At 39.9% G+C, this 114,167-nt stretch overlaps 1 protein-coding gene across 1 annotated transcript; it reads right to left on the bottom strand.

Annotated features, from left to right (window-relative positions):
* Positions 1-30,135: 30,135 nt before the first annotated feature.
* On the bottom strand, positions 30,136-110,486 carry tgfbr3 (transforming growth factor, beta receptor III). Its single transcript, XM_020632703.3, has 17 exons — positions 110,258-110,486; positions 105,725-105,905; positions 84,592-84,779; positions 70,225-70,362; positions 60,648-60,831; positions 58,617-58,779; positions 58,033-58,180; positions 55,057-55,246; positions 54,513-54,787; positions 52,763-52,918; positions 51,116-51,256; positions 50,518-50,703; positions 48,135-48,428; positions 47,354-47,477; positions 42,378-42,428; positions 41,768-41,875; positions 30,136-36,932 (listed from the first exon to the last, which is right to left on the bottom strand). Exons 2-17 carry the CDS (start codon positions 105,783-105,785, stop codon positions 36,808-36,810), a joined length of 2,532 nt encoding a protein of 843 aa, XP_020488359.1. The 5' UTR covers positions 105,786-105,905; positions 110,258-110,486; the 3' UTR covers positions 30,136-36,807.
* Positions 110,487-114,167: the final 3,681 nt, after the last annotated feature.

Here is a 114,167-nt window from a genome sequence, read left to right as displayed (position 1 = left end):
CCTATTTACCTTCCATTGTTTTAATTCTGTATTTAATTGCTTTTTGTGCAATAGTCTCAGTTTCTATTTCTAATTCAATTTTTGTTTGTACCATGTTTTCATCGCTGTAAAGCACTTTCAATTGGATTTGTATTAAAGGTGCTACAGCCCAAATAAAGCCTGATTGATTGATTGATGGGTGATTGATGAATAGTTGATTGAAGTGACATTGCATGCACTGTTTCTATTTGAAATAAAATCTAAACTAAGCCCTTATTCTTGTAGATAAATATTTACACTCTCAATGGTTGGCTGTCATGGTCATGAAGGTAGGGGAGACTGATTGTTTTATTTTCTACACTACATGAGGATGGCTCTACATGAGAACATTTGATTGATTATCAGTCTTTCATTTTAGAGAAGTTTTAGGTTTCTGCTCAAAATCAGGAATCATTTTCATTCTTACATGTTATCTCAACATGAACTTCTGAACCCTCAAATATGGTCTGACACTTCGTGACACAGTGGTTATGACTGAATTATTACCCTTTGCAATAAGAAGTGACAACAAAGTACTTATTTACATGTTGTCTATTATGAAAGTGTAGTTTTGAAATAATTTATTATGAATATAATCCAGGAAATACACTGAAGTATGACAACCAACCTACCTGACCTTTTGACAAAGATTCTGTGTGAGCTTGTAAATGTCTTTAGCAAGTAACACCTCTGATACAGCCTACAGAGCCAGATCAGATATGTCTGAGCAGGTCAAATCAATCCAATACCCCGCAAAACATCTTGATTCAGTAGCAATTAGGTCTCCCATGCCAAAGAAACGTATGCTGCAGCTACGTTGGGTTTAGCATATTCTTTCCTTTAAAAATCAGGTCAAACAGTTTGATACTAAAAGCATTCAACAAGTAAATATGTGCAAACACAACAAGGGGCCAAATAAGTGGTTGTGACATACCTTGAAAAATTAGATGCTTTTCAGAAATAAAATAGGCTTATTCCACGTAGCCTACAAATCAGTATTTTTAACCCACTCAGATTATTAGCCTACCTGGTATTATTATTTCAAGAAAAAAAATCCAAGCAGTAAAATAACTGAAAATAACTACAATAAGAATTTCTCCTCAGCCAATGTTCTGTGTGTCTCGGGCGTAATGTCGAGACTGTGGTGACATCCCCCTCAGGTTTGATATCAACATGATGAAACAGCACCCCCTTGTTCAGCTGTGGCAAACAACTTGTTAAAATAGGACGTAATCTATCTTTTATTTATAACAGTTCAGGCAGAAACAACAGTTTACCAGCAGGACAGGACATAAAGGGTCACATTTGTCTTATGTGACCATGAACTCAATTTAAAAAATGGCTGCAATGAAAGTTCCTCTGGTAAAAAATATCACCCACTAATGTATATTTAATGTTCAATTGCGCTTGTACAAGCAAAGAAGTGAGCTTTAACCCTCATTTAAATTGTAGAATAATGATGCAGAATGCATGCTGGGGATGCATTATTAATACTGTCTCATGGTTTTATCCTGCCCAAGCTGCATTTCCATGAATCGACAGGAAAACCAACGGGCATTTTAAATCTCCTGAGCCAGAGTGGAATATCACTTCGTTATAAATGTGTTTTAGAACAGGTGTTTAAGCAGATATGTTTTACATATTTATTTATTGCTACCCTACTTAACATGAATGACTAACAAATCAACCCAGTGCCATGAAGGATGACCTTAGATGATGAATTCACCTTCCACCTGTCACAGTGTGTTAGATCCAAAGAGATTAACCAAATCCTCAAACAAAAAATATTTATTTGAACAAAAAGGCAAAATAAGGCTTATTTTTCACAAATTCAACAAAAAATCCAAAAAGAGAAAACCAATAGCCATGAGGAAAAAAACTAAACGGGAAAGTCTGACAATGAACTGACACAGAAGGGAAGAAACACAAATACAGGGGGCAATCAAACACAGGTGAGACTAACAGGTGAAAACATTCAAGGCAATCAAAAATGGAGGGAAAAAAGACAAAAAGAGGAAGAAATGCTGCATTCACGTGCTGCTCAGGTGGTCCAAGTTTCCAAATTTGGAAGTCGTTCTTCCAACTTCAGTGTGTTCACGTGATTTCAGCTCGGAAAGTTGGAATGTTATAACAACAGCAAAAAACAGCGTTGATGCTACAAAGAAGATCAGTGAAATGTCTCTGTTAAAATGTATATTTGAGCAAAAAGTTGATGTGCAATACGTGAATCTTTTTTTAAAAATTGTTAACATTAACAAAACATATTTTCCCCCTATGTGATGATGATTCTGACGTCAAGTCGGGAAGTCGGGCACCTCATTCTTTTCCGAGTTTCCGAGTTGTTGGTTTGACTTGAGCAGGTGTTCATGTGCATTTTACAACTCGAAAACTTGTTTTTCCAATGTGTACGACGCCACATGAATGCAGCATAAGACAAGAAACACTGGGGACAAGAAGTACAAAATAAAACAGGAAACATTAAAGAACAGACTAGAGAAATGAACACAGGGAAAAGATATGGTAAATGAACTCAATCTGGCAAAGTGCTTTTCTAGTCTTCTGACAATATTCAAAGCGTAAGTAACACCAACCCATTCACACCCATATTCACACAATGATGGCCGATGTTGCTGTGTAAAGTGACCATCACATCCATTCACCGTTCACGAAGCAGCGGGAGCAAATCAGGGTTTAGTGTCTTCCCAAGGACACATCGGACATGTTGCTGCAGGAGCTGGAGATCAAACCTCCGACCTTCAGGTTAAGAGATGACCGTCTCTACCACTGAGCCACAGCCGCCCCGAGAAACATGGGCACTAGAAACTTAAACCAGGAATATGAACAGAACATACGCAAGGTTAAAAGCAACACAAGGAAAGAACATTAATAAATAAAACAGAAAATGAATTCTCAACACTGAAATTAACAAAATATGAAACTAAACAGGAATAAATCATGACACCGCCACCACCAAATGATTCAAATAAATCCAAAATGTTACCATCATGTATTACAGACATTGTTATCAAAGATGAAACTGAACCCACGCCGAGCAGTGTGCATAAAAATCAGGCTTTATTGCAGCTGGAAGTCGAGTTGAACTCCACTTAAGATTCCCTATCACTGCTTCTATGGACCGTGTTTTTATTATTCAACACATGTTGTGTGTTGGGTGCATTTGAGGAAAAACAGACACACAGTCCTCGTGTGTGGTGTCTGCAGCGGGTGATTGGAGTGGTAATTCTCATATTCATACACATATGAAATATTGATTGGATTAAGCAAACAACTAACAAATCTTTGAATGTACATTGCTCCAGTGCCTGCTATTATCAACACGCAGAAGTCTGCAGACAACTAAAAATCCTCCAAATCTGTTGAATATTTATAGAGTGGGCAAAATATGACTTATTTATTTATGCTAAATTATTAAATGTGTGGAATGCAGATCATTAATCATTTAAATGGGTATATTGAGAAACTGTAAGACATAAATATTTGTGCATAAATATTTATCTACTCCATGCCAGTGTGTATTAACTCTAGGTTTAGCTCCTTATTCAGTGGAGATATGTTTCTTTCAAAGCTATTTCCAAGTCACTTACTGTATTTGTGCTTGCCTCACTGATCTCAGCTTATCACCGTACCCACCTTGATGGCAGAAAACACAAAGCGATCCCGAGGAGCATGCGTTGTCTTTTTGTGTGAGAGATGGGGATTGACACAAGCCCTCTGTTTCCAGAGCATGAAGTAATTCTTTTAATGGCCTGCCAAGCGTGCACTCCAAAGTTTGATTTTGCTCTGTAAAATGAGAGCAAAAATCTCGAATAATTTATTATGCTGTTTGTGCTTCGCTTCACCAGTTATCGTCTGCAATTTATTTCCTACCTTGGGGTACTGCGAGCCATTTTTCTCCATTTTCAGTGGCTCACTTTTTTTTTTTCTTGATCCTGCACGCTGCTGACTAAACTCCTGCCTCCAGCCATGGTGTTGGAACATCACAGAAAACTACATCATTATACAGCAGCTAGTTAACAAAGAGAGGCAGAGAACCAGTTTGAATCATAGGGCACAAGACAGTAAGAGGAATTACTGAGTTCACTAACTCTGAAGCAGCGCTTTAGAGCCTGTCTCCCTCCAGTTGCTCAGGTGAAACGGCTCACTAATGAAGGCGGTTTCAGACCTCAGTGTGAATTCAAGGTCAGCATCTGACCACTCTTCAACATTTTTAATTCATTTTTTTTCTATAATAGATGAAGCTTTGGTCCCATGTCTGTATCAGGTGTGATATCCTTTTTCTCCCCCAGACATTTAGTTATACATAATTTACTCTTTCTGTGACATTTAATTATGATTTCTCTTTCCAGAAGGAAAATAATTCAGACTTCCTGTAAGACATGTGGCTTATCATATGACAGAAACTTAAAGAGGCATTATTAAAACATGCATCTTCACACTAAAAAGCAGATTTTTTATTCATCAAACTACAAATTAAAAGTATTAATAGAATATAAAGTAAATGTTTCATTGTGCAGCAGATTGACTCCTGACAAAATAGAACTACATTAAAGGGGGCATAGTGTATGATACTACACTGTACATTGAAGCAAAACACCCTTTAATCCATAAATGATTGACTCACTCTATGATTTAATCAAATTATTACACTTTTAGAAGAACAATATTTTGGCAAAAAGTTATTACTTTTCAAGCTCAGCATCGTGTTAGATTATCGATCAGTTATTACATTTTGGGTTTTCTTCCATTCTTTTATTACATCTCGGGCCCTTGTTACATTTTGGGTTGTTTCGGGCTCTTACAAGCCTCGTCGTCACTGATCATCACTGAAAATGTTGGACTCAGTGTATCATGCTGCTTCATGATTCCTCTCTGGCTTGGTCTTCAGCACACATCATTGTGTCTTCTAAGAGAGGTTGGTTGGTCTTCCTTGTATAACTACATGAACTTCCTTCTTATGTATGTTCTCTACTGACTCCTAAAACTGTGAGCAGCTGTAACCTTCTGTCTCATGGACTTGTTATGTATGTTATTCCTCAAAGTCGCTCTGTCTTTGGTTTAGGTGTTCGTGCTTCTTCTTCAGGATGGTCCGCGCTCCAGAGTCACTTTAAACAAGAGCATTTCATTTGCTCTGATGATTTTAAACCCAGGATAAAGGATCATTAGACCAGTGTGAACATGTCTTACTGCTTAACGCTGCTATTAAAAACTTCTCAAAGGAGCTCTAAGTATTTAAAAATATCTTTATTTTAAAATGTGAATTATGGCCATGGGTTTTTGCAACATGCAAACTTACTGTAACTATCAAATAAATGTATGTATTTTCCCATGTAGTATTGATATGTATTACAGTCAAACAGAGAAGGCTTGCACAAAGTAAAGGCTTGTTTAATTCTACAGTAATGTAACCCTCCGCTGGTGAAGTGGAACAACAGTATATTGTACAAGATGTGTAAACTGGGTCATGTCTTCTTTTCTACGAGAAAAACAAGCGAAAGTATTTGATTCAAATTTCTGGGGGTTTAAAACTTTTGTGAATCAATCCAACAGCATGTGGTTCAGTGGGAAACTAATGTTGAAAAAAAAAAAAAAAATCCAAAAACTAAAGAAGTCACACATTCAATAGCTGGCCCTCTAACTCTTTCTCTTACACCTTTAAAACCAGTGTAGACCTGCACACCGTATATGCCTCACATTACACGCACCAAATCAAGTTTATTGTAGGATATATTAATTGATGATTTATCTATGGTAAGATGGCTGCATGGTGGTGCTGTGGTTAGCGTTGCTACCTCATAGCAAGAAGGGTCCTGGTTCGAATCCCAGTAGGACAGGAGCCTCTCCTTGTGGAGTTTGTATGTTCTCCCCATGTGTTCCCTTTCGGGTTCTCCGGCTTCCTCACCCAGTGCAAAGATATGCTCGTAAGGTACATTATTGGTGACTCTGTGTGAATGTAAGTGTGGCTGGTTGTGTGTCTCTATATATCAGAAAAAGGTCAACCCCAGTCCAGGTTGTTCTCCATCTCTCGCCCAATGAAAGCTGGGATCGGTTCCAGCCCCCCGCGACTCCAAACGGGAAAAGCCGTATAGATAATGGAAAGATGGATATAATAAGATAATGCCAATATAATCATGTTCTGACCCCCCTTTATCCCTGCAGTTGTACCAAACGACCACAGGGGGGCAGAGGAAGGCCTGCTGTGTCCATTCCTAGTCTGCTTTTTGAAATGAGTCTTATTAACTACCATTAAATCACTGCTCACAAATTGTATTTTGATATGCAAAACGATTTTTAAACGCATATTATATGCTGTTGAAATCCTTAATATCAGTAAATATGGCATATTAGTGCTTTTAATATTCTTAAGAGATTAGCAGGCCCTCTTTGCCTGTGTGCTTATGCAGGGCTTCAGCATTATCAAATATTAATCCTTCTAAACTTGCTCTTTTAAGAGGACTTCTTTGATGTTGATGTAATTTTTTTATCGGCTAAGCAGATCTGCGGTTTCTTTAGGAAAGCAGCAGGGCTATAATTCATTGATGAGCCGTGTGGAGTGCAGATACTCACATCCTAATGCTAATGCAGGGTCTTAAAGAGTTCTCAGCTGTGGAGTGGATTTAACAGAGCAGTGTGGTGCCGAGCGGATCGCCTCTCTGGGGCCGCAGAGTGATTGAGAGAAAACTAATCAGTGGGAACTTTGACGTCATTTACAATTCAAAAAAAATGAAACAGCAGCAGGATATTTCAACTGGTCGACTTTCATTTTTAAAGAGCTACATTTGAACAAAAGTAATCTGATTGCAGTTTAAACGTGGGGCAAGTTAAGACCAAACTGTTTGTTATAATCTGTTTTTTTTTAAATGTTCCGTGCATGGATATATCAATATGGGACGATGTTTTTTAGGGCGTTTCACCTTCACTCCGTTTATTGTTGATTAAAGTGAATATTATTGGATGTAATCGTATATCGAATGAGGTAATTTTAGATTATATTCATATTAATCATAAATGTATTATTTGTATGATTTATAGTATTATCAATATGTAGATCAGCTTATGTTTGTCACACACTTTATTATAATCACTCTGTTCCTGCTTTAAGGTACATTAAAGCGCTATGATTGATTCAACTTCTATCTGCAATGATGATGTAGATAACTTTAATAATGATGATGAAGATAACTTTGATAATGATGATGAAGATAATGTTGATGATGTTGACGATGATGAAGATGGGGCGCTGGTGGCGCAGTGGTTATCACACACGCCTCATCTATGGAGGCTATAGTCCTCCAAGTGGGCGGCCCGGGTTCATATCCGACCTGTGGCTCCTTTCCCTCACGTCATTCCTCATTCTCTCTCTTTCCCTTCTATCCACTCTCATATCTCTACAGTAAAGACACAAAAAGCCCCAAAAGAAAGAAAAGAAAAAGGAAGATGATGAAGATAACATTGATGATTATGATGATGATGATGATGACGACATGAGCATTTGAACATCATGGCTGATGCCCAAACCATTTTTATTCCTTATTTATCCAGTGTTTCTTTCTTTTTTATGACAATGACTATTTTGAATATATTATCCATCAGTAGTAAGATAATGTTGCTGTTGACTATAACCTGTGCTAATCATCCACAAACATCACATATACAGAACTTTAGAGACAACAAGAATACAAATACAATACAAAGTGAATAAAAAATAAAGGGTTTTAGACTTTAGGAGCAATTAAAAGGCATCAGGTCTTCAAGGACAAAAGCTTTGCAAGCTTTCTGTCCAAATCTGTTAACAGCTAAAGATCAAAGTCATTAAAAAAAATCACATTTGTCACCACTAAAAAAGCACTGATTTCCACTGACTTCTTTTTCCTACTAAACACATGAAGAGTATTTACAAGACAATTATGGCAAAGCAAAAAGTTTAAGGTTATAATAATTTCATTTTTGACAATGTCAGCCCTCAGAGTTTTGGAATTGATCTTTCTGTAAGCAAAATAAAACAAGTCAGATTGACACAAATTGTGCAGACGAAAAGCCATCTTTTAAAGCGCTCTGCCTCTCTTTCATGTGTCCCCGCTGCGGGGGCTGAACGCTGCTAATGAAAAATGGGGAGACCTTAGGGCGAGTAACATAGGCTGATTAGTTTAGTACGCTGGAGACGACGAGCGCTTTGGAGTCTGCAGTGAGATTTGTTTTCTCTTCATAACATATCTGAGGAAGAGAAATAAAGAGAATGCTTAAAGTTTCACCGCTGTGTTTGTTCTCTTCAAAGCCGCGAGAAATCTTGCGAGCCGGAGTCAGAAGTTGTATGTTGCATGCTCATTATTTCAATAAGCCAATTTCTGCCTCCTGTGATTGCTCTATAAAGAGAATAGTGGATGACCCTGGCTCTGTTGTTAAGTTAATGCTTTTGCACATAATAGATGCTAGTTTGGGTAACAGTGGGGCTACAGTGGGACCCCTGTCGGCCTTGTTATCGCCTCAAATGGGCCAGATGCGCCCGCCTCAGAATGTGGCCCTTAGGAACTTGCTAGTCTGCTTTAGTTAGTATAATCACACAAGACAAACAGGGTCTTTTCAGGGTTCTTCTATAAAGTTTTTCACGTAATGGGATAATTGATTGACAGTTTTTGAGGCTTTCATGCTGCTCTGTTACTCACTCTTGCACTTGCATTCAGCCACATATTCACTCTAATTGAGAAACAGTTGGGTATAAGGGCTGCATTGCCACAGGGGAAATCAAGCAGTGGGACTCTTTTAATGATTCCTCCGCCCGGAAAGTTAGGTCCACTGTGTACTGAGTGCCTTTGCACTCTGATCTCACAAAGACAACACACTGCCACTTCTTCATAGTCATAATTTTGTTCTGTGAAATCCCATCCCAGTTGGATATATTTGTTGGCACATAACTGGCGGCTTCATGTCAATTTCAATATCACAGATTATTTCTATTATTTTTCAGACTGTTGTGTAGGAATTGAACTTGTTGTGAGTCGTAGTGTGGCCGCAAATGATGTCGTTTCTTGTTTTTTTTTTCTCTACAGCTTCGGTCAGTTATCCTCCGCTCTCTGGCACCAGGAGTGAGCGCAGCGAGCCAAGCAGCTTCCTGTACATCAGCTGTTGTAATAAATGTGCTACAATGCTGCGGACTGTACTGTGCTGCTGAGGAATGCAGACTTTGGCTCGGGGGTCGCAGTCTGCACTCCTCCACACAACCCTCATCGCTCTCACTGCAGAAGTGTCTTTCTGAGCTGGAGGAGTTCAATCAAGTTCAGATGCATCTCAAACTACACACTGCACCATATTTATTCTTTAACATTTCAGTCAGAGAGGCCTCAGTGCCCTGTGTGCTCTAATTCAAAGAATACGAATGCTTTGAAGGAATATATGCCCCATTGCAGTTTATCATCTCGGAGGATGAGATCTTATGTTTGATGGGCCGTTTATGTTTTAGTATTTTTAAGTTGTTTTGTTTGGTGGATCTGTTTTTCAAACTTTTCTTACTGAAGCAAACTGAGCCAAATGAAATGAGGCAATTGAAGAAAACCAGATGAACGATACACCCCACGGATGGCTGGGATCATCATCAGTGATGTTTCTTGGGCTCTTTGGTTGTTTCAGGTCTTGCAACATCATACACCCTCGCCCAGGCGTCCCAGCTGGTGGTTGACCAAGCCCTCGACGTTTGTCCCAGCGGCATTAGGCCACGAATCCTCCCCTTTAATCTACAGGCACCTGGAGGCTTTCTCTGCTGCTTCCCTTGCAGTCCTGATGACTGTTCTCCTCAGCAATCCTCTCCTACCCAGCAGGTTGTAGAGTCTGTGGAGAGAGCGGCCTGCAAAGCCTCTGCAGCCTGCATCGACTGGATAACATTGTGCTTTCCACCCCCGTTTCCGGCTATCCTCCAGCAGTCCCTGGTATTTGGCAAGCTCCCTTTCAAAAGCCTCCTCAATACGGTCTTCCTGGGGCACAGTCAATTCCATCAGGCACTCTGACAAAATGACAGTATCTGGTCGCAATGATGTTGCTGCAATGTGCTCCAGAAAACTTACTAAAATGCTTGTTGGTGAATATTGAAAGTTAATAATAGAAAAAGAATTTCAAAGTCAAGTCAAAGTCAAAGTCAACTTTATTGTCAATTTCAAAATATGTCAGACATACAGTGGAATCGAAATTGCGTTTGTCTCCCTCCCGCGGTGCAATACAGCCAAAATAAAGTAAAATAAGATAAGGTAAAATAGATAAAATGAAATGAGGTAAAACTAAGATAAATAATATTTACAGTAATAAATTCTAAATTGTGCAAAATGTACAAAATGGTAAATAAAATAAATAAAAGAAAATTTAAAGAAAAAGTAAACTTGTGCAATATGTGCAATGTGCAGTAAACTGAGTGTACTTTTGAATAGTTGGCTTCAGAGTTATTAGTCCAGAGTTCTGTAAACTTGTGCAATGTGCAGTAAACTGAGTGTACTTTTGTGTACAATTTGAGTTGAGGTCACCACTTCCTTCAATTAAATGTAACTCCTGATCTTAAACAGGTATTATCATAATTACTTTTTCTTCCTTCCATGCCACAGATGTATATTTTGTATATTTCAACATCAAAATGAACATCATAGAGTGCATTATCAGCCATGAAACAGATCGCATGGAGAAAGCTTGTGTGTGAAGGTGCTGCGCTATGACAATGACCTCCACTGCACTACAGCAGACAAACACAGACAGAGAAAGGAGGGATCCTCCTCCAAAAAAACAAACCCAAACCGAAAGCCACCATCACTCGCCCCCGCCTACACTGCACCAAATTATGAGGCTCAAGAATCTGCCTCTTCACCCACTTAAAGATCCTCAAGGACCAAGAAGAAGGACACTCAACCCCTAGTGGTGGCTGATGATAATAATTACATGTATATTAATATATATACACTTTACCAAACATGAACTATTAACATTTTTTAAAAAATTGTGTGTTCTCCTTTGTTTTATAGCAGCTGTGGTCATTTGTGTTATGTTGATGTGGCACTTAACAGCACTTAAATGTCTTCTGATAATGTTATCTGATATCAGCATGATCAGAATCTCAGGCATCTTCTAGTATCCGTCCTGCTGTAGCATTGTTTTTACACTAGAGGGTGCTGTACATGAGCAGATTTGTCTGAGCGCCTTTGCTCTGCTGCCTTCTGATTTGAATGGTAACATGAACAATGAGATAACTAGACCTGAGTAGCCTGGGGCAAAGTGTGGCACCAAGTAATGTTTGTCTTTGCATTAACTATGAATAGTACTTGAAGCAAAGATAATATCGAGACAGTGTGTGATATTAAATAACTTATCCATCTCATTGCATATTGTGTGCAGGTCTGTTGCTTCATGTATGCATGCATGCTCAGATTTATGCCTTATAGAGTGCATCTGGAAAGCATGTGTGAAACTACAAAGAGCTGGGTTAGTGCAAGATTGAGTGCATGAGTGCACACCTGAATTTTGTTGTGATGACATAGTTATATAGAGTAACAACACTTACCTCAGCACATGAACCTCAGAGAGAAATATAATGTTTTGTATGTCTCACAGTTTTATCTTGATAGGACGACCAATGATGTCATCTTTACGGTGTCGACTTCATCTGACATCTTCCTCTTTTTCTCTCTCACACTCTGACACATGTATGCACACTATGAGACCTGTTTTTTTTAGCTTAGCTCGACAAAGTCTGCATGACAAAGCCTGCTTTACACTCCACACATCAGATTTTTTATTGTAAGAGGATTTGGTCCAGTCATCCTTTTGGACAGCCCAGCACTTCTTCTCTTCCATTCCCCTCTGAGTTTCACAACGATGGTTTGTCTGCTGCCTTTGTCCCTTCCGATCCCAGATATTACTCAGGGTGAGCTCAGCCTAATATTGCACAACCCTCTCTGCTGGTTTTGCTCCAACACAAACCTTTTCTGCCTCAAGAGTGTGTTACCACGGCCTCTCAGCAGTGCCAATGAACACAACTCAGGCAGCAACAGAAAATACACTCTGTGCCATCTGTAATCCTGTGGAGGTTTTATTTAAGCAAGCAGGAACAAACGATGGCTTCTCTGCCCCTGTTTAATGATCACATCTTAAAGATCAATAAACAGGATGGATATTTGTTTGTGTTAGAACCTGATCCAGGCTCCTCCCTGACCCTGTATCAGGCCTTCGATTAGTGATCCCCAGCTGAAGTCTTATTTAAAAATAATAGATCATGAGAAATGTGTCACTCCTCTTTTTGAAGATGTATCAAGCAACACTGGAAACCCTTCAAGATCACTGGATGGAAAACCACATTTCTGAATCACAACTCAGTGGAAGGATTTACAACTCCCAGCTGGCCCCAGCGTATCCCTCGAAGCAACTTGATGACAAATAAAAGCAAAAAAACTCAACTCATCTCGACCAAACTCATATTAATTATTTTACAAACATGCAGCCGAAAGTGCTTCACTGAGCAAAAAAAAAAAAAAAAACAGCACAGACAAAATAAAGTAAAAGAAAAAAATTAGACAACCATAAATAAAGTTGTGCAACAACAATCTATAAAGTATTTAAAGATATAGTTCAGTCAACAACAAGCAGGATATGAATTAAATGAACACCACTGATTAAGTCTTTAAAAGGCATCTTAAGTAAAAGCCTGGTGATGCGAAGTCCCTGTGTGCTTTTGGTGAAAACCTGCAGCAACCCTTTAAGAACAGCTACAGAGGATCTGAGGGACCTGCCTGGGAGACAGGCTGGTCACAGGTTACTCAGGGATCTCAATACCAGTTGTAAAAAACAATGCAATCTTGAAAAGAGGAATTATGTAAATGTGCGTTGGTCTTCATCAGCTATGGGGCTAGCTAAACTTTCTTCCACTTTTTCTCCTGTAGTTTTGTTAGTAGAAAATCAGAAGCAGGTATTTTCTTTATTTTCCATGATCATTTTTTGATACACTAAGTTGGCAGTGTGATGATGAATATGACGCTATCTTTATCTGAATCTGATAATCAGACATCTACAGTGTGACCCTTTGGCTCCAAAGCAACACAAACAGAGTCTGCAGCAGCTTACATGTGTGGATGAATTATTCCCTTCTGTCAAGAGGAGACAGGAGTTTCCCCTGGGAGTCACTTCCAGCGCACATCTGGATCCATGAGCATATTCCCCTTCTTTCTGTCCTTGCATTAAGAGTTTTGTATTAATCTGCAATGCAACATCTGTAAATGCCCTTTTATTTCACCATATTTTTCTTCTCCTCCCATTTATGATTTGGGGTCTGCTTACTAGTCTTACACCAGGCGGCCAAGCTCCTGCAGTTCCCAGATGTTTCTTGCTGCTTTGTGGCGAAGAGCAGGTGGCTGCCGGACAGCAGGTTGACCGCAGCTTCCAGAAGAGGAGTATTCTGGGAAAATGCCAGATACAGTTTCAAAGCTATAAAAGATCTTAAAAAGTCAAAGATGGCACGGATACAATAAACCCAGAAACACTTTTGCAGGGATTGTTTTTGGGACATTCCTTTGTTTATAAAATTCATCCCTTCCAGTCAGTTGTATAACAACAGAAGAATACCCCATTGTTTAGCTTTTTTTGGTAACTCATGGATATCATTTAAATAGTTTGTTGTTCTTTAACGCCATTTCCTGTTTACCGAGCTGAATGCAAGAGAAGCCTACATGTGACAGTAGTCTGTCTGTGAAACCAAAGACAGCTGATGTGATTTCCTTTACTTAACACCCTTTAAGCTCCGTGAACTATAACGGCCTCAACCTGGAAACATCTGGCTCAGATAAGAAAAACTACACATGCAAATCACATGCTCACAAAGAAACTTAAAAACCATCGCACGATTCAACGTGTTACAGGCTTAATTGACTTCATGGATGTATGCAGAATAACCATTTTAACAGCTATTTAAAAAGAAAAAAAAAGGGTTTGATAAGGCGGCTCCAGGCTCGCTCCGTGCAAAGATTGTGTTTAAGATTTGAACCAGGCTGAGGAAAATGTGTGTGGGGGAGCCAGCCAACAGACCTGGGCATGAATGGGCAAAATTTAAGAGTATAACACTTAACCCTGTAGAGTCACGAGTATACCTCATCTGTGTTAAAGTCTCACTAAAATATATTAACAACAAGTCTGTTTATTTCAGAAACTGGCGTCCCATGTAGAGATAGTATCTGATTCCTTTCTTGGGTCGGTTTTCTGCAGGAATGCAAATTACACACAGAGCTGGTCCAAATAGAACTGCATCCAAAATATGTTTATAAGAATCATGAACAATCCCAACAAATAAAGGGTCCTTTTTTTTCTTTTTTTTTGGCGGGGGGGGGGGGGGGGGGGGGGTTTATTAGCTTTAGGCATTTTACAGAGTCTGCAAAGATTACTCTTCTCATTTGAAATATGCACATTAAACCAATACTGCTAAAGACACTGAAGGGAATCTTCTTTTTGGACTTCTGCCTTTTTGCCCTCCCCTTTTGATTTTTTTGCTTCGCTGATATTGATATCCTGTGTACCAAACTTGAACTGTTAAAATAAAATCTGCCTATATTGCCTCCTGCCCTGTGTGAGCCTGCTTTTTTTTTGGGACCATATACATTTCTGTCTGGGTCTGTTGACTCCAAACTTGTGTCAATCCCATATAAAAATGTCCCATTTTACAGCAAAAATAAACAAGTTTACAGCAGGTTAAAAAGTATTTGGGGTCTCTTTGACTAATTTCTCAATTCCTGACAAAGGATGAAGAAAGTCTTTGCTTCTCAAAAGTTAGAAAACAGGCAGGCAAATGGTATTAAAGGGGTCAGACTGAGGCAAAATCCAAAATACAAGCTGGGTCAATTAAGAAACAGAACAATAACGCTAGAAAAGATAAGGCTTAGCATGGAGACAATCTGGCAGAGAGCTAGAGAAAGTGAACTGGTTAAATGTACTTGGTGACAGGTGGTGGATGCAGCAAACACTTCACCTTCTAAGGTCATGTTTTTGTCTGGTCTGATCTTTGCACATAAAGCACAATAACTTTATACCAGGTGTATGAAATATAAATATGACTTTTCTTTACTGCAAGACCATTGAACAAGCTTCATATAGGATCTGGGGAATATTCAGTCGTTGAATGTTTAATGCTGTCCATGAAAGAGACTTAACATCTGAGACTTACTGACCACTGAAGTCTCTGGATCACCAGCAGAGCGAGAGAGCAGGAGTGATACATTTTATCTCCTGCAGGGCACTGATGGAGCTCTTCAAGGACTTGACTCATCCCGGTGGGATCACAGTGAACGTGTCAAATCAAAGTGGACCGTCCGTGTCCCTGATGACGCGACCAACAGAGCCCAGAGAGCTGTAGTCCCCCCATTTACAGCTCAGCACTGCCTCCAAGGACTGCTTTGAATTCTCAAGTACACATCATACATACATACATCAATCTTTAGGAGAGGTCACAATGTGGTCAAACTGAATATCTAGTGTGTGTGCTGGTACATGCTGACTTTTCAAACTTTTTATTTCATCAATAAAAATTGTAGGTGTTTGATAATAAAATATGTTTATATCATATGGCATAGCATGTATTTTACCACCTTATTAAGAATTATTGATTTAATCAAAGTCACATCTAGACATATGCATTAAATAAAGATAATACCATTTTCAAGACACAACGAGAGTATGCACACATGTAGTGATTAGAGCAATAGATACAGGCACTCTTCTGTCCCCAGTGCTAGTTCCCTCCTTAATTCAAGTCAAGGAGGGGGAATAGTTGTGTTGGTTATTTTGTTGGTATCATGATGCTGATGCTTTTGTTGTGTTTCACTTTGTATCTGTGTGACTTTGGTCTGCTTGTGTTGAAAACATTAACAGCAGCTGATCACTTATGTATATAGACTAATATTATTGTGGTTTCTATGTATTTGGCTGTGTTTGAATGAGCACTTTTGATGAATATTTAACAGTGAGTTGTTTATATTCTTGTTGACTCAGCGGTTTATTCTGCCTGTAATGGCATCAGTCAATAGTCACTGTTGTTTCTCAAAGGTTGCTATAATCAGTGCCTCTTTTGACCTCATTAGCTTTAAAATGTCTTTTGTCTTTTTTGTCCTGTAAGTGCCTTACTGCAAAACCAGTCGCCCTTCAGGGACAAATAAAGTTAATGTTAAAGTTGAAGTTGATGAGGGAGTAACAAAGAGTAACTTGAGTTACAAAGGCATGAAACAGAACATTGATAAAATTACTACTTCAGTCATGACATTCAAACTGAAGCTGTTTAAGGAAAAATTGCATGAATTGTTGCACGTTTAAAGTCGTTGTAATAACATCAGATTATGAGATGCTGTCTGTGTGTAGCTTTCTGTGTCATAGCTGGTTTGGTATCTGATGTGACTGCTGCATTTCCTTTTCACTATGCACCATGCAGCTGCAAACATAAAAACAAACTATCTCTAACTAAATGATCAAATGAGTAACATCTAAGTTTTTTTTTTTTATGTTTTTCAACATTAAGTCTCAGGCATCACAGCAGGAAGCACCACTTCTCTTACACAATGGTAATGAAGGGAATCATTAAACAACTATCCACATTAAACATAATCAGATCCAGTTGTGTTCTCAACAAACAGTACTAAAGCTTTGGATCAGCGTCTCTCAACCAGAAGGTCGGAGGTTTGAGCCCCAGATCCAAGTGTCCTTGGGCAAGACACTGAACCCCAAATTGCTCACGCTGCTGCATATGAATCATAGATTGAAAATAAACAAGGGCTAAGCCTGGCTGACGTCACCCATGGGTTTCTGAAGGCCAGTTAGCAAGCCTATCCATGGCAGGTGCCATATGTGAAATGCTGACTATCAAATTCAAGTCAACCTGGGCTGGAGCTCAGGTGGGACTGAAACGTCCTGACAAACAGCCAGGACGCAGAGGGCTTTAGTCAGTTCAAGACCAGCCCCAATAATGATTAACTTGTATCCTTTTTAGAATCAAAACAGGTGAGTTATATAAAAAATTCCCTCTCATGTACAGTGTGTGACAATAAAGACAAAAACCAATCAGGACAAAATTGTTTTTTTTGTACCAGGCTGTAAACATGTGCAGACAATTTGATTTTGGGGTGTATAAGGTTTGTATATGATTTGGATTAGTTAATAGTTAATGTTGTACACTTTACAAAGCAGCCTCTGCTGTCAGTGTGAGAATGTGGTGTGAATGGATGAATGTGACATTCAGTGTAAAAATTGTTTTGACTAGTCAGAAAACTCGAGAAGCGCTACACAAGCTCAAGGCCATTTATCATTTATCAGAGTTATCTTTCAAAAGGATCACATGCACGTTAAGATGTCAAAGAGCTCCCACAACTTTGTTAAAAAAATTGTTGAATTGAATATTTGACATAATTCTAAATGATTACAACAATGTTCAAAACTGAAAAAAGTGACTTTATTCAAAGTGCTTGATGAAGGGTGAGAGTGAAGAGGAAGTCAGAAACTACTGTTGTTAGCTAACATTACGTTTGGCTATATCAATAGGATGAAATTACATCTAAAAAAACCAGTTAAATACGCTTATACTAAAAGTACTATATACTATACTATGTATATATATATACTATAGATAGTCTCTTCCACGGTTAACAGTAAGGACAACAACTCCCATGATCCCACGCTACATCAAGACATTTTGTAGTACAGTTCACTGTAGATTGTCACACAGCATAAGCTTGGTCCTACTTCAGTTGGCGTCATTGAAAATTAAACATGCTTTATAAAAACAGGAAATAGACAGGAGTTCAAATCCTTCTTTTCAAAGCTCATGTGGACTGTGTTTGTGAAAGAACAGCAGGAGAAGTCTCTGACAGAGTCTGAAGGGCTAACCTTGATGAGTGCAGTTCTGCAGCAGCAGGCAAAGAAGACCTTGAGAGAGCCTGTCAGTCAGCTCTCAGGGAGCAGGGACAGCAGAAATATGGTGGCCTTCATGCAGAGAGGCTACTCTGTCAACATCTTAGATTTAATACTGTTAGGAGGAAAAGTCAAGGTTGAGTCTTAAATACAGGGTCACACAGGCAAAATAAAAACCAGCATTGTACGACTTTGTCCCCAAAAGCAAACACATATTTGTAACTGAACTGCTGTTGCTGAGTTATTCTATTCAAACAAATGATTTAAAGCAGTCAGTATTTGTGAACATAAACTGTGTACCATGTAAGAAACCAAAGCAGGATCAGGAACATAAACAAGGCCTATGAGAGAGTTAATTACTCAGTACTCAGCGAGCTGGCTGTGGAGATGGAACATTTTACAAAGTTTGATTGTTTCCACAGCATTGATTTGACACACACACACACGCACACACAAACACGCACACACGAAACAGCCTTTGATGACATTTTCCACAGCAAAGATTCTTGATGAGTGATATGTTAACTATAAGTACATATGTACAGAAAACATCTTACAACATACAATCAAACGTTCTATAGAAAGTATTAATTACTTGTTTCATCGTACCTCTAGTCTGAGCCTTCTCATTGAGTTTAGCAATGGATTAGTGCTGTTAACTTTTACACCTCATCCTGTGTGCTGGCTGACATTCTGGGTATCATGGGGTTTGTAGTTTCTTGAAATTAAATGTGAATTTCATCTCTTTACTGTCTTAGTTGTAGGCTATATAACTTGTGCCCTCTATGAGACATTCTTACACTGCTGTCTGTGGACACAGACGTTTAGCTTCTTTAGCGCCCTCAGCGTCATCTGTTTTTTGTCGCTGCACTCACAGCGCTCTCATTCGAAAATAACTTATGGATCGGCGCCGCGCTCTTCAATGGCATTTCTCCCTCACCGACCAATCAGAATCAAGACGGGGCGGGACAACATCAGGCTTTATGAAGCTGAGGAGAGGCTAGTCTAACTCGTCTTTTTGAGGTTAAACCATTTTCCCCTGGATTGCATTTCCTTTTGCCAAAAACATAAACCAACAAAAATGAGTCAACATTCAACACATATTTTATAATAATCATAATTTAGAGATATATAAAAGCATATTTCTTGGTTATTGTTTTTGTGACCAAGCTTCCTCCGCTTCTTATACTCCTTCATAATAACAGAGTGGAGGAGGGTCCAGCTGGGTAACGCATTAGCCATCAACCCAAACACAGTCTGTGTGTCTCACAGCTCTCCCCATTGGACCGACAAGGTGACTACGCTCTGCTCTGCATCATATCACAGTCTGATTTATATCAGCGCTGAGGTGTTAGCACACCAGTAAATTCAGCTGATTACTGGAAAATGATGAAAAATGAACCACACATGCATGCTTAATAAACTGAACAGCTGATGTAACCTGATGGTGAGTAACATCTGCTGGCCTGAGGAGATCTCAAAGGTGCTTAAGAACGCGTGGCTTTTTAATGGACGTCATTTTTAATCCTGTGTGTGTGACATGTTGATCATAAGGGATTTATGGCATTGAGATGTTAAATCTGAATGCACAAAAGCATGCTGACTACAGGGGTTAATATTTCACTCTCCTGTGCTCTGTGGAGTGGAGAGTGGAGTTTTGTGCAGCTGGCCCTGCTGCAGAGGACAAGAACCTTCACAAAAATGTGAAACTTCAAGACAGTGACACTTCCATAAACAGAGGTCCCTGTGAATAATCTGTTTTGGGTCTTAACCCGGAGTGTTTTTACTATGCTTACCATATAGGGTGTAGACTCTGCCGGGCAGCTGAGCATGGCTGGATCTGCAGAGTGGGGACAGCACTGTTTACACCAGAGCAATCAGGCCAGCAGGACTTTTATCAGAATCTGAGGGTTTCTTTTAGTACATTTGCATGCATTCTGCTTTTTGACTGCAGACAGCTTCCAGAGGAGAAGAAGCAGATATGTGAGAGTGAAAGGTGCTGTGTCTCTGAACAGAGCTGGGATGTTGTGTATGGGGGCCCTCATCATCAGAGCTGTTTATGTAATCCTACCATTGCTGTCTGCAGAACATTATGGATCTTCAGGGGAACCCAAAAAGCAACTCCAGCCAGGCTGTCAGACTGTATAAACAAATGGTTTTCATAATGAGGAGCTCTTCCAACTGCACGACTCGTTTCAAAACACCAGGAATCGTAGTGCCAAACCTGGAAGACAAATTACAGTGAAGAAATTAATTGTGTTTGGTAAGACAGAGAGAGGGAGGGCTCACAATCGTAGATGGAGGAGCGGAGATGAAGACACAAACCAAAGCCAGGTCTGACCTAACCATGACTGGGCCACGTGGAAGAGTCTGTTATTAAAATCGAGAGAGGAGATGAAAACTCCTCGGGGAGTCTTTATGGTAACGTGTGTGTGGAATTCAACTCCGTTCAGCCAACATAGTGCGGCCCATTTCAGGGATAACCATATCCCATTGTACTCTGGTATTTATTCTACCTGGCACGTGAGTCATTTATGAAAAAAATATTACACATTTGTCCTTGAGCGTCCCTAAGAAAAAGGTTGTCAGCTTCCCAGGCTGATCATCTAGGTCTTGAAGCTGAAATTTGGCCCAAAGCATCTGCTGACTGCCTTTGAAGTGAAATATTGGCAATACAGATTTTGAGTATGAGGTCCCAAATCAAGACCAACACATCACAAGTCAAATAATAATCCAACCTTTGCTAGAAGAAGTCTTTTATCGTGGATTCCTGTGTAATAGTTATTGTGTCCAGACGGCCAGTATCTCTTTTTAATGGCGTGAAGCGGATTTTCTCACTATGTTATCATTTGTCCTAGTTTTGGTGAATGGACTTTTCATTAAAGATATTAGTATTTATTAGTATTACTCAGCATGCCATACCCCAGACCTTAAGATCCACAAGTCAAGACATAGAAGTTCCAAGACAAGAAAAACAAGTCCCAAGACCAACTAATTCCAATTGATGAGAAATAGATCCCAAGTTAAGAGATAAAGTCCAAAAGACGATACAAACAAACCAGGGCCATGACAAACAGTTGGAAATCAAGTCCAACGGATTACAATTAAAGCCAACAGGCCCAGATTCTAGATCAACAGGTCCCAAGTCAGGATCAGCAGGTCTCAAATCAGGAAGTCAGGATCAACAGGTCCCAAGTCAGGATCAGCAGGTCTCAAATCAGGATCAGGATCAGCAGGTCTCAAATCAGGATCAGGATCAGCAGGTCCCAAGACATTTAATTCCATTTAAAAGTGCCACTTTATATTTGTAATAAATATTTAAAGGTTATATAAGTAATGATTTAATGATTAGTTTGCTAATCTGAACTGTTGTGTCTTCCTCTAACAGAGGACAATTTAACCCATCAGATTTATTAATTACTTTGAAAGGTTAAGTATTACATATTTAATATCTGCAACATGGATTTAAAGCCAGCATGACCTATTGGTGAACGAGATCTTTGTTGTTTTGGACCAAAATGATTTAAAGCAACGTGTGTGTGTGTGTGTATGTGTGTGTGTGTGTGTGTGTGTGTGTGTGTGTGTGTACAAGCTTGAGACCTAACTTGAGGTTGATAACTTTCTGCTAAAGCTGCTAACAATACAACCTAACGTTACATCGCAATCTGTTGTGAATTCTATTTGCAGGTATGTGCACTCTGCTTCTTGCTCCATCACTCTCTCTTCTCTCTTCTTTGCTCGAGAACCGCGGCCCGCTGCCAAACTAACATAGTGCCATAAGCAGACGGGGGGAGAAGTTACATGTTGTTGCTTTAATCCATATAGAAAAAGGTCGTTGTCCCGAAGAAATGTCCAATTCAAAATAAATATATTCTGCAATAAGTATTGGTCCTTAACTCTCAGTTTTTATATCAGCTGCGTGCTTTTTGCAGAGCACTTTTTCTTTACTTGCTATATTTCACTTTTTCCTTAACTACACCTCTGCTCCATTCACCTTTCAGCGCAGCCTCAGGCTGTGAGCGTAACTTCTACTCTCAGTCTGCACATCTGTTTTGTGGATGACAGCTTTCACTGATCAGCTGGGGCTTCCACCGGACCAATCACAGGGCAGCTCTGTATTTTCTCTGATTATTAGCTGAGGGCAGACATCTGGATGTATTTAGGAGTGGGTACTTGGACCTGGATTATTTGGCTTGGTTGCAGAGCAGATTTGAACTCTTGAGGCCTGGCAGAGCAGTTCTCCCCGTGCAGGATCCTGGATGGAAAAACAAACCTTAATGAAGTCTGGAAGGCCCTCCTTGCTGTGTGACGCTCGCAACCCTAACAGCAGAGAGCTGTTTACATCAGGCAGAGGAAAGGAAAGTTGACCAGAAATCAAATTGTGTTTGGTTAAACGATTGAACAGAAAAATTAATCACAAAATAGTTGTCCCCCTGTGTCAAAAGGTCTTTGTTTTTGTGTAAGAACTTTTGGGTTAAAGAATTGTATATTGATTTTTGATCAGTTTCCAAGTATAGGATGCTTCTACCTTGTGTTGCACCATGGCTCTGTGACAGAGACAAATGTTTTACTAAGAACCCAATTATACTCCACACTTTGGCTTCATGGCAAAGGACTTGGACTTGAGACTCGGAAACATGCCTCTATGGAGCAAACCAATCATTCAAAACCGTTCAGTGGACACAAGCTTGACTGAACAGAGAGAAGAAAGAAATCTGAATGTTAATGATATACTTACCACATTTTAAAAGCTACCCTTAAAATACTTAATTGTAAACTTCTCTTCAAAAACATGTTCAGCTTCTGGACACTTTTTCAACACTTTTTTTCTGCTGGACCCCGCTTTGGCAGATGACAATATTTTCAAGCCCCTCCCCCAACCATCCACATCGACACATAAACATATCTCATATAAGCTTAGCACACGGTCAGTCACACCCTTGGCCAACAAATTCCAATATTTATATATTTTATCTCAAGAGATTTTCTGCCAAAAGTAGAAAATAGCAACAAAACTAATGTATCTGATTAAACCTAATAAGGTCACACAAATTCAATAACAATATCTGACCTGTGGTGTACAAATACAGACCCGCTACAGGTGATTCGAAAAGATTGAAAAATTGGGAAATGTTGTTTTTCATTGAATATCTTTTATCATAGAAAACTCCACATGAAGTACTGACATTAGCACACTTACTATAAACATATTTATCTACCTCATTTATCTTACAAGGGAAACTAAGTGAACTGGAAAATCTCATTTAGTTCAATTGAAAGACCTTTCTACTTTCTCTCTCATTGAAATCAACAGATCATTTTGTTTTCCAGGACCTTTTCTGCTTTCATATTTATTTTGGGGCGTTTATATTTATGAACAGTCTATGTTTGAAAAACAGTCATAGTTTTATGAATGCATTTTTCCAAACAAATCTGAGGTTGTTGTAGAAGGCCCAGTCAATCCTGGCAGATCATACAGGGCTTTCACTCTTGCATAAAACTCCTGAAAAACTCCTGATATTTGTATATATATATATATATATATATACATATATATAATATAAATTTTCACTCGGACTTTCTTCTGCCAGACTTCAAGTAATTTTTAACTCCCCCCCCCTTCACTGTCTGTGAAAATAGCTAGTCATCCGTTGTGTAAGTTGCTACCGTCAGGTCGCAGATTCAGCCTGCCAGCATGTAGAGTCTGAGGAACTCATTTGTCCCTGCTGCCATTACATTTGTAACATCTCATTATGTTGCTTTTTTTCATCTGTTTTATATCTTTGGTATTTATTTATTTATTTATTGTCCATTGGACTTTTTACTTCTTAGTGTCCTTCTTATGTTGTATGCTGATTGCTAGCTGTAAGTATGTATTTTACTGCTGACAGCAAAACAAAATGCCCTCTCACAGGGATAATAAAGACAACCTTCAACCTTGAACAACTTCAACATGTGAATTGACAATTCAAGACACATTAGAGGGATTTAAACACGCAAACACACAAGCACCGTCTGCTGCATGAATGTCATCTGCTCCACAGATGATACGCTTGTGTTGGCAGGAGACCAAATGAGCTCGACGATAGTTCCTTCAGTTCAGTTCCTTAAGCAGCAGTCGACTTTCAGAGAAAAAGCGATCACTCTGAATGGTTACACAATCAATGTTTGAAAAATAATAATCAAAAAATACTGCTCACCTCTGGGAGTGATGGTTGAGATAAAAAGCCAAAAGCAACCAACACTCATAGAGGCTGTGGATTCCTAAATATTTATGTGTTATTAAAAACCACCTCCTGCCGTGGTTTGAGACACTTTGGGGTTGAGGCCACAAGTGTAAATTGATGATGTGTCTGCACAAGCCACGTGTGTTATGCTCCTCCTAAAATGTTGACTTCAACCACACCAGTAGAAACATAAACTCACAACCAAGTAAAAAGAAATAAAGGTATGTTGGGGGGGGATACAATAAGACGTGTGCTGTGTAAGGGAAGAGGAGATGTAAATATGATGGGCACAGAATGGACCTGGATGAGGGAAAACCTCTGATAAGAGAGTTTACCAGCCACTCAGAGTCTGAAGTGGAGATGCAAAAGTAAATGAGAGCTCATTTTCCCCTTTTTGTTTACATTTTCAGTTTTTGTGGCTTGGAAAGCAAATCAGTAAAAAAGGCTGTAGACTGTTTGGTGCATGTGTTCATGCACACAGACATATAACACATAATAATAATAATAATAATAATAATAATAATAATAATAATAATAATAACTTTATTTATATTGCGTCTTTTAAAAACACAGGTTTACAAAGTGCTTTGACAAACAAGAACATAGCAAACTAAACCAAACACAGAAGAACATTAACAACAGCAAGAACATAACAAATGCAAAATACTAAGAATAATTAAATAACCCATAGGTCACGATATCCAACAGATATATATAACCCGACCACCACAAGAACCCAACAACATGAGCTGAGACCAAGAGGAGCAAAGATTTAAAAAGATGTAAGAAACTAAAAGAGCTGGAAAAAAAATTAAAAGATAACAGCAATAAGAAGGTAAGAGCAGTAAAAGAAATAGAAACCCAAAACTGGGGCGTGCTGGTGGCGCAATGGTTAGGGCGCACGCCCCATGTATTGAGGCTGTCGTCTCGAGTGGGAGGCCTGGGTTCACATGTCATTCCCCACTCTCTCTCCCTGGTTTCTGACTCTATCCACTCTCCTATCTCTCTGCATTAAAGGCACAAAAGCCCAAAAATAAATCTTTAAAAAATAAAAATAAATAAACTATAATATTAATAAAAATAAAAAGTAAATATAAATATGAAACATAACAAAGTAAGTAAGATAAGAAATTACCAAGTTAAAACACAAGAGTAGATAAGATATGAGCATAAATAAAAGAACAGTAAGAAGTAAAAGAAGATAAAAATAGTAAAACCAGCAAGAAAAGACATTAAGAAGACGACATCACATAAAAGCAAGTCTGTAAAAGTATGTTTTAAGAAGGGCTTTAAAATAATTGAGGGACTCTGCCAGTCTTATCTCCTCAGGGAGGACATGTGCATGAAGATCCAGCTTGATGAAACAGAAAAATGGATACTCAGAAAAAAAGACATTAATAGAGTGGGAGATGTTTGTGGTCTGAGCTATGATTGGGCTTTTTCATTATGAGCAGTATAATTTTAGGCTACAGAGTTTTTTTTTCTCTTTCTTCTCTTCCAACTGGAAACACGGTTGTGCTTTCCAGCAAAAAGTATGAGGGCCTCAAGTATCTAAAAAAACACACACACATGCAGTACCCATGTGCCACAATCAAAACACAGTTTGCGATTCAGCAAAATTAGAGTGTTTTATGGATCTTGGCAGCAATATGAAACACTGTATAGTTATATTTTGGTGCAGCATAAGAACCAGCTGTGATGGGAGGCTAAAGTTAGCACACCTCAGACTTCAGTTTTAGCCCAATAAAAATCCCTCCAACAGGAATAAGATGCTAGCTGGATCAGAATAAACACTTTGCATTGCTTAATATGTTCAACTTGTGAAAACTATCTATTTCATATATATGTATTTATATATATATATATATATATTTCAATGGCAAGATAATCTAAATAATTGCTTTATGGTATTTTTTTCTAAAGTATCCAACTGCTACAAAATATGACATTGTAAAGTCATATCTTGGTGCTACATAAAAATCAGCCTCCCATTTCAAGTCAATGAGATAAATCAGAGTGCAATACACAAATCCATTGAACTGAAAAACTGAAATTAAGAAAAAGTGCTCCAAGTCTTTTAATAATAGTGTGAACTTGTTGGAGACAATTATTTATAAAAAATATATATATATATTTTCATGGCCTTTTGTTAAGCTTTGCTGTTTGACATGTTTCCCTGAAGAAGCACCTTTACAGTCTGTAATTTCTCACCGAGGTTGTATGTTTCTAAATGACCTCACAACAGGATTGTGACTCAGAATGATGCTTTCTGATGCAAAGGTTCACCTTTATTCCTAATGATTCAACAAGGAGGGAGATGTCCATTCAGGCTTTAGCAGGGCCTCCAATGATCGTCAACTAATTCACCTTTTGTGTAGTTACAGAGTTTTATTTATTTTGATGTTTTTTCCCATAAGCTTAATGGAAGATACAGCAAATACTTGTGAGAGGTGTGATTTAAACAAGGGCAACCTCAAGTGTTGAAAAATGAAGCCAAGTGCCAAAAACTGCAGTTCCTTAAGTGTCCACTTGAGGCTGTCTCCAAAAGCACTGGGAGTCCTAAACACACCCATACTGAATGTCAGTTCTTTTAAGAATTATTTTTGGTATTTCGCTTTTATTTAGAAAGGACAGTGGACAGAGTAGGACATTTGGGGGGAGAGAGAGACAGAAGGAATTAACACTTTTACTGCCCTTTTCTTTTCTGTTTTGATTATATTAAGGCTGATCTGACAGACAGGTGGGAGTGTCAGCTGTTTGTCTGGTAAGTAGAAGCTGGCAGGTTGGTGACAGATGATTCTTAGTAGAAAGAAAAACAGATAATTTGGCTGAACAGAAGAAAAGGATCTCTCTTCTGTCACATAAATCCAAGCTTGCCTCGACATAGTACCACATTTGAACTCGGGTATATATGCACTGCAGGCTGATGACTTGATGACAGACAGGTGAGTCTGTGTCTTTTGAGTACATGAAGAGCAGAATGTAACAATAAGAACGTAATAAAACTTTATAAAGGGAGACGCTGTCTCTGCACATCAATGTGGAGGATTTGAATTGGAATAATTCCTTTTTTTTTATCACATTTTTATAACTTTATTTTGTGTGAATGTGATCATGTGAACCAACATCAGCTTCATCTGTCTCTCTGGCCCCTCTTCATCCCTGGACTCCCTGTCACTGTTCCAAACACATTACTGTGTAGTGCCATGGGACAGGAAGAGGTGCTGTGAGGGTAGACACACAGACCCTTTTAATCTGCTCTCTTCCCCCCTCTGATGCTGTTAACCTTCCAAATGTTCCAAAACATCCCACTTTATTTAATTCAAGAAAACCATGTTTAGGAGCAAAGTTCTGGTCTAAATTAGTCTGGCCTCCTCAGCGTTTGTGTTGGGGGGGGGGGGGGAGCCTCTTTTCATTTAATCCTGTGTTTGTCACGGACTATTGTCTGGAGCGCATGCAATCAGTGACTAAATGCATTAGCTGCACAACAAAAGTGTGTGCCACGTACCCAAAGGGGGAAATCTGGAAGTGAAAATAATTACATCACAGTCTGCATGCTGGATGGATGAAGTGGATGAGACTTTTGTTTAGGAATTTAGTAAATTAGTCATCAGTTGGACAAGAGTGTTAGAGCATGACAATGCCTCTGTGAGGGCAGTCTGCCAGTCTAGTAACCTCACAGAGGCCTTAAACCTTTTGTAAAACGGGCGTTAAATAGTAAAAATGCACATTCGATATTAACGTTTTGTTTCTCATTAAGTGTTCCATAAAATCTAAGGGAAACAAAAAAAGACCAAAGTAAGAAATGGTTATGTATTATGTATACAACCAGAGACTCTGGAGGCGTGGTCATCACATTTTCATTGACCTCTCTCTTCCTACATGCAGCCCTTAATATTTATATCATACGTATATACAGTAGTCATTTCAGTTTATTACAGAATGGTAAGTAATGAAACAACTTGCTATGTATATCCTAGTCAAGCTCTCTAAGCTATAGATCCTTACTAAATGAGAGCTCTGCAGCATTTGTCTCGTTCTATTATAGATGTAAACAAGTGCACTGGTAAAGCTAATGCAAATTGCAAAAAGTAATAATATAAAATGAAATAATACATTAGGATATGATATCATTTGTTAGGCTTTGGTTTAAATGAAACCTCTAAGCAATGACAGGCACAGATAGTTGGATGTAAAAAAAACGTTTCATAAAGGAAAGAGCAGGCAGTGGAGCTGGCTGGCCAGAAAAGTTCTCCTCGAGACGACACGGGGATGACAAAGGAAACTCAGACTCTGAGACTGTTAAATAGCGAGACATACCGGAAACCTGAACACAGAAAAAAACACAGGTAGGTGCAAAAACTTTAAGAGTACCAAACACAGAGCAGCTCAACTGAATACTAAAAATCACTGGAAGAAACACCGAGACTGCAGTGCGCAACCGAACGTGACAGAATTATCTGGCAGAGTAGTGGAGTGAGGCTTTTATAGTCAAGGTGATGAGCTGAGTGGAGCCAGGTGTGCATCGTCTGCTGCTGAGAAGAGAAGCCAGCCACACCCCCACAACTGTTAATTAGATAAAAATGTTAAAGTAGAGAAAATAGAGCGCACACCAGAAGCTGCTCCGATTAAATTTAATTTAATGGAAAATCAGACATGAACGTCATGTCTGATGAAGGGCGAGGGCCCGAAACTTTACAGGTGGTAATTTTACCATTACATTTAATTTAATCGGAGCAGCTTCTGGTGTGTGGAATATTCTTTCTAATTTTGGATGTTTTTCTCTTCAGCACCCAATACTTTAGTTTTCAGATGTGCGTGCTGTTTGATATTTAAGCTACAAATTTTAACCACATGATGAATATATACTTAAAAAGACCAGATGTTATGAGGGAGTCCTATCGTCGACTGATCGTTGAATATCTGTTTTCTGTTCCCTGATTGATCCATATTCTCATTTGCTACATAAGAGTTAAACCACTTCATTAAACTTTTTGTCTCCTAGACTTGGAATAACAATTTATTCTATGATAGATGATCCATCCTTTTCTCTTTCTCATGTAATGCCTTTATTACACATGACCTTTTTTCAAAACAGAAGAAGGATCTTAAATAAGAAAGGAAAACAGAACAGCATGGTCCTACCGTTTATTAATCTTTATTACACATATTAAAGAGTAGATGATCAACTTTCAGACACACATCAAACAAAGTGGCATGTGTTACCATTTCATAATAAACGTTGAAGGGGTTGTTCATCTCTCAACCGGAAGGTCGTACGTTCGATCCCCAGCTCCTGCAGCCACATATTCGATGTGCCCTATGGCAAGACACAAGTTGCTCCCGCTTCTTCATCGGCGGCATGTGAAACTTCTGATGGTCACTTTAGAAACCTCTGCCATCAGGGTGTGAAGGGGTTTGACCTTAGGTGTAAGACCATTAACCATTACTTTTTCAAGGCTCTTTCAAACGATTTGATGAATATTCGACTAACTGTGGTCGCCCCTGTTAAATAAATGCCAAATGAGTCAGAAAGATTGGAGACATGTGGACCAACTGACCCAAACCTAAACTGGCATAAAAAGAAGGTACTTTACCATTCACCCTGGGCCTCCTTCTCCTTCTGAGACTTTCAAATCTAGTGCAGCACACACACTGCTTACAGCTGGTCTCCAAGGAGCTCTAATCAAAAGATGGAGCAAAGGCAATGGGGGAGGGTGACGAGGTATGGACTCATGCATTGCACTCATCTAAAAAAAAAAGAAAAGAAGAGAAAGCAACCTAAAGCCAGAGGTCCACATGGTCCATATCAAGCTATGAGCTCACCAGGGACGAGTCATGACTTCACCACAGCACAGCCCAACCTAACACATCATCATTGTTGTAAACCAGAGCCATACAGGGGGGACCCCCACATATGCTCCCCATCCAGCGCCCTATGGGTGGCACAGAAATCACCAATAAACAAGTGTTGGTTGTAAAATCATATGGAATTTTATTGGACATAATGGGTATACATGTATCATGCATATTTACAGCATATATAAAAGTTCCACAAAACAAAGAAAAAACATAAATGAAAGGATAATCTAAGTTTTACACATTTACAAGGCAATCTTGGTGAATTTAAACTCTTCATTGTCTGCTTAGAGATTGATTAAAAAAAAAAAGTGAAACTGCAACACAAAGGGCCCCATATCATCTTTAAAAAAAAAAAAAAAAAAAAAAAAAAAAAACTCTTGTTAAGCTCAGACATAGGCAACCGAAAACACTCACACACATACAAATACACTCTTGGTACACAAATGGCACATTCATCAAACAACATGAGGTAGTCAAATGGTTAAAACGATACAATCAATAACTAGAAATATGGATTTGCGCTCATATTACAGCTGTTCTCAGAGTTTATATAGTGAGTATGCACCCTTACAACAATGCTCCTTTTGTGTGATACAGCATCATTATTCAATATTGATTGAGTTCTGCATATTGCTCTGGAGCAGGAATAGATAGAGCCTTTCCCAGCATGCAATGGGGCGAGTAGCAGAGAGGAATGTTTGAAGAGCAACTCTCATGGATCGTGATGTTTTAGTGTGAGTGAAAGAAAATCCCCCAATTATCTCAAATGAGAAGATGAGATCCAGAACATAACTTGAGGCTCAGCCAGTTAACAGCATGACACAAGGGGGGTGGAGGAGGTAATTACACACGGGAGATGGATTCACCACAGTCGATAAGAGAAACCTCAAAAGTATGGGAACGTCAGAAAGCCTTAATCCCACAATGACCGCTGATTATAGGCTGCAGTTTATCGTACTCTGTGAAACATGGATCTCTCAGTAGGCGTCTTCTGTATACACAGGGATGCAGGGTTGTTGTTCACAATAATGCCGCTTGATAACAGCAACAGAGTGCTACATACCCCTGCTGTATATTTACTATGAGCTTTTCTGAATAGGGGTTTCAGCAGGGTTTTGGCATGGACACTCCTGGCAGAAGGCCCGATAAAACAAACAAGCTCTAATGTTGCTCTTAGACCAAGTGGTTCCAATGCAGCTCAATAAAAATCATTTCTCGAGTGTTATTGAAAACAGTTTAGTTTCCAGAAACAAAATTAAATCGTTGGATTTTCTCCATCCTCCATTGTAACTAAATACACACACTCATTATACATCCCCCTCTCATTGTGGTCTAACTGCTGCCATCAGTGGTTTTTCTCTTGATTTCATTTTTGCATTACTTTAAGGGGATGTTGTTGTTGTTGTTGTTGTTGTGACAACAGGGGGACCTAAACAAGTTTGTGATTGTTCGAATGACAATATGATTACCAAGTATTTGTGTTGATTGGAAAGAATCATAATGTTAGTTTAGAAGAACTTCCAGGTAGACAACAGTACCACATAGTGGTGTGGAGTGTCATGGTAAAGTTGTTATGGCTTGTTGTGTTTGGGGTTGCAAGGTACCGATACGCAGCGGAAAAGGGTTGATTCATTCAAATTCTACATCCCTGGAGACCAAACTAAATAAATACATGAGTGTGCTAGACTCAAGTTAGTTAACTTTATTTTAAATGTTGTGGCTACTGAGTCAAAGCCAGTTTTACAATTTAACATTTGGGGTGCCGGAGAGCTGAGCGGATAAGTTGGGTGCCCCAGGTACCGAAGCTATAGTCTTTGTCACAGCAGCCCAGGGTTCAAATACGACCTCTGCACTTTTCACCACTCTCTCCTTCCCCACATTTTCTGTTTCTTTCTTCAGCTGTCCTGTCCAATGAAGGCACAAAATACCCCTAAAAATAACTAACATGTATTTTACAAAAGGGTCACAAAGATTGTTTAATCAGTTTCCGTAGTTTAGTTTAGTTTTCAGTGATAGTATAATTGATTTATGTAATGCTCGAGGGCTGAAGATTGTGTTCAGTTACTTTGACCGGCAGTAAGACGATCAAAGAGGCAAAGCAAAAAACAAAGCAATGTTAAAAAAAAAAAAACACAGCAAAAAAGCCAATGCATAACACTGCAGCTCGTAAATGTTCAGTTCCTACTAAAAAAAGACGACAATATTTGTGTTAGTTGTCTACCTGGAAGTGCTTGTAGTCGTAGTTGTTAGCGCAACTGACTCATGCTAAATTAAAATTAAAGATGAATAGTTATGCTAAAGATTATTATCAGACATGTTTTCCATATTAAGATACATACAATTTAAAAGTCTAACACAACCGATTAATTTGCTACGTATGAAAAATGTTGGTAACTCTTAAAATGAAGGTCTTAATATTCACCATGAACTAGTGGCTTATTAGCATGCTAATTAGTAGCATACTGGCTGTTTATCAGAAATTATTTAGCACCTTATTCTACATCACTATATTCTATAGCTGTGCCTAATCTAACCTTGTAAAGGACCATACTAAGCTAAATCAAATTAAGATCAAAATTCATATTAAAAAACAACAAGGCAAACTCTTAGTTAATGACCTATTAACTACAGATTGTGTTCATGTAGAGTACTAATAAGCACTTCCTGTAATGACTTTAAAGTCTACTAATTAACATGCTAATAAGCTACTAGTTAATGGTGAATATTGTGACCTGAATATTCTGCTGATACGGAATAGTTATCTAACACAGCTTTAATTAGCGAGTCTGTTTTGCTAAGAAACAAGAAATAAAGTTAAAATCAAAGTTAAAAAAAAAATACAGGAGCTGTATTGTAAGTCATGTTAAGAAGCGTTTATATCTAAATTCATTACAAAGCCAATACATGTTTTATGGCACAGGATGCTTTTAGCAACTACACTATGAGTAAACAAACATGTTAGGGCAGTTTATTGATAACATTTGAAAGTTTTAAATGAAGGTGTAAATACATGTCTACGCCTTGTTTTCTTAAACTCAGTAAAACAGACTCAAAGTTCTGAATAACTGATGTGATTATTGCATTTTGACCAGCGTGTCATGAAACACGCCACGAGGCTGGTATGGTAAGTCTATAAACCCCTCACTAACATGTAATATGTATGAGCACATCCATAAAGATTCACAGTACTTTCTCACACACACGCACACGCACACGCACACGCACACGCACACGCACACGCACACACACACACACACGCACGCACGCGCACACAACAATAAATTTCTCTTGGTAAATATATTCCAAAATATAATTCTATACACAAATATATATCTTTTATACTCTGTTCCCTCTGTAGAAAGCTTTATACATGTTTACATAAAGAAACACACGTTGAGATAATGTACATTCTGGGTTGTTGTTGTTATGGTAACGTCTCTCCTTGAATACAAAGGGCCCACAAACAGTCTAATAAAAGCACAAACAGGTAACAGGAAGGCACTTACAGCAAACATTCATATCATCTGAGACGGTGGGGGAGTTGTGGAGTCGCTGTTTAGAGAAAACCGAAAAGTATAGGTCCACTGTCATGAGCTTCAGCTACAGCTTATTTAACACTTAGTCAGTGCCAAGAGTTCCACACAAGAGAAAACTAAAACACTGTACATTTAATAATGTCACAAATACTCTCCAAATGTGTGAAACAAACTGATTCATTTACCGTTAAACTTCAACTCAAGCCCAGCCTTTTATTTGCCTCAGTCTAAGAAGTGACCCTGCCTTTAAACGAGATGGGCCAATCATTACAGTCTAACAAAAATCATGCACAGCAAAGATTGGAAAGACAATTTTTATGATTTTAACCATGAAGAATATTTAACTTTGTCCAAAAAATAGCATTTTAATAAACAAATGATATTACAAATCACTTATTTGATCGTGCTTTGTTTGACAGCAACCTGCTGCACACCTTGAACTATTATTCTGTCTCATTGGACCGATGAGTTCATCTTTATGTTTTTTTTTGTCTTTCTGCTTTTACTTTTGATCTGCAAACTAATCAACACTGAATGTATTGGGGCCTCTAATCGAGACCTGCCTCTATTTGTCCAAACTTTCAGCAGCAGCAGTTTTGTAAAGGGGACTAGGTCTTAAACTGGGATGGGCTTTTATTTGAAGTTTTACGGTATTAATGATCAATAATTCATTCAACAAATAAAAAGTCATCCTTGAAGTCATTCATAAAAAGAAAATCCAAACATACTGTGTTTCTCTTATTGGTCTATTTGCTTCTTTTGCTTCTTTCAGTTTTATCTTCAGAGGGGTATGTTTGTATCATCTCTGAATATTTTTTTTTTAAAGTATAAAAGTTGAACTATAAAAGGGATCAAAAATAAACTGATAATAAAAGCAAAACACTGTCAACTTTACTATAAACCAATGTTTTAAATCCATGACCTTTACATCAGTGGTTCTCAACTGGTCTAGCCTCGAGAGTCACTACTAACTCCCTTGTGAAATTGACAAAAATTTCGGATACTTTTCAAGCAATCAGTTTGAGTTAATGAAAAATTGTTCTGTTTGGACTTCAGACAGTACAAAACGTGACCAAAAAATATATAAATGGAACAAAACTAACAGGTTTAAAAGGCACTGCATAGGCTTTTTGACAGGTTTTTTTTCTTCCAGAAACACATTCTGGACCCACTGACAACAGCTCTGCGACCTACTTTTGGGTCCCGACCCACCAGTTAAAAACCACTGCTTTACATCATATCCAAAGTTTAAATCTGATACTCAAATTCTAATATGATCCCTTTTAAAATTCAGGTATTGAATTATTTAACTCGCACCTTCAACTTACAAAACCTGTCTTATAAGAATAACAAACAGAATTTGCACATACGTCGCCTCATATCATTTATGCATATTTACAATACTTACAAAATTATACAGGTTTAAAGTTCTGTCTTATTTATCTTGGGAAATGTGCTCATTAGATTCATTATCAAGAGTGAGATAAGATGATTCATGTTACTCTGATGTCTTTGTGTAAGGAACAGGAGCCAGGGGATGACTGGAAGCAGATTGAAACATCTAGCTTGACATAGTTTTAAGCTTCTCCTCAAAATAAATCTTTTTAATTTGACATGTTTATTTTACAAAATTGAACATGTTCATCTGAGCATCACACGTTTTGGAAGCTGTACTTTGTGTATGAGACGGAGCATGCTGGGAGGCTAGAAGCCAAGCCTAGCATAAAATAACAGCATGAGGAAACTAGCTAGCTTTGTGTATGCATGTCAACTTTATATGAACAGTGGCTGATTATGCCTTATTGTTTGTGGGGGAAGGTTTATGCTCAAACTTTATATTTTTTTATTGTAAACCTTTCTCTGAGCTAACTGTTTCCGTTTTGCTAAGCTACACATTTACCTTCTCTTTCAAATCTTTAAAAGGTCAAATATGATCCTCCTCCTCATCTATGAAGTTTCTTCCACTCTGATCCTGTATTTGATCATGTCTATAAACCCCTCTATTTCAGCCCTGCGAAGAACAGGCTGTTTCTGTGTCTGTAGCTTTAAATGTAAATGAGCTGTGTCTGACCACGCCCCCTCTCCGGAAGAGGATGCAGCTCAGGTTTTCTCGCTACATGCCCTATTGTTTAGGATGAGAAGGCAGACTCAGAGGGCAGAACAAACACCGAGCCATGGGAGTGTCACCCACCTGGGGGAGGGGTTACTGCCCTTTGTGATGTCATGAAAGGAAAATCTCCAAACAGCCTGTTTGAGCACACATTTTCTGAAAAGTGGAGCAGGCAAGAGATTGAAAGGATGGACTTTTCCCTGATTGGTGGGTTTGTAGACAGACTAGGGACACATATAAGTGCCAGAAAAACATAGTGAAGTTAATTTTACATAACATGTGACCCTTAATGAACACAAAGACATGAGAGCATAGATCACATTTCCCAAAATGTTCAAATATTCTGTGATGAAAAACTAGAAAAAGGGAACACAAAATGCCCTTGTGAAGTTGTGTAACATTATTTAGAGTCGCAGACCCCAATTCTATAGTCGACTGTAACTACTGAGAAGAAAGCAGACACTCAGTAATCATGAGGGAAGTATCAGCAAAGTGATTACATAATAATACATCTTTTATAAACATGTCTTTTCACATTAATCTGTCACATTATTTGGCGTTTACTCTTCTGTATACATTCACCAACTACGCTTTCTTCTAAAATCCGTCCTTTCTCCGTACGAGAAGATGACGACTTGTGTTTATACTGCACTTATGTCCGCATGTTTATAGTGGTTGCTCCGCTCCTTTGCCCCTTTAAGGTTATCATGTCATAAAGTTACGTGTTAGACCAGCCATCAACGTCTGACTTACTAATACTGACATCACTTCTGCCGGACTGCTTTCCTCACTGTCAAAGTACACCTGCTTGTTATAAACAGCCTCAATCAAACCATTTATGGTCAAAACAAAAGGCTGTGTCGGGAACTATCAAAACAGCATCTGGATTAGAAAGAAAAGCCTGATATTAACTTGTTTTTTGTCTCGTAGTTTTCCCGGGAAAGAATATTTTCCTGCACTTAGTTGAAGTGGCACAGACACAGTTTACACAAGGCCCCAAAGTGTTACCATCTGCTTTCTGCTACTTTCAGATCATGATTTTTGAACTTTATATCACATAATGGAAGGAGATCGACACACCGGTCCCTGTGATCGCAGACCCCCTCCGGTGCTGTGGTCAGGGTCTCGTCCTGGGCTACGCTGTGCTGCTGCTGGAGCAGGGTGTGCTTTGTGTGCTGCCGATACTGTGTGCCGCGCTGCTGTTCTCTGAGGCGGGCTGGGACTTCTGGACCTGCTGTGTTCCCGCAGCAGCTGCCTCGCCTAGACGCAGAGCAGGACAGAGAGGGAGATAGAAAGAAAAATGAGATAAATGAAAGGCAGACGCAGAAAGGAACTTGACAGATTGTTCGGCTTAAAGGAACAAATTGCTCTCCTCCTAAGACATAGAAACCTCAATTGTTCATCTGGTTTCCTACTGCTGACAAAAACCCAGTTTGAGCACACTTTTAAAAAACAAAAGTGTGTTCTGAGGCGTTTCCATCAGTCTGTCACTCCTGGACAGGACACTTTTGAACTTTCTTTTTAAATCCAATTCAAGGCTCTAATACATTTTAAAGGTTTAGTTGGGGGATTTTTATGCCTTAATTTAGAGATAGGACAGTGGGTAGAGTCAGAAACCGGGCTGAGAGAGAGTGGAGAATGAGATGCGGGAAAGGAGCCTTAGGTCGGATTCAAACCCGGGCCGTCCACTTGGACTACTACAGCCTCTGTGCATGGGCCACGCTCACTAACCACCACGCTACTAGCAGACCCGGCTCTTTAAAATAAATAAAAAATCCTATGGATGATGATACTTAATGATGATTGATGATGATTTAAATGAGTTAGTTGTTAAGCTTGTGTGCATAACCACGTGTTCATATTCTTATTCAAAACAATCTAGAGTTCCTTTGGCAAGTCTGAAAGTCTGCAAATGCATGCTGGGGGAGCTCTGGACTACATCTGTCTTTACTTTTACCATCGTCAAGCTAGTACGCCACAGATTCACTGCTTTTTTAAAACTGAAACGACACCTCAGCAAGCCTGGAACAACCGCTATAACATCCTATCTGAAAGAAGACATTTGAACTAAGAAACCACAAGAAAAAAGAAGAAGAGGGTTTCTTTAGTTATCTGGACTCAATTAGCAAAACAAACACGAGGCAGTATCTTCTGACTGAAGCTCAAACCATTCACTGGTTCTTTGTTCTGATGCATAAATAAGCATTTCAAGTTGTCGACTCTTTGGATCCAATGATTAACAAAATGAGGAGCAAATAGCAGTTCTTACATTTGTGTACAGAACATGTCTGAGACAAAGAACAGGTTTTGAAATAAAGCCAAGTCTGTGTTTCATTTGACTTTTTGGCATCATCACGACTGCAGTCTGTTCCTTGGTTGCTTCCTCGATATTTCCCTGCTAGAGAAATGGAAAGCACCCAATGAAATCTTCCCCCTTACACAAAGATTTTTCTACTGACAGTTTGGTTTGGATTCAAACTTGAGTGAGTATGTATGAGTGTTTGCATATATGACAGGCACATGTGTCCACAGGCGTTGCTGCATCCCGCTCCCTCTTTGGGGCCCCTGAGTTCTGTTAATGTTTACCAGAGCAGAGCTGCCAGCAGTTTTTTCCCCCCACAGGACCGAGAGCTCTACGAAACAAAGGGACCTGGGAATTTATATTTCCTCAAACAGATGAGGCGAATCCAAGTCCAATATTATCTTTCTAGATCGCAGAGATAAAGGCAGCTTTTATGTCACAGAAACATGCTTTGTTTGAAAACTGTATGCAGTTGTTGAACCAGATGTCGAACTCAGGAACAATTTGCATTTGACTCTGAACGAGTAATCATAAGAAGCAGAAGCACTGTCACTATATCTCTGTGCATAGACATCATAAAAAAAACACAATATTTTAACAGTGTCATAAAACAATCAGAGCTGTGACATTCTGAAACTCACTCATTTGAGTGAAAAAATAAATGTGTTTCAGTTAAATGTCTAACTATTATCCTTAGATAGACATCCTTAATAAAAGGAAACATTATGAAAAATAAGAACTCTGTGTGCAGTGTGGTGTGACAGTGTTATACACATTAAGTCATCAAATTAACCTTTTAATCGTCCATTATCAAAGCGACATTAAATAGCAGAAGTCTGGACCGATCGATCAAATATGAAGACATTTTCTGTCATCTTATGCTTAACTCAGTGTCAGCCTTCAAGCTAATTACAGAATAACAGCCTTTGATTTACAAGAAAAATGCACAATAAAAAAAGAGATAAAAATATGCCATGTGGAAAAACTTGGTTCAATATTGTGAGGACAGTGTGACCTATCAAAGTTTCTACATCATGCTGCTGTTCAGCATTTTTTTTATGCAAAAAACAAGAATTTAATCACTTTCCACTGTCCTGTTGCTCTAATAAAGACATAATACACTCCGTGAAAATTACATTGTAGTTATGTTGTTTTAAATATCTTCCTGGGGTTTCCTTAGCTCTGGTTTCTCATTTGTTCATCTGGATCGTTGCTGCAGACAGCTTGCTGCTGAGGATCCTGATTCTTACTGCTACGACTACAAACATCAGTGTTACGTTTATTATCATTATTATAAATCTTAATGTGAATCTTAAGAGTTTTGAGAATGAACATTAACAGTCTTTCCTATTTTATTGTCTTTATAGTTGTTGATGTTGTTATTAGAATGATCTGTCTACTATCAAACTTTACTGAACATACTTTTACAGTTATTACTGACATTGTAGCCATCAATCTGTTCTATTTGTTGTTGTTGTTTGTTTATCCATTTCTTATCCCTCGCTTTCCTCAGGTCCATCACAGTCCCAGCAGACGGCTGTTCATCATGAGTCTGGTGCTGCTCAAGGTTTCTGCCTCCTAAAGGAAGTTTGTCCTCTACACTGTTAAATTGCTAAATGTTGCTGCGCTCATGGTGGATTAATGTTTGATCTTTATAAATAACATGACAGAGAGTACAGTCTAGACCTGCTCATTTTCAAAAATGTATTCAAATAAGATTTGTTCTGAATTGGCACTATAGAAATAGAGTTGGGGATTGATAATTATGTTCTACTATTTGTATGTATTTGGTCACAAAAACTGAATTTGGTATTGGAAAATAAATATGAATCTAATGTAATTGCCACCTTTACAATAGCTATCAAGGAATTTTACTCTAAACTAAAAATATCCACCTCATGGTGGCGCTGAAGAAAAGGTCTATCCAATCATTGATATCCAGCTTCTGTTATATTGAGCAAATATTTACGCTGGCCCATCCAGTAGTTCTTGGTTTATTTTGGTTCTAACCAAAGTGGAGGACGGACCAACTCACATTGCAAATATAAGAGCCCTGCTCCCAGCAGTGCCAAAAAACGAAGCTGGTGTGTAGTTCTCTCTCTACCAAGAGAGCTTATCTTACACTTGTGCAGTGGGTGATCATTACTTTCTACCACTTTCTAATCTCGCTGCCCATGTTTGGATTTCAAAGCAGATAATGTGTGAAATTTCTCTCTGTGTAAGTGATTCAGCGTCTTGTCACAATTGGTTTGAATTTTTGGATTCGCATGTAATTTCACTAGTTGAGTCGAGGTGGAGAGCAGATCTGCTGGCAGTCATGACGGCAGCCCTGGCAGAACGACGTCCTATTATGTGTGCCAAGATAATGAGCAAAATGTCAAAGAATATATTGTGGGTTGTTTTTGAAGCATTGATACTTGTAATTGCCTTATAGGGAATCAAACTGCAATGGATATAAAACCTCACATTTAATGCCAGTGTGGGCATGTTAGTCAGAAAAAAAAAAGAGAAAAAAACATTTTTCCTCAAGAGAGCGGGAACATTGTCCTTAGACCCTGAGGGGACTGACCCGATGTGTTTTCATGTTTCATCACTCTGTAGACCGGTTTAAAATACACTCTGATGGGATATCTTTGGTTGTTGTTTTGGGGGATCTCCATTCTTGGGGTTTACGTGGAACTGAAATTATGACCATGTAAGGTCATCTCAGCAAAGATAGCTTCAAAACAAAGCCCTGTTTTAGCAACATCAACAGGCCGAAGCCGCTTTAGGTCAACTTTTTAGAGCCTTTCAACAACAATTACTCTACACCTGTTTTTTTCATCACTTTTGCCTTAATGTTTTTTTGAAAGACAACTACAATACATGTGTTTCTTGGTCATTCTAGGAAACTCATAACGCTTAAATAAAGTGGCTTTATAAGGCACGGCCAAACCCAATATTATGATAAAGATAAGGCCACTTAAATCTGACAGCTGATCTTTTCTGCTACTCGAGAATTTGTTCAGTGAATGATTATAAATGTGACTTTTCATCACTGACTTTTAGCAGTTCTGACAAGTGTCCATGTCTTCATTCATAAAGATCCACCACAATTTATCCTGGAGGTTAATTTACTATCTCAACCATTCAACACAGTCCAACCATGGGCTTCTTCCAAACTGTAAACTTAGGGTTAACTAAAACACTCACATTGTTGGATTTCCTGAAAGACTTATTAGCTCAAACTTCCTAACGCTGTTGATGAAAGACATCCATGGAGAACACATCAGCTGTGGGGCGGCAGGTCAATGGCATAGTGGATCACCAGTCAAGCAGTCAGGTCAACTAGAACAGGGCAGCTCTTTGCAACGGTGAACTCAGAGGGCTGCTGGGAGCTCACTTCCTCTCAGGGTTCGGGTGGGTCAGCAGGCTGGGGATGGTGGGGAAGGTCTTGGCATCTAATGGGCAGATTGTGTGTCTTTTCCTGTGAGGGGCCGCTAAACCCAACAAGGGGATTTTCCAACTCGTCTCCAGCCATTGTACTGAGAATATTCGCTGACCACCCCGCGGCCCCAAAAAACATTCAAAGGCAGGAAAGAGAAGAGCTCTTGCTGCTGACCAACAGGATATATTTACAGTAGAGGAGTCAATATGTTATTGTGAACTGGCCTCTGTCAGCGGCAGGATGTTTGGCAATCTCAGCGGCACATTTTTGGCACAGAAACACTCGGAAATTCCTCTGCATCTTATCTTTTCATTAATGTAGAAGAAAGGTGAGCCGGGGCCGTAGAGCAGCAGGTAAAGGACCTACCTGTGTGCGAGTAGATAAACCACAGGGCTCCGGTCAACAGAGCTCCGATCACAAAGGCTGTGAAGGCGATCCCCACCACGATCGGCGTGTCCAGGACGTACAGAGTGCCTGGAAACAAAGCAGCACAAATACTTCATACATGCTGACATGACAACATGTAAATATTTAGACCTCTTAAACACAAGTCACATGTCTAGTGAGAGACTAAACATGAAATGAATAAGGAGGACAATGTTATGATAAATGACATAAAGAAACAACATAGTTTCCTCATTACTATCCAGACTGAGGCATCATGAAATCATCATCTTTTGCCACTGACCTGAAAACTATTCTTTAACTTCTCTTAATACATAAATAAACTTATATCTAACGTAATGTTGAGTGGGCACCTGTCAATTGTTTAGGCTAAACTAATTAAGGGACAGGTGACACAGATTGAGCTTAATCTGAAAGGGCGTTCAAGAGGTCAAATTAAGTCATGGTTATTTTCAACTCTGAATTCAGTTGAAAAGACTCTGTGTTTTGATTTAAGTCAAATACAAAGACATATATGAAGACACACCAGAAGACATGTAACAAAGTGAGACTTTTTTGTTTTATAACTCACCATCATTAGCGGGATCTTGAGGACTTGGAGGTGCTTTTGGAGTTGGAATAACTGCAAAACAAAAAATAGTTATATGAATATGCTGACTGGCATACTGATCCATAGTATGCATTACAAGCTTTAATTATTAAAATAACAATACATGTACTGATTCAGCCTGTCAGCTACATGCCAGAGGATCAGCAGATCACTGATATTGCTCTGTGTTGATAAGCAGCTCTCTTAGGAATGTGATACAGAAACCTGGACCAGGAAAGAGCCGCTAGTCTCGACGCTCACAGTGTCCGAAAGGATGAACTCAACGGACTCCAACCAGCTCTGCTAACCCATTTATTTCAAGCCATCTGGAAAGCTTTCAAAAGTTACTTAGCTTTAATGATGTCTTAACAAACAATACAAAGGCGCTTGTGTATGGGCAAACTCAAGAGGCGAGCCTGGTGCACGTCCAAGACTCCGGCACAATGGGTGCTATTCTTGGATAGGACACCTTTGAGTTACCATCTCCCATAATGGATAATGACAGGTCATCAGAGAGGACTTTAATTTGGGAGGGGACGATGGCCAGAGGACGTCCTCGCTCTCTGCCACCCTTCTCCCCCATCCTATTGCTCCAGTGTTATCTGTCCCGTGTGGCTTGTTATGCTAAGAATGTAGAGAGTGGTCTCTAATGCTTTCAGTCGAACCGGATCACAAGAGAGAGGAAGAGCACACCAGCTAGAGAGCGTGTGCAATGTTTTCATGCAAACATGACTCAAAGATTACATTTTGTTTGAATCTGGAGAAAACTAGACAACCAGCATCCAAGAACTGCAACATTAAGCATTAAGCAAAATATCGGTGTCCTTTCAAAGAATGCCTACATGTCTGTGCAGAGCAAAACTCTGCTGGACATCTGTCAGATCTTGACTTTTGTTCTCTTTTTTTGTAACAGAAACAAACAGCACCATGGAAATTAAACTCATGGCTTATGTTTGCAGCTTTAAGCTGTTGCCAGGGTTGGAACGCTTCAGATATCTCTATGAACGTCATTTGTTTATGTAAGTTTGCTTGCCGTGGAATGAGAGAGGACCCCTTCATAAGAACTTGTTTTTGTTCAACTCTGACCTCCCCTCACAGCGTGCAGAAACCACGGATGGCCTCTTTTAGACTCTTGACAACAGTTGTTCGTACCGACTGCAGTTGAATGTTCGCAGCCTGTTTCTACAATAAACTCAAATCTAAAAGGCTTTTAATGCCTCATACATCTGATAATATTAAGTGACTTTATACAGGACACAGCTTTCTTGAATGGATCTGCTCATAAATCTTTGTCTTCAGTATTGATCTGAAGGGGGGAGACATACTGTATCTTTTGTCTTGTTGGCAACAGTCTTCAGAAATGAATACAAAGTCATGCACAGGTAGAAATATCCTTATCAATATCCTTGAGTTTAAAACTGATATATCCAGACTTTTTTGTTCATTTTATGAATAAAGTAAGCCATTATAGTCAGTGAATACATCAGCTCACACAGGGAGGATCAAACCCTATTTAGCTGTTTTTATGATGATGTATCCAAAACATAGACTGTAAATATTAATGGATGTTACTGCAGGGGGCTCCAGAGGCTCATCAGCGGCCGCCATGCTGGAAATGCTGTCTCAGCCTAATTTTCAGTCAGCCTAACTTTCAGTCAACCTAACGACAGGCTGAGAGCTGGAGCTGAGGTGGGTTTTAAGCCTCTTGACAAACAGCTACATGGCACCCACCTGTCAATCAGGTCAGCGACGCGCCTAACAATAGATAACACTTATCGTTCATAAAACCAAAATGGATGCGTTTAAAAAAAAAAAAAATCATTCCCCATACAGTGTGTGCCCATGGTGACAATAACGAATCAGACCTACATCATTTTTGTACCTGGCAGTAAACAGGTTAATTTATGCTGTTAAAACGGGCATTGTTGGCTGTGGTGTGTATTTGTCTGGTGCTTCTCTGGCCAGCCTCAAGCGGACACTGGACTGACTGCTGCATTTTACACTTCCACATTGGCTTCATTTGTCAACAGCGGCGGTTGCTGCTTGATCAAAACATACATATATAACAGAAATCAGCTCCCTTTTTTTCTGAAATGTCAGTATATTGTAAAGTATATTGTACACTCTGCAGTGTTAGTATAGTAAATTATTTGATAAAATAACCTTAATAATGTTTTGATTTTTAAGCAGGCTATAAGTTATTCATTAAAATGTGGAAAAACAAACTCTAGTTTGAGGTTCTGTATATCCTTTAACTCTCTGCAGACTTCAACCAGTAACACTACCTGCACTGGTTTAATGATATCATTTACACTGCCAAACTCTCCAATAAATACTTTTCCATTTTTCCTGAACGTTACCAGATCCATAAAAAAGGCATAAAATTCACTGATGTTGTGAAGCAGTAAATCTACTTTTGATGGCAGGGCTTTGAGGCTGTTATGTTTTTCCATGCACCAAGTTGGCCACAAGTGGCCCCCTTGGATTTGTAGATCAAGTTCAGCTCTTTGGGATGCCGTCCAGTGCAAAGCCGTGGCTGTTGAAAAGGCTGCTTGTTTTGTTTGCCATCTTAGCATAGGAGATGCCTTTGTGTTATAAAACACAGCCTTTGAAATTAAGGTTTTTTTCCACTGTGTTTATTGCATATCTGTGTTTACTTAATCCGCTCCATGGAAAACAAACCCCCTGCACTTGTATATTGGTGTGGGCAATTCCTGTTGCTTCCTACTCTGGACTAGCTTAGCAAGCTCACTCCCTCATTACAGCACATTTCAGAGTCTCAGTTCACCAGTTACTCTAACATCAACACTGGAACTTCTGTGATTGAAAGTGACGGAATCTGTATCTCTGCCAAGTATACTGAAACCCGATGTGCAATTTAAAAAGTAATAACTATTCCACCTAATGTTCGGAAATTCTTTGTACAACCCGATTGATGCTGATCAACATTTTAGAGTTCTAAAACATAGAAATTGCAATTATTAGTAATGTAGTATAATATTTTGGCTGCAATTAACAATATTTTTACAATCTATTGGCCCTCCATCCAAGTAAACTTATCAGCATGGTCCAGCAAAAAGTAGTTCAGTAGTCCAACAACTGATTTTTACAGGAAGTGAATGTAGCCCCTTGGTTTTAGAATATAAACAAATGCAGAAGGACCTGCTATTCCAGTTCTTTCTAATGGCCAGCAGGGTCCAAATCTAATGTTTGTCTACCATGAAAAGAGGCCAGTTTTCACTAGATTAAATAGAAAGTAAACATTTTCCAAATAAGTGTATGATTCTCCAGTCCAGCATGATGTTCATTCAGTTAATTATGGTCCAATAAAGACGATAAAGCTGGGTATGGTTTAGTGTGTGGCTCCTTGTAATTGACAAGTCGTTACCAATGTAATGTTTATCATGACGTGTGCTGCTGCCCTCTCGGCCAGGTCAGCCTTGTGAAAGAGATCTTGATCTCAATGGGTTAATAATCTGGTTCAATAAAATAAAAATAAAACCACTGTGACCTTTGAAGCAGACTACAGAGAAAGTAAAGAGTATACCTCCTCTCGTCTAAATATCGTCACCTTTTGTATCAATCAAAACAAGATGGTGAAAACCACAATCTTGGAGCTTAAATAAATGACAGTCCATAAATGAGTGGGTGACACCAAGCTGGATATGTACACTTCTTATATCAAACAAATAACACCCATACTTGAAGTGGAATGGCCACCCCAGACGTCATCTCAAACATCTCGAAGCATGTGGCTCCTTGCAGGGCAGATGTTCAGTCCCAATATATTTTTTTATTACTATCTTTATATGGATGTGTAAAAGCTGAGCAAAAAAATCAAGTTGACCATGGCCCCCTTGTTTTAAATGTTCTTGGTCTGTTCCAGCTTGTTAGAAACTATACATGTGACACATAACAGCTGGTGTATATAACAATACAATATAATTTAAATAAGGCTGGCTTTTGCTGTTATCGGCCGCCCTGATATATCAGTCTAATTCAATCTCACGCTGTTTAACATGACGTGATTTATATTAAAGTCATGAGTCAGTACAGTTGACTCAAACTGACCACAGATCTCTTGATGATGTCATTGCTCAGAGGGGATGCTGATTTAAACAACTCAGGCTGCCCACCAGAGATCAGGCACTCATGATATCATTCCATTTCAGTTCAAGCCATAATTAGTCAAATGTGACCTCAGGCCCCCCTCAAATCTGCAGTCTTCCCCCTCCCTGTGATCACACTCACAGCCTCTCAGCCTCAATACTGTGAGTGTATGAATGACGATACAAGTTTTGATCCAGCCTTCAGGCCCTGGCTGGACTCCTGAAGCCAGAGAGAGGACCACCACTCCCCTCTATCCTCACCCCCCCCCCCCCCCCCCCCCCCCCGCTCCAGTGGAAAGTGGAGGCCACAGTGAAGGTCCTGAGTGAAAACAACTGGAGCTTGGTTCTGTATGACTCCTTTTTTTCCACCTCTCAGCATGGTTGGGCCCAGAGCAACCGAACTGGGCCTCAGCGTTGGTACACTCCCATTCACTGCTGTCAACCACATGCTAGTATGTACACACACACCTAAAAACACACTCTGTGTGTACTGTCGTTACTGTAAACAGTCACAAACGTGCATACACGCGCACCTGCGTACACAATCCTACTACACATACACACACCGCAGTTAATGATGACCAGATGTGGGGAAGTGATGTGCAGTGTTTTGTGGTTTTGGTCTAATCTCCAAGTGCCGGACCGGGTTTTCTCTGGCTCTGTTGCCCTCACACCGGCCTCTCTCTCTTTACCACAGTTTCCTTATCACACCTCACTTTCAAAACAATGGACATCAGAGCTTAATAAAGATATATATAAAGATATTGAGGTAGGGGGAAACAGCTGTAAAGACACACATGCATCTTGTCAACGGAGTGAGGAGTGTGTGTTGTTTTCATCTTTACGAACCTGTAATGCCTGAATGACTTCCATCCACGACAACCAGCGGCTTGGTAGACGTCTTTGTGTTCATCATCATGGCCAGGATATTGTCCAGACTCAGAGAATTGCAGGTCTCACCAGGTTGTAAGCACTGTGGGGACATCATTTAAGAAATAAACAGAATGAACCAATCTCAACAGGTAAATAATAATACAAAATAAACATTTTAAAATGCCACTCATTAAAAGCTCTTTCTCTTCACATTTTGAAAGCAACATTGACATTTTTCAACCTAAAGGAAATGTCTTCTGTCATACCTGACAGATGGAATAAACTTTGAAATCAAACAAATGACAAACTCGTGATTCTTAACCTGACACTGTGATTGTAATCATAACAGAACAATCAGCTTCACAGTCACAAGTCGGCCTCAGGCTAGTATTCGTACAAAATGTTTTTCATCTGAAAAGTTTTTTTTTTAAAATAGAGGAAAGTTCTTGCAAGAGATTATATGAGCTGGACAGATAAAACAGTGAAAAATGAAAGTGATGGCCAAGATGGATGTTTTGTTCTGCAGCTGGATATTTGGCAACCTTTGCATCAATTCATGTTTCCTGCTTCCAGTGCAGACCTGATACTGAATGGATCAGGACAGCCAGAGTAAAGATGGTTCACTACTACACTACACTAAAGACATCCTATAACAACACTGCTAACACTTCTTATCCTTGGAGAGGCTAAAATAACCATATAGACTTTTACAGTTACTTTTTAGACATGCAAAAAAAAAAAAGGTTTTGCTGCATACCATTGGTAGTCTTTGGTTATTCTGAGGTCTTTTAGAGCACAGACACATCTGACAGTGCAGGAAAATGAGGCTGGTATTGAAAATTGAATTGAAGTTGAAGCTGAAACTTTTCTTCTCCGTCTGCATGTGAGCGACAGGGAAATCCCTCCGAGGATAGTATTTGACGGAGTCGTCTGTCGGGCAGACCGTCTCAATGAGAGTGTAGTCCGAGGCCACACTGGGGTTGGAGTCGGGAGAAACAAAGCAGGATATGATGGTGAACCCCAGCTCTGGATCTGATGCGGTTGATGTGACCTAAAGCACAAGAGAGAGAGAGAGAGAGAGAGAGCGAGAGAGAGAAAAAACATTTATTATGTAAAGAGAGAGGAAGCCTCTTACAGTGATCACGTCTGTCAAAGTTATGGCTTTAAGCAAATCAGCCAAAAAACATGTCAGGCAGAAAATGGGCACTACTTAACTTTTGCAAGAAAATTATTTAATGAGCATCTGTGAAGGAAGGACTCTATCCCAAGCTTTTTGATTCATGCTGTTGATCCCTGTTCATGGATTATGATCAAAGATACTGCACTCATGATTACTGAGTCTAACTGTTCGATAAAAATTAGGGTTCGGAAGGAATGCCATACTACTCTTTAAAGACTATTTTGTGGGCAGCCGTGGCTCAGATGGTAGAGTCGGTCGTTGGAACGTCGGGGGTTAGATCTCCAGCTCCTGCAGCCACATGTCCGATGTGTCCTTGGGCAAGACGCAGTTTATGAATGGATAAGTTAATACTGATGACGACTTTACAAAGCGGCCTCTATCATCAGTGTGCGAATGTATAGATGTGACCTGCGGTGTAAAAGCGCTTTGAGTAGTCCTTGCTCAACAAGGTGGAGCATTAAGAAGAAAAAATGCCCAGATCATTTTGTGGAGTTATGTGGAAACCAGACCAGAGCAGGAATGAAAATCAGTACTGGAGTTTCGTTCATCAGGTAGACACAAAAATAAATGCTTAAGTTATTCTGTCTGTTGGATGCGTAACAACTATTTGCAAACACATTAGCTATTACCACGACAACAAATATCTCCAAGTAGTATTTCAGTCATAGTTAGGAGGATGGTAGTAGTATCTTTCCAGCCATGAGACAGTCCCTTGAGTTATTATCCCTTCTCTTTCCTTTTTTATTTTCACTGATTGTCAGTGATGGTTTCCTCAGACATACGCACACATACACACACCCCCACACACACACACACAACTCTTTGTAACCAGCTGGCTCTGTCAGCGCAGCATCTCCCACTGATAGCATCATAAATCAACTCTTCAAAGGACCTCAAAGTATGGGTCTTTGCCATCTCTTACATGACCTCCATAATTGCTGTTGCGAAACACACAGACAGGATTTCCAGCCAGATGGACGGGATACGGAGACACGTAGAGAGGAGATGCAATGAAGATGAGGGGTGAAAGTGAGTGTTTACTTTTTGTTGAGCCCCAACGAGACAAAATACAAATTGACACAGTTGATGTCCAACAATGAGATCAAAGCAGGAAGAGCTAAAGTCCCAGACAGAGAGTAAACAGAGCAGAGTTTTGTTACAGATTAGTTTGTTTAAAGCTTGTTTTTTCATGAATTCAACATGACGTAGCATGTCATGAAAAATCATACTTGTGCTTTATTCTACCTCGAGTTGTGGTATCTCAAAAACTAAAGCCCTTTTCTGGGGGGGGACCATTAGGTCAGGGTTTTGATCTCCAGCTCCTACAGCCCCAAATCTGGAATATTGTAGTGTTGTCTTAAACCAAATGCGTTGGTTTCCTGTGTGTCAAAGGATCAAATTTAAATGCTTTGACCAGCCAATAAAACTACTTTGGTTTAAAATCACCTTGTTTTTGCATGTATGAAGCATCCAGAGCCCTCACATTTACTGATAGTTTTCAGGATCAAAACTCAGGATGATTCAGCTGCTCTACATTTTACAACCCAACCATGGAAGAAGCTACCTTAATACCTAAATCAGGGTTTAAAATATATTTCTTTACTCCAGCATACCCAGTGATAAGATACATTTCTTTCTATTAAACTCTATCTTTTATTTATCTTATTTTTGATTTGGGTGAAGTTGGAGTGAAGTTTACTTCTGCTGATTTGTTTTGATTGTCTTTAAAAATGCAATTCTGTTTTCTGAAGTCATCACTTTTAAGTTTCTTTTATCCCAAAAGAACTTCAGATTCCCATGTGTTCTAAAAAAGAGCAGATTGATACAACACACATCCCTCTTTAAAGCTCAGATTTGGGGGCCAAAACTCAAGTTGCATAATGTATTACTTCATCTTCATCATCCAGACATGAACTATTACTGTAATTAAGGGACATTATGTTGGAAATGCAAAGCATACCTCCACAAAGACTTGCTGATTTTGTGCGACAGTGTAGAAGGCCTGGCGTGAAGGGCTGTTGAACGGCAGCGTGTAGTACAGCTCCATGTTAAATGACATGTTGTTGACTGGCTGCTTCGCTGGTCCCGGTACAATCCTGTCAAGAGTCTCTGAGGTCTCCTGGTTCTTTCGGTATGTGCAGTTGAACTGGGAGGAGAATAAAGACAAAGCCAACACAAATGTCACTCCACTGCTCCATGACTGTGTGCTAGTGCTTGACCACGTTGAAATGGATCAGAAAATAGCGATACTGTTTAAACAAGAACAATAAGTGGAAGAGGAGGAATGGATGAGACAAAGGAAAATAAGTCTGTAGAGAGATGAAGATGGAGAAACTTCAAATGGAAAATGTCAGGTCAAGTTCATAAAAAAGATATCATGGAAAGTCAGAGAGATTGTAGGAGCCAGATGAGGCTTTACTAGCACCAAGGGGCTCTGGGAAATTGAGTTTTTTTTCCAGCCTGTCAGGATTTACATTGTGATTTAGATGCTCATTGGTCCCTGCAGTGACCCTGCAGTGAGTTGCAGTTCTCACACAGACCGAACCACACTGTCTTACCTCAATGACGGACGGGTGCTCTGTGCGCTCCGTCAACGTCTTCTCTGACTCCTTTGGGAACAGCACATCTCCAGATTCCAGGTCGTCATAATCAAGAGGCCCACCGCTCCCATCCTTATTCTCAGCATGACTTATCAGGACCTGCAATCCACAAAAGAATCGAGTTGTAACAAATCCCAGGCAACGTAAGGAAGAAAAACTTTGACAAAAAAACAACTTTTCTACAGATCCAGTTGTGACTAGTGTTTCCTAATTCAGGGTTTTCAACAAGTCAAAGTCATGGAGATTTGGATCTTTGAGAGGGCTGCCAAAACATTTGGATTTGGATTTTAAATGTGGGAATGTCCTGTTGCTTCAGCCGAGGGACTCACGCTGAACAAAAACATAAAAACATACTTTTAATTTCTCAGTAGAGCAGAGGAATGTCAGAGGTCTGAGATGAGTACTGCTTGAAGATTTGTCTTATTTAATGAGGTAGGAGGACAATCTCCATGACACCAGCAGTGTTTTTCTTCAGTCTCCACCAAGTGTGAGTTGACCTGCTGTTGGTGCCACTGCAGACTTACATCAACATGTCACACGACAGCAGAAACAACAGCCAGAATAGATTATATGTGACGTGCATGGACCTTGACAATGAAAATGTATCTCTTTTGACAAGAGGTCAAAGGTTATCGATGCAGCCAAGTGTTTACACAAAAGACAACCTTGGACATGTGCCCAGGTTTTCAATCTGCACTGGACACAAAATGTATTGCTCCACAAATAATTTCTAAAGGTTGTGGAGGCAGTGATTCAGCTCTGCCTGTTTGAACAAACACTTTGGATGAATGCATACCATAATGATGAAGATAACTGAGGGTAACAGCATGTGAATGCTGAGGCCCATGAAGACACTGAAATGTTCATCCAACATGCAAACGTCATTTAGAGTTAAAGAAGTCACACTTTTCAACTTACTGAAGGCAACTATTAAAAATAATAACATAATACAAACAATCATAGAACTGATTAGGATGCAATCTATCATAATGCGGAGTAAGCAGATATAATTGGTTTGTTTAACTAAGGGTGCACTCACATTAGGCAATCCGTACCGTGCCCAAACACGTTTGACCCCAAATTTCCAGTTTGTTTGACTAGTGGGAGTGCTCTGTTCCATGCTTAAGGACGGTAAACGTCCTTGGCCCTTGCATGCATGGAAGAGGTGCGCTTCGGGACGGTACAGTTGTTCATGCACGAGCACAAGGCAAGTACGGGTATACATTGTGGACAAAAAGTATAACTAATCCCCGCCTCCATTGACATTATAGTGTTCTGGCTGTGTCTGACTAAAATGACTCAAAATATGCCACAAAGTCTGTAAAGTTGCAATCATATTGTCTGTGTTGTTCTCCAATGTGGGGACGTGGACTCGGCCGCATGTCCTTTTTATTTTTTCCTGTCTTGTAAAATGAGCATGATCATGATCATATGAAGCCATGCATGTGTTGTATTATGAGATTATGTACAAGAGGTAACGGGCACAGGCCCGGTAAATTCTGGAGCAGTGTGAGTGCAGGACAGTGGGGGAAGACGGAGACCAATCATGCTTCAGCACGGTATAGGGCAACTGACCCTAGATGTAAAAATGGTAGTGGTACTCACAGAGTTCATGTGAAGGGCCATCGGGCTGTTCGGCATTGGATACACAGCGGTGTGACAGCCATTCAGAGGAGTTTCCAGCGTGTAGTGGGTGGCATTTACTGTTGCTTTGCAAGTAGGGTCTTGGAGCGTGAGGTTGGCGTGCGTAAACCCACTTGCCTGAGGAAACATAAAAAAACAGCATTATTGGAATATAGATCTAAAAACTTTCCTTTATTAACTCATATTCAGAATTTGAAAAAAAAAAAAAGGCTAAAAGAAGAAGTGGTTGTGTTTGACTTTGAGTTCCCAGGAATAAACAAATCCCACAAGGTGGTCTAGCTCCAGCCACAGCTTCTCCTAATTACAGTCTGTGCCAGTTTCCACTCTGTGATGTGGGCTGACTGCGCTGTCCTTGTGTTGAGATGCCAAACGCTGGGAACCAGTCCACTTGCCTCAATGTCAGCCTGTGTTTAACGGGGCTGTGAGTATTTAAATATAAAGAATTAGAATAAGAACAATACCTGTCATTGTTCTTAACAGTATCGCTTTTAATCATCTCACACTAGATCCAAAACGGATTATCTATTATCAGGTCTGCAGGTCAAACTGATCTCTACAGCTGTGACTGAATGTTTGTATTGATTTACGCTAAAACTCCCCTCTATAAGGTTTAAGAACAAAAGCTCCTCACTTGTTGTTTTGCATATCAACAACCTAGAAACAGCATTTTGCCACATCAGCATTTTGAAACTGTGCTGAAGAAGACATTTATTCAGACCCCTAATTGGTGGGGACTCTGGCTGATCTTCTCTTTGGGTGCCCTCCATGCTTTTTTTTTGTTTTTCTTTTCTGTTTAATGTTCTTCTTGTCACAGATTGTTAAATCAAATCTCTGAAGCAAAAGCAAAGATGTATGAATACAGAAACTAAACACAAATCTGCTTGTCAAGACTGCATTTTAAAGATATAAGATGTTACTGCACTAAGTCTAGATCGGAAACAAAACATTTAATGGTAAAAAAAAATTGATGTTTATGATTAAACTACCTTTTTTTAATCATTATATAAGGAAAAACAGCTGTTCTGCATGCTAAATCAACATTAGATAAGAAAGTTTCTCAACGGTTTGCTTTGTGCTGACTAATATACTGCCTTAAGAATTACTGTAGTCAATTAGGTTGACTTAAATTTTTATTATTTGATAATTATTACTGTCACCTTATGAGCTGCAAAAAAACTGCAAACGCATTTTTAAAGCCTAAAACTGTTGCCATGGTGTGAGACAAGTGATTAATAGCATAGTGCAGAAACAGCCTTTTTTTTACATTTCCAGGTCAAATATGTTTTTTTTTATTCAAACAACTTCTTACAAAACAATTTTAAATCAGTAAAGCGATATGAGGTACCTCTTTGTTCCCAGGTGTCACCAAAGTATTCTCTCAGCTACCTGAGCTTCTCATTTTCATATCATCATAAACTGTTTGAGTAATTAATGATTTAAATGAATATTACAAACATTTGACACATCATGTCTGTCATGCCTTAAATTTAGAAGAGTATAAGGTTCAGGCATTAGTTAAAAAATAGAGGGGAAAGATATCTTTAATTAATCAAGAATAAAGTCATTAACATTAAAATGCTAAGAATATAGTCATGTCTGTTTCTTGTTTAATATGTTTCATACTTGCAGCATTATAACAGAAAATCATTTTTAACCCTTTATTTCTATAGTCAGGGTCCATATCGGTGATAAAAATATGCTTTCCACTCACTTGCAAACTCTCTCTGTCGATGCTGACCACCATCTTTGTGTTCTCACACTGCACAGTGAGCCCAACACTCAGGACACCCTGGTGCTCCCACGGCCGCACGTCCAGGGAGGGGTGCAGCTGCAGGTAGGGCAGGCCGTCGGACACAGGTGGAGGGAATTGAAAGGGCAAACTGGAGTGTGGAGAAGCAACTCCTCCTCCTCCTCCTGGATGAGGACTAGAGTCACGCAGGATGGAGAGCTCTGGAGGAAACTTGCTCTCCAGAGGATCCACCACATCTGGAAGTCACACATGGTTAGAACCTCAAGAGGCTGATTTTACAGGCAGGCAAATTACACAGAGCTACAACTAGAAAACCATTTCACAATTTCATGCTAAGTTCTCTGTAAAGACTGTGAAATGTGCAATATTAGTCATAAAATAATCTGCAACAGCTGCTAAAGGATATGAGTTGCAGTTGGTGTTTAGCTACAATACATTTCTTCTATTTGGGATTCAGGTGATCATAACCCGGTACAGATATTTAGAGGATGTGTCTTCAGTTTACCTGGCTCTCTGAGCCGGATGGTGAAGTGGTTAGCCACAAGAGTAATGGTGTAAGACGTGGCTGGACCGTAGCCATGGTCCCTTGCCCACTTGATCAAGGCTTGTGACCCCGATGGTAAGTGCTGCTTGGGGGATTTTGAGACCTGCATCAGTCTGTCTATATTTGAACCAAGACTCACTGTATCGGAGGCCTGTGGGAAACAAAGAAAGAAGTCTCATCATGTGTTTTCCACTACAAATTAAGAACATACTTTTAAGGTAAAGCTCCTTTAAGATCTTTAGCACAGGAGGACATGATTTACTGTTCAACTTTTACCAGAGATATTCAGCCTCAAGTACAGTCCTGTGTCAAGTGTGTGAATCATGCGCATGAGTGTGAGCTAATGGGTGTGCCACAGCTAAACCGATGCTGAGAAACCAATATGTCAGATTGCTCCTAAAATCCATGTTCTACCCTGCAGTGTACTCCCTGTGAGGGAGTAACGATACTTTCTCACAGCCGTTTCCCACACATTCAAGTCTCTTGAGCAACACTTGAGTACAACCTGCTTTCTGACAGAAGTGAGGCCTCGCTTTTTACGAGACTATCACACATTCATAGTTGACACTTTCCCAAACACTGGTTGCACAAGCGCTGCAAGCCCTGTGTACAACTTGTCGAATCATAGTCAAAAAGTCCGCTTTTTGGGAAGTGTGTTTAGACAAACCATCCTCATGGGGTGTTACATGGACTATCACATGGGGCAGCACTTGCACATAGTGTGAACACAAACTCAATAGTGTGTTTTTGACGAAACACCAGTGTGATCAAACAAATGTAATCACCCATTTATCATGAATGAGTGCATGTATCAAACCTTAAAGGCACATGTAACTCAATATGATAAAGATAATGCAGACTGCAGTTAGCATAGTTGAAGGTGCTAACATTTTAGTTTGTATCTCAATTGTTGCACAAAAGCGCCAGTCTGCCTTTGTTCATGTGCCTCCACAAGATGAAACCTGCAATGGTCACAACTCAATATGTGTTTCAGTCTTGTGCAACCACTGAAGCTAGTGATAGAGAACTGATGCAGTTAATTCTGAAAGATTCAAAATCAAAACGAACAGCAGGTGTAATTTGCACCATGGTCGAGCTAATTATGTTAGCATGGATTAGCCTTTTGGTGAAGACACAGCACAAAGTACAGGTTAAGTGGATTGGAGTGCTGTCGTTCTTACAGATGTGCTAAACCGATCTGAAACATCCATACTGAAGCAGATTAAGGTATCCGATCAGTTTTGGCGAACTAGATCTATAAAGAGCCAGATGCAATTCCTTTTTAGGTCAGCTTTCATACAGAAGTTTATTCATGAAGCTTTATGTGGCAACACCATGTGCAGCTCAGCTTTGTCAATTCAAAAAAACGTTTTAATTTCTTCACTCTGCAGAGCTCCAGTATTTTGGACTTGCCTGATTCAAAACACTACCCTTCATTAATAAGAAAATACAACCAGGACTCAGCATCAATGCATGCTGGCTTATAAATACCTCAGACCTGTAACACAAACCATGATAGGAACATCCTTTTTGGTTTTTTCGGCAAGGCTTGTTTAGAAACCAGTGGAGTAGTGTTAGTTCAGGGTGAAAGTTAAAAGATCCCAAATATCTAACAGTTCATCCAAAGGGTGACACTGAATTTTGTGAACCAAACTTCGATCCATCCAACAGTTGTAAAGATAGATAGAGATATTAAAACAGACCAAGGAGCAGAACAAACATAGTCATCTGTAGAGCCATGTTAAAATAATCTATGGTAAAAATATACTAATACCCATGACCTTAAGAACTGTAATGTTGTACAAGTGTTCAGTGGTTAAAAGAAAACAAATCCGTTAGGCACCTCCAGAGGAGCCATTACCATCTCTGCCACCTTTTTTTTTTGCTGTACTGTACATAACGCAGGCATTAGGTGACCTGGCATAACACTCAAACGACCTGACTGACGTACGGTGCAGCAGCGAACGGGCAGCTGTGAAAACACAGCGTGCCTGGCTGAAGTGCAGTGTCATGGCTGCAGCAGCTCTGTAGGAGTATCAGAATTACACTCAGAAGAAACACAGAACCCCCTGCAGACCTCTGGTGAAATGAATACAGGGTTAACAGCAGAGAGCGGCATACAAGACAACAGCACAATATAAAAGTCAATACCAAAGTACCCAGACTCAGCACATTTTAAGTGTTTTCTTAAACTTGGAGAGTTTAATGCTCTAAAAGAAGGGTCTTAAATTCAATCCCTTGAGCAAATACATAAGTTGGACAACTTCCAATTCCCTGTCAACATGATCTGTAGTTCAGCTCTTCTTCCAAAGTGTACATACAAGGTGTCATATTCTTAACGTTCCTGAGGGTCCTTGGAGATTTGAGTTATACAAATGAAGATTTAAAATTAAAACTGTATCCATGCTTAGTCATGATATGTCTTAAACCATATTTCTAAATGAAAGGGCGCTCTGATATATTGCAGTAATTAGCCAGTGTTTGTCTTTAGAGTGTGGGGCGAGGAGGTCTGAACAGCTCACAGAAAAAGCGCCCTGAAGCAAGTGCTTCTCATAATTCACATTATGACTGATGGGAAGAAGCAGTGAAGGGTCCTTGTGCTGCAGCTTCACTTTTGAAATATTTGATGCCCCGATAAATCCTGTCCCCGGCTCTCTCTGAATGTGATGACAGACCCCGGAGCTGCTGCGATGACACTTCACACTTCCTCCTCTAACCTGTTATCCCCTGACTCTCCCTTCAACAGGGGGACCAGGCACCATTTCAACACACAGCCTAGAGTGACACTTTTTCTGGTCAGTCGTGAAGAGTGAAGACATTTCTGTCCGTGAAATGCAATGTGTGATAAGACTGTATAAAATCCCCATGGTGAGGACTGTAAGAGGGGAAATGTTCCTGGTTGAAAAGCTTTTATCTGTTGTCACGGTGATATCTTACCACTACATCCAGCTTGCCGATCACGCTGTGGGCCTTGATGACCCAGTTGACGGACTTTGCGCACTTCAGCAGCAAGACGACGTCACGATGGAGCGGGGCATCGTCCTCAAGAGGCCGTAACTCCACTATGACATCCACCTGGAAAGCACTGCAGAGGAGGGAGAGAGAGAAAAAAATAACTTCTTGAGGGTATGGCCAACGAAGCGTTATCGTGCCTTCTGTGTCTGGCCAATTAATTACAGAGCTGGATGTGTTCCCAGAGAAAAAGCAGACATATGCACTACAGACCAGATAGCACTCGAGTGAGATACAGCACAGTTGCTAACACATTTGTGGTCTTCAGGGTGCACAGAATAATCACTCCGCAGAGGGAGTGAGGAAACTATCTGGCAATCTGGACTCTGAAATCAAGTTTTGAAATATCTCTTTTAAAAAAAAAACATCCCAAAGTGAAGAGTAACAACCCCCCCCTCGCTGCCTTCATGTTAGTTTCTGTCCAAAACGAACCCCACAGAGATTAGTGAGAGCATCCTGACCTCAAAAATAAACTATGACAACATGTTTTCCTGGCTTTGGCTGCATACCTGCTGGAGTTTGGGGCTTGGAGCTCGACGATGTGGACTTCTCGGTCTTTGTCGGGTCCAGACAGGACGCAGCCCTTTGATGTCTGCGGCTCCACGTAGCCGCCCAGGTAGTTCAGAGACAGGAACTTGGTATCAATCCTGCAGGTGTCAGAAAACACTGGATCTGAAAGTAGAGAGATGTTTATATTACTCTTCAGGGGTTCTGAGAGCTTGTTTTGATCCCCAGAGAAGAAATACAGCTTTTTGTAACCCTTCCACCGCAGCGAGGTCAGAGCACAAGGTCAGCTGCAGAACAGCACCCCCTGCTTCTGGGAGGAGTTCAATGTCTGCTTTGACCCTGCCGCTCCATCTGAAGAACAGTTTACCTGCAGCTGGTATTCCCATTGCCTCAGCAGCACTAGCTAGACCTGCATCATACGAGGTATGGCATGCTCTGGTTGGCACAAACTGCCCTCTTTTCAACAGGGACATTTCTGTTTTGGGCTAACATGGGAAAATTAAGAAAGGGTTTTTACCAGCATGCTCCAGCACTAACAGGATGATGAAATTCATAAACAAACTCTGGGGTTATTTCCTTAACTTTCACAAATGTTCATAAATGTCATAACTGCCAAGATAGTAACTTAAGAACTTAAAATGTCAGGTCCCCTCAAAGCACTCAGGGGAAACAGAAGACAGCTGTTTCCTTATTTGGCAAACAGAGCCTTGGAAAAATTGTAAACTGAAGGTTGGCACTTTCCTCTCTGGACCCCCTGTGGCACTGGTACGTCCTTGGTTAGGAGGCAAGGTTAGAATCTGTCCATCTTCATGAAGAACTATTGATGATGTGAAGGACTGGAAATCTACAGCTCTTTGCTTGAAGTAAACATCATGGCACCTTGGGCTTTTGCCAACCCACAGCCCTCCCTCTAATGACTCGAGCAAAAGAAAAAAAAAAAAAAAAAAAAAATCCTGAAGGCTTAGAAACCACTCTGTTCTCCACTGCAACTAAAACAGAGACAGAACTTATCACCAGCAGTGGAGACATCATTTCTCCAGATGTGAGCTTTGTTTTATTTCCAAGGAGTGAAAGATGCTCATTAAAAACAAGAAGTCCTGTCAGAGAGCTGATACATGGTGAACTGAGATGTGCCGTCAGTTTACTGGACAGAGGGGCCAGGAGTTTGAAGAATGAAGAGTTCATGGCTCAAGCACATGTGAAGATCAATCATGGCCTCTCCTGAGAATCCCCCAGTGATCAATCAAAAACATCCCCTCACTATTTTACCTATTGGAAAAATGTGAAAAGCTATTTCTTTCCTCTACTTACCTCTGATTATTTCCCATCATCATCTGAAGGGTGACGCCACTGACACTAAAGTATATCCATGCTTTACACAACACATACCATGGCCTGTAAGATTTATTTAACCATTTATCAGTTATAAGTTAATGGTAGATTTTATAATCAATAAAGAATTAAAAGTGGATTTCTGAATTTTAATCCAATTAATTTTTTTCTCAAATTCATTATCCAATAGCTGTCTGCAATGCTTCTGTTGATGCACTGTCCTTGCTTTGTAAATGGGAAGAAAACTCTTCTTCTCTGTATGTTGGCCTTTTCAGGTTCACCTGTAGCAACTGTTATGTATACGGCTAGTTATTATCTATTTAGTGTTTCAACTATGTAAGAAAAAAAGATAGCAAGGAGCGTCTAAAAGATATATAGCGTACTGAATATAAAGGTTTAAATTTGCTGCAATTAAGCTAAAATACACAAATACATGGCTCTGCAGTTTCATTATTTTTAGTGGGGCTCAGATTATTTATGAGACTGTAAGCAGCCACAACTCAGAGTTACCACGGGTAGCCTGCAAGAAAGGATGAGCGCCTGCTGAGAGAAGCAAATTCTTTTCTCATAGCAGTGCATATAAACCTCAAGCTAGGGCTCCAACACAAAAGCTTAGTTAAGTTTAGGAAGCTAAAGGGGAACAGGGAGGCGTGCCTTGAGGCCAAGAGCTATGTTGGGAATCTGGGGAATCTTGCACACACCTTCTCCAACTTTGATGTAGATGTCTTGAGTCATCCTGAGCTCAGAGAAGGAGGTTACCGCTCTGTACTTCTTCTGGGCCCAGTTAAGGAGGTGCTCATTGCCATGGGGAAGGGTCTCCTTCTGGATCTGGCAAAGGCGGGAGAAGTTTCCCGGCTGAAAGTGGACCTCGGAGCCCTCGGATACCTTGAGGAGAGGAAAATGGAGGCGTGTTAGAGGGAAAAAAAGAGCTGCTCTGATAATCTGGTATCTCAGTTCTGGTAAATGTGATCGCATTACCAGGACACATAGAAGTGATATCTGTTTGTTTTCTTCAGCCCACTGAGCTTAAGAAAAATGTAGCATCCTCTTTTTTCACGTTTTCAACAGTACATATGCACAAAAAAGTCAGCTCTAGAAGCTCTTCCCTCTTTAAGATAGAGCATGTGAGATTGTCAAATGAAGCAGCTGCAGGCAGACTTAACAACAGCTCTCTAAACATTTTGAAACCCATTCTTTATTCTCCATCCAAACCGTTCTATTAAGTCTTTAAACTTATATACAGAGCTCATTTTTTTTGCGTTCTTCTTCACAGTATTGTGTCTGGTTTCCAGTGTTCAGACGGAGAAAATAAAGTGTTGCAGAGTGTCATCGCAAATGATCAAGTCTGCCTAAAAAAGACACAAGGTGTGACAGAAAAGACACAAAAACAAGTAAAACAGGCACACACACACAAAACTCCAGACCAGGTTCTTCATTTCAATACTTTACTGACAGCTTTTCTTGTCATATCAGATACAAAAAATATACACAAGTACTAATACACTAAACGTGAAGCACGGTCAAGGACCAGTGTAATACAGCTTCCAGTAAACAATCAAGCCAGCACTGGCAGCACGCTGTGCCCTTCAACCAATCAGGAGCCAGGGTTGACTGCAGTCTTAACCAACTTCAATTAAGCAAGCTGCACTGGCCTGAGCAGATTAAACACTGAACGGTAAATGGACTAGAGCTTGTATAATTCTTTTTTAGTCTTCTGACTACTCAGAGTGTTTTTACACTGCAGGTCACACCTACACATTCACACACTGATGGTAGAGACTGCTGTGTAAAGTGTCCATCAGTAATTAACTAATCCCATTCATACACATTCATACGTCGCTGATGAAGCAGCGTGAGTAACTTTGGGTGAAGTGTCTTGCCCAAGGACACATCGGACATGTGGCTGCAGGAGCTGGAGATCAAACACCAAACCTCCCGGGTATGAGACAACTGAATCTACTAACCAGCCACAGCTGCCTGAAGAACACAGAAGATAACTACTTCACTCTGATGTATAAATGGCTCTAACACTAGACATATGGCTTCATTTCAAGATGATAACAAGAGCAGTGCATGCTAAAATTAAACATAAATTCCTATAAGAAAAGTATTTGAAATGTGTCATGAGCTTTACTTGATAAACGTATGGCCTTATGTCAAAAGGAGGTTAAATTTACCTACAAACTGGAAGAATAAGCATTCAATCTGTTCTGTGTATCAGATAAATCGACTTGTTTTTAAGTCTATAAGCATCATCAATAAGATATATGTGTGGTCCTGTATACTGAAAATGTCTTTCTTGTTTTAAAGCTTTTGTGACAGTTTCTGTTCTACTGGCAGACCATTTTGTTATTTGAAGTTATGTTATCAACTTTTGGTTTGTTTTTTTAGAGCTTTCTTTGGGATAGTAAAGAAGTGAGTAAATAACTGAAGTTCTGTGACAGATATTACTTTGGCAGAAAAAAAGGCAAAAGAAGGCTTAATAATATGGAGGACTAAAAGTGCTGATTTGCGTTTGACAGGGAAACTGGCCTTGCCCTATTGAGGAGGGACCACCCCTTTGGCACTTAATGGAGCTCAGCCCATATGCCTCATTTCAGGGAGATAAACATTCACATGTGCTGAAAAGCCTGCCATACAACCAAATGAGTCCAAGCACACGGTCTAGACAGCCTACCTCATTTTATGTCCATGCTTGTTTTTCTTTCTCCCTAGGTATCCTACCCGTATGCGTGAGCTGTCACTGTACTGGCAGGCCGGATTAAAACATTAAATCCATTTGAATCCACGAGGAATAAGAAAGCACACTCTTTGCGATGATGCCATGAATTTGTCCCCAAATCGCAATCATGATTCACTGATAGCAGACTAATTTCCCTTAAGGGTGTTCGGATTTTAGCAGACAGAACTATTCCAATCTCCTCGTGCGCAACATCTGCCTGACCTCTGGATGCTCCTCTTGATGTTCCTGGCATTGTCACCAGAGGCAGTAAATACTGCGGCCTAGGAGACAGACTCTGTCGAAGAATTCAGATTTTATTTTTAGTGTGTTTACTACGGCAAAAAGAAAGAAAGATGGCGAAGAGGTGGTGCCCTGAGTCAGTAAGGAGGGGCTTGGGTTGCTTCGCTTACTTTGCCAAGCTCAGCAGAGTTTATCAGTTTAATTGCGGGAATACGGCTATAATTAGTTGTGAGGAATTAGAGGGGGAAGCCTGAAAGCCAAATTAGCTCAAGGCTTTGCAGAGCACTGAAAACCTCAAGAATGTAAAACAGGGAAGTGCAGCCCCACTTTAACAAACTCTCTCTCTCTCTCTCTCTCTCTCTCTCTTGTTTTAACCCTCGCTCTCAGTCTCCCCTGCTGCATGCCCAGTTGACGGACCAAAAAGACTGGGGCTCTATTTTCCTGCAGGCTCACAGCCAGCACTAGGGGAAAATGCAGTTTTTATGCAATTTTCCTCTAGCGAAGACTATTTTTTGGAGTCCGAGCCTGTCTGGTAATTTCCTGGAACCAAACAAATGTGTTTGCACAAGGTAGCAGGAAAGGTACAGCCCGTCCTGCACCGAGCACCTGTTTTGCAAATGCAGAAGAGGAATACTCTGATGTCCTGAGTTGAGGCTAAAGCAAATTAGCAAAATCACATTACTTTCATGTATGTTTGTACACTTTATCAATCAACTTTAGATTCATATTTGCATCCTAATATAATTCTTAATGTGACCGGGGAACATTCTTATCATATATTCTTTTTTTTTTATCTCATGTTACTTTGAATTATGGTAATAAAGTCTGTGCAAACACTGGATCAAAAAGCAGGATTTTCGGCCGTCATCATCACTAGTGGCATTTAACCGGCATTCGAGGTGAGAAGCACCCGCTTCCAATAACCGCCAGGAATCATTGAAATTGCCGAGCACTTACAGGACCGATACGCTGGTTTTTCATGCAGGGACAGTATTCTTTTTTTTTGGTCACAATGGCTTCTCTCAGTCCTTGAACTTCTTTAAAGGAGGATGTAAGGAGCTAATATTGGTCTTTACTAACGTGTGCTGCCTGCACTGGTTTATTCCATACTTCTTATTATAATAATGTATTCAGCCTCTCTTATATATTGTGACCAGCTGCGTCTGGTTTTTGCCAATGCCTGTGGTCACCAAAACTGCAAAGATTTGCTGGTCACACCCATTTGTGTTGTGAGCTTGGAAATATTTCTTGGTTTCTTTAATGTGCACTACTTTTAATTTTTCATTGAGTTTGAGTCCATGATTCTGACGAAGCAAGCCTTTCTTGACCTGTTTGATCTTTTTGTTTGCTAAATATGTTTTTGCACACTGCATTTTGGTTCCTCGATCTCTTTCTATCTTATTCTCTTCTTCCTTCTTCTCTCCTCTATCTAATCTCAAACCTTGACAATGCCAGCCAATCTGCCTTTAATTGTTAAATAATAAGAGCCAATGGATCCTTATGTTGGATTTATGTTGACTTTGTGACCAACCTGTTCTTGTAGCAAAACTTTCTTTTCCATTCAGAGTACTTCTGAGCTGTAAGCAACAGCCCACAGCCAAGTCAAACATAAACCTCACTGTAAGAAAATAAAGCTCATCTCTTTCTAAGCATGCTATTGCTATTACTGCCAAAAACAGTCTTGAAGTCGGATTTTGAGCAGTGATGGCCACGTAATGTGTTGTGAAGTTAAAAAAAGACAAACTGGATGTTACCTTGACTTTAAGGAATTCCTTGGACTTGGCAGAGGGCGGACAAAAAGAATGCAGAGGAAAGGTTAGCGACATACCATGGGAACTGCAGCATATGCTTTCATGATTGTAATGGTAGAAACTCATGTACTTGTGTTTTTAATAGTATGTGCAGGCGTTTTTGTTACTTCCCCCAACTCAAATTGTAACTGCTTTCTTCACTGATATAAAACAACTGTCAGTTCAGCATTTTATCTCTTTAGCAAACTAGTCCAAAGCACCGCCTCTTAAAAAGTAACCAAATACTTCTTCTCTTCAAGCACATCTGCCAGTACAGAGTAACCTGCTCAAAACATCCAGCAGTATATTTCCTGCTCTTTCTGCCCATAAGCATCAACATATTACAGCCATATGTGCAGTTTAAAGGAGAGAGCATGCCAAATGTTTGACATCAATTATCATAGAGCTGTAATCCCCCACTAAGCAACACCCTAAGCCTGGGAATCGCAAAAGGCTGTTTGGAAATTAAGAGGTGTTGCAAACAGAGAAGGGTGATGGAAGTGTAGAAAGGGTTGAGTGAAAGTATGAGCATGCACTACGTCCCTGGTGATATTAATGTGATAAATGCTTTCGTGGCTGATTTGATCTTATCTCCCTTGATGAGCTATGCGGAGCCAATCACGCTGCTCTCTGCAACCATGCATGTGTTCTTGTGAACTGGCAGGCTCTGTTGTGGAGAAAACAATACCATATGTCTCAGCGCCACTCTGGAGCGTTCCTCTGCCTGTCTCCAAATAAAAAAAACGATAGTGGCAACCCATGTTTTCCATTAGCAATTACTCTGAGGAGAGGGCTCGTGTGAGAGCAAAACTCGTACGAAGAGCCTTTGACTAATCAAAGAAATACAGGAGAGAAACGGCGAAGCTTGGCAAACAAACAATAGGCAACACAAGCCAACAGCAAACTTAACAGAGTTGTTCCATCAAGAGTCATAAAAGATTTGATCCAAGTCAAGCCTTTCAAGCAGAGATGCAACTCAGTCCTCTTTCCCTAACCCCGAAAAGAAATATATACATAAGGCCACAAAGTCAACACGGCACACTCTGCACATGTGTCTCACTCCGAATCCAAGTGTCCCTTGGTGAAATAAAATTTGGCCCGATTTCAGAGTTCATTTTTCATGTCATTTTAGACCCATGATGGCTCCTGCCTGCTGCTGATTGACAAGGAGTACCGTGAAGACCATGTTTTACAACAAAAGTCTAGATTCTGGCGTTTTATAAGTCTGAGGCCTCCAGTGGCCAACAGCTACAGTGTGCTCAACTTCTCTGAAGCTTTTCCAGGCAGACAATCTGTATCCAACGAGCCCAGAGCACTGGAACCAGGAAACAAGGACTGGCAGGCCTGATTCAAAGTCCAATTAGCCCAAGGAAACAGCCTCTCCAATGGAAAGTCAATGTGAGGGAGGTCTGGCTGTGGGTTTCAGTTCGTAAGTGTTAAGCCCAAAACCAGTTCCTCTTGACTCTGTAAGTCAAAACTCTCACCACAGCAACGTCTCCGTCAGAGAGGAACCCGACAGAAGGCGTTGGAAATGACAGGGTCATTATTGACAGTGAGACTTTAGAATTTGAGGTCATCGGAGTGAAGTACTTTGATGGCACAATGCAAGTTTTTAAAATAGTTGATTATTTGCTAATCCCCCCCATCCCAAACCATTGTCTAATCAGAATCAGAATAGTTTTTTTTATTGCCAAGTACATTTACACATACTGTACGAGGAATATGACTTTGTATTTGGGTGCAAAAAAAATAACAAAGGAAAAATTATATTATAGTTTAGCAACACTGCAAAGAAAAGATGAAAAAGGATTTCATTGCTCACTAAATTTGTTTGCATGTCCAGTTAAGTAGAGTGCATTACACCAAGAGTACTAAATGAGAATTACTTTGAAGGCCAAGAATAACATCTTTCACTTACTACATGTGTTTTGAGTGTTGTGGGTTCATTGGAAAAAAACACTATTACAAGAACATCTACTGCATGGTATTTATCCACCTGGAATGTTTTTACAAATTGTGTTAACGTCAGCATTTCTGCCGCTTAAGCTTACTCTGCAGAAACCACAGTAAACACAAAATGCCTTTACATTTGCCAAAGCCATCAGCTTCTGTAAAGCATTTTCTGTTTATGAAGTTAACTAAAAAAAGGAAATTGCATGATTGTCTTGTTGAATTTATTTAGTTAAAGCTATGTACATTTAATAATGCCTGTTTTGCATGCACCACAGGCACCAGGTGGTCCAAATAATCATGAAACCATTATTGTGAAAAATGATATGTCACCTTTGTCCTTATGAAACAAGAACTAACAATCTATATACTGCTGCACAGAAAATAAACATACATGCTGTTTCTACATTGATCTCTGATTAGTAAGGATGCTGACTTTTGGACTGGAACTCATTTTTATTACAGCTTAGGTCTATTGGGCAGCTTCATAGTCAAAATTATCTCATGCATATTTAGTACCACTTTTGAATGTTTCTCCTTTCAGAAAAAGACAGTTTGAAATCCTGAAAAGATACTTGCCATATGAGGGTCTGGCTAGAAATGGGGAGACTGTTTTTCTCTACTTGTGTGTTAAATCAAGGTTCCATAACAGTAACTAAGGAAGAAAGGGCTTTGAAAATAGTCAGTTGCAACTCATTTTGAGGTCATCAGTTCATGTTAACAGTGAACAGAAGGCGGGTGATTGCTCATCCTGCACAATGTGGTATTTGAGTTGTGTGGCATGTTAAGGAGGTTTCATTCTGGAGGATCCGGGAAGAGTAGCAGTCTCTGGGACTCTTCTGGGTTACGGCCTTGTGCACTCAGGCTGGCAGATAAGATGCCAACAGCTTGCACTCCAAGAGGGCTCAGTGCTGTCACTCAAACACAAAATACTTCACACCTCAATCAGGAGGGGGCCAGCAGTCAGTTAAAGCCATTAGCTTTAGCCTTGTCTGACTGCAGGGGCCTCCTCCATCACTGTTAAGATTCCCTTTATCTCTCCTCACCCCATTTGAAAACTGTAATTATGTGCCAGAAAAGCATCATACTGAAGTGCTAACAGAGACATTTTGTCTGATGTGAAGGGTTTTTAAATCCACCATGGGTATCTACTGCAAATGAATCTGATTATTCCACACACTCATCCAAAACAGAGCTGTATCTTGTTGTTTAAAAATATATATTCAGAGCGGCCTTTTTTTTAGTTTGAGATAAAGAAGACATGAAACTCCTGTCTCTACAAACATCACACAGAAACAGTGCCGCATAGACTTCAGGCTGTCATGATGGCTGTCAGCTGTGCTCTGACTGTCCTCACTGACAAGGGCAGATATTTAATGTGATGCTGACCTGCTGTTCTACACTGAAACCAATCTCACTGGCTACCCACTGTCACCGCTTAGGAAAGCCCAAGCATCTCAGAGGCACATCAATCTGTATGAAATGCATCTGTTTCTTCCAAAACTGCTGCAGGAAAACAGAATGAATGGGAGTATTTGGCCTCAAGTCTTCTTGATTTGTATTCAAATGAATGCTGTGTTCCTACTCTTGCACAGTAAAAAACAAATAAGAACATATGTGTTGCCTTCCTGCTCACCTGACATGTTTAAAATCTTTGTAGAGATTTCTTAGAGCAACTGATTTTTTTTAATATTGTCTATGATCTCTCTTTAATGTCATCACAATGTCTTTGCTTTAATTCTGCATCCATTTCAGTGTACAGTTCCCCTCTCAAGTTTCATATCACTAAAAAAGTCACATTAACACTTCATAAATGTGGAAGGGGTTGCTAACAGACTATAAACACAAGGGGAATATGAGGCTGCCTGTAAGTGTGTATGTACAGATGTGCCTAATGCAAGGATTTTGCAATCAATCTTTGTTCTTCTCCGTGTCACATTGGCTTTCACGGGTGGAATATTTTTTCATGAAAAGTAAGCAACAAAAACACTTGACCACATCTGGAAACAATTTGTGTACCTGATACTGCATTCTTGCAGAATGCTGTGGTGTTAACATACAATTGAAAATGATTACTTCAGGGAAGCCAAAAAAACAGGAAAGCTTTCTCAGCATTTAAAGGCGTAGAAAAAAATTCCATTGCAATATCGTATAGTAAGCCACGGCTGAGGCCTCTGGACTCTGCTTTTCTCATGTGAGACATGGGCTTTAAACAAGGGCACTGTAAGAGTCCATTTTTACATTTTATTTATTAAGTTTCCCAGCGAGGCCCCATGGTACCTTCACTAAATATGGCTGGCTCTCCAGGGGACATGGCTCCTACTACACTGACATATCCCTCACCAAATCCTTGTCTATTCTTCCCCGACATGTACCCTGGTCTTAATGCAAACCCCTGCCATGTGATTTGGATTTTGTTTACCAACCTAAAAGGGAGCATCATCATTTTTAAAAGAAGAAGGAAAACAAGCTTATGACGCAAATTTGAGTACACCGTGTGCTGACCTTGGAGTCAGTCGGCTGAGTTTACGACTTTTCTCTACTTGTGCTGCTGTGAGAGTAAAGTGAAGCATGTCACAGAACATGAGTAACATCACTTTCTCAGCTTACATTTAATAAGCTTCCACATAAACTGTTAAGCCTTTTAAAAGATAGAAAAATTATCCTAATTGCATGCAGCCATACATGTAATAATTTATCACATTTCTATATGTTTGGCAAAATAACAAACCTTTTGAGAAGTTGGAAATATCTGACTTTCTGTTGGACTGCATGTGATTAAAGTCACAGATGACCTCCATTATCCTTACAGGATATACCAACTGGTGTAAATAATGTTTAACTCAAGATCCTCTTTAGAACTGAAGGCCAATAACTACTACTTATGACCGAACTGGCTTCTTAAAAAACTACCTCTCAGTTGAGTGTCTCCGTAATGTTTCAAATCTGCTGTTGCATCTCAGATTGAGTCTCATCTATTTCAAACAAACTAGAAACATTATTTAGTATTCAAGCAAAAATGAAAAAGTGAGAGTTCAACTCCTTCCTCTGGAAAACTTAAGTGGTTTACTGCTTGCTCCCAAACATTCCCCCCCTTGTTGGGATTTTTGTGGATACGCCCTGTCTGATTTGAACAGCTGCCAAGCTATCAACAAGACTTTTTTTAAATGAGGAAGGGAGGGAGGGAGGAAGCAAGGATATGGGCCTGTGGTTATAGTTTGGGAATAATGCTGACAGGGCACATTGCATCTCTATACATGAATTTATCTTACAGCATGATGTGAGGGGGGAGACTGGTTTGAGTATGCATCAACTCTCCCTCTTACGATCATACAGAAGACAATGCTGAATCTAATGAGGCTCTGGTAAAAACAGCACACATGTATCTGTATACAGAAATTAAAGCCTCCTGCATGAGTGGAGCGTGCAAAGGCCTCCTCTGCAAACTTCTATCATTTAATATATTTTACTCAGATAAGACGGCTACTGAAATAGGAATACAGCATAGCCTGCAAGGAAATGAATACACAGTTTTAGGAAGTAGGATTTAAAGGCTTTCAGTGACGCTGGACTCACATGAAAGGTATGTTTAAGGCCTGGGGCCAGGTTCTCCGTCTTGATCTTCCAGATCAGCGACTGGGGGGAGTTGAGCACGAAGGCGAGTGGCTTCTGGTGGCGCAGCAGAGACTGGAGGGGCTTCAGATGCAGCTCAACCTGGTGAGGCAAAAAAAGGGAATGGAGTTACAAAATGCACACTGGTTAAAAAACAAGAATACGGAGGAAAAGATAAGGGCAGAAACCAGGAAAAATAAAGCCACATGGTGTAAATGTCAAAGCTTTTATTTTCTAATGTTCACTGAAATACAGTTACAGATTCAGGTAAAGTTACTATCCTGGCCCGTGTAATTGCAGAGCTAAATTGTTGTAGATTGTTCTTCTTTATCAGGCTTTGTGGTTGTTTGTGTGCTCACTTTCATGATAATTTCACCGAGACGGCATGCTGTGTTCTCCCTAAAAGGCACTAGCTTCACTCCGATATGTCGCCTCAGTAGGATCTGAACTTTCACACAGTGGAGTCTTTGTTAACTGAGTGCACAAATAGTAATTGGAGGGTCTCTGTTACCATCTCTACAGCATGCATCCATGCCTTTGGTTCTCAGACTGCCATTATATTGGATTTTCACAGTCTGGTAGTGAGCTGGGGAAAACAAACATGATGTTTTGGGAGTTGTTGTTTTTGTTTTCTTGTTTCCACTGGTAGATCTGTTTGGACCAAATCTTGTCAGGTTTTCAACGGTCTGACTCTGAACATGCAATGAACTCACACGTCAAGTGTGTAATGATCAGGTTTTCTATCATCCTTTTTACATTAAGAATCGCTTTTAAACATTTTAATAACCAAAGCCTTCCCAAGAGTAGTTCAAATATCCAAATATTCCTTTTAGATTTGATATGAAGTAATAATCCGGACACTCTTCTTTAAACTTCCTCCCCTTGTATTCCCAGACTAATCATATTAGCCCCATCCTATGTGTCGGCACTAAAAGTCTGTAAATCATTAATTCAACTCACAAGGATTCACATTATGTGATAAAAGGACCCCAGCAGTAACTTAATCAGTCACGGCTTGCAACAATATTGGCCTTTCGCCCTTTCTCAACAAACACAGCCTTTGTGCCTCCATCGAAGCTAAAAATGGAACAAACGATTTGTGATTATGATGACGGAGATTATAAATATGAGTTGACAGTTTCATATTACGAGTGTTTGGATGAGTTAGAGAACAATTAGAAACTGCAGAGAATAATTGCTGCAGTAATTTGTTTTGATGTGGTTATGATGTGTACTTTATCAAGATGAGGATCCGCATCGTTAATGAACACCACTTTATGTTTTACAATGAGTTCCTAATGCCCTCATCTGCTCTTTGTTCCTGTTATGATCAAGACTCAACAAGAAACTGTACTTCATGAACAAAGTTGTCCATTTATGTAATAGTCTGTTTTGGGGTTTAGACTAGGGCTGCACGATTCATAGCATATTCATTGTTATCATGATGTGTGTATAAGCATTAAATGATTTTTGATTTATTTTGGATTCAGGAGAGACATGTTGCAAACACAAGTATTGTGTTAAACATGAAGAACAGCAGATAGAGAGAGTTACAGGCACTTCTAAATTTCAGTTTATTTATCGCACGTGTTATCATTATCGCATTTTTAACACATTACATATTTTTCTCATGCACCCCTAGTGTGAACCAGATTTAATTCTAAACAGAACTCAGAACAGTAGCAAACGGTGGTAACCTTAGAACTGCTCTATCACTGGTTATTTACAACATATTCATATAGCAATCCCAAAGATCAATGTTTTGCTCTCTTTGGCAGAACCTGCAGGGATATGTTTTTATTGCAGGCATGTTTTTGGATCCTACTCTTCCAGAACATCAAACAGGCTCCTGCTTACATTTGAGAAAATGTGTCTAAGTAACTCAAAAATCAGCTGAGCCAGGGGGTGTCACAACTTTCATCTGGATTTTACATTATACTGGTTCTTTTCACACAACACAATGTTTGCTGATATCAAAATGTCCGTCATGTTACAGTTTTGATTCCATTCAGGGTCCAACAGTCAGTAAGAGATGATACCCTAGGTAAATCAGCAAAAAAAAAAAATTGAAGTATAAAATGTTTTACCTAGAAAGAGTAGAAAGAGTTGTGAATCAGGGAGAGAGAGTGGGGAATGACATACATGCAGGAAAGAAGCCACAGGTTGGACTTGAACCGCCCACTTCGAGGACTACAGCCTCATGCAGCAATACATGCAGTGTGCAAACTAACCACTAGGCTACCAGCATCCCAAAGAATTTTAAAACTCAAATCTCCCTGACATTTAAAATCATGTTTTAAATAAGAAATATTTTCTTATCTTCCCATTAGAGTGCCACATTTCTCATGTTTGACAGCAGATTTATTTTGAAAATACCTCCACCTATCTTTCTGGGAAATCCTTTTTTTTTTTTTTTTACATAAAACCAGCATAGTTAACATAAAAATAAACCTATTTCTTTTAGATCCATATATTCTGTTGTCAGGCAAGGTTTAAAAAAACTCACATACAATTTATAAGGGAAGATGCCAAAATGTTCAATGTTTACCTTTCACATACTTGGAAAACTCAAAAAAAGTTAGTTCATGTTTTTAAGGCACTGATGTGAACTCCATCTGCTAATGAACATGAGCATGGAATCCATACCCCTCTCTCTCTCACACCCACTGGCTTAGATGAAATGTATTACAGTCAGTACAGAGTGATGCTTATCTGCTGCGTTCAAAGCCTCGTCACTGTGATGCTGGTACGAAGCCATTTAACAAGGGACACGGACGGCAAAGACACGTGGGGAACACGAGCTTCAAAGCCTCATTATCAGTCCTGCTCAGATGCTCAGGCTGGAGGAGAGCAAAACAATTCAGTGTCAGCAGACGTGATCTATGAATGTGCTGCAAGACTCATTAGAAAGTCTCTGAGGGAAGAAAATGGAAGAATTACTGAACAGTTATTTATGTTGCACACTGGATAATAATCCAAACAAATAGATGAGAGACTCACTGCTCTCTCTCTTTTATGTGCATATTTGTTCCACTTAGTCCAGACTGTGGAAAAAGCATGTGCATCGCTCCTCTGAGAATAACAAAAACCAAGATATGTTCATACCTGGCCTGGCTTTGAGGCCCTGGCTTTGAGAGATGGAAGAGGCAGGGAGACAGATGAAGAATGAGAGTGAGCGAGTGAGTGAGTGAGTGAGTGAAAGAGTGAAAGAGAGAGTTGTAAAAGACGAGGAAATTAAACGCAGACAGAGACATTTCCAGAAGATGTGAGTCACCTGAAAACCAAAAACATAAACAGAGCGCTGAGGAGAGAAAGTGCCAAAGGGAGCTGATGTTGAAGAAGGGAAAACTTTAGTAATTATCGGCTGTTATCCAAGGTCAGGCAAGTAAACAGTAAGCCGAGCTGTATCAGTAGTAACCGCAGAGCTGGGTTGCACAAGTTGAGTGATGATTAAGATTTAACAGCAGCTGGTGAGCATCCCTGCCCACAGAGTTACCGTAAGAAGGTTTAGTCCACATACCAGCCAGGGTGTGGAAAGAAGAAGTGCAGAAACAGAAGGCTACAAGGTGCCTTTTAAGGAGGATATGGTGGCCCTAAATTGTCCCTGGGGATTTTACCTTCACTGGAAAGAGCAGAGGTCTGCAGGGATCAGGAGGCCACACCTGATTGATTATCAGGAGGCTGGCACAGGGATTTGTTAGTCCAGGATCCATTAGAGTAACAGGGCACATTTGCAGCAAAAGATGGAGAGCTATTATGTTACTGAAACTACACTCCACACAGGGGACGACAGCTGTAGCAGGATAAGCCAAGCCCATCAGGGAGCATACCATTAGTGGTGGCAGCGTGTGTAAACAATGGAAACGTTGAAGAAAAAATACCAAAACAGCTTCAACTTACAGCTTTAAATCAGCTTCAACAACAACAAACACAGCGCCAACAGGAAGCCAAACGATGAATCATACACAATCCTGTATTTCATAACAAAGCTCCACGGTAAGATTTAGAACCTACTGATGACTGTGACACCGTAATTATGAGGGCTGATTTGTTTGCCCTGTCTTGAGCATGTGGTTGCAATTTCATGACCTTTCGAGCAAACTAAATCAAGGCTCAAGTGCGCTCCATAAACACAGAGTATCAACATTGTTACGCGATACTTTCATAACACTGACACCCTGCAGTCAGAGCTTAGTATCAGTGCGTGCAGTTTCCGTTATTGACAGAGCTAATTAGGTGCCTGGTGATCCCGGATGATTCAGAGAAAACCCAAAACATCCTTTAATTAGGAAAAAAAATCAGACTAATCGAGGAACACACTCGCCCTCCCAGGAAATAATAATCAACGACGGAATTATTGACATGAAGAAACCGACTGAACAATGACTGAATAACAATGAGTGACTTTAAATCACAACCAGAATGGGTTAAAACAAGTGTTATCTGATCTGGGTATTTATATATTTTCTGTCATGCATTCAAATGAAAGTTGTTCTAAATTACATATAATGCAGAAAACTATTATTTAGATTATTTAAAAATGGTCTCATCACATATATTGTCCAGCAAAGCTCGCTCCTATTCTATAGTTTACTCTCAGCACTGCTGTCTGCAGCACATGTAGCATAGCAATATGCCTTCACAATATGGGGAAAATGTGATATCTGCAATAACATTGTTGGATGCAATAAAATTAAGTGTTGTCAATAAAAAAAAATATTAAATGTTTTATATCACAGTGTTTAGTTATATCTGCTGTGATTCATTTCCCCCTTAATGCTTCTGCAACATGTTCTCCTTATTCCAAAAATAAATTATAACCGCAGTTCTTTTTTTTACCCCTAATTGAGTTTATTGACTGATTAATCTGATTCCATCTAAATGCATCAAAATGTTGTGAAGGTAAAGTATTAGTGTTTTAGTCAGACCTTCAACTGTAAACATAATGAGTGAGAAAGCATTGATTCTTGGTAACAGCAATAGATTGACATTTTTGCGATATGTATAATGCTTTAATGTAATTGTGATTAATTGCATGGCCCTAGTGGAAAATGTGCAATCACTATAAATATCCTTTGACAAAGAAATACATTTAGGAATAAAGCCGTCTGATCTCCTTTGTAGAGATATATCGGTATGAGTTATCGTGCACGTCGTATAGAGAGGGTATATTTTTATGGCAACAAATATAATTCACTGTATTGGCGTCCATAGCAGTGTAGGTGAGTTTTTCCCATTTATTTTGGTCTCATAAATCTCACATCTGTGAGGCAGTAGTAATATAGACTGGTATCAAAGCTTATAGCAAACATTGGACCCTTGAAGATTGCAGAAGTTGAAAACAAAGAGGGCAGGCAAAGGACTTTATAGTCATGGCTCCAAGAGCAGAAAAACAGTCTGTCTGGGACCAATCATAATGAGTTATCTGATGTGTGTGCACGTGCATGTGTCTTGTCTGTCTGGATCTTAGTTTTTTCTGGATCACTGAGGGTGTACAGAGGGAAAGAAGGGGGACTGGGGCAAAGGAGCAAAGTGATGGAGAGGAGAGGAGGCGGTCCAAAGACCTGTTGACTGTGCTTATCAGTGCCACCCACATATTTGCGAGTGCAATGGGGATGTTACCTGGAGCCTTTCCCCCCTGAACTGTGATGGTAATCAGTCTGCACTCAACGGCAAACTGCAAGAAGCTTGAACAGCATGAAAAGACGTCAAAGTGAGACGGGATGTGTGGATAACAATCTGAGTGATACGGCAGAATGGCAGGACGTGCTGAAAAAAATAACACGGCATTGAGGCTATAGGGCACAGGGAACGATTAGGTTCTGACTATACCCATTTTCAGCTTGGTGTTTGCGTTAATGTGTGTACTTATTGGTAAAATCATCACTGCCAAAAAGAAGCAAGAAGTTTTGCACTTATGGTCCATCCCCTTTATTGGTGTTCTCCTGGTGGTGAAAGTGTTGGGCTCAAACTGATGGTGTGGCCTTTTTTTTTTGTTAATTAATGTAAGTTGTTTATTCAAGTCACGAGCTGAAAAGACCCTGAGTGGATTTGGAATATGTCATTGTAATAACTGCACCTTTGTTTGTTTTTTTTCTGTCACACTTTACACAGAAGAAGGCTAAAGGGCCGTTAACTTAACCAACCATTTATAATTCAAAACCTTTATTTTTTTTTGTTTGTTTTTTTTAAAGATGTATTTTTGGGCTTTTGTGCCTTTAATCGAGAGATAGGACAGTGGATAGAGTCGGAAACCAGGGAGAGAGAGTGGGAACGACATGCGGGAAGGAGGCCACAGGCGGGATGCGAACCCGGGCCGCCCGCTTGAGACGACAGCCTCAATACATGGGGCGCGCGCCCTATCCATTCTGTTGTGTTGTGTTTTTACTGGAAAATCATCAGCAGAGGTCTCCTCCTCTCTGCAATAAAACTGAAGTATGTGATTCTAACCAGCCATATCAGACCAATATCAAGTGCAACAGACTGCAGTTTATCAAATATCCACTTGAGGCTGGCTGCAAAAGCCAATTCACCCCCATTAAGGCCATGTTAAAAAGACAATTTTTAAAGGATTTAAAGGACCATTTCTGTTTTGTATAGAACTGTGCAAGGGAAGAATTTGTTTTAAACACATCCATTTTGATTGCTAAGAGTTATGCATATATTTGCTAAATTAGGGGAGAGCTGATTAACAGGTAAGCGCATAGCTGGTTGTCAGGAGGGTTAAGGTTTCAGATTAGATTAGAAAACTTTATTTCTATTTTCAGACATCATTTACAATATGGAGCCTGCAAACATTTGACTTCAAATTGCCTTGAAGGACATTGTTACTGAGCCTGTCCATGTTTTATACAGTATGCTGTACAGGTTACCATTAGAAACACTGAATAAATCTGTTTCACATAGATAGTAAGTGTCTCCCCAATGCTCTTTGGCAGGGCTTAAGGGGCTGTCAGCTGAGCTGTGGTTAGCTCTAGCTCACTAATTAAATCTTCATCCAGTTAAATTATACAATCCAAAATAATTGAGTGACATTGGATACGAAGAAATAACTCATCTGGAACTGTTAAATGTCATAATGACAGCAATTGCATATAAAACTGATAAATGGGCATTTTGCAGTGAACATTAAAATGAAACAGCAAAATCAAATTAAACTGAGTCGGGTACAGCCCTATATGGTACAAGTCCATACAAAAGACCATGAGCATGCTAAAATAAAGCCCTTGCTGTCTTTGTGTGTGCAGTTTGTCTTGTGTGTCAGCTCAGCTCATATCTGACACTATGTTCTCTGTGCCTGGTGAGCTCCTCCAGCCCGAGTCACTCACACAAGATAACCGTGAATTACAGCTGATAAAACAATCATCTGCTCTGCCTCACCCTGATTCAGAGCAAGTGGCTTTGTTTGATGTTTGCTTTTGGTGAGCTGATTACAGAAAGATGGCCGATTGGAGATACCACCAGCCCCTTTTATTTATTTTCCACCCAATCGCCCGACTGTATGTCCAGACAGGCCTCTTGTTTTGTTTCAGATTTTAGCTACCACTGGGGAACAAGGTGTATACCATAGCACCAAGCTTTACATCCATGTGGTGGTGGACTGAAAAGAAAGTTGCAAAAGGCCTCTGACAGAAGGAACATGTGGAAAAATGTTCAAACTTGATACCTACACGCTGAACCAGAGAGGGGGGAACAGAACGGATCACTCCAAAATGAGGTCATTGTTTTGGTAGAGCTTAAGTGGCAAAACACCAACACCTTCAGGTCAATAGTCAGCTGACAAAAATATATTTTGCCTCATAATCCCAGGAGGGCTATACATGGATGAAATTTCAGCAGCAAGTCGGGTCTGCAGGAGAGCTCACTCTGACTGTAACTCTCATTTGTTTTCTTGCTCTAAGATTAGATCCTCTTTATTCAATCTAGTGGAATTTTGTGAAAATGTGAACTTTATTGTGCTGTTATTTGACACATATCCTACCTGGAAGCACAGGCTTTATGAAAACCAGCCAAGAACAGTCACTTTATTCGTCCTATTCCAAGATACTGAGCCTGGTCTGTCTCGCCTTTAGATGGATATTAGTGAGAAAAAGGGCTTCTGTTACTTTGATCAGGACCACTAAAGCTGATGTCATTATCGTTCTTCATTTCAGACAAATGTGAATAACACTTCAAAAGTTAACAAAACGTACTTTACGCACGAGCCAGTTTGAACGCTGGTCATTTTATGGGAGAGAAAAGGCGAGTTAGGACTCCGTGACACAAACAGCCCACTGTCTAGAAGAACGTAAAGTAAGAATCCAGATTATCATACAAATATTTCAGTTTCAAATCACAGAAGAGCTATGCAGAAATAATATGCTGAGCCAATGCTAGGTGGGCGTTGTCTGGGGGAGGTCTCGTTTCAAAACACTCAAGAAAAAAAGACGCACAAGCGTACTTGCTGAAATATAAAAGTAGCATGAGCACCATGAATGTGTGAACAAACCGATGGCAATCCGCCCAGAAGTGTTTGAGATGGCTGACTTATCTCGCCATTTAGATAGCATGGTTAAAAAGTCTGAGATGCTCCTTTTAGGATGTCTTTCCTTTCCATGTTTATCATGCCCTCTGAGACAACTCTGTCTCTTTTAACTATATACACAATACAAAATGAAACCTGAGTGTAGAGTCTGCTTCGACACTGGCTATGAGACTCTTTAAGTATTATCATGTAAGAAGAACAGGTACTCTTCCAATGTGTTACCACTTTCTTCTAAATCAACATCCTCCTCAGTCTCTTTACCGTTAAGAAAATACTGTTAAAACTAAGCTAAACATCTCACGTCTTTACCGTTCCCTTTAGCTATTTTCATTTACTTTTCGATCAATAACAAGTTCATTTTTTTCCTGATTAAATAAATGATGTAACCTACGATCTACTGGATTCCATTTTTCTTCAAAATCAAAACTGGTCTGTATCCAAACACGAAGTAAAGTACCATTAGCCTAAGACAGTTTATTGATACAAAATAAAAGCATGACAAAAACCGATTTGAAAACGCAAAATCATGCTCTTAAAAATGTGATTAATCGTGATTAACTATTGAAATATGGTGATCAAACATGTTTTTTTTATCGTTTGACAGCCCTAATTGTTTTGTATTTGAATTGCTTATTTCATTTTTCCTAAGTTCAAGGATAGTAGGAGTTTTGACCTCGACTTGCTTTCTCTACTGTTTCATGTTGATGCAAGAGCCATACAGCTGTTATTTCTAGTTACGAGTTCTAACTATAAGCAGTTTGACATATTTTATGTGGATGCTTCAGGATCAGAGGAAATTTGACTAACTCATCATTAAGCTTGCTTCAGTGTGTTAAATTTTCACTTCAGCAGTTTTGAACACATGGCTTGTACATCACTGGAATACTATCAACAATATTATTGTGGCTAATTCTAGCTTTAGGCTACTGGAATGGCACATTAGCATATTTTCTCCCTCTGGTGTGTTATTCCACGCTGACTGCATGACCTGTAAATGTGAGGGTATTCCAGACGACGCACGGTGCACAGTCACTGCTGAGGTGTTCTGTTGCACTTAATAACTCAGCTTTGGCGTGGAAATTGGCCAGGGGCCAAAGTGTGTATTCTGAGTCAAGGCCAGCTGTGCATTTCTTTCTGTGGCTAACAGTTCATACCCCTTAGTTAATACCCATACAGAATGGGTTCACCGGGGCGGGCAGGAAACGATTCATTGCTCGCACGTCTTTACTGAAAATTCGGACTATCTGCAAGCCCCGACTTTCACACATGGATGTGAAAGAGATGTGAACCAGGCCTCACACATCGCAGCTGCAGGATGTGTGTCTGCCTGTGTGTGTGTGAAACTGTCTGAAATTGACCATGTGATCCCCTTTCTGCGCACATGCGTTCATGCAGAGCATGCGCAACAGCATATGTATTCCCGTACCTGGTAAAGGCTGGGCTTTGCAGACACTTAGTAAGCAGTCACTGGGGCACAACATGTTCTTCAGCCGCTTCTAACACAAAGCAGGGAGTCCAACAGCAGAAAATAGCACCTCTTGTCCTAAAAGCCATCAATCAAAACTTCCAAATACGTTCTATTCTGTGGCTCAGACACCACATCCTCACCCATCAGCAGAGCTGAGGAGGAGAAAATCTACATAGTCACAGACTGACCAGCCACCTCTCTGCTGACTCTGAAAACAAGCAAAGGATGTACGCATGCCAAAGCAAACAGGGAGAATCAGCCATAACTGAGAGTGGAAACAATCTTACACCATCCACTTTTGACAAATGAAAGGGATCAAACCACTGACACTAAAGGACTACTGTTTGGTTAAATGTTTAGTTTTGAATACAAAAAAAATGTACATTAAAGTGTCAGCTTAGACAGTGTTTCAGGGGGAAAGTGTGAGATGTTCACTGTATGTTCATTTGACTGAGACCGTGAGGGGTGCGGGGTGGGAGGGGTAGAAGGGGACGTTAGGTGGGTGGTTTGGGGGGGGGGGGGGATTGTTTGACCATTGGTTTATCTCTGTATAAATGTTGTACCTTTATTGAATGAATGGTGTCTATAAAAACTTGATCACAAAAAAGCTTTTGTATGAATTAAAAAAAAGCAGGATAATGTTGTACTTTAGAAGTGCTTTTACCTGTGGTGCTTTTTTCATTTAACATTCAGGTCTATACAAATTCATATTAACGACATCATGGTGTTTGATTTTAGTCAGCAACTTCACAAATCTTTCTCTGGGCATCACCTCAAACATCATCTCCGCTCAGGATTTTAACTCCTCTAAATTTTGAATGAGTTTCTTTTTCGTTTGATTTTCTGTTGTTTATAAAGTTCTACCATCCGTCAGCAATAAACCTCCTGTTTGTCTGCTCAGCCTTAGTAACCATTTAACCACTAATCAGCAAAAACCCTCCATCGTATATGTTCACTCTCTCTGGTTAACAAACCACTTTTGGATGATGCAACCCTGCTTGAAATTATTTTGGGGGAAAGCTGACACAACCTGCTTCTTGACATTTCCGAATAATGTCTTCAAGCTTAAAATGACTTCAGTCTGTGGACGTCTAAAAGTGGATCATTGTCATTGTATGTAATTTAGCAGGATATCTCTAAACACACTCTGGCAAACATGAAACTGCATGATCCAACAAAAATAAAAGGAATTGGTACAAACTCCTCATACAGAATGACAGAGGAGGAACAAACTTTTCTGGAAGAGTGGTTTGAGAAATGTTGTGGTCTATTTTTCTATGAAGCTGGGATTCACTGTATGTATTCTAACAAGCGACAAACTTTTTTAAAAGCACAGTTTACACCTTAAGGTGTTTTAATAGTCAGTGTTAGTTTTTATGGTTTGGAAAAGACTGTTATTAGGAAGTAAAAGACACCTATTGGATGAGAAAAACCTTCATCCTTCAAAGTTAATTTTATTTCAGTTGGTAAGTGAGGAATGGGCTTAAGTGTGATTGATGAAGGTACCTCATGAAGGTCAGTTAGACTGAAACGTTGCCTTTCTCATCGCATAAAGTTTGACATGTTCCTTTTAAGCCTCCAGAGCATTCTTGCCCAAATATGAGCAACTATGTTAATCATTTTAAGATGCCCTTTAAAGTTTTAATTCCTTTTTTTCCACTGGATCATCCCCGCTCAGTGTCATGAGAGATTACGGCCAGATAGTATCAATGAGACCAGGCTGTGACCCACTCTGTGCCCTCCAACACAGTCTGGTCCAAGGCAAAGCACTCAGGAGGAGGCTGCTTGTGTCCCAACAGGACAATCCGTGCCCACCACCCCAGGTGCAATCAAGGACAGAGAGGGAGTGGGCAGAGTGTCCGAGTGTCCTTCGGGGGATCTTATCTTCTCAAAAGCAGAAATCTCCACTCACAGAATGAGCGTCCAGCAGGGTCACTTAATCTCAGCCAGAGCCACAGTGACCTTCTGCAGCCAAGGCTGTAGGCAGAGGAACAGACAGCTGGATTCCTGCCTCCTCCACACAAGGCCTCGCTTGACCATGGAGGTGATGGGTTACCAACAGCTGGATAAACTGATCTGCAGAGATGGATTTCACAGACCCTCAAAGTCAAGGTTTTAATGATTTATGTGTCACAGTTATTCAGTGAATGGTCATTTCAAAGAAAACTATTTCTTTTACATCTTTGTAGGAGAAATACTGAAACACTTCTTACATTTTAAAATGATTCATTTTAAGTTTTAAAAAGAAACTCCAGGAATTTCAAAATAAGCATTTCAAATCAGATTTACAGAATCCACAGAAGTGTCTCTGCATTTGAACTTAATGATTGTCAGCATCACGTTCAGATATCAATGATTCCAGTTTCAATCATCAGAACAACAATTGCAAACATCAACAACAGAATTCCTCCATGTTGGAAAAAAATGACTAATAAATCAGTCCTCACATTTTACATTGTTTCCTGGTACAACTTTTTCTTAAAGGCAAGAAAAAGCTCACTGGAATCATCAAACATGCAGCTGCAATCACCTAAATCCAACTGTCAGAACTTAGCATGTGTGCAGCAGAAAGGAAAATGGTCTGCGTCACTGAGGACTCTTCACATCCCCTTCTGCACTCGTTTCAACTGCTCCCCTCAGGCAGCCGTTTCAGAGTGGCATTGGCTAAAAAGAAAGGTTGCAGAACCTTTCTTATTTCCACAGCTATATGCATTTTAAACAAGGCTAGATAAACACTACTTTTTAACTTGCGCTTCCTGTGCTTTCACCTTTTTGTGGACCATTTGGTGAGAGATGGGACAGATCCAATTCAAAATCTGTATCGCTTCCGATATTGACGTAATTTATATATACTTAAAATTGTATTCCGATAAGTTATAAAATTGATTGTAGATCTCAAATATTGTGTAAGAAGGTAAATGATTATTTAGATCAGATGAGATTTTATCTTAGGTACCAAAGATGTAATTTTAGATCAGATCAAAAACAAACATTTCAATAATTTCTCCTATAATACAATAATAGATATCTCTATTTTCTTTATCTTTAATGTATAGGACCTAATTTGCCTTTTGTATATTTAGTTATGTGTCTCTGGCAGGGCTGCAGGGGGTGCTGAGGTTAGAGCTGTTGCTTCACAGTGAGGAGGTTCATGGTTCAAATCCCTGTCGCAGGAGTGTGGAGTTTGCATGTTCTCCCTGTGCATGCGTGGGTTCAGTCCGGGTACTCCAGCTTCCTCTCACAGTCCAAAGACAAACTCATTAGATTAGTTGGTGACTCAAAAAATTGCCCGTCGGTGTACAGGTGTCTACATGTCAGCTCTGACTGGCAAATAGTCCAGGTTGTGCCCCGCCTCTCGCCCAATGACAGCAGGGATCGGCAGTCATTTCTGTATTTACCAGCTGATGCAGCACGCTCAAACACACACTGTGTGTCTGTATATCGGGCCTTGGCAACGTTAAACTCTACATCAGCAGCAAAATTGCAATGGCAAGTCTATACATGCTGCTTTTCTCAGTGACTGAGGGGGATGGGAATCTCGGACAGTTTTAAAATCCAGACACAGGGGTTTTTTTTAAAAAAAAGCCGTGGGCCAATGATTCATTTAGAAACTATGGCTAACTTTGAAAAGACCTGCCATGAGACATGCTGCATCACACATTAAGACAGGGAGGGGTATCAAAGCTGGCATAGGTTAAACGTTTTCAGGACGTGTGCTAACAGAGTTTAAATTAGATAACCAAAGAAATCTACATTAAACAAAAAAGCAGTTGGATAATATCTATGAGTTTATCTGTTTTAAGTCATTTAATTTTAACATTTAACATTTAACTTCTAACAACAAAGACAAAGAAAGCATGGGTACATCATGGAATGGGGGAGTAAATGGTATAATACAATAAAGAAAATAGAGAGAACGTTGTTGCTGTTGTTGCTGACTAGCTTGCAGCATTTTAGCGATGAGCTCACAAATAGCTCTGTGATATGAGCTTGTAACGCTGCCTATTCTCAAGACGTGGGTGAACATCATTGTGAAACTTGTGACCTGCCTTTCGGCCCAGCTTTGGCCTGGAGCTTTCTTCTAAGGGCAAATGAATTAAAGACTTTATCAGGGTATCTGCCTTAAATAGAACCAATAAGTGTAGTAGAAATATCCAGTGCAGCAGTTTTTACTTCTTTTTTCAGGTTAAACAATAAAAATATCAAGACGATGAGAGGGCAGATCATCTCTCATTGTGGTTAGATTTCAAAGTCTAATTTCTACTGTTTTATTGAAAGGTTTATTATTGTGGTAGACAATATAATTCCTAGTTTAGCTCTCAGTCTAAGGATGACTCACTTCTGCCGGGGTGTTGTCTGGTCCCTCTGGAGCATGTCCTCTCAGGTTGATGATGTGGACCTCCTGGGGGAGGCTGGTGGTGCCCCTGCTTGCACAGCCTGACAGGGCGGTGAAACTCTTCAGCATGGCCTGCACCGGGTGGCCTATGCCCACTGGCAGAAGCTCACATGGGCTGCGAAACAAAGGCCCTACAAGAGAAAGAAGCAGAGTTGAAATTTTAATCAAACTGATGGAAGCTCCAGTGCTTTAACAGATCAAATTCTGTTGAGAAAAGTCTTCTGAGTCTGCTATTGGAGCTGCAGAAAAACTGAAAACTCTGGGACTAATACCTCAAGATAAAATTGGAAACTCTCTGCAGCCTGTTCCACATCTCTGCAAAGGGCACCTGGCTCAAGGCTACATTATCTGTGAGACAATATCTCAGGCCCCACTGAATGTTATTGAGATCCTTTTGCTTTTAAAGAGAAATCTGATGTTTTATAGGTGCAATTGTACATTAAAGGGGACATACTATGAAAAATCCACTTTTACACAGAAAAATGCTCCGTTTCAAATTTGCTCTCCTTGTGATGTCACAGTGGGATTCTGGTAAAAAAAAAAAAAAAAAAAAAAACACCCTCCCCACCTCCTCTGGTGCTTGATTCATGTTATATTTTGACCAAAGCACAGCACAGATGTTTCATTTAGACCACAGGGGACTGTTTGAAAAGGTGGGAAAGGGGAATAATATGTCCTCTTTAAGAAAATCGGTAAATCGGTTTGTCGTGCTTCTATAAGAACAAAATAACAACCAGTGTCTGTTAAAAACGGCTTTATTATGGAACTGCAATAACCAGTGCAGCTAATCTGTGACCAATAAGCAATAACCAGTGATCTGTGAACTACTTGATTTAAACACAGTGTTACCACTCTTTGTAGTTGCTAATTAACCATAATGCATTGCAATTAACTGACTTGAATAATGTTATTGATACTGCGAACCTCAGTATAAGTCTATTACCTGGATGATCGCTCTTTTTTGATCAGCTGCAAGTTGTCCATTTATTCCTGCCAATGGAAACCTACTAAGAAGTTTCTGTGAAACAATCTATTTCCCATTCTTACAGTAACCAGCTGATGTTTAAGATTTGTTTTATTTACTGAAGTAGTGAACAGGGTTTCCGCTGCATGATAACCTTATGGGATGGTTAGACTGTTTCAGGTAGTCAAGCTGTGAGGTAGAGAAAAATAATTATGGCTTTTAAAAAACTTATTTTGCTAAATCCAACTTGCTATTCAACACAGCTTTCTCAGCCTGAAGACAACAGAACACATGTGCTATCACTTGTTCATGAAAATCTCCTTATTGATTTGGAGATCATTACATGGCTGGATAGCTAGATAGTCTCTTATTAAACACACTTGCCCTTCTAAGATGGCTGTTTTCACAAAAGTGCCATAACTAAGCTCAGCCGTCATCACATCTTTGTACATTCATATTCATTGTGTTAACACAGTTTTCAGTGTTGCGGAAGCACGGCACAGCGGGATCTCCACATACACACACATCAGACATGCACACACACACACACGGTGCTGCGCTCCCCTGCTTTTTCTGCTCAAGAGGTTGGATCACTTTGTCCCCACATTATACCTCTGCAACATTTACATTGAAGGCAATACATCACAGGGGCATAAATATCGTGGCTTGAAACGGCAGGGATCCTGACAAATTATATCTACTGCGTTCTAACCAAATTCAGTATTACTGATGATGAATCTTGCTGGCATAACAAAAGCTCTTTGACTTAAAGCTTTTATTAAAGTGGAAACATCTTCTGTTTCCAAGTCAGTCATATCTATGACCATTAACTGAAGTATTGAACAACCATTCCAGTGCATAAGAACTTTCAGAGATGGTAAAACTTATTTTAGGTGTTGGTTAAACTCGCAGGTGTTACCAATGGAAGCAGAACAAAATACTTTCTGTTTTGATTTCAAAACGTATGAAGACATACATTTTTAAAAAAAAGAAGCCTGAGAACAGACATAATTTCATTGCCAATGTCTGCTTCACTAATTGTGCAAATAAGGAAAAAAAATAAGGAACCTGAATGAATGTTTAGAGAATTGCACTCAGCATCCAACTCTTGCCTGATATGAAACAAGCCACTAGCTTCCAGGTGGCTCCACCACAGCCTGAGATCTTCCTGACCCGTACTGTAAACTCCTTTTACAGTTTACATGTGTGTGACCCACTTTAGCACATTCAGGGTGTAACTAGAGAACACACAAGGATACACCGCTCTAACATGAAGTCAGGGTGGCACAGCGCTGAGGTCTGACAGAGGTAGCAAACATCTCTTTTCCATTAGAGAGTTGTGTATCCCCTGAGAAAGTCTGTGGCTTTGTTTTTTCTCGGGGTCAGACCTCATGTTTTACCCCGCAGCTTTATGCCAGCCAATGCTTGCTCACATTTCAAACACATCACCCTAAACACGCAATGGCTGCCAATGGCAATCAGATGGAACATTTGGAAATCATTAAAGTGTGAGTGAAAGACAGTTAGATAAAAATGTTAAATTCTCCCCAACTGACTCCAAAAACACAGAGCCTCAGCAGCAGTGGGGTACAGCTGGGGGGAATTCTTTATTTAAACTCAGAACACATAGCTATTGTTTTCTCTTTCTGGCCGTCCAATAAGCCTAAATTATATCAGCATAAAGCCGGAGATCATATGTGGCATAGCTCTTCTCTCTTCTACTTGTTGTAGAAAAAACACAGAGGCTTTATTGTTACCATATTCGTCTCTTGAGACAAATCCTGAACCCTTGACAGATGTCTCAACCTGGACTTTATTGCTGTCTCTTGATGCTTGTGAATAAGCTCCAGGTCCAGAGAGATTATTTTTTGAATCTCTAATGGGGAACACATATATTTAGAATCTTACTACAGTAATAAATAAAGAGGACAAGGCTTAATGGCAAAAACCTGTGGTGCATCAGTATTTCAACTCCCGCCCACCGCTCCTCCCTCCCTTTTCCTCCCAAAGGGCCGAAGTCTATTCCCTCTCTACCCATGTCATCAAGCTTCCCTCCCACAAACACGTCTGAGGGCACTCCAACTCACTTTTTCCCCTCACACACGGAGAATAACAAACAACTGCCAGACAAACAAAGAAAACGTAGTTCTTTCTGGGAGACTGCCAAAAGATTACACATTGGGGGATGATCTGATTTTTTTTTTTTTTTTTTTAGATCGGTTGGAAATACTTCAGAAAAAGGAGGCGTGTGGGAGAAAAGGGTACCACAAGGATAGAGAAGTAGGACATGGTTCATGGTATTGTTTTTGCAGAGCTTAAGAAAGGGTTATATCTGTCATTCCCTGTCTGCAATGCTTTACTCCAGACCTATAAATCTAAGAAAATATAGCCAAGGCTTTTAAACATTTTCCAACATATTCATTGTCCCCAGATGATAATTACTGACTACTTTTGTGACCTCTGTTTCCTTTGTTCTGCATCATTGGGCAAAATAACTAACACTTCAACCCGTTAGGTATCTTTACAACTCATGTTTAAAATATTCTTAAAAAAAAAAAAAATCTGCGACATAGCGATGAACCTTGATGTTTTGAATGAACCACATTGAAATTACGTTAAAATCTTACAGGCTGCCACTTTATTAAAGTAATTCATGCTCCACAGAGGATTTAATCTTCATGGGGGGGGGGGGGCTGTGGCTCAGTAGGTAGAGTTGATCATCTCACAATCGGATGGCTGAGTGTTCGATCCCCAGCTCCCTGCAGCCACATGTCCAATACGTTGTTTCCGCTGATTCGGCGTATGAATAGTTAATACAGATCATCTTACATGGCCATCAGTGTGTGAAAGTGCTTTGAGTGGTCAGAATAGAAAAGTGCGATACAAGCTCAAGTCCATTTAACATTGACCTTGTCCATTCAAATTTTCAATAGGACATGAACTGGAGGGATAAACTACTCAAGGCAAAAGGTCATCCAGCACTTGGAAATGTTTAGGAATATACAAAAAGATGATAGAGACTATCATGAAGCGATCTGTTGCTTGATTATTTTAACGCTAACAAATTGTGTTTCTAAAATATTAAAGTTTTATCAATGTCAGTGTTGAAGATCAATAACGTTGGCAGTTATCCATTGCCATTAAAGCCTATCAATTAATATGACTTTCGTAATCTAGCAACAATGGTCGCTGTTGAGGAGCGCTCTGAAACGGAGTTAGTGCTTCCAGTGCTGTCTGTGGACAGAGGAACAAAGAGGGTAGAACTAACACCTAGCTGTGGGAGTGTCACCCACCTGGGGGAGGGGTTACTGCTCTTTGTGATGTCATGAAGGGAAAATCTCCAAACAGCCTGTGAATTATGATCCCATAATTGAGTAATAAACTTGAACTGTAATTTTATACACTAGCAGACAAAGGCGTTCATCACTCATTTTTTTCTATCCAGATGAAACTGAGTATTTCTCATCACATATGCTAACACCATTTGAGGAAAGAAAACACTTGAAATGCTTCCCCCTGCTGCCACAGCTTTGTGTCTTCTGTCACCTGTCTGACTGTCTTTCTCCCCCGCATCTCTCACCTCCTCCTCTCCAGCCATCTTTCTGTTTTCTCGGTCATCCTATGAGCACACCATAGGTCCAGCTGCTACAAGTGCCTTTTAGCTGGCCAGGCCAAACACCCACGGCAGAGGAATGAGAGAAACTGTTGTTCAATCTGCCTGAAAAACAAGTCCAGCCTGGGCCAACCAGACTCTCTGCAGACTAAATACCTCTTCAATCCAACAAATACTGTAAAGCCTGGATGGTTACTCTCGTACTCCCGCTGTAACAGTAGGATCTTAAATTTAAAATGACTTCAGAGAGGTAAGATGAGCCACTATATCAACTACTTTGTTCCTCGCAGCTCACCAAATTATTTTAGAACCTCAGAGCCAAATTTATCGAGTTCAACTTACTGTTAGACAAAATTGTGGTGAGCTACAAAGAACTATCCTGCAACATGAAACATGAGCACGTACATGAAATGGATCTATTTCCATAAAGGCTGCAGGCTAATTGCAGTGCACGTTTCGGCTTAATGTTTGTTTTGAAAATGTGGTGAGATGCCTCATTTCTCTTGGATCTGGCTAAATCAGATCAATGACATCTGAGGCGCTGTATGTCTTCATAAGGATGGATGATAATTTACCTTCATTATATTGGACTGAACATGATCATTAAAACTGTCTACCAAGACTCGCGGACCATGCAGCCAGATAATCAGGCATGATAATTCTGTTTCATATTTGAATCTTGACAATTAGGCTAACAAATCTTTTCTGTTATCAATAGAGAGTCTTCTTTGTTATACAGATTTCTTCTTTTTCTAAATCAGCAGCAGACTAGACTTTAGAACCAAAAGTGAACATGGACAGGACAGTGAGATCCTGATCCAGCCTGATAGACTCAACATCAACATGTAGTCATTACCCAAGTCCCCCTCTGAACCCCCGAGTCCAGCTGTGAGGTCAAGTCACAGTCAAGATTTATATAACTGTCACTTCAATCTTAAAAATAGAGTCAGTAGATTTTTCCTAATAAAGAAAAATGGACTATACAAATGTAATGCCACTCAATCATGACTTGTTTTTGGTTGACTCTGAGTGGGGAGTGGATGAGTAGGTGAGTTTAGTAGTTGATACAATTCAGCGATTGGACGTGATTTAAATCCGTGAACATGACAGACGTGGACGTAGCGGCACAGAAGAAAAAATATAAATGATAGTAAGGCAAAACGCCACACGGATAACGGCTGTTTCAAAGTGAGAGTGAACCTTTTGTTGGCTTTCACCCGTGGACTCAGAGCTGGTCTGCTTCCTGTTGGACAGGTTACAAACACCGGTGGTTAACTTGTGCTAGTAAGCGGTAGCTGGCAGAGTAGGTACAAGCAGTAAACGACACACTTCGTACTGAAGTCAGTGTGCACTTCTGGGGGCGATGAGGAGGGGCCCAGTGTCAGTGTGTTTACAAGCTGCAGCGAACAAAGCTACTATCTCCAGCATTAAGACTGGATTCCAAAGTTTGATGAACTCTGTCAATATCAGCTTTTCAATATCAGTTATTTTAAAACAGAACATTTACTGTCTCTTAAGATTTTTCTTTGGAAGTTTAGATTAAGGGGTCCCAGAAAACGCCTTGTGGAGACTTAACACACTTCGCATGGATTCAAATGTGCTGTTTTAGCTTTGCATGCTGGGATTGCTGACATTGTTTTCAGGAGGGGAGAGTTTGGAAAATCTGTGGGAAAAAAAAAGTTCAAAACAATCTCGACCAAACTGGGTACCACCCTGTGACCCTCTAGCAGTGTGCTCCGAGGTTCTCACACACACATACACACACATACACACACAAACACAACGCCCTGCATGCATGTAACCGAGTGGTGAAAGGGCTCAATGGGTTGTTTTAGAAAGCTGGGATACTCTGAGCAAACAAACAAATAATCAGAAATCTTTCACTTTATTTGGCTGAAAGGATCCATCAAACTTTGCCTGTTATCTGTTGATATCCAGAATGTATCAGATCATCTCAGAGGCATCTTCACACGGCCACAATCAAACTTAAAACTGTCTAAAACATCACGTTTGCTCCCATTAGAATAAAAGTTTCAGTAGATTTAGGCATTTAAAGTGGCTGCTTTTAAAACTAATAATTGTGTCTATAATGTCACAGGTATAAAAGCCACATGTGTGAGGGAAAGAAGACTTTGTGGTTAGAGGAAAGAAGAAGTCAGAGGGCGTTTACTAGGAGGAAAATAATGACAGACTTACAAAGATCATAAACTTTCATCAATCCTTTCTGCCTCTGTGACTGTAAGCGGGCACAGTCACAGGAAGTAACATTGTTCTGAGTTCTGAACAACTGAAACTTGAAAAGACACTCAGTATCTTGTAAAAAAAAAAAGAAGGAATATTTCATTAGAACTAAATAGGCCTTGCATTTTCAACAATGTCATAATAAGCTTAAAATAGTGGACATCTATGAAGTAGTTCTAACTCTGTGTCCTACAGGTTCATGTGCATCAGTTACATGTTTGAATGTTGGCACATCCCCTCACAATTCATGACCACTTTTCCCACTGTGTGACTCATATCTACACAAGAAGTAGAGCACACAACCCCAGAGGACTCTCTTGACTGACATGCAGCGTAATCTACCTCTTTTTCTTCTAACCACCCCCCGTTTAGTGTTTGTTTCTTTAATTATGCTGTTTTTAAGGGGTTGGCCTTTTGATATACACAGACTGATTCTAACAATAACACTGGATTTGGAATGAAAATACCTTTTACAAAAAATATATTCATTATGTTCTTTTAAGATTTTCATACAACCCACAATATTGAGGGCTGACTTTGATAGTGTTAATGATAAGGCAAGACTGGTAGAAGTTATGTTACTTGACACTGTTCTCTTTTCTCGCAGACTCCTTTCAATTTGTAAACTGTTTAAAATCATTCTGATCTCCTTCAGATATGTTGTAGTTCTGACTTCTTTCAGGTTAAAATGAAGGGTGAAAAGAAAGTGACTGAAAGTCCTGGTTCCATTTTCACACCTTTCACAAAACCACAAGGGCTTCAAAGAAAAGTTGTTTTTGAAGTGGAAAAGGTTCAGTATGTAAATGGGTGTTTTTCAAACCATTTTCAGTTCTTGAAAATGATCCCAATAAAGAGGTTATGATCGAGAAACAAAAACCAACCTCATACTTAAAAACATTTACAAGTGCAGTTTAATGAAACAGGATTGAAAAGACTTTGATGGAGTCTGAACAGAACATTTGAAAAAGAGAGCGCGCCTGGAGCCAGAACAGAATAAAATGCTGTAATGAGTTTGTAACGCTTACGAGTGTTCTTTGTTTTTACTTTGACTCAATAGATCCTCTTTGAACACCAAGATTATGAAGAGAATAATTCACTCGCATATAAGCTGAGGTCATTACACCTTCTAGTCACGAGGAATCTGCGATCACAAAAGAATATTAACAGATTTAACCATTAATTCACAGAGATGGAGTTTTTGAGCCAGTGGCTGTCATGATATGTAGAAAATTACCTCTCATGGCCCAAGGTGGGTTGTGCACTCAAAGGTCTTTTTTGTCGTGGGCGCTGGTGGCATGGTGGTTAGTGTGTTCACAAATGCAGGATGTGGAACATTTTCAGTATATTTTTAGATGAAAAAAGTACCTGAGATCAAACATAATCTATGAGAGCTTTTAAAATTACTCTGTTATATGTTACCTGTGATAACGACTAAATTATTTTTAGTCGTTTTCTCAGGATCTCGACATATTTATGTCGTTATTTCGAGATAAAGGCGCTAGTGTTTCAGTGAAAGAAAGTGAATTTCTTGAGATCTCAAGACAACAAATGTATTCAACAATTTAACTGGAAAACCGAGTCGTTATCCCAAATAAGCAAGATCTGGAAAAAAAAATACCAAAATTTCCTTTCTCTTGAAAACTGAGTTAATAAAATGATGAATGCATGTCCTCTAATTATCTAAAAACCTGAACCTGTTTTTTTATATTAAGACAAATGTATAAAAAGAAAAGTAATGATATCTGTGTCAGTTTTAAAGTCCGGACTCAAACACACTCTACTATGGCTAAAGCTGTAAAAAGGGACCCATGGGAGGGTCAACCTGGACACAAAGTGCATTTATCAATACAGCGCTCTCCTATCTCACATGAGATAACGCCTCTGTTTCTAAAGAATGCACTTTGCTGCCGTCCACACTGCGGCATTGAGCCAGCGTTTGGGTACAGGAAGTGATGTCAGTCTGTGTGCCAGTTGGGGACAAATCTGATATTCCCACAAAGCCATTTCCGAAGATAAACAAACACAACCCTCCCCCTGTGTGTGCATACACATCCTCACATATCTAGTTCCCAGAATCCTTCAGCAAGCGAGCTAATTGTGTTTCTCAGATTCAGAAGAAAGTTAAAGCAGAGAAGATTACCTAACACATGTCAACACATGCGTGTCAGGATTCCCTTCATGGAGAAAAACACGAAGCAAGGGAAGACAATAATCAACCTTAAGGCATTTGAATACACTTTTCCAATAATGTAAAGATATAGTAAGGCCAATCTAATTTTAAAAAAAAGAAAATAACAGAAAGGGGCCTCTTGGTTTCAATATACTGTATCTCCTCCCTACCTAAGATATCTTAGTTCCCATATGGACTCCAGGATTACATGAATTCACTGGTCTCTGCTCTTTTTTTCCTCCAGGGCATGATTCCCATGGACCACGCAACCCAGTTTAGGCAGCGTAATATTCTGCCCGCTCTTGTTTTCCTAAGGGGCTTTGGACTGCAGAATCACGTGCTGTACACTGTTGACATTAGCGCAGCCCACTCACCCCTGAACCTTCAGCCACTACTACAGGAAGTGAGTAAAGCCTTTCATAAGGGTAGAGTAAGTTCACTTCTCTGGCGTGCCTATGAAAAGGATTTATCTCTGGACTGTAAAATTGGAGGCATAAGAGGAGGAAGCTGGCTCTGGATAAAGGGAGGAGCGCAGGGGTGAGCCTGAACTCCATTATGGAAGTCGTAAAAGTCCCCCATCAAAGTGTGAAATCTGAAGTCAGGAATCCCGCAAACCCGCCTGAAACTGAATATCACCCAAACAATCTTTATTGGTAGACTGGTCCACCATAATCTTGTCAGCTGGCATATAATTGAGAAAACAGCTAAAAGACAGGAGTCTAAATGGATTCTATATTATCTATGTGGGTGAAGTGGAGCAGAAGCATGTATGGAAATGCAGGCAAAGATTTCTTTGAAGTATCTTAACAGGTGTTCAGACCATAAATAATGTCCCTGGATCAAACTTCTGCAGCACTTTAAGCACTAAAAACATTGTGCCAGTAGAAATGCATCTGCAGTTTAGGTATGAAGGAGTAAACAACAGAGGAAAAATATAAACTGATAAACCTTCTAAATAATAAGTTAAATGGTCAGCATACTTTTCTTTATGATGATTGTTTAAAAAAAAGTGAAAGGATCTAAGAGTGTGTACGCCCACTTACATCATGTAGCACACACAAGCTGACACAGAAATATTAGAACAGCTAAGGCTGATGGGAATGTCATTAGTTTTTAAGGTTACAAGTCGAAGACCAAAGTATTGAATACATTTGAAAATAACAGGATAACCATTACAAATGATCCTTTTACTGACGTGGAAATGTCGAGCAGATTTTATGGAAATCCATCCTGAAGTAAAACCACAAATGTTAACCTCATGGTGGGGCTTGAGGAAAAGACAGTTTATGCACTGCTATGCCTACCACTCAAAAGTACAATTTCTGCATCGATTTCTATATTTAAAGGAAGAATGTGACGCCTCCGCTCTCCTCCAGCAGCTCACCTCCAGCAGCTCACCTCCAACCCCTCGCATTCGCGCGAACAAGTTATCAATGAGAAAGCACCATAATTAAGCACCATTAAGTGAAGTGGCAGACAAAATTGTCCTTTGCTCGAGCTGCAAATGCCTGTGGCCTGCATTGTTGTGTTAGGAGGCTAATATTAGCACACTTTGGTTAACTCATAGCTTCATATTGCACATACATTGACACAGAATGACGGAGATCTAAAGACACTTTGGTGACATCCAAATAAGCAGCGAGTAGACTATGATAGTCTTCTTCCTCTAGTCCTTTACTAAACCTGCTTTATACTCAAGGCCGTCCCGTCCATGTAAACATGATGTAAACACGGCCCGACAACATTACAGGTTGCGGGACACATGCTTCTCACTCATTGTAGACAGTCATGACTCAGAGAGACATTTACAGAGGATACACTTGATTTCTGCTTCTTTTATGTGTAAAATGTCGCACATTCTTCCTTTCAATGTGATTTATGTATAATCATGTGTAGTTACCCTAATATACATATGAGACTCTAATAGATTGGGCTTTGTACTAGAATGATGATGTCAAATGACATATTTCTGAAATGATTTACGCAGATAAAATAAAGATGTTTACGGGTTTTTCTTTTACACAAGAAGATAGCCTGACCGTGTATGCCCACTAAAAGCAACAAATCTGTCTAGAATCATGCCGCCCACCTCCACAGGATACGTGTGGTTTCTTGAAGTTTGGTTCCTTTTCAAACAACCCTACAAGGTTTATTCCCTAACCAGTCACCAAAAAAGTTGCGCAGTGAACTCCATTCGCAGCACAAATGTAGATGTCCAAGCATGCAGCAGCGAATCAGATGGTTACAATAAACTATGAAGGGGGCAAATATTCAGTTAACCTGCATTGTATTGAGGCCAAATCCAGGGCAAACAATGGCTGTAGGGACAGAGAGAAAATATTTCTGTTTTGGGAGAATTAAATGAGTTAAAACAGGAAATATAACACTCTGGGTTTGTTTGGAAAACTCTATACAGCATGATGTGAACTGCAAAGTAGTTTGTTTTTCATAGCCATGACATCTCATGCCACATTACTTGCCAATGGGACGATGTCCGTCAACAGGGCCGACATCGAGGCATCCCCTAGAAGTAGTTTATTAAGGAGTAATCTGAAACGTTTCAAAACACAGCAGCTCTTATATTATGTGAAACTGAAGGCAGGTAAAACCATTTTCTGTTCACTGACAGTGAGCCTGGTTGTCATTCATTAACCCCCGAAAGAAGAAGTGAACACCTGTTTGGAAACCATCACCATTAGCAGAAAACAAATACTTTACCAATTACTGAGAGCATATGAAGCCTCAGTGGAGCAGAGGAGATGGACATGGGGTACATTGCTCTCTACCTCTAAATGCAGACATAAATCAGAGGGCTTTGAAGAGATGGATGACAAGGCTTATTCCCGGAGGAACACGGGAGCCACTGTGTAAAGTGAGACAGCTGGGAGAGACGGCGCATGTGTGTTTATGACTGAAGACTTTACTGGCTGTGTTACCACTGTACAGCAGGTCTTTGCTGATGGGTGCTGACATGTGCTGTCTGGAACTATAATATCAAAGGACAAAAAAGTTGTCAGCACACTCGTGGAACAAGGAAGTGTCTCTACGTGGTTCTACAAAGTAAATGTTTAAGGCCGACTTAGAGCCACAATGCTTTCAGTTAACTAAACCAGAACAGTGTTAAACAATGGAACTAGTTCAATATAACAGGAAATATATTTTTTCAAAGAGCAGTCAGATCTTTATTAGTAATAAAAAGGACGATGAAATTCAACATAGGTTCCTTTACAGAGGAAAACACAGACTTCATTTACATGAATTAAATATGGTAATACAACAAAAAAGACGTGAATGCTAGTAATTAAAACTGTAATAATCCTAAAATGAGAAGAGTGCTGTTTTGCTTTTAGCCATCATTTGACCCTATTGAAAAACATTTTATTCACAGAATTAATTTGATTTCATTGTCCCTCTTCTCTTACTTAAATGCAAGTTGTTTATTCCTGTTGGATGTCTGTGCACTTTAAGGTGAAGCATTTCTAATTGTGTTGTACTATTGTATAATGACAAAAAAGACTTTCTATTTCTTTTTCTGAGGTGTTCAGGAATTATCAGTCCTTTATGATGAAAGCTGATTGTCCAAGTGTAGATGATGATGTATTTTTCAGTTATTATTTTCATGTTACTCTGTTCCTGTATTGCCTTGGGAAGTTTCCAGATTGAGACACTGCAGAAGATCTGTTGATACATTACATGAATGAGTAAAGCTATCAATTATCTATATCCACTTTTCTCGTTCAGGGTAGCGGGGTTCTGAAGCCGATCCCAGCTGTCATTGGGCGAGAGGCGGGGGGATACACCCTGGACTGTTTGCCAGTCAATCACAGGGCTGACATATAGAGACAGACAAGCAGCCACACTCACATTCACACCTACGGGCAATTTAGAGTCACCAATTAACCTAATGAGCACGTCTTTGGACTGTGGGAGGAAGCTGTAGTACCCAGAGAGAACCCACGCACACACAGGGAGAACATGCAAACTCCACACATTCATTGGGATTCGAACCAGGAACCTCTCACGGTGAGTCAACAGCGCTAACCACAGCACCACCATGGAGCCCTTAATCCCAAGTCAATTGTACATTTTTGTGACAAACACAAAAGGAAGACATCCAATTCTAAAGTTGGGAAAATTTGGTCCAGTTTTCAGCCATGTAAATGGGCAAAGCTTAAACTAACTGTTCCTTGGCAGATCATGTGATTCGCTTCAAACTAGAAAATAGTAATTACTTCATGACTGAATCTTGTACAATGCGTGTCTTTTAATCTCAAGGCGTATCATTTGCATTACCCTAAACTTCAACATTTAGGCATCCAACAGGAGCTTGATGTTCATATCCAATCTTTAAAACGCCCCAAATGTTCATTAAGACTCAAGGCCTGAACACATACACTTATTCTCAGTTATTGATATAGCGCCTTTTACTGACAATGACCATCTGACAGGCTTTTTGCCCATTATTGTCAGTGCCTGACTGCAAAAGAATATGAGCTTGAGCCCTCACTGACTGTAAATAATATTTAAAAATTAGGAGTGCATTAAAAGATTGGTCAGTTGGTACAATGTGACGAAATAATTTGAAACAATGAGGTACATTATGGCAATACGGGAATGTTTAAACTGCAGTTCAGTTTGTTGAGATACCATACGTTGGCTCCATCTTCTATCAGCTCACCCTGCAAATTCCTGTCCTCAAAGCAGTACTAAAAGTATCGAAGCAGAAGAGCTTTTTCTGGTTAAGCAGAGCTATGAAGAGAAATGTCCTGCTGCTCCAAGGGCATCTCACTCATCAATCACAGATGTCTGCAAAAGCAATGTTCTCTGACAGCTGCATTGTGGGAGTCCTGGAGCAGCCGTTCCTTCATCTACAGTCAATATTCAAAACCAGTAGGGGATACAGGGATGTGTTCCCTGAGGTAAACCGTCTTGTCCTACTTGGTATCAACCTCGCTCAATTTAAGTTGGATCATCAGCATTGTCAGAAATCCTTGATGTACAGTATTTAATATCATCCACCAGCAGTGATGGAAAGACAATATAACAGACAGGCTGAGGTCTTCCTTAAACCAGGAAATTATAAGATCCCACAGAATGTAATAAGGTTTGAAATATGTTGCAGAGCCTACAAAACGATGAATCATTATTCATTTACAGCACATGTACAGTGTATTACTGCACATTTGATCTATGGCATAGCCCAACTGGGAGATCTTGATTGCAATGACTTAGTTTGGCATCAAGAAGAGCCATATTTAGCCCATATTTGTTCCTATCTAACTAAAGTAAAACACACAAAGCATATCACTCTTGCCTGGAGCTTGAGGAAAAGACTTGCTGAATCGATATGCCAAGCAAAAAGTTCATTGATGTTTTTTTTTTATATATACTAGACATCAATCAAAGAACAGCTTTGATCCTGTGATATTTCACAAAAACATCATCACTCAGATGTGATAAAAGGGTCTTTGAAAGGCAGCAGGGCACCATCAACAGAAAGCAAAGAGTGCAACAATGCCGGGCCTTTGTGCCAGTGTGTGAGCCCAGTGTGAAGGAGCCACAGAGGTGAGAAAGGGCAAGGCATACAGCGTTTTCACACCAGCTGGGAGGGACTACCTTCCTCCAGGGGTTCTTCATCTTTAGGAACGGGAGGGCAAAAAAAAAAAGAAGAATGACTTGTCAAATGCCAAGCTGCCCCATGTATTGACACACACAAAGGCTGCAGAGAGGGCGCCTCTTTACTGGACAGTTAACAAACCCAAAGTGTGATGAATAAAAGCGTTGTTGAAACAGACATAAATCTAGCAAGCTATGAATAGAATTTTGTTTAATGACATGACATCATATTGGTCCGAACCTGCAACATAGAGATGAGCTTACTGTGAATAGTTTTTTTTTTACAGTAAGTTATACTTGTCAATTGCTGCCAGTTAATTACTGTGAATTTCACAGTCGGTTTTTTACAGTGTTCTTAATGATGACAAAGATTACAGTAACGTAGCAATGTTTTAAGGAGGTAGACTTTTGAAGCAATATTTTTTTTTTTAACAGTCCATTATTTTACGTTAAAGCATTTCTGAAGGCTAGATTAATGCAGTTTATGGTTCTTTTTTTCCTACAAAAAACTCAACTGCAGGTTTTTACTCTCAACTCCTCAAATACAGGAACTTTGTCAGAGACCCAGTGGGCACTTTACATAGCAGCGCATCAGGGTGTGAATGGGTGAATGTGACCTGTGTAAAAGTGCTTTGGGTAGTCAGAAGACTAGAAAAGCACAATACAAACCCAAATACAATTACTATTACCAGCATTTTCTTCAGGATTATTATTCTATCTCATTAAATGGGTTGGAACCAAAATCGTAGAAATCCTTGCACTCTTAATACTTCCACCAAACGTCAACAAAACATCAAAACAATTAGCCAGAGATGATGATAGATTGGAACCCACAGATTCTAATTGAAAGGGGTAGTGCCTCCAAACATAGCTGCATTACTGACGATACCCAGGAAAATATCAGATCAAAGGTTGACAACAAGTTAACCAAGTTTGCTCATGTCTTCTTGTTGGTGATTTACCCAAAAATATATTAGGGCCAAGTAAAGGGCCCTGTGTTTTTTTTTTAAGGCCAACACTCCAGTTTTCAAAAGGATTCTTCCAAATTTGGGACTTTGTCTTTCAGCAGGACTCATCTGGTGCAAACAGAGTTGGGAAGGTGAGGCCCCAGGAGGGGCTACTCTGATGTAAGACACCACCTGGAAGCCTCCAGCTACAATCCCATAATAGGACTTTTGATTGAGATACAGAGATATGCACTCCAAATCTGGCATTTTTGCAAGCAACTTTGATTAGGCAACAAAAGTCCTGATAAACTCACGCTGGTTTGTGAGGGGGAAAACAACAGCTCAATCAATGACAAGACACCCAATGTGAGATGTTTTTTCTTGCGTCAATAAAGTCACTCTCTCTTACTCTTACTCTCCCCCTATACTCCAGTGGCTTTTTTTTTTTTTTTTTAAATGGGACTCTGAAACACAATGGAAAACGCACGATAACAGCAGCTGTCTTCTATTACTGGCTTTGACTGAAATTATTTACACACTTACTGGAACTATGGAGAGAGAGAGTGGGGGGGGAGGGGCGGGATCTAGTTCACTCCTACAGATTTGCGTAAGCGTCCTCTTTACCCGGACACAAGATGGACCTGGACGTAGATCAGAGTTTATCTGAAGAGACAGATGTGTGAGTGTGTGTATGTGAATGACAGAGTAAGAGGAAGAGTGAGTAAATTCAAACAAATAGTACCCAATCTAATTTATACACTCCTGATAGTAATACTAGGGTAACCTTTATTTCGTAAACAAAAGATATAAACAGACACGGCCAGAGTGACAGCGCTGTTAAGATAAAAGCCTCACCATGGGGGAGAGCAGACCTGTAATTACACACACAAGGGACTCCAGTTGCTATGTAAACATCCCAACCACTCTGCCTAGCAGCACCCTGCCTCTGTGCTGCGCTGCTCCGGCTCCTCGCATGAATCACAGGTCCAACATCTGGTTTAGCATGCTGGAAGGGACTCTGTCGGTTTGGCATGCTGTACGTGTGTGGAGTGTGTCGATTTGGAACAGAGGACCCACGCCTGCCTCTCTCCTCCCCCTGGCTACCCCACTACTCAGATTACAGTGATTGCACAATGCGTTTTGGCACTCCCCCCTATTGCTGGCCTTAAGGAAACATTTTGGATATAGAGAGACGAACCTTTCGCTCAACTGTAAGTGTGGGTGTGTGTAGGGGCATTACAACCACTTTTGGCATCACAGTGACTGTTGTCTGCCAAGAGTATACAAAAATGCAGACAGAGAAAAGTTGTTTACGTCGCTGTAAAATAAGATGGTGGTATGTTTTTTTTTTACACCTTCATACCTTCCTGTCATTTCCACAAAGTATATATCCAGTATGAGGTTCTATTTGTGTACCAACTTACAGAAATTACTTCAGCATGGATGTGAAAATGTATGACAACAACGTTGTGAGCCTAATTAGCAATTAGCCCACTTAGACCAGGCTAGCTGGTTTCAAAACTTATGGTCAAAAGAAACAAATGACAAATAAGCAATAGTGACCTTTATCATAGATTATTTCTGGAGGACCAATTTACACCTGTTGCTACAGTGGATTCCGATAAACCAATCAATCAGCAGAACTGAGATGATGTACAGACAGTTGTCGACTTTGAATGAGAATATGTGGCTAATAAAATGTTAGGTTTTTTTTTTTTCAGTTTAAACAAGTTCTGTCAAAAACAGTTGTGCTTAGGCTACTTCAATATGCCAACACATTTTTTTGTGGGGGGGGGCTTTTTTATGACTTTTTTTTTTAATTTTAGAGACAGAATAGTGGATGGAGTCAGAAACTAGGGGGAGAGCGAGTGGGTAACGACGTCCTGTACATGCAACATGGGTAGAGTATGCATATAATGTATACTTTATTGATCCCGCAAGGGGAAATTTGTTTTTACACTCTGTCTAGTTAACATGCTACACAAACATAGGCTGAAATATATACACATGCACAAACAAGATCCTATGGAGAGGTTTCAGAGTGAGGGGGCTGCCCACAGTGGGCACTCCTGGGCTGGTGGGGGGGGTTAGGTGCCTTGCTCAAGGGCTCAGGAAGTGGACTGGCACCTCTCCAGCTACCAGGCCAATTTCTGGACTTGGTCCGTGCTGGGACTTGAACCATGCCAACCGTGCTGGGACAATCACAACATATGTTGTGATTTGTCAACATTAGCGCTCGCCTGTTTCAACAGAAGACAGTTGTGATGCCATTAGTGCCTCCTTATCAATAAATGAAAATAGACCCAAACAAATGTCTGTATTTTGATAGTAATGAAAATCTTATTTTGAGGATTTCAAAATAAAGTTTTGTAACAGATTGATACGGTACAAGCTATGATGAACCAGACAGTTAAAAATCTTGAAATGGAAGCACAATTAAATTTATTTTCTACTTTTCACATTTAACAATTTCATTGTAGGTCGAGTAACAACTAGTTCATGACAGATTTACATGAATAGCCTAATCATTCTTCCTGCCCCCCACCCACCCAAAGGTAAAATCAGGAAAGGCTATAAAGAGAAAGTTCTCCTGCAATCAATAATGTCTGAGTGTTTTTCAGCTATAGCCACCAGGCCGGCCTTGTGCCTCCGATATAACCAGCATCCTGCCGGAGCTGTTTCTGGCAAGTGCCTCAAATTAATATCTGGCATGAGTCCTACAAGACTCTATTTCATAAAGAAACCCAAACCCAGCCCAATGTCCTGCCATATCCTTTACAAAATAACAGTTTGGCAAGGGGAGGGTAGTCAACCACATAATGGTAGTAAGGATATGGGGGAGAAAAGTTATAAAAAGCAAAAAAAAAAACTAGAGTGAGGTAGCAGAGCAGAGGTTTAAAATATGGACGCCAAGGTGCTCTCACTCTGACTTTAAAAGAGTTATGGGAGGCCCAGATCCTGGATTGCATTACGCTGAGAGAAGACTCATTGCAGACTAATCTAAACATTACGTAAGATCTCTTCTGACAAGTTTAGAGGGCAGATGTGACTGTTTACACAGATGCTGCAAGATGATAGAAAAAGGGAGTGAAAGATTGAGAGAGGTGAGAAAAGCTGTTGTGGACTATTAGGGGAAATGTGGGAAAACATATAGATAAGATCATCCCAGAAAGTGAAAAGACAAAAAACAATGAATTTGTCCAGAAGCACAAGAGAAAGTATGTCTAAATATCTTGATATTGGAGGGAAAAGTTGATTTCTGTACTGCAATTTACCTATTCAAGAAACAGCAGTTGTAAAAAATGGAGGATCTGAAGATTCGGTCATAAATCACTTGGTACACTCTCTGCCAATTGCTCTTTGGAGGAAAGGGCATTTGGTTGTCTTACTGTAAATATCTGTCCCTTGTGACACAGTACAACAATGTGTCGTGCCGTATGAGGAAGAATTTAGAGGAAAACTTCATACGTGCCTTCATTGTGTTGCAGATCCTGGCATTGTGGGAGAAATTATGTTTGCCTTACCCACAGCACATTCTGACTACACTGCTATTGTTTCAGTAAAAGTCAGCTCTGTGGAGTGCGGTTCAAACGTCCAGACAACATTTCAGATAATAACCTATGTTGGCAAGAGAGAGATAGAAAGCATGCAAAACGCAAACCACATTTTTTTAGAGAGCTAGCTATGTAGGATGCCTCCTGCTGGGTAATTATTCCTGTGCTACCACGAAAAAACAAAACAGGGATGTTGCACATTGAAACTGGACTGCGTTCAAGTCCAAAGGAAACCATTGTGAAACCAGTGTCGGTAAACAGGACATCTCACTATCTGAAAAATGCAAGAGAGGAATGCCCACTGGTTCTTCAGAGTGGTTTGGTTCAAATTGTGGCCAGCTTGACAGATTTTTCTTCAAACTGTAGGGCTGAGTGTCAAGTTTTTGGTCAGTAAATTGAATATTTCGGTCAAGTTACTAAGCGACAAAAACCAACACTGACTATTGAAGCCTGATGCGGTCATTACAGGAATAATGACTCCCCAACAAACTAAAACTCCACCCTCTTTTAGCCCAATAAATATGTATGTATTTGTTCTATGATAAAAAAATAGTTCAGAAGAAGCTGTTTCATATTCTTCCCTATGTCTTGGCACAGTGAAGCCAAAGTTGGTCATTATTTCCTGCTGCAGCTAGAAACTATTTCACAGAAATGTACAATAGGAAGGAAAGCAATCTAAAGAAGATACAGATGAATTTGACAAACTAAGTAAGTGGTATGGTGTAGACAGATTATTGAGAAACTGTTGCTCATATTCACAAGAACTTCAGGGAGTATAGGGTCATCAAAGACATGAACATTTCTCTAAGTGAGAGGTTCGGTATTAATCATTAGAAAGATACGGTTCAAAAGGTTGGGTAATGTCAGTAAATGAGTTCATCACAGTAAGTTTTCATGTACAGTCAAGCTACTGCTGCTAAAGTTCAAGCTCGAACAGGTCATTATATTAGACTCCTTGTCCCAGTCTACAAGCTGCAGGAATCAATTTAATGACAGAAGAAGGCAGACTCGGCTACAGTAGGTGGTGATGTTCCCCCTTACTTCATGTATAGGACTGTTTTCTGGTTTACCTTCTGAGTCTCACACCAAATAATCCCCCTACAGCGTTTTCCTTCCATCCAGCTACTTCAATATGTTACCTCCTTCAGCTGACACATCAAACCTTGTCTCCTCGTCTGTCCAGAAATTGATTTATTATATTCATGTATGGTTTATTGGATAGGGACAGAAACAGTATACATAGACAAACTAACACTGAACAGCCATCCAGTGTAAGTATCATCATAGAGTTTATATTGGATGCTAATTTGCAACACCCGTCCCTATAAAGAGCAATTGCCTGCATTGTTGTGTTAGCAGGCTAATGTTAGCACACTTTGGTTAACTCATAGCTTCACATTGCATATAAATGGACACGGAATGACCGTCACTAATGCCTTGATGAGAAACACCCCATGGACATGTTGATATTGAGGTTAAAAACTTCATTTCCATTAATATGACAAACAACATTTTCTTACCTCCATTTCCAGTGTTCACCTTTATAGCAGTTCACTTATTCTCCCACTCTGATTTTCTGATTTGTCTGTTCGGCAGTCGTAAATAACAAAGGATTTGGCAATATCTGAGTCTCATTCCAATCAATCTGACAGATACATGTAGGCCTGCAGAGTGTTTGTTTCTGAGATTGAACTTGTCAGCACTTTCTTAAATGTAAATCCCCCTCAGTCTCAAACCTGACAAGCACTGTCTGGAAAGGCATGCTGGGAGCAACGGTGGAAAATCCCAGAGTATGGGTAAAGTTGTGGTCTTCTAACAGCACAGCACTCAAGGCTTAGTGTATATTCAATATTATTTATCCTTGATACCAGAGTTGTATTGGGTTTGACAGGGAATGTAAACAAACAAAAATCTTGAAATTCTGACAGGTATTTGGTTCAAAATGAGGCTAAGCAATGTGCAAAATCTTACCTGCAGATGTAAGGCAGCATATTGCAAGAAGTAACAAGGGGATGGGGGATCTTCTTGCCATTCTGTAAATATCCTGCAGCTTCCAGTATGAAAGAGAATGAGGAACCTGCCTTTCTCCTGTGTTTTCCTAAGGTTTCCCTCTCTGTGACGTAGGCTTCAGGAAGTCAGCCACTAGCCCCAGCTGCAAAATGAACAAAAGCAGAGAAAGTCAACCAAATGAGGCAGGTTGTATGAAGCATGGACAAACAGCAGGGAACTGGTCTCTGCTTAATAAACCCGGTGGGAGTGATGAGATGAGACAAGAGAGGCAGCAGTTTGGAGAGAAGGGGATTAATCCAGGAGGGTTAATTGGGGGTCATGCATGCTTCAAAGGACCGTGCTGCACACACCTTCCCGTTGCCCATGGCCAGACCAGAGTGTGTGAGGATAGCAGGACAGCAGACTGCCTCATTGGGTGTGAAACACTTTGGAACATGCCACAGGTTATTAACAGACTTTAATTGAGAGCGTCAGGAAACAGTGAATGCTCCAGTGGGGGCTTGAGTAAGCAGCTTAGTTCCACCGGAGAAATCAGCATGACCTCGCCTGAAACTTTAACTTTATTAATCTAACCTCAAACCCTGACCACCATCATGGGACAAAAAGTTGATGTAACATTGTTCATTTTGTCCAACATTTTGATAAGACTCCATCTAGAGAAAAAGTTCAACATTTATAGTTTAACTGATAACAATGTGGGGTGATAAAAACTGAACAGCATCCATTATCTATACCGCTTGTCCCTTCTGGGGTCAAGGGGGGACTACTGGAGCCGATCACAGTTGTCATTGGGTGAGGGGCGGGGTATACCCTGGATTGGTCGTCAGTCAGTCACAGGGCTGAATGATGGCTCCTCTGAAATGTTAAATGTTGTGAAAGAACAAACTGCTTCAGTACTTATCGCACGACATCTATTAGGAGGACTTTTGACATTTATAAGATATGACGGGTATCAGTCAACCGCACACCACAGAGACTGTCAGTGTGTCTCCATAGCAACAACGCTCTTCAGAAGTCAGTCAGTGGATGCCATGGGAAAAACCCACCTGGAAGGATTGACACCTAGATGCTGTTTCCACAGATATGTTGAAAAAAATGGAAATGGAAAAAATTGCAGTCACTCAGTTTGGTTTTAAACACAACATTAAGATACAGTTTTAATAAAGATACCTGAACGTTTATGCAGATGAAAATTCAACTTTGAAGTGCTTCCTTCAAATTAAAAGCATTAAACAGTATCTCAAATGAAAATCTGTCAGTACTGATGAGTTTGATTAGTGCTCAACATACATGCTGCAATACAACCAATTCTAATCAAGCCAGTAAGCTGAACATTGCCTTGGCCAACAGTGTAACCTTCTAGTTGTAGTAGATGTTTTAAATTTTGACATGTTGCACTGGATATTAAAGTCAGCAATTTGACTTACAGTTTGACTATAATAAACAAGTCAACTTTTTTTAAGTAAAGATTCCAGCTGATAACAACAGATCTGTTTTATTTTCTAGGTTTGACCAATAAATAAAGACATCATAAATCATTGCCATTGAAACCGACAGTTGTGAGGATCAGACAGAAGCAGTGGATTTGAACAACACTGGATACGCAGCTTGGGAACACATTTATTCTGGCAAGCATGAATATAAATTGTATATTAAGGGCCTATTATCTCCATAGTAATGCAGAATCTTCTCCATTTTATAGATCTGAGCCTATGTTCTTAAAGCATGAGTCAAAGTTCAAAGTTGAGAGATTAAATTGGTCCCAGTTCATGCTGAAGAAACATTTTAAAACAGAAAGTGTTCAATACTATCTTCTGTTTCTGTATCTATCTGTTCTGGAGCAACAACTGAAACAGTTTTATCATAACATGTGGTCTACAGATAAAATTAAGCTTATTTTTTCTCAGATAGATATGATCTTTTAAAACTGCTACCCGTGTGGGAAGGTTGCTGTGACAACAACTGCAACAGTTTGTGGTTTTTGAAGGCTGCATCTGTTAACCAGGTGGAGAAAAACAGTAGCACACCTCTCACCATCTCTTGATTGTGGTGAACAGTAGAGAGTGATGCACAAAGTACTAAGGTGCATCGCTCTGCAGTGCAAGCTTCTTTACAGGACAAAAGAGCCTTTCAGTGCAGGGGCTGGGGAGTCTTTTTGGAGGATCATGACAAATATTACACTTTCAGCGAGCCAGCAGCCTCTGTTTGATTTATGTCCCTTCTTGACCTTCATCTCCTCACAACCAAACAAAGGTTAACTATGTGGCAATAGCTTCCATGAGGCAAAGACCAAGTCAAAGGGAAGTTCAAAACTGAAAGGAAGCAGTATACTCTGTTTTAATATACTGAAGTTTAAGAATAAAATACCTGATTTGTACATTCCTCTTTTCTTATTGAGGCAACAAAGCTTACACCTTTATTTTGTGTTGAGGTTTTCAGGTTTTACTCCAAAAGCTCCATGACACGGTGCTGGTTTTGTTGCAGCAACAACTCAAATCACCTCATGTGACTTCTCTTCAACCCTGACCGTCTAAGCCGAGCAACTATTTCACCCAGAGAAGATCTGGAAAGTACATCAGGACATGCAGACCCCAGACAGAATGTCCTGCACATAACCAAAACCAAGCTTCATGCTTGTGGTCGCTTCAATGTTAAAGGCCTGGCTTGTATCTGTGTCATCACGTATGCATATGTACTCTGGAGTTAAGTGTTGTAACGCCTGTATACGTTCATATGTTCCTGTAATCACACAGAAGTAAAGAGAGAGCAGCAACACACACAGGAGGCTGTTTTCCACGCAGCATCTTGTTTTACATGAGTTAGATGTTTCTTATCTGACATTGGTTAGCTTTATAAGTCATTAAGGCGTCCATGTGGTTGTATGACCTGCTGAAGTCTCTTTAATGAGCCCTTCTCCTCTGTGAGCGTGAGCTTCTACAGGCTGAGCGAGCACCGAAAAAAACCATCAAACCACCAACTTCTTCCATCACAACATACAACATCATCTCTGCCTTATTTCAAGAGAGCAAGTCCACACACACGTTGGCACACAACAAACATCCTTGACTGAGCATACAACCTGATTCCTGTTCAAACACTTCTGCTTTCCACAGCTTCTAAAATACAAGGATTTACAAGCTGCTGTGTTTTGTATCATCGTGCACAACCAATAAATCACAAATATAGAACACATGTTTCACGTGACCAGTATTGTGAAGGCCAAGATATTAAAAAACATCCTGTGCAGAACATACAGCCCAGACAACTATGATTCACGTTCTGAAAGTGCATCACGTAGTTTGTCCTGATGAGCATGCTCACTTAATTACGTGTAAAACTCTGCACAGTTCACAACAAATAAAGCAGAGCATCACAGTGTAATAGATGATGGTCCACACTTGACTCAGGTGACGGTGCATGATAAGGTTAAGCACTCTTAATGGGAAGTTTTTGATTCAGAAAACAACTTACCTAGATGCATCGACAAAATATGTGCAAACTTACTTAGATAATTAAGTTAACTTATACTACAGTTCAAATGTAAGTTATGTTGGCCACTACAGTGTTCAGCTGTTAATGTGTGCTCATGAAATCAGGTAACAGCATTAGCTTTAAAAGTGAAACATTAGTCTGTTAATAGCAATGAGAAATCAAGCTGGGCACTTTTCATTGTTACATGACACACAATGAATAAATAAAGTATCAATTAATAAACACCAGAATCAGTTATATGTTGCTGCAGCTGTAAACATCTACTGCCTCATAGGTAACATTGCAATGCTTCATTTTACATATGCAATAACTGTTGCTGTTGGGTTTTTTTTTAGATCTGACACAAGTTAATTACATGTGCATCAATAATCTGATGTCAATGTTAATCCCTTGGTTCAGCACATCATATAAACACTGCAGAGAAGTGCAAAGCACATTTAAGTACAGGACAATAAAACTTGTGGACATCAGTGGTTAAACACACAGCAATTCAACTCTTAATTGCATGGAAATCCCACTGTCTTGCAAATAAAGGCATTCCAGTTGACTTACTGTAGGCTATATGACAATACTGCACAGCACTAACAGTCTGTCAATCATCCCTTATGAGCCCGAAACTCAGAGAGCATACTGGAAGTGTGTCATGCTGGTTTCTACCGGAGGTTAATGTCTCATTTAGCACTGCATATACACTTTCTCATAAAACACGCTGAAAACAGTAGAAAAGTTGTCAATACGTCGACATGAGGACCGATAAGCTAACAGCCTGAAGCTTCAAGCAGAAGGAGAGGAGGAAGGAAGGCTGACTGTCAGCGGCTTCCAGAGACAGATGTGTTCAGCTGGATTTACGGGCAGGCAGTGTCAGGGAAACTGGGGGAGATTATTTAGACATTTCTCACAGACACCATGTTCAACTACTGTCTTTTAATCAACTTTGCTCTTCTTGAAACAAGCTAGCTTTGTAAGTTCCCACAACATTAGCTTGAAAACGAGCGGACGTACCATGCAGAGTCTCCAGAAAATGCCCAAGTGAACTCGGCTTGAAGTAAAAAAAAAAGTCGCTCCGGTGGATGTGGATATGTGTAAACTCGCTCCTCTCTCCCGGCTGGACATTCACACCATTCCGTTGTGTCGTCGGAAAACAGCTGTGGACGACGTTGACGTGTTACTTTAGTAAACAAAAAGTGGACAAACAGCCCCTCTTGCTCAAGTTTTAAACAGTTTACTACTATCTGTCTCCCTTTTACTTGGGGGCTTCATCTGGGGGCGGGGCTAAGAGGGAGGAGGCTGAGCTGGGCTGCCGCTGCAGAGCTTCTCAAAGCAGGGTGCACGGTCTCCTCAGGAGCCACTTGATCTTACCTGCTTATTAAAACTGAAGTAGCCCACAGGTTGCATGACTTTGTGCTGAAATGTTTTAGCCATCACCTCCCATTTTGTGCAGATAACTTTACAATGTTGTTGTAAAGGTTTGCTATAGGTCACCTCTTATCACATAGGGGCCCTCGCATGGATTTGGATCTATATAGGGGTTCCTGATGCCAGATTATGTGAATGTCTGCCTAAGCAAGACTTTTGTCGTTTATCATAAAGGTGCAGACTCTTGATGTTTACATATGTCCTACCTCACAGGAGCTTTATTCTATCCTTCCAATTTTCTATAACTTTTGAATTATTTTTATTTTTTTTACTAGGCTACCGGGAGTGCAATTTACCAATGCAATAGGGACCTAAACAATTCCTATCAACAGCTCCTTATTCGGCCTAATGCAATTTAAATAGTCATAGATAAAACAATTGATTGAGGTATTGTTTGTCCTGGGTTAAGGTAAAGGCTTTTCGATAATAATGTCATTAGATTACACTGAGGTTACATATCTCAAGGGGATATAAATAAGTCAGCTGAACACTTAAGTGTAGGCTTTAAAGAGACAGGGTTGTATTGGGTAATAAGCGTGATGAATAGTTTTCTTTTTAACTCACCTGCATGTTCATGTTGCTTTATGCATAATTAATTCTAGAGATTTTTTCTTACCTACATTCTAATTAAGCGCACCAGATACAGATAAGATGATCAAATATGAAGAGTATCTTTAAGCAGTGGTTTCTCTATGAGATCAGAAAAGGGGTGTCTAAGGATTTATTGTCACCTATGTGCAAAATATTTCCCCAACATGTCATTTATCTGAAATCAGAGAACAAAAAAACATTTAGGATACTGGATTACTGGGTTGAAAATGGGCATGCATTTAATTTGTTTTAGTTAGGATCAATTCATTACTGCAAATGACTATTAAGTCTTTTAAGACATTACTGTAAGAAACAACCAGCACACATTATTTAAATCATTACAAATGTTGGTGGTATATAGTAATGCTGGAGTGCATCACCATTTATCATTGTGTCATCAGATAGTTAAACCCAACCTGACGCTGAACAGTAAAGTACATTAAAGAGCTGCAGAGAGTCAAAGAACCTCTATGCTCTGATTACTTAATGTTAATTTAGAAGACGCTTTTGTTCAAGGTGACGAACAATACATTTATTTGAACCTCAATAACAATTAATTCAACCTCCTTTGTGATTTATAAACGATGCACCCTTCCTTTTGTACCTATTTGCTTTTGATTGTGGGTGAAGATGTTTGCAAAGGACAAATATGATTAGGTACTGGACCCAATAAACATCCATGGAACAAAGCACCTCTCCCATATTTAAATTTTTGGTGGCTTCTAATATTAGGATGTAAAATATTTTTAAACCTCTAACAAGGCATTTTTTGTCACACACTTTCATCTGAGCACCCCACAGCTGCGATCACAAGCACTAAACTGTATGCAGACTGATTTGAGTGTGTGAAATCTCTCGTACCCTCCTGAACAAACGCTGCGCTGCTTCGCTGTGATATCAGGCATCCACTAAAAAGGAGACGCTGTGTGACTGGGTACAACATAAATGTCAGCGCAGTGATTCACCACTAATGAGATGACACCTGTGACAAGAGGGAAGGAAACTTTTGTTGTGGAAAACACACAAAACAACCACTGATGTGTTGCTTTTGAGAGTTGACAAGGAAACGCTCAAAGGGATCAAGTTATTTTACATCTCATCCATATGCATGTCTCAGTTAAAGTGCTCCACTTTGTTTATTTACACTGTGTTAGGGTTGCGAGTACAGCTGAGACGAAGGGGACTAGAAAGCAGAACGGTGCATCAAAGAGACGCGCAATCTGAAGCATCTTCACTCTCCATTAATGTAACTCCACTCCTTGAGTTTGTATTGACCTACTTGATTGCACGAGCTGTCAAGTCCAACAATGCTCAGTCAGATGTGATGCTCCATGTACGAATGCCACCAAGTATTACTTCAGAGAAAAACAAATGATCTCAGAACTTGGTTGGCTTAATTACAGGCAAAAAAAAAACCTTCATTTTTTAAACAAGTAGGGTTTGAACTGATGTGCAAAATGTATTAACGTTTGCTGGGATGGAAACTGAGATGTTTTTTGTTTCAATAAATCGTGGCTGTACAGTGCAGTGCTGGATGGTACCTTTAACTCTTTCTTTGTTTGCTGGTCTGATCAGATCAGAGGACACAGGAGGAGGACTTTGCATGCACCCTGAAAAACTGAAACAGTGTTGAAGACAGACTTTTTATCCTGATGCTGTATTCATTGTTGTCGAGGCAAGAACTGACACACTAAAAGTGTGACATTCTCCTTTGATGTGACCGCATTTGACAGCTAAATTGATTGATAGATAGATTGATTGATTGATTGATTGATTGATTGTGACACAAAGACACACTCAAAAGGGTTCAAAAGCAAAGCTCTGCAGGGTAGTGTACAAAAAGGCAGGTTTATTCAGTCCAGGTCGATACACAGGTAGTCTAAAAAAAAAAACATGAGTAAACAAGTCCAACAGAGCAGGCAAGAGAGAGGGTCTAAAAGGCAGAGAAAAGTCATACACAAGATCTCAGTGGGATCTCAGTACACAGAGGAAAACACAACGATCAGGCAACATGAGCGAGGACACACACAGGGATTGAACACACAGACAATCAGCGGATAACGAGACACAGGTGAGTTCAATCAGGGCGGGGCTGACACACAAGGCGGGAAACATGAGGATCTGGAAGACAGAGACAATAGGTAACAAAATAAAACAGGAAATGACAATACTAAATAACAACAAGAAAAGAAACAGAATAAAACAACTTAACATATGGATAGAGTGATTGATTGTACTTTTTCATTGGCATGGTAAATATTTGTGTTACTGAGTGAGTTTACATAGAATGTGTATTTCAGTACTTGTACTTTTTTTGTTGAAGACTCAATATATGAATACACCTATCACTCCAATGCCAGCTACAATCTTCTTAGATTAAATGCATGATGGACGAAAAAAAGAATGGATGCCGTCCTCAAACAGTTAAATACTGCTACAGTTAGGATTCAATCAAATGTTTTCACATAAAGCAGGGAAATTAATTGGAAGCACCCACAGCGAATAAAAACAAACACAAAGTACAATCAAATGTTTAGATTCATGTTTAAAGTGTAATTCCAGATACAAATACCATTCAAAGTGCTTTAGTGAGTGATCTAGAGCAATGTAATGATAATGCTGCATTCAAGTGCTGCTCGGGTGTTCCAAGTTTCTGAGTTGGAAAGTTGTTCTTCCGACTTCAGTGTGTTCACGTGATTTCAGTTTGGAGTCAGAACGTTGTAACAACAGCACAAAACAGCGCTGATGCTACGAAGAAGATCAGTGGAATGCAGCTGGTGAAAATAATGTTGGAGCAAAAAGTTGATGAATAATATGTGAATTCATTAAAAGTATGTTAACATTAACAAAACATATTTTGCCCTCCATTTGATGAATATGACGTCTAGTCAGTAAGTTGGGCACC

Source organism: Labrus bergylta, chromosome 6 (assembly GCF_963930695.1).
Source record: "Labrus bergylta chromosome 6, fLabBer1.1, whole genome shotgun sequence".
In the NCBI taxonomy this organism is placed as follows: Eukaryota; Metazoa; Chordata; class Actinopteri; order Labriformes; family Labridae; genus Labrus; species Labrus bergylta.
This window is presented reverse-complemented; position numbering and strand designations above follow the sequence as displayed.

Bases quoted from the DNA above. Each gene is read 5' to 3' on its own strand.
- tgfbr3 (XM_020632703.3), bottom strand. From the start codon at position 105,785: ATGGCAAGAAGATCCCCCATCCCCTTGTTACTTCTTGCAATATGCTGC. The intron at 48,429-50,517 runs GTATGCTTTGCA...CTTGTGCTTTAG, and splicing joins ATCAGCAAGTCTTTGTGGAG to GTCACATCAACCGCATCAGA. The intron at 42,429-47,353 runs GTTCGTAAAGAT...TTTGTTTTGCAG, and splicing joins AAGTCATTCAGGCATTACAG to TTATTCCAACTCCAAAAGCA.